General features: G+C 34.2%; 8 protein-coding genes across 8 annotated transcripts; 6 read left to right on the top strand and 2 right to left on the bottom strand.

Annotated features, from left to right (window-relative positions):
• Nucleotides 1-5182: 5182 nt before the first annotated feature.
• Nucleotides 5183-16280, top strand: LOC145605488 (uncharacterized). The gene is made up of 10 exons (XM_081661552.1): nt 5183-5605; nt 7338-7407; nt 8063-8187; nt 8299-8407; nt 8481-8544; nt 8627-8682; nt 11408-11515; nt 14963-15112; nt 15487-15657; nt 15789-16280. Exons 1-10 carry the CDS (start codon nt 5319-5321, stop codon nt 16017-16019), a joined length of 1371 nt encoding a protein of 456 aa, XP_081517678.1. The 5' UTR covers nt 5183-5318; the 3' UTR covers nt 16020-16280.
• A 35809-nt stretch (nt 16281-52089) lies between these two features.
• On the bottom strand, nt 52090-53325 carry LOC145604211 (ATP-dependent DNA helicase PIF1-like). The gene is made up of 2 exons (XM_081660149.1): nt 53322-53325; nt 52090-53240 (listed from the first exon to the last, which is right to left on the bottom strand). The coding sequence occupies exons 1-2, from the start codon at nt 53323-53325 to the stop codon at nt 52090-52092; spliced, it is 1155 nt and encodes a 384-aa protein (XP_081516275.1).
• A 7534-nt stretch (nt 53326-60859) lies between these two features.
• LOC145605259 (multiprotein-bridging factor 1a) lies at nt 60860-63817 on the top strand. Its single transcript, XM_081661304.1, has 4 exons — nt 60860-61108; nt 61803-61886; nt 63239-63321; nt 63529-63817. The coding sequence occupies exons 1-4, from the start codon at nt 60967-60969 to the stop codon at nt 63646-63648; spliced, it is 429 nt and encodes a 142-aa protein (XP_081517430.1). The 5' UTR covers nt 60860-60966; the 3' UTR covers nt 63649-63817.
• Nucleotides 63818-67289: 3472 nt separating this feature from the next.
• On the top strand, nt 67290-68586 carry LOC145605855 (uncharacterized). Its single transcript, XM_081661920.1, has 2 exons — nt 67290-67339; nt 67785-68586. The coding sequence occupies exon 2, from the start codon at nt 67911-67913 to the stop codon at nt 68499-68501; it is 591 nt and encodes a 196-aa protein (XP_081518046.1). The 5' UTR covers nt 67290-67339; nt 67785-67910; the 3' UTR covers nt 68502-68586.
• Nucleotides 68587-69954: 1368 nt separating this feature from the next.
• Nucleotides 69955-75272, bottom strand: LOC145605065 (tubby-like F-box protein 7). The gene is made up of 4 exons (XM_081661080.1): nt 74773-75272; nt 72121-72211; nt 71395-71524; nt 69955-70827 (listed from the first exon to the last, which is right to left on the bottom strand). Exons 1-4 carry the CDS (start codon nt 75106-75108, stop codon nt 70257-70259), a joined length of 1128 nt encoding a protein of 375 aa, XP_081517206.1. The 5' UTR covers nt 75109-75272; the 3' UTR covers nt 69955-70256.
• A 9879-nt stretch (nt 75273-85151) lies between these two features.
• On the top strand, nt 85152-94366 carry LOC145604210 (protein MALE DISCOVERER 2-like). The gene is made up of 12 exons (XM_081660148.1): nt 85152-85251; nt 85364-85496; nt 85648-85719; nt 85854-85997; nt 86089-86229; nt 88194-88261; nt 88343-88729; nt 89340-89530; nt 91118-91250; nt 91350-91507; nt 92036-92203; nt 94106-94366. Exons 1-12 carry the CDS (start codon nt 85152-85154, stop codon nt 94364-94366), a joined length of 1956 nt encoding a protein of 651 aa, XP_081516274.1.
• A 5258-nt stretch (nt 94367-99624) lies between these two features.
• Nucleotides 99625-105692, top strand: LOC145604923 (uncharacterized). The gene is made up of 8 exons (XM_081660909.1): nt 99625-99895; nt 100419-100535; nt 102716-102909; nt 103017-103122; nt 103242-103389; nt 103518-103642; nt 104969-105135; nt 105242-105692. The coding sequence occupies exons 1-8, from the start codon at nt 99835-99837 to the stop codon at nt 105533-105535; spliced, it is 1212 nt and encodes a 403-aa protein (XP_081517035.1). The 5' UTR covers nt 99625-99834; the 3' UTR covers nt 105536-105692.
• An 8058-nt stretch (nt 105693-113750) lies between these two features.
• On the top strand, nt 113751-116937 carry LOC145605204 (pathogen-related protein-like). The gene is made up of 4 exons (XM_081661242.1): nt 113751-114108; nt 114769-114901; nt 116098-116396; nt 116620-116937. Exons 1-4 carry the CDS (start codon nt 113980-113982, stop codon nt 116770-116772), a joined length of 714 nt encoding a protein of 237 aa, XP_081517368.1. The 5' UTR covers nt 113751-113979; the 3' UTR covers nt 116773-116937.
• Nucleotides 116938-144179: the final 27242 nt, after the last annotated feature.

Here is a 144179-nt window from a genome sequence, read left to right as displayed (position 1 = left end):
CTCATGTAATAATACATAGGTTAAAGAAGAAGGGGAGACTCAAGGCAGTCACAAGCAGTAATCACCCACATTAAGTGATAATCACAAAGTAGCAAGGCTGAAGTGGGTACTAAGTCATGTAAACCTAGTTCCAAGTGTAGGTGACCCTACTTTTGTGGATATGCAACAATATATTCATATTGATGAGAAGTGAGAGACAAGAACCTTTTACCTAACATCAAATGAAGAAACCCCATACAAAGCACAACAATAAAAGAGGTTCAAGCTGAAAGTTATGTTCATGCGGATGATAGGCAAGCCCCTTCACGATGATGAAGGGAATATGATTCACTCTTGGAAAATATGGCCTCTTTCCTTTTGTTAAGTATAAGAGGGCCAAAAAGAAAAGCAAGAACAGAGAAGCTGGAACAATGAAAACCAAAGCAATTTAGAGTGTCAACAGAGAAGCTATCTATTAGGAACATGCTATTGAACAAAATCATCTTAACAATTCATGCAGAGTGGCCAGCACAGTGGTCAAAGAACATATTAATACAATAGGAAAATGCAAAGGCCTCATCAAATACCAACTGATGATAAAATTTTTGGCAGCCACTCAACTAAATGGGTTCAACATCCAATTTGTATACCAACCTGCCAATCCCCATACCTCAATGTATTGGATCTTGGTCTATTCAGGGTTATTCAGTCAATCCAATATTAATCATTTCCAAAAAAAAAAATTAGATGAATTGATTGAAAAAGTGGAAGAGGCATCTAGAGAATTTAATCCAACACTAAACAAGTATTCATGGATCACTCTATAGTCATGCATGAAACAAATCTTAAAGAAGCAAGGTGGGATTAACTTTAATCCACCACTTATCGGGAAGAGGAGACAAGACAGGGAAGGGACATGCATTACCCTAGTTAATCGTTAAATGATGTTTTAATATCATTAATGTTACCATTGGCTTAGTTATATTACTTCGTGATTAACATTGTTAATTAAAATTTCAGACTTTACCACTGAGAAAAATTAAAAGTTTGTGGTTACTAGAGAGAATTTCCCAAAAAACAATAACATAAACCATAAAAGGATTTCAATCAACCAAAACAACATGAAGCCAACAATAATCACCTACAACATGAAGCCGTCAATAGCAAGCCAACTACAATTAGCCAACAACAATAACCAAGATCATATACTCATAATTAAGCCAACAACATCATCAAGCCAACATAGATAATCATTAGGAACTCAATCATGCAACAACTTCAGCAAAGGGAAATCATTCAACCAACAAATACCATGAACAGGAACTCAATTAACCAACCAACATAACTTGATAGAAATGAAAAACAAAAATGAACTAGTTAGGGTTTAGAGAAATAGTTGCGCTGCAAGCTTAGTTGGGGGGAGGTAATACTGAGGGTAGTGCTTCTGTAGGTAGGCCAAAAAGACTTCAATCACTTCATCTACCTCAACAACTCCCTCTAGAAGCCCAAATTTAATGTGCTTCTTTCCCCTAGAAGGGCCAGCGGCAACATCAGCAACTTCAGGCGCATCAGGGGACTCAAGGGCCTCCACCTCCACAAATCCCGCCGCACCAGGGCCCCTAGTAGCTAAAGATCACCTCCAGCTAGGGATGGCAATGGGGCGGGTCGGATGCGGATGATGGTACCTCCATACCCATACCCACCTAAAAATCTTATACCCATCCCCGCCCCACCACCCGTGGCAGGTACAATATCCACATCCATACCCGCCCCACCGGGTACAAGATAAGATCCATCCCCGCCCCATCACCCACTTGGATATCCATACCCACCTCATACTCGCCCCAAAACCGTCCCAAGCTTATTGCTATGATGCTCTATTGTATCATATTAATGACAATTATAGCCTTACCCCTTTCAGATCCAAGGGACTCATAGCAGAATAAGTCGTTGTTGTCATCATCAGGAGTTGCCATGGTAGTGTAGAAGGAAGATGAAGCCTAGGGAATGAAGATGAAGAGGAGAGAGAAAGTTGCAACATAAGGAGAATGCTCGAGAGAAGAGAGAATGCGAAGAGAAAGTGAGGAACAAGGGTTAGTGTTTGAGTTCTGGAGAGATATCCAGATTTCTACCCAAAAGTTATGAATTGAATGTAAAGCAATGAATGAGGTAGTTGAGAAGATGAAGAAATTAGAGATGTATGAATAATTTTAGTGGGAATCATTAGGTTAAAATAGTTTTGTTATGATTCTAATCAAATCTAATAACAAGAGTTAAGTAGAATAAAAAAAAATAAGGGCATTATAGTCATTTTGCAGTTAAATAGTTACCATAAAAGGAAAGAAAAAAGTTTATTGCGAATAATGTGTACTGAGGTCTACCGACCATTTATAGTAATTATTGTAAGTAACATGTAACCGATGGAGTATAATTTTTTGTTAATTTATTTACCATATAATAAATATTCCCTCCGTTTTTAAATAATTTCTCCATTTCTCTATACGCGGAGTTTTAGGAGAAATTGGAGAAAGTAATAAAATATGGAGGTGGTGGGGTGGGTGAAAGAATAAAATTTGTATTCCCTCCGTTCCTAAATGTTTTTTACGTTTCCATTTAGGGTGTTCCTTTTTATTCTTTACATTTAGTATCTTTCCTATTTTAGTCATAAATTTTAGACAAAATTACCTTTGTTTTACAATTTTAATACTCAAAAGTCCTTACTTTTTTTTTTGAAGCAACAAAAGTCCTTACTTTTCCATGTGCTATTTGTACTTTTTGTACTATTTTAATAGTTTTTCAACACTTATTATTACTTTCTCTCTCCTCTCCTCTTATTTTTTCACCCCACATGCTCAACATTGTATTTTTCAATAAAATTGCACTTTCAATCATTGAAATATTCCAACATACCTCTACTTTAGATCAAAGTCAATGGTTGCCCATTTAAGGTGGGCATGAAGAGAGAGAGAGAGAAAAAAAATATTAAAAAACTCAAAAGATGATACTTTAGGAGAGAGAAACCTAATGACCAGGTCATGGCTATGACCATTGGCAAAGGGTGGGCAAACAATATGTATGTGCCACTTGTCATAGTATGAGTGGACTGTCGGTTTTTTATTTTCTTGATTAGTGATGAATATTAAGATCAAAGGGCAACCAATGGGTATATATGGGCATAAATGGGCATGGTGATTGGGCATGGATGAGATGGAAGAGAGAGATATTAATAAAAAAAGTTGATGACCACCATTGATTTGGGTAACCATTGGCTTTGCTCTTACACAATTCCTTAATAACCACGCATAATTCCAAACGTAAAAAACATAAGGGAACGGAGGGATTATAAAGTAAAAGTAGTAGAGAGAATTGGATGAGATAGAATATGAAATTAATAAAATATGATTTATGTTGGGTCTATGACGAGGGGTGAACTAGGTCGTTGGACTAATCCTCCCTAAGCTAAACTAAATTTATATCACTCAACAAACCTAAATACAAGTATAGAGGTAAGTCAAAGGTCGAATCACTAGGAATGGTTATGTTCAAGTGCTCTCGATTAGTGCCTAAACTAGGTCGAAGACTAGGGATAGAAGGTACGGTGTCACTAACAACTACTAAAACGAAGAAACCAAACAAATAAAGTACTAGGAAATGGGATCAACAAGTAATCATGACAATTATACCAACTTGGAAATACATGTAAATCAATGGTTGTGAAGACTAATGGCAAGCTCAATCAAAAGAGTCAACAAGCTAATCTCCTAGAGGTCAAACTAGCGTCAACTACGAGAGACTCTAGCTAGGAACCTCGCAAACCAACTCAATCGACAAATGCAAGCCACAAATCAATGGTCCGTATCAATGTGAGCTTACAATGCAATCTAGTGTGAATAACTAGGTCGACCAATCCTAAATCAAACACACACATGCAAATTTCCATTAATCACTTTTAATCTCAACAATTAATCAACACAATCCCCAAATTAAGCACAATCAATCAATCATACAAGTTTCACCTTATCCCTAGCCAAACAACTACTCAAACATCATCATCAAATCAACAAACAACTATTGAAATCAAGAATCAACAATCTAAGAAGAACAATTACACTAATCATAGATAAAACAACAAAATCAAATCAAAATCAAACCAACCAAACATGAATATTAAACAAAGCAATAAATGAGATAGAGTTTAGAAATGCTCATTGATAATAGAGAAAATCTCCAACACAATTGTCACCATTGAATCTTCAATATCTCAATCACTGCACCATTGAAATTCTTCACTTTCTCTCTCTAAAATCTACTCCTAAACTAACCCTAAAACTAGAGTGAGAAGCTCTCAACTAAGCTAAGAATATGATCAAAATCTAATATGAAACTTGCTTACAAAAATTGGGTTCAAAAAGGTATTTATAGAGGTGCGAAACGAAGAAGAGCAAAGCCGGAAACCCGCAAAGGAGCGCTCGCGTAGTAGCGGTGTGCGCCCGCGCAGGGGCCTGCGCGCCCGCGCTGTTCTGGGTTTCTTTGGATCTTCTCGCGGCTTCGTGCGTTCGCTAAGGTCTTCAAATGGACGCGCGATATGATGATGATGAACAGTAAGAGTGGCAGTCCCAAAAAGCACTTGACAGTGGGTTCAACACCCCATCTTCATGAGAGCACGGCTTGAGAGCGTAAGAGCTAGAACTTCGAAAATCCACTTCCTTGCATCTTGAGCTTTCCAATTGCCATGAGCTTGCTCCAAAAGCATCTTCCACCTTAGTAAATCACCAATATCAAGACCCGGACCTCGTACAATACCTACAACCACGGAAAAAGAGCAAATAAAGGAGAAAAGAGTAGAAAAACCAACAAAATGCACAAAAGCTACAAAATAAGAGAGGAAAGGTAAAAGTAAAACCAAATGCATAAAATTAAGCATTTATCAAGCACGAAAGCCATGAAAAGAGGATGAAAACAACCTAAATGCTCATCAAATGGGTGCCATTTATAACACCCATCAGTCCACTAGGTGAGAGAAATTAATTAAATATGTTCAAGTAAGGCAATGAAACAAGTATTTAAAAACGGACGGAAATGAAAAGTGGAGCAAGTATTTAAAAGGAGGGAGTAGAGATTTCCTATGCCCGACTCCCCGAGATCACCAGTTCAGTAATACTTGTTCAGGCTGCCTACTGAAGAAGCTAGGAAATCTGGAAAGAGGAGAGAGACTAGAGTCGTACTCTATTTAACCAATACAAATTTACAATCATACCCGAAAAAAACAAAAAAAGAGAAAAAAAAAACTTGCCGTTTCCAAAATTTAACTTACAACTTCAATACTTGAGAGTACAAAAATGGCGGTATGCTACTGTTTCACGTCATCACCTCTCCAAAAATTTCCGCCATTTTCATCTTCATTCCAAACTCAAACTCCATCTCTTCAACTTCATCATCATCATCATCATCGTAGTCGTAGCAATTCTATCAGTTTCGTCGCTGAATCAATTCATCGTAGTAATCATAAGCAACAATTTCGCCGCCATAGCCGTGACCTTCGTGTTCGCTGCAATCCTGATACTCCTAATAATCTTAGTGGAACCTCTGATTCTACTTCTATCCAAGTTTACCGCGATTTTGAGAGGTATACTTTTCTTTTTACTTCTTAATTGCTATAATAATCATTTGTTATCATTGTTTTCAATTTAATTTGATTGAGGTTGCACTTTGGTTCAATTTTATGTTCTGAATTTGAAAGTTAAATTTTTGTTGTAAGGGTTTGTGTTAATTTACTGTTTTTGATTTCATTGCTTGTCTGTCTGTGTACATGTTTTGTTTGGATGGTCAATTTCAGAATTAGTAGAGGTTTTGGTTGACATAAAAAAAAAAAAAAAATAAATAAAAAAAATTGAAAAAAAAAAAAAAGGAAGTTGAATTCCTAGGAATTGTAATTGTTTGTGATGTTTGGTTGACAAATTCATAAGAAGTAGAAATTCCTAGAAAATTTCAAGTCTTACAAAATGCACCCAACTTAATTACCCAGGTAAGAAGAACTAACCATGGAATTTTCACATCCAATAATAAACAAACAATATTAAGCATTTTCTAAGAAACACAACACAGGAAGATAGATATAAGAATTTGCACTTCCTACATTCATCCAAACGAGCACTAAATTAAGTAGTAATCCCTATGATGATTTATCAAAGGAATAACAATATAATATCCTTTCTGTTTCTGCCTGAGGAATATGGTAGGAGGGGATGAGGAAATCCGCTCAACTATCTATGTGCAAGACGAACAAAGTTAATTTAAATGGATTGCCCCAATTTCCTTTTTGGTTGTCCCTTTGAGTTTGTTCATAACATTTTTGGTGTGTTACCTCCGCGTATCTCTCCACTATTTTCTGATAATAGTAGGAAAAGACAACACTTCAACTCACTTGCATCTATTTTTCCCTACTCTTAAAATAGGAGTAGTTATTAAAAAATAAAGCAGTCCGGGAAATCTAAATGGGACAGAAGGAGTATTAATAAGCTCTTCGGGAATAAAGAAGATATCAAGATATATCTTAATACTTATGGAAAAGTACGTGAAGCACGGTTTACTCGCTTGGCTAGGTTTTTATGTCGTTGATAGAGTAGGTTAGTGCTTATGTTACATGTTGCTTTTCGTCTAGATGGCTGAGATTATAACTTTGGGGATGTATATTTTTTTCCTATTATAATGAAAGGAAGTTATTGTGGGTTTTTTTTTTTTTACCCTACTGAAACTTTGTTTCGCTCTTTTTAGTCTCATTAGTTTTGTGCTAATTTCGCTTATTTTATCACGAGATTGGTATAGTACTCTAGAAGGATCCTAGAGCTTTGTCATTCGTTATGAGGCAAAATGGAGAGGAGCACACCTTGACAGAGTGAGGAACTGTTTTTTGTTTTTACTTTTTAGTTAAAAGGTCAACTACAATTACATGTATCACTCATTATTTTTGCACTCTTAGACTTCTACATGGAGATTAAGAATGATGGATTAATAGAGATTATGTTATTTATTGGGATAAACTACCGTGTACCTAATGGTATGGATTCTATGGAATGGAGTATAACATATATTGTAATTTCTTGAGAATTTATTAGTATGCATTGCATTGTAATGTCACATATTATTAAAAATTAAATATATGTGTGCTAAATCACCTGCAGCTCAAGGCAACCTACAATCACTTATAAGGGTAGTGATTTCATGTGTCTACATGCTACTTTTCCTATGATTGCTCATTATCTTATCAGAAACTTAGCATGTAACATACTATGTCAATGCCACTCATCAAAGTGAAATCTTGAATTAAATAGACCAACAGATCTTTTTCCCCCTTGCAGATTAATTACAGAAACAGTAAAACAATCACAAGATGCCTGGGGTGGAGCTAGCAACTGGAAGGAAGTTGAGGTGCTGTCACATTATTTTGTGCAATTTGTGATAGTAAATGGTCATAGGTTTTATTTTTGACAATTGAGATTTGAGATGCATCCTTCTTTATGAGATTTCCATAAGTTCTAGAATCTTAGTTTTACCAAAAAGTAGAGGTTATTTATCTTTTTTAATCAGTGGCTGGTGAAGTAACAACGAGGCTCTTCGTGAATGTCAATATGGAATTCACTTGTAATTCATACACTATAATAGACCAAGAACTCCCTCTGTCCTTTTTATTTGCCCTTGAACCTTTTGTTATAGATGTTATGCACAAAAAAAAAAAAAAAAAAAAAAAATTAAAAAAGGGTATGTGAATGCGGGATCCAACTCAGAAGAAAAAGTAGAGAGGAGTAGAAAAATTTGCTGATGCAGTCACGATTTCGGTACCAATCCAGTTGTGGCAGAAAGGACTTTTGATGGACGAAAAGAGTGGATTGTGGCTAAAGCGGTGTGATATTTTTCGGAAAAATTCATTTTGATGGGTTTAGGCCTTGTTTACATTTTTTAAGTTTATAAAAGGTGTTTTCTTTTGTAATATATATGCATTTATGACATGCTTCTGGATGTACATATGTTTTATTTATCTGATTACAAATACTCTTGCAAGTTTGGTTAATCCTTAGCTTTTCAGGGTGCTTGGGTGCTGGGACCAAAACACTCAAGACCATGGTCAGTTGTACATTTTATTGGTGGTATATTTGTTGGAGCTGCTCCACAGCTTGCCTATCATTATTTTCTTGAACGCCTCTGTGAAAAGTAAGGGTACTTTTATTGTAAGACTGATAGAATTTATCTTGTAAAAATATTAATTCTGTTTATATATGCATATATAATTTAGGGCATGACAGAACATTTTCAATGTCACAGGGGTATATTGGTGATTGCAACACCATATGCTAGTGGATTCGATCATTTTTCCATTGCAGATGAGGTGCAATTTAAGTTCGACCGTTGTCGTCGATCTCTACAGGAATCAGTGAGTTTTCAATGTTATTGTGTTTCTCATGTTGCTATGTAATTTTGCCAGTACATTTATATTTTTTGTGTAGGTTGATGAACTTCCTACTTTTGGCATTGGGCATTCACTGGGCTCTGTCCTCCACCTATTAATCGGTATTTCACTATGTATATCTAACCACTATCTCTGATTATTTTCCATCTTCCAACTGTTTTATTAGATTTTTGTGGTTCTCAGGGTCAAGGTATGCTGTGCAACGAAATGGGAATGTATTGATGGCATTCAATAACAAGGTACCTTTCTCCTTAGGCCTTCTGAATTTGTAACTTAATGTCTATATTACATCGGGACACAGATGAAATGCTTGTATGCATCTAGAAATCAAGTGTTGACGGTCGGTTTTCATGTAGCTCAAATTCTTCTAGGTTTATTCTTTGACCGCCCCCCCTCCCGGAAGGCTTTGAAAGTCCGAGGGACAGCAAATTTGCTTTTGGCTACATGCTAAATTAACTTGTTTATGGGTGATTGTCAGTAATGTATGAATATGTGCTTTGGGTTTCAGGAAGAGTATATCAGTGCATCACTTTCCCCCTAATTATCAACCAGTTTAAACTGGCTTAGTAACTGGTTTAAAAATTGACTACTTTTTTGAACAAGTAATAGATAAGCAGATGCAACTACTTTGTAATTGGAAAATCTCTACAAGTCTGATAGGATTGATAGGACGCGGATAGCATCAATAAGTTTCTTGGATGATTATACATAACCTATGTATGCTGCAGCTAATATCTTACTTATCTTGTTTGATTCCTTATGTATTAGTAGTATGTGGGGGGTTCTATTTTTATAGAATCTAATTAATGATATAGTAAGTTTTCACAATTTTGTTATATGTAATAAGTCCATTAGCATTAATTGAATATTCCTCTGCAACATGTACTAATATGATATGAAGCCAAAAGTCTAACAAGACAGGCATCACTAAGCTCTTAGTTGACAAAAGGTTCCTAACTTCCTATCACTGACATATTAACTTGGGGGGGGGGGGGGGGGGCGGGCGTGTTCATTATTTATTAATTTGTGGGAATTTTATCAGAACTAGGGTAGCTAGCTAGTCATATCCGAAGCACTTTCTGGTTAGCTTACATCACAAATTAAGTTGTTGGCAGCATTAATGAAAGAAAATATGTTAAGGGGTATAAATGTCCACACACTATTGTTAAGAGTTTTTTTAAAAAAAAGTAATTATCATTAATGAGAGTAAATAATTATTTTAGAGGGCATAATTGTCCAAACACTATTCATTAAAAAAAACTTGTACATATTTATGAGAGTATATATGTAAATACACATTTTGAAGGGTATAATTGACAGCACACTATTCATATGAGTAATCTTGTACTTTTTATAAGGTAGGGAAATCTAACCATATTACATCTTTTGAGTTCGAAGTTTTACGTACTCGTTTTATGGTTTCACCTTGTTGGTATATATTAATGGGACTAATAAGTAGGTGGGTTAAATATGCCAAAAAAATTTGCTACAAGGATTTTTTTTGGTTCAAGCTGGAGATAGATATTTCCATTGTCACCATGTGCTTTATGTGGGAATAGAATCTGCTAGTTTGCTTGTTAAATATTTTTGCCAAAATGTTGATAGTAATATGTTACATAGCTAAAAAGAGTTCTTTTTAGTTACCTGGTTGGCCAAACCTTGGATTACTCAAAAATGATGTGCGTTGTTGAATGGCTTTGCTTCGTCTTCTTATCGTTGTTGTACCTCAGTAGTTGATCCTCTGTTTTCTTTTAAATGTAACACTTTGACTTTTACACTATTCATTCATATACTCCATTTTGACTTGCTTTTATGATTTATAGTTTAGGAAAAATTATAGTTGTGTGGGATCATGTTAGATTCGTCTCGGCTTATACTTTATTGATATCAAAGTTATACGTTGGTAATTTTTACATGCTGGTAATAAAAGATATTAATGATTAAAATGACGCATTGACAAGCGTGTAATTTGAATAAGTGTTGCATTCAAAAGAAAACAAAGGCAATATAGGATACCTTCATCTTATATAGCTTTTATTTAAACAAAAATAGGATACCATGAATGCCCTATCAAACTCACTAACTTCCTGCATGATGTTGACAGAGCTTCCCAACTTCATAAAGATCTGATATGGCCTTGTTGGTACAGTATTGATGCCAAGTAGACCGCTCTACTGCACAAAACTCCCCTCCTCTCTAGGGCTTCTGTTCTTAGAATTGATGGTAATTCTCTCTAACCACAGAACCCAAATCTTACCCAAACCAGAGCCATCCACCCCTTGTATCTCCCTAGTCCAAAATCCCAAATCTGACATAGTTTACCAGCAAATGTAGAAGAACTGAAGGCTTAAGTTCTCAAATAATCTAGCATCACTCCTTGCTCGGAAGTACATTTATAGGGACCGTACTTGTTAATGCTTGTCTTCGGGAAATGATGGTTGTACTCGAAAGTTTCAATTTTATACCACATCAGTCATTTGGTTGGTAAATCTAATTAAATGTATTATTTTCAAAGATGCTGATTTTGATATGCCATAGGAATTTTTTGGCTCACAGAAAGTGTGTTTTAGACTACTTATTGAAACTGAAGTCTATTCTTAGCTTGAGGTCCATTCCAGAGTCTTGTTCATTGTAGGTCTCTTCCTTCCCTCCCCCCTTGGTTGATAACTTTTTTTTTTCCCACTTAAATTTTATGCTGCAAGGTTTTTATTTTTGTTGTTATATATGTACTCATATACCTTTTGTTGTCTGCTTTTTACATTGGCTACATCTACATCTATGTATTATTTATTATTTTTTCAGGGTTAAATTTAAATTATGCCAGTCCTTCATTTTATTAATATGTTGGTTGTGTCTGACCAAACCAACATAACACTATAGATAAAATTTAAAGGATGTGCTATTTCTATCCTCCCTCCGCTTCGTATCACTGAGAAATATTGTTGCTTGTTGCTGAGCTTACAGGACCCAAGCCAAGCTATTCCGTTGTTTTCACCTGTTTTCCTCCCAATGACTCAAAGTATGGGGCCACTTCTATCACAAATAGCATCATCAGAGACAATGCGGCTTGGAGTAAGTACTACTTCAGAGTTTTTGTACCAATTGCACGCATAAATGTATAGATAATTTCTGTATGCTTGAGGTCTGTCATTCTCTTTCACATCCATTAATTAAATATTTATGTTGATGGAGCATCACCAAAGTATATCAGCAGGGTAGCTTGGTTAACAACTCATCTTCAACAAAGAAGATTGGATCTCAAAACTTTTTATACTCCTTTTAGAAACACAATTATGGTAACAAATTGAAGATGCAGGCTATCCTTCTCCTAAGAACATAATTTGCTACGTATCATTGCAAGACTGTTAGTGTTACCTATAGATATTGATTGGAGGCAGGTCATGTCAGTCTCTGGTCATATTTGGGTTGGGTCATGTTGGGTCTGGTTAAGTTCAGTCATGTTATGTCATTTCAGGCTATTTACCCTTTTGAGTGCAAATCGAGTTTGATTCGAGTCAGATTCAGGTCGAATTCATTTTCAGGATTACAGTTGTATCGAGTTGGGTTTAAGGTGGGTTTATGGCAGGGTAAATTTAAGGCCTGGTTAGGTTTGGGTTGTATAATGATCGAATCAGATTAATTCTTAAGCTCAGTTTAAGTTCGGGTCGGATCAATATTGGGCATGCTAAAGTTTGGATCGAATCATATCACAATCATGTTAGGTCATTCTTAAGCTTGGGTTAAGTTCAGATCATCAAAATCAGTTCAAGTTTGGATTGCGTCAGATCACTATCATGGCTAGGTTAAAGTTTAAACCAACTTAAAAATCAATATCAATAAACAATTCTACTAATAATCATAACATCCAAATCTAATATTTTTATCGTTGTAAACAAATCAAGCTCAAGGTTGATTATAGTTGAATTTGTTTCACTTGTTTTAGGTTGGAAAAAAAAAAGTTAGGTTGACTATCAATTCATGTTCATTTCAGGTCGGGTCAATGGCTTGTTGGGTAAACCATAGGTAGGCTAAAATATGGTTTACAAGTTACCATGAGTTGGCCAATTATAGTTTGTGTCTAGTTGAATCAGTTTCGAGTTTTGATTGTATCGGGTGCTAGTATTGTTGGATTGAGTAAAAAATCAATTGCTTGTTGATATTGAGTCGAGTATGGGTTTGGGTTCAGGTAAGAATCAGGTCAATTCGGTTGCCGGTTAATATCGGTTAGGTTTGGCTGGTTATGGGTCACTAGTTTGTTCTGGTACGGGTCAGATAGGATGATTGTCGGTTCAGAGATGTTGTTTTCAAAAGATCCACATAAAAAAAAAATAATTAAAAAAAAAATCATTTTTTTTTTCCTGAAGAGAATTAACTAGGATTTATCCAAATTCCAAAATATAAATCGATTAGCAAAAACAGGAGGCCATAAGTACGTAGGAAATAATTATTGTGAGAAATCCATCCACAAAATAATGAGTCATTATTCATTTATTCCCAACCTATTAAATTTAGGTTGAAAGTTAGTAAAAATATAACCCACATTTGAGTTAGTACTATTATCCAACATTGAAGAAAAAAATCATGGATGATTAAATGTAATCCTAGTGTAATACTAAATATATAAGGATGGAACCCTAATGGGTTCGGTCTCCAATCTGCCAGCTGCCTTTGTACTAGGTTCATCTTGCTTTGAGCACATCTAAATATCTGATAAGGTATTCTGTTTCGTGAAATAAATGAAGGGACGCAGGATCCCTTTCTCTAAGCTTTGCTTTACTCTCGTTGTTTGCGAGAATAAAGCGTATAACCATAGGGATGCAACTCATGCAAGTCATAATTTAGTAAATGAGGGTGATAAAGATGGAACCATGAGCTTTTTGGATGTTTGAATAAAGCATGAACTTGTTAGATATTTTTATTGTACTTCTAATAAGTTCATGGCTAAGAATGATATTGTCTATTGTCAACTATAATTTGATTAGTGATGAAGTTAGGCTCTCAGATGGGATAACTAAACCACCATTGATTAAAGTGTGGATTTTTTTCCTTCTAACACAAGTGATTATGGTTGGTAAATCAACTGTATTCACTTAGCAAATTTTAGGAATACACTAACATTTGCCAACTCAATGTCTTTTCTCATCAATCAATCAATTAATCAAAGCCTTAATCCCATAAGTGGGGTCGGCTACATGGACCAAAAATGATTATTCCGTGTAGTCATCGACAAATTGGTTTTAAAAAGCGCGCCTAGGCGCGCCTCAGGCCCTTGGGAAATGGGCTTTAGCTAGTTGAGGCTCGGACACCTACAGAAGGCGCGCGCCTCGTGCGCCTCAAAGCGCCTTGGGTAAGGTGCGCTTTTGCGCCTCGAGGAAATTAACTAAGGTTTAAGTTATATTTTGAAGAATGGTAGACGTTTTTTCAAATTCAGACTACCTTAGATATACATATATCATTATTTAATTTATTATGAATCTTTTTAATTGGTATCAAGTACAATCAAAGTAAAATATAATTTTAAATAAATATATAAATACATGCGCCTTGCATACAAAAGGCGCGCGCCTTCGCCTCACGCCTAGGCTGCAAGGACCATTTGCGCCTTGGTGCGCCTTGTGCCTTTTAAAACTAAGCTTACGATCCTATGCCTCATCCTCGTGCAAATCCATATACTTCATATCCTTCCTAACTCCTTCCAACCAAATCATTTCGGTCTCCCTGTCCCTCGTTTAACCCTCCATGGTCCCACTCTTCCACTGTTTGTACCGGTGCACCCACGGGTCTCCGTCTTACATGAACAAACCAACGCAGGCGATTTTTTCTTAGTTTGGCTGCAATGCTTGCCACACCTACTTTCTTGCAAATAACCTCATTTTTTGTTCTATCTCTTAGTGTGTTCTTTCACATCCACCTTAACATACGCATTTCTATAACCTCCATCTTTTTAATGTGCTCCTTCTTAGAAGCCTGGCACCAGTACTGGTCTTATGAATTTTCCCTTCATAAGGGAATGCTTTGGTTACATAACACTCCCGTGGCCGCTCTCCATTTAAGCCACTCCGACTTAATCATGTGCTCCACGTCTTGATCAATATCACCTTTTTTCTGGATGATCGAACCAAGTCCTTTCACTCATGGCCAAGTCCTTTCCATCCAAATTCACCACATCATCGCTTGTCCCCCTCGAGTACCAAAGCAGCATACCAAATATTCAGTCTTACTCTTACTTAGTTTTTTTTTTTTTTTTTTGGTAGGGATACTCCGACTTAGCTTAAACCCTCTAGATTCCAACCTTTGCCTCCATTGCTCCAATTTGGTGTTAACCCTCTAGGAGAGTAAATGTCTTTTCTCTTTATTTTTATTTTATTTTTTTTATTTTTTATTTCATTTTTTTTTTTTTGGGAGAAAGGGATCAGGTGGTCTATGTGTGTGCTTTTCTTCTATGGAAAATTTACTCTTCTTGCTATTATCGAATATATTCAATATTGACTGCCGAATAACAGGTGTTTTTTATATTAGGCAGAGACAACTTTGAAGCAGTTGGAGAACCTTAGCCCTCCAATCATGAAGCAGGTTCTTCCCTTGTTTGAGCAACTCCCACCCTTGTACATGGACTTGGCTAAAGGAAGAGAAAACTTCAGTCCAAAACCTGAAGAAACGCGACGGCTTGTATGTGGAACCTCCTCTTTTAATTAGTCTATTTCTGCTTTCATCTGTTATGTGTTTATAAAGTACTCTCTTTCCTTTTGCGCTCCTACCTCCCCTTCAGCATAGAAATAATTTTGATCCGAAGTATTTTCAAAACTCTGAGCAGCTCTTGAACAGATTATTTCCACTCTGACATTAGTAATCTATTAATGGGTGTAACTAATAAGCGTTCTGTTTTACTTCTAAGTGATGTATTTAACCTAAAGTATGCCCTTTTTGAATTTTGGCTTGAAACATGATCACTTGCTGAAAGTGCTTGACAGTTCATCTGTCTACTAAATTTTTGTGTGTACTATACAAGTTTACCCAATTTATTCTTCTATCGTGTGTTCCAGATTAAAACGTACTATGGCATAAGCAGGAATCTTTTGATAAAGTTCAAAGATGATATTATAGATGAGACGTCAACACTGGCACAAGTGCTGAGTGTTGATTCTGCTATTAGTTCTGAGTTGGATATGTCCATTCGTGCAGTGCCGGGCGACCATGGTACACCTTTGCAGCAGGTGAATTTTGTCTAAGCATTAGGCCTAAAATTTCTCATGTACTATTATTGCTCAAGACTGGTCTTCCTAAATGTATCAGTGTACTATTCAGCGCCAAAATATGACTGATTGATTTACCTTTTGTTTGGCAGGCTCTCCCTGATGTTCCTCCTGCAATGGCTGATGCAGTTAATCGTGGAAGTGAGCTTTTGTCAAATTTGATTGCAGGTACTCCGTGGGAGATGGTGGCCAAGGATGTGAGCACTTCACTGGGAGTGGACTCTCAGATCCTTCGTGCAGAAACCTCTAAGGACCTGGAGCACCTTATTGATGTGCTCAGTTCTTGGATGGCTTCTAATACTGGCCCAAAGCTTTTGAGATGACGCCATGTACAGGATGCTAGCGAGCAGCGAGTGATGGGCATAGTTAAGATGTAATTGTTGTAAAGATTGATCTTCTAGTGCATAATATAAGATTGGTGCAAGGTTTGAGTTAATATCTATGTAAATTAATTCAAATACTTTTTTACATACTAACATACTAATCACTATATGTTGTTGATTAGTATGTTAATATCTATGTAAATTAATTCAAATACTTTTTTACGGATCTAAAATATTATACACCCTCGTGCCCGAGTCTAATTTTCCACTAGAATTTAGAAATTAGACTTACAAAAGTGCATGTGTGAGTGCACTTTATTGCATTATTTAAATATAAAAAAAATAAAAAAATCAATCTTTTAAAAGAATGACATTATCATCTTTTATTTGATGTCAAAGAAGCAAGCCCAGTTATCAAAATGATTAATGAGGGGTTCATTTTTCAACAAAAAAGAAGGGTATATAATTGTCCAAAAGAATAGCCCAAAAGTGGAATAATTCTGTAAAAGGCACAATTTTTTGGATCACCGAATAAGGAGTTACATGCATGAAATAAAGGGAGCAACAAGTAGTATATACAAGGAATTTTTGTTCAAACGGGAGGACCTTTTATGTGACCTATTTTGTAAGAGTATGTCCTTTAAAAAAAAGGTTAATAAAATGGGACCTTATAGGGCTTATACTGGATTTCAAGAGTTGACTTCAACCTTTAGGCGTTGGCCCATATTTAAACACCCCCTCTTTCGATTTTTCCCATGTTTTCCTGAAATTCTAACTTCCTTCTTTAATGCCTTTCCCTTATCCTTCTCTCTCCTCTTTTGACAAACCTTAGAATTTATTTTATCCGAAAATTGACATAGCTAGTGGATTTACATTTCAATTAAGTTGAAGTTGCACCAGGCCAGGTAATTCGATTTACATTTCAATTAAGTTGAAGTCGCACAAGGTAACATTACCTAATAACTCTCTATTTTTGTCCTTATTGATCGAATTTGCAAGAAGTTCTTAGCAATAAATTCCTTGATTTTGTTATGAATTGTTATTTGTTCAACATGTATTCCCCTCAGAGAGAGACGATGAAATGCAGTTATGGGAATCTTGTGGTGCAAAGGACATCATAGACCTATGAAAGCCCATGGTTAGAGCATGTAGTTATACAATTATGAACTAGGGTTGAGGATTTATTTGTGATTTTTTTTTAATGGATCGACGAATGAATTTTGAAATGGCAAAAGGATATGACAATATTTTAGTGTTTGAGAAACATAGGTCGGGTACTGATGTGAATCCTTTGAGAGTTTGAAGTATAAGCAATGATGGATCCAGGAATGAAATATAGACCGGGCCATACCTTAATCTCTATAGTATATTCATAAATTATCCTAACTTAAATTACTATGACAAAGAATAAAAAGAAAAGATTAGAAAAAGTTGATAACTATACATCCTTAAACTAACAGAAAGAGCTGCCAAAAAAAAAAAAAAAGTTGAGCACTGAGAAAAAAGCATAAAAAAGAGGGAAAGAATAAATTTGTGGCTTGTTGGTTCCAATCTCTAAACCATCAGAGATTGGGCTTTACCAAATAATGGCACCAACTTAGCTAAAGTATGTACATCAATTCATTTCATTTATTTTGTACATGTATTTATATAATGGCACCAACTTAGCCAAAGTACATCAATTAGATCTCTGATGGTTTAGAGATCGAATTGATGTACTTTGGCTAAGTTGGTGCCATTATATAAATACATGTACAAAATAAATAAAATGAAGTAAAAAAAAAATTATAGAAATTAATAGGCTAGTATGTAAAATGTCAAGTAAAAAAAAAAAAAAAAAAAATAGTCAAACAAAAAGTATGAGAGTTTTACAAATAATATACTCCATACGTCCGTAAAAGTTCAAATCACTTTGCATTTGTGCGGTCTCTAATGCACGTCTTGGACCATATATATCATTGGCTATGTATAATTGAAAATTATAAAAAGTTAGTATTTGGAAAATATGAACTAAGATGAATCTAATAAGATCTCCCATGGTAATTTATTTCTTTTGTACAAATAATATAAAGTTGGTCAAAGTTATCTTATTTTGGGCACATAAATAGTAAGTGAGTCGAACTTTCGGAAACGGAGGTAATACACATTCTTTGATTTAATGAAAAATAGAAACAATATTACAAATCATTTTTTTTTTGAACGAGAAGTAATAATATCATTAAATAATAGTCACACGACATGTACAATAATAAAGATTTGTAAACCACAGATTCAGAGAAAATATATAATAACCTTTACAATCAAAATCATAACTAATTTGCATATTTGGCATAACTCATACTCCACCGCTTCAAGCTTGACGTGAGTAATGATTTCGATGTCTTTGCATCTTTTCAAGTTGAGACCTCCCCAATCTGCGCTGATGTTTTAATCGACCAGTTGATGACAAATCCCAGACCCATAGGAATCCAAATCACCTTCCTAATTATTATAAGAACTCTTAAAATAAAATTCCTATCCATAGATGAGAATCAAAATCACAGAAAATTGGGACTGACTCTCACAGATGGAGAGAACAAAAGAAAACAAACAATGAAACAAACCAACACGTAAAACAAAACAAAAAAACTAAATTGAATTAAAGAAAAAAGGGTCAAAAATAGTCTAATTTAAGAAGTAATTAATCAGACTATTTCTGGCCTAAACGACCAAGAAAAGAAAAATCCTAGAAGTGAGTGGAGAGAGAAGAGAGAAGAGAGAAAAAGAAAAAAGAGGCGGGTTTCTTATAATTGTTTTGTTGATGTTTGATTCAATATTTCAATAGTATTACAAAGCAATTGAAACAAAAGACAAACAAAACATATTAACGTCTAATAACAGGCTAGTATACAAATCATTAAAATTTAATAAATAAATAAAACATAAAGGGTTTGGTATAGGATTTATTCTCGCATTCCGGCGCCAACTAAGAAAGTATTTCACTTAAAGCACTTGACTGCTGAACCATGAAGATGCATATAAGTTATATTTGCTTTCATTTTTGTTTTAACCATTATATGTTCCTGGGTCACGTGGTCCAGCGTGAACAAGATTGGGTTCGCCACTATGTCATACTGGCATAGGTTGTTGTGAATTGCTAGCTCCTTTTTTACCTCTTGGTTTGCTTCCCTTGTTCTTTGGTAAAGTATGCGGTGTTTTAGTTAGATAAACCATTTCTTAGCACCATGCCCTAATCCACCACAACTTTAGCAAGCTAGCTTCTTCTTTGTCCTTTTTACTTGTAAGAAGGTAGGAAATGTTTTGGTAACTCTAACTACTCCGAGTACTCCCACAACTTTTGTCTCTTATAATGTACTTGTATATACCTTGAGTATGGACATATGGGGGTATGAGATTTAATAAAATTATATTCAGACTACAATATACTCCCTCATTCTCATAATATAGTTCTTGTTTGTGTTTTTTCCACAGTATTTAAGAAATAGGAGGAAAAAGTAGATGAAGTACATTAATAAAGTGAAAAGTGCAATTATAGACAAAGTTAGAGAGAGAAAGTGGAAATAATACAAGGCAAGTGCAGAATTCAAGGGTAATTTAGGAAATGCAATGAATAAAGTTAAAAAAGGGAGGGTATAATGATATTTACATACTATCCAAAAATAGAAATAGGAACAACATTTTGGATCTCTTAAATAGGAAAACAGGAACTATATTATGGGATGGAGGGAGTACAAAGTACTACTAGTATATATAATCCCTCCGTTTTTAAATACTTACTCCACTTTCCATTTCCAACTGTTTTTAAATACTTGCTCCATTTCCTTATTTGAAAAACTTTTACTTATTTGATTCATTCTTTCATCTAATGGACCCACCATGAATCATATTTTATTAATTTCATATTTTCTCTCCCTCAATTCTCTCCACTTCTTTTGATTTTTACAATTTACTAGTCGTTGGTGCACGCGCTACGCGCGTGCCCCCTCGACGGTTGGATAAGTACTTTTCGCGAATCCGTATGGTTTATGTAGCATGCGTAATTATACAAACCAGTGCGTTATAAAAATAGCGCGTTGTATACACAATTGATCAAAAAATGCATTTTTGCTTAGGCTTATGTAATTATTTAATTAGATTTAATTTGTGGGTTGATTGAACCGCTTTTTAGCTAATCAAAAGTAGTATAGGTGATTACTTTCTATTCATGAACTTATATATTAGATTTAATCCTTTTGATTTTGTTTCTTCATATTATAATTACAACAATGCAAATTTAATTAGCTTGTTTAGGAGACATGGCTTACAAAAAACATCATTACCAATGATTAAATTTAGAGTTTGATTTGGAATAGTATTTTAAATAGTTTTGTAATATGGTTTCATGTTTTTCGTAAACTCTATACTATGTAAATATACAATTAAGTCTACATCAAAATCATAGAACTTTATTAAATTGACATACATGATTGAAGAAACTAAACATTCCACAAATCTCAAATTTATTTAATCACCTATACTACTCTAAAAGTAACTCACTGAATTAGATTAACGAAAGAAATTCATTTATTAATAATTTAAAATAACTAAATTAAGAATCATTATTAAGCTGCAGATAAACATCAAATGTAATAACCTTCCCTTGCTTAAGATTTAGCACAACGCCTTCATTAATTTGCACTTCATAATAATCAATCAATTTATCAACACCTTTTCTGATAAAACATCTCACGATTTTATTTTCACAAATGTGAACCTTCAACTCAGTCTCAAAAGTTGTATCATAAAGACGCAGAAGAACCTTAGTCGTTTCTGTAAGGTTTTGAAAATGCTTTCGGGCAAAATCTACCGGGATATTCTACATTAAAAACAAAAAAAAAAAATATTAAAACAAGGCAAAAAAAATATAGTAGACAAATAAAAACATTCTCTATCTGAATAAATCAATATGAACACACATACTATGATTCCTTGCGAATGATATGATTCAGAGAATACAAACTGAAAGTTTCGCCTTTTCAATTTTGCTGAAATAGTATTTGCCCAAGAATTTGCTTCAATCATCATTGTTGAACAACCTTTAATCAAAGGCTTGCGACCACGTTTCTTGCTAACACTACTATCTATATTTGCCATATGTATGAAACTAATTGACACAATAGAAAAAGTTCATTCCATACGTTAATTTATAGGCAGCAATTCAACTTCAATCACTAATTCTACAGTCAAGTCAAAATACACTTAATTACAATTATAAGTTTCACAATAAAATTTGACTTAATTAATAGCTTAGACCATGAAAACTATACTAACTTATACGTTTATGACTTTAGGTATGAATACATAGTATGATTGATATGTGGTGTATTTTTTTAAAAAATTGGTGTTAAAACAAAAATTAAGAAATAAAAAAAAAAAAAAAAAACGAAGCCAACACACGTGTGTATAAATATCATGCATAAAAAGAATTATGGGAAAAATTTTAACAACTATTTTTAGACTGTCTAGAAACATGTAGTACATATACAGTGACGTTACAATGATGATATTGGGCTTGATTAGTCAAATCTGTTATAAGATTTTTTGGTTTTGGGTGTATTTTTCCCTGCTATCTTCTGTCTTTCTTCCGTTGTTGTTTTTTTTTTCTTTTTTCTTTTTTCAAGGGCTTTCTTCTAAGCATCAAGATTACATTGTGTGATTGAAATGGGGAGTACTGATAGTACTGCTACTTCTCTCAATGTTTTCTCACCGCCTGTCTGGAAGCCCAATGCTTGCAAATCTCAGGAGGAGAATATTTCAAGCTTTCTGTTGTACTTTACTGATGTTACAAAGCAGATGAACAGTCATTTGGAGGTATTGCGACAGGGGAAGTCGAAGATAGAGCAGAAAATAGGTGTAGGGGAACAGAGAAACAAAAGAAAGCAAGAGGTTGAAAGTGATCAGTGTGCACGAAAATGCATGTCTGTTCAATCTGATGGTGAGCAAGAAAAAGGTCAGATTCATGGTGAAGATGAGTTTGAGGAGACTGAGGAAGATGATGAGACCGATGAACATTCTGAGAGCATGTTGAATTCTGATTCAGATACGGAGCCTAGAAAAGGGAATGCCTCGTTATTGGATGTACCCTTTCAATCGGACAGCAATTCTAATTCTAGGGATTTCTCCGGTAATGAGGATGATAGCTGGTATGATTCTAATTCTGAGGTTTATCATGAACAAAATCAAGAAACAAGTGAAGACTCTAAGATGTATAAAATGAGGAGTCTGTAAGGGAAAGTCACAGTTAGGGAATTTGGTCAATGAGATTCATCTTGCTTTGTGATCTTTTGGATGGCTAACATGAGCTTGATCTTTTTATTTTGGTTTTTTTTTGTATTAGATTATAGAATCTAACTATTTAGGCAGAAAGATCGAGTGCATGTTAGTATGAAGGTAGTATAGAAAGTTGGACTTTTGTAATGAAGTAAGCTATTATATATAAATAATAATGGTTGATTATTATTTAGAAGTATTGGTTTTGTGCTTTTGCTCATCATTCTATTGTGTAACACAAAAATGCTTGATTAATCCTTATATAGTTTTATCAAAGTCGGGAACTCGTATTACATTGAATTAGAATACGAATCAAAAGAGTTATCTTGTAAGTTTTAATTTTTAAAAAACCGAGAAATAATCATAAACTTAGCATATGTACGAAAGCTCTTTGTCGTAGCTCATTAAGATGGTTGATGTGAAAAGTCGTTTTTATGAAATGTTGTTTATGCAAACTTTCCCGTAATTGCTTATCTTAATTATTCTTTCTGTAATAATGTTATTTGGAAAATGATATTTTGATAGCGTACTATAAAGGCAGGGGATTCGAAAAAACATACTTTACATTTAGATGTATTTGTATGCTGTTTATGTCCTTACTCTTATTTCTTTCTTACGAAGTTTAATTCTAGGAGTATAAGAAATTACCTCATGAGCTATTTCTAAAATATGAGTTAAAGTAGTAGCAACTCTCTAAATTTTAGTAATATCGTGGCTATCTGTATTGGTATTATTGACATCTTTAATAAGAATAGTTGTGTATTCTAGATTCAAGTGTAGTAGAGGGAATCTATAATAGTTGGATTTGTGATGTCAATGATTTGTCTAAGTAGTACTCATTTGAGTGTATGACTTGTTAGGGAATCAAATATTTGTGTTCATGCATTAGCAAGAGTCCTGTATTTTAGTAAGTGTGAATTATTAAGGCTTGACTGCTATTATGAGTCTAGATTTGACCTTACAATGCAATCTGTATGGAGTAACGTGAGAGTAGCTGCAAGGTATATCTGAAAATAGGAAAAGATGCCTGCATTTATCAAGATGTTTTGTTGAATCTTAATGCCACTGCACTTTTACAATGACTTTGTTGAATCTTAATGTCACTGCACTTTTACAATGATTACAAATCTCTAGTTTCATATGATCACAGCTGATGTGGAGTGTATAACTATTCTATAATTTAATTTTGTACCTCAGTATCTATATATAGTGGCCTATATTTATTGTAAAGTGCAGTATGCATGGTTGTAGATATAGCTGCAGTTCATATAATGGTATGTGTATTAAGCTAAATAGTAAAGCAATTTGTTCAATTAATGCAGTAGGAATAATCTAATCCTAAGTGAATTTGTTTTGATAGGCTGATGAAATTTTTTTGATGAAATGGGTAATCAGAGGAGAAGCATCAGTCTTCTGTTGTATGTGGTGTTCATTGTTGTTTTGTTTACTAAGTTGTTTTTTTAAGTATTTCTAAATATTTCTTCGTTAACTGCTTTTGTGTCTATGTCAGGAAATCCCTCCAAATTTCTACCACATTCTAGCAAATCAATGTGGAGAATTCAAGGTTTTTCGGGGTGCTGATGGACTTTCGTGGAGTGTCACTATTAAGAAATTTTGTAATGTGAGCGGTATTAGACATTTATATATTAAAGAAGGGTGGAGGAAATTTATATCAGATAATGATATTGAGGTTGGAGATACATTAATAATGTATTTCAAAGGTAACGACATATTTCATACACGAATATTTGCCTTTCATGGTGAAGAAAAGACCTATCTCAATGCTATAATACCAAGGGATGGTAACTTAGAAAAGAGACCTGCATTAACTAACATAGAACTTGATGTTCATCTATCTGTAATGCAGCAGAAGTGTTCTGCACCTGCCTTCAGGCATATATTTCGGGCACCTTATATCAATGAAGGAACTCTAGTATGTCTGACTTTCTATCTAGATTAATTGTTTCATGGTTCTTTTCTTTTCTCTGTCTTTTGTTTGGCTTTGATTGTCATGATTGATTGCTTGTGTGAAAATTCTTATAGAATGCCATTTTATGCAGGTTGTTCCTTCACTATTTGCTAGAACTTATTTGAAAGAGATGAAACCATGTACTGTCGTGTTGATTCGACATAGACTCAAACAATGGTGTGCTGAGCTTCACATTGCTCGAGAAAGGAATGTGATAACTGCTTGCTCGCTTAGAAACGGTGTTAATCTGTTTTATGAAGATCAGTCCATTATTGAAGGCTTTGGTGCTGTAGTAGTCTATCGGCGAGGTTATCCTATCCTATTTGAATTTTTGCTTGGACCTATGTAGGTGTCTTAAGGTAGCTGGCTGTCTGGTTATATGTGCCTCGTATGTGTTACAGTAAAATGGAGCTCGTTAAATGTTGCTGTAGTGTTTACCTAGTAGGTGTGTAAGGTTCTACTATTGTAAGGACTGATGTTTAATCTTACTGCATTGTAGGTTGGTTGTTTAGGTTATGTGGCAAAATAAGATCTGCAATGTAGCTAGCTAATGTGTAGAAATAATATGCCTTTTATTTATGGTTCTGTATTTAGTTTGCGCTGTAGCTTGACAGTATTTTAATTATATAAAGCCTGTGGCTGAGAACACGAATGATAGACTTGTTCTTCGTTTTAGGAATTTGGTACGAGAACATATGTGTAGCTAACATCTGATTTAACAGCAACTTTCTCATGAACAAGAGAGGATTACCAGTTTAAAGCCATGGCTATTCTTTTCTGTTTTCATCAATCTGGAAATGTATGCTGAAGATCAGAATTTTACAGCAGCCATTAAAATTAATTGCTAATTTATTCTTGGAAAGCCTGTACAATAATACGAATAATATTGTGCTTTAATAGTGCTCGATTGAGAATTTAGTTAGCTATAATTTTTCTATAGTAAATTTGATAGCTCATACATTTAGCTATTGAAAGCTCATCTCTGGACATGCTATCTGTTTCCTGTTTCTTAAAGAAGTGCAAATAGAATATACAAGCAATGCAAGTAGGTAACAGTAAGAGTGAATATAATCTCCAAATCTAACCTAAGTCTTTGTTTGTTTGCTTAGCTTTCCCCTGTTCCAGCAGTTTCATGTATCTGTTGTGACCCCTTTCTGGATTTCGAGTAGTTAAGCTTTCTAATATGCTATTGAATAGTATGCGTTATGTTACTTTCATTTGAGTTGCTTCAGAAACTATATCAAATGTATTTCTTCAAGTCTTCATAAAGTAGGCTATCGATCTTTTAACCTTCACCTGCATTAAGGGTTTCTAGTATCTGCATTACCTCGTCTAAATTCCTATTCTATAATAACAAAAAGTATAAATAAAAGCCTCAATATTAACACTGAAAAAGTTAAAGCTTGCAGTGATTGGTTTAATTGTCTATCCTCTATAATAATTATCTAGCCATTAAATTAAGTAGCAAAATTCTATAAGAAGGTGTAATATCCATCACTACATATATATAGATTTCTCCATTTTTTTTATCTAAGTAAAGAAGAAGATAACGATGAACAAGCTGTATAGTCAAATAAATGAGAGATCAGGAAAAGTATATAACTTTCTGCTATATTATAAATAGATATCCTGATTTAAGGATACTAATATATACATTACAGCCACTCTTTAGTGTTCTAGCTGATACCATAATCATTCACATTACAAAAGACTTCTACTTACTTAAAGTACGATGTCCAAAAGCTTACTTCCACTGCATAACATGGCTTACTACATCATTGCATGATTATATACAGAAATGATGTTTATTGGGAACACAAGGTGAGCAAAATGTTCCTTGTAAACATCCATAAGATGCTGACTTCTTAGCTTACTTAGATACCTAAAATCTACCGTTTAGTGGCAAAAGATGCTGCATTTTCATAGACTCTAGTGTGCTTTCACTTATGCATCACTGAGGCTGGGTGTAGTAGAGTTCTTGTTATCAGCAATATCTTGTTCAGCATTGTCCTTGAAAAGAGCTGTACGGAGTTTCTTCCTCGGAGCATGGTCTTCATCTTCTGTGTCCATGTCCATATCTGCATTCATTGGTTCTTTATTCTTTGAATTGCTTCGTGGGCGAGAAAGCTTGGCCCAGGTAGGTAGTTCATCAGTTGATGCTGGTGATTCTGAAATAATAATACCCTTGCTTGCTGGCTGATCTGGAATTTCGAAACAGTCTGTGTTGAATGCCTGTGAGGCTAATTTGATCTCTTGAAACTGCATTGCTTCAGCAAAAGCCTCATCAAATGCTGTTGTACTGCTAGTGTCGAAATTAGCACTGATATCAGGTTCCGACACAACAGGCTCCTTGCCATGAGCCTTAGATGTGGCTGCATAAGGCGGAGCATAGGGCTGCTCTGTATTGGTAGTGCAAGTCATAGGCACCATTGAAGCTGGGATTTGAGCATCTGGTTCATTATCCTCTACAGCAACACTCTTAAGAGTCCAAAGCAGTACACTGTTCATTGCTAATTCTTGAGTAGGAGTCACTTGGATGTAAAAAGGTTTAGTGGAAAGCATTTCATGTACCATTGTGAAAGCTTCCAAATTTTCCTGTAATGGTAAACAGGCACGGTGATTAGCAAGTGAATAAAAGGACTTGCTATGTAAATGATCTTCAAAGTTAATCTATGAAAAAACATCTAGACAGAAATTTTATAGCAAAATTTAGGAAAAAAGAAACAAAGTAGAACAATCTGAAGCAAGAAAGCAATATGTATAGTATAGGTTGCTGTTGCAGTGTAAATAACATGGTATATATTTGAATGAAGATGTAAAAGAGAATAGAGTATAATATGGTGGTTGATTCTTACAGTGCTTTTCATATTCCAAATTTCATTTGCCTTTTTCCGGAAAAGCCTTTCTGTGTCATCATTAAACGCTGTGAATGACATAGTCCCACTTTCATCGACAGCGTCAAACTTAAAAGTCACTCTGTACAAGTATGTCACTAAAGAGTTAGAATTGGAAGATATTTTAATTATGCTAATAGCAGCTTATGTGTTAGTCCTTGAAAAGCACCTGTAGGCAGCAGTGGTTTCTGGTTTTTTGCAAGAGATGCAAGGGAAGCTAGTTCCTACAGGAAAGTGTGTTCTCTTTCCGCAGCCTACGCAGCCAATGTATGCATTTCACTCTTTGCAAGTCAGGGTCTGGTATAGTAACTTTAATCCATGCTACTTCATCTGGGATCGCGTTTGATGCCTACATTAATTTAAGCAAACATTTCTTAGAAGCTCTATATGATAAAATATGTATGATCATGTAGTTATTTTTAGTGTTATGTAATAAATAGAAGGTTGAACCTTTTTGCTCCTCAGTTCAGCTATGGTGACCACTTTTTTTCAGCACTTGGGTACCTTACATTCAGAATCTTTTCTTGTCTATCAAGTAGCACATGCTGATATAATGAATGATTTCTTTGCTGTTAATATAATACATGCATTCATTACCATTCGCGAAGCATATCAGCCCTTTCTCCTTTAGGATTCATAATAATCCTAGTAGACATAGTAGTGTTCAAACCGAATCCTGCATTGAAAGGCAAAAACTGTTTCAGCCTAACTTCTACATTCATAGAACATTTGCTTAAGTACATGTAATAACTTTACCTCTTGTGTGGCGAGTTTTCAGCGCAGTAAAACCGACAACATTAAATCTCTCTGCCCAGTTACTCATTTCATCACAGGGTTTACCAGTCAGATCATTCCATGCTGAAATTGTTATGGCATGGTCTTGGCTGATACATTATTCATTATATGCTATTAGCTATTCAAATGAAGTAGTGCATCAAAGCAAAAATATGTGTGATAAAGATCTGATGGCCTATGATTACCTTGTGTCAGTAACAGAAATTTCACGTACTGGACTGTCACGCCCACGAATGTTAGATATCATTCGAGGTGCATCTTCAACAAATAAAACGACACCAATAATATCTATTTAGGCAGAAAATTGCAAAATTATTTCAGATAATAGTGAAAGATTATAAACTAACTTTAGAGCTAAAGTATCTATGAATAGTATAAACATGTAGGATAATGTTACCAAATATGCCATTTGGATTAGGCGATCTTGGAAGAGTTGACAGCGGCTGATATCTAGGCTCAATTGGACCAGCTTCTGGATTCAGACGTTGAATGATAGTTTGTTGTCCAATGGTCATCTGATATGAAAGTTCTTCAAGGTTGATTTTGTACTGTTCATCCATATAGGTAATAGGAGCCTTTGATATTTCATACTGGCCAGTCGGTTTTAGAACATCTTCATATGCATGGATCTGATCTCCAAAAAGAGCACATCGCATTTTGTTTTGCTCTTTATACAGATACTATACAAGTTAACCTCATGCTTATCGAGCCATATTAATATTATGTTTTTATAAAGCAACGAAGTTGAATATAAGAAATGCTTTATTTATACACGAAGATATGCTAACAATAATGACCCAAAAAGGTTAAAATAAAATTCACAACCAGCTATAGCTCAAGATTCACTCTGACAAATAAACCTGAAATATATAGTGCATATCTAGCCCATGACATATAAATACATTTTATCTGTCCATTAAAAGATATGTTATCTATGACATATACTATTAGAAATCAACTTAATGTACTCAAACTAACTCACAATTTCATATTTTCAAAAAAAAAAAACCCATCTGATCTATTTTTGTGTTGGTTTCTCACCCCTGTGGCCTTATAACTGTACATGAAATAATCTATAAATTTATATGCTGATTATCCAAATTTTAATACAAATAAGTCTAATCCTAGGCTGTGAGCAAATATATAGTGCATTAAAGGGAAAAAAGAAGACATTTTACTGGAAAAAAGCTACAGAAAAATCAGCAATACCTTCTCATCTTCTAAGATGATTGTTTGAAATATAACACCAGGCTTCTTGGGTGATGACTGAGGCCTTCCTTTTTCAGCCACAGTGACCCTAACCTTATAGTCTTTGCTTTGAGTGTTAAGGTCATCTAGATAAACAGGTTCAAGCTTTACCTTCGAAGGCGTATTCATTTTCTGTACAAAGGTTTAGAAACAAAGCAAAGGAATTAAGGCAGATATAGCTAAGAAATGCAGGAATAGGGTCTGCCATGCAAGGTAATAAATAAGTGCATCCATGCAAGATCTATTGCATTATCTAACACCTTATTATGAAGGATATACATATTTATCTAAATTTAAATTTTGAATGTAGCCTAAGGTTAACATAGGAAAACTTGTTGTTAGCATAAAAAACAAGAAAAGATAATTATTTTTGCAGCAACTGCTTTTCTACTGATAGTAAACATAAACAGAAAAATAAATTGCACAAAATATATATAGATAACAATAAAAAAAAGTCTTGAATATTTACTACACAAATTATAACAAGATAGTGAACAATTTGTAAATAAATGTCAGAAAAATAGAATCAGCTAATAAAATGTAGTGAAGGTTTTTTTTTCCCTTTTAAAGAAAACTATGTGAAATATAATGTTTTTGATATATAAGTAGAGTTATGATTTAAAAGTGCATCAAGAGTAGTTAATAATCAAAGGAATTGGAATAATATTTGAACTAATTGAATGCTTCAACATGTAATCATATAAGAAAGTTAACATTTGTGTCTGTAAAATGGAAGCTTTGATTTTGTGAATGAAAGGCAACATATTTCGTGCTGAAAAAATAGTAAGAATAAAGTGAAAAAAAGGAAGAATATACCTTTAGAGAGTATGGAATAACAGGGAATTAAACAATGAATGAAGAATAAAGATGAAGGTAGGTGGGTATTTATAGCTAAATCCTAGGTATCAAAGGTGACCTAATTTTTTTTTTTTCACCTGGGTACTGTTCTAAGCAGTAGAGATACTGTTGTTTACTCCAAATTCGTGTATCTAGAAAGTAGTATGGGGTAATATGCTGAAAAGTTAGTATTATTATAAGCAAAAAACTCTTTGTTTAGTAATTTTAGTGGGAAAAGTACATGTATTACTTTTTGCTTAAAGAATAAGGAAGTAAGTTTTCTTATTTTTGTGGCCAGAATTATGCTAAGCTCTAAGGATTAGCTGTCAAACATTATGTGGAAATGCTTGCCATGAATAGTAAGTTTGACTTGTACTTGCATACTTTCTTTATAAATAAATCTAAGTATAGTAGAAATGCATATATGATTACTTTTTGCAAACAAAGTGATGACACTTCTAATTTGGGCTCCATTTTACAAAGCCCAATAAATATCAAAAAAAAAAAAATACATATATTTTGGACATCCTAAGTCTACTATAACTCTAATATTGGTCATCTAAATTTGTCGCTAGACGTATGCATTTTACTTTTTAGAAGTAGGTTAGAACAAGTGTAACCCTCGGAAATAATGAAGAGTTTAGATAAGAAACAAATTCTAAATGCTGTATAAATACCTTTCTGTTTTACATTAGGCAGTATACTAATGAATAAGCTAAGCTACATTATTCACTTTCTACTATAATAGCTCTAATTGCAATATAGTTCCTTTTGGAAAGGTTACCGTAAATTTAAAGCTTGTGTATTACTCACCAAACAAGTGCAAATCTGATTTGTAAACATAGGCTATACTTGCAAGAAAACCAAAGCACATAAAATTCAATGAATCAGGATCTTATAAATAGTAGGAATCTATAAAACTAAGTTCATTAATTAGGCTAATCATTGCTTGGAAATACGTACCAGTAATAGGATTGTCAAGAGTTAATATCAATAAGGTAAGAGCAGAAGAATCGATACATATTCCACGGCCGAAGTCAAATATAATGGCCACAATAAGAACATGCATAAAACAAATCTAGTACAATTTAACCGTAATGTGTATACCTTAAATTCCCTTTTATGTAGAAGATGTTTGAATACTAAAATAAACGCAAAATAGTATAAGTGTCATTAGTTCACTATAAAGTGGTTTTAGTCCTATAATAACAACAGCAGCACGCACTCTTTAATTCCATATAGTTTCTCTGCAAGGTGCTTCAAGGATAGTAAAGGAAAACCAGTAATCCATAGCTAAAAAAAGTCGGCTTAGCTTTAGTAGACACTAAGAATTAAGTAATAACTATTTTAGACTGCAGTATTAATCAATTCTGGACAGACATATCATTAATAGATTTTATAAATCAGTTCACTTAATGTTAGAAAAGAGCACATTCCAAACATATGATTAATTTAAAATTTTCAGGGACTTTTATCACTTCTATTAAGAGCATGTTAAGCAGAAGAGTCTCACATTTCTCACCTACATTAGCAGCACAGATTGGAGAACCAGGGCTAGGTGATATGACGATATTATCAAAAGCTCTCGCATCTGCTCTAGCAGCCCTAATAGTGAGTATAAGACTTTTCTGCATATAACAATAAATCGAAAATTTGGCAAATAATTATTGTTTACTATCATCTCATTGATACCTGGTCTTTTAGCCTTTCTAATGATCTTAACTATGATCAACATCTATTATCTATTGTGATTACGAGTCTGAAATATTCTTTTGAGTTAATGTATAACGAAGCATCTAATAGTGCTGAAGCTCTTCACAATAGAAATGACTGCCAAATGCATGTTTCATGTGACTTAGACATTTCTAGAGAAATGAGTTGTAACCAAAAAGGCACATGTAATGGCCATTGCAAAGCAGTCTTGTGTTTCTTATTCTATCAATTATTTAAGAGTATAACACCCTGTAAAACCATCAGCATCATGAGAACCTAACTACAAGAATCAAATTCAATTAAATATAATAAGTAACATGCAGCTTACCAAAAATTGCACTCTCAATAAATACCATATATGCTTTATAAAATTAGTATCATATAAGATTTAGTTCACGCTACAGCTTACAAGTTTTGACATAGCAGCCTCACAGCAGCTGTAAATAGATATCGCAGTACATTCATTAGCTATCTCAACAATGCCGATGATACCCTCATCCTAAACTTGCTCAATAACAAGACATCTAAAATGTGCAGAAGAATTAACAAGAGCTGCAAAAAATAAAAAGAGGATAAACTCGATGGCTACATTATACCAAACATTAATTCCAGGGCTCCAAAAAAAAACCACAAACAAATACCTGCAAACTCCCACAGGAACAAGTAAGCACTCACAGTTACTTATTATGAGGTCTGCAGCTCCAAAAACATTTGCACTGGGTGCTTAAGAACTTCTCTCAGAGCGTTTTCTTCATGATCTTCTCCTTTTTTCCCCCTAAAACCGAACATAACAGGATGAACAAGTAAGAACTACATCAATTTTAGAGGTACTACAACCTAGTTTCTGTATAAAGGTTAGCTGACACATTCTAGCAGTTGAATACAGGATTTAAAAGGTATACAAATCTGCATAAAATGCATACAGCAAAATCCTCAATTACCTGTAGCAATAAGAACTGGTCCACATTTACCTTAGGCTTCAACATATTAACAAATTGTGAGTATTACTCTGCATCATTTTCAAGAATATCTGCTAATCGTAACAGGTCAAAAGACACTAAATTGCTAACAGCAGTCGAAGAACACTTCCCTGTAGGTTTCTTTGTAAAAACACAGACATCTTTTGCTTTTTTAGCTCGGGATAATGCGACATAAAGTTGGCCATGCGAAAAGCATGGACGTGGAAGATAAATTGATACTTGATTTAGAGTTTGTCCTTGAGACTTATTAATAGTCATTGCAAAGCCTAATTTGATAGGAAATTGTTTCCTTTCAAACTGAAATGGATACCTGGCACCAGTTGTAGACACCCATTTGTGTCTCCCCAAAACCAAACCCAGTGATGAATGCCTTGCGCGTTGTGTTATTATCGAATTAGGTGAAAGTGATTCGAAAGCCAAATGTTGCGGTTTAGTTTTAATTAAATTCTTCTCTCTCTGTTTTTGAAAACGACCTTATTTATTTGAAAACGTCCATTTCAGTTTATTTTGGTCCATGATAAGGGTCCAATAATGGTGTAATTGGATGGGGCTTTAAAAGACCTTTCCAACGATATATTATAAACCCGATTCCGATGAATATTGAGGAAGTTATGGCCAAAATACTAAACTGGGCCCAGTTATTTATTTTAATACGGCCCAATGATCTAGAGGAGGGCCCAATATTAATTATAATTCCTAAAATTATTAGGATTAATTATAGTTTTCTAGAAGTTTCTAGAAAGTTCCTTTTAATTCTAATATTGTTAGATTTAATAATTAATTATCTTTAAAAGATTTTTATTTGGAATAAAATATTGTTTTGTTATCTTAAAAATACGTATTTTATCTTCTGTACGGATTCCGTAGATCAAGTTGATTAAAGATCGGATTCCGCGTGAAGAAAAACGCGCTAATACATGCTGTCGCCAAACGACAAGTCTGTCGCCACGCGACAGACTCTGTCGCCGCGCGACAGACCCTGTCGCCTCACGACAGACATTGTCGCGTCGCGACAGAGTTAATTCCTGGCGACGGCGTGGAGTTTTATTCCTTATCAAATTCTATGATTTTTCGGATTATTTTCATTATAAATAGCGTCCGAATCCCTGTTTTCAGAGATCATTCACAATTATCAATTTTCACAATCATCAATTCTCATTCAACTCTTCCTTAATTCTCTCTTTTCTCTCTTGAGCAAAATATGCTTTCTTTCTTTCTTTTTCTAAACTAGTTTTCAAATACAATATTCCGCATACACAAGACTTAGAGTCTCTTAGCCAAGTTCGAAGTTGCCTTCGCCTTAGACGTGCAAGGTTTGATAATTTCTGAGGGTTTGGTCCAAAACTAGTCAAAACTTTATTTAATTTGATTTTAATTTAATTCTTTAATTATTGTTTATTATTTTCATTGAAGTTTACTAACTTGTGTATTTTGTTATTAGAAAGAGGTACGAGGCTTCAAAGTATGTAATCTTATTTCTCTCTTTCAATGTAGAAAGCATGTTTATTATTGTTTTATAATTCCTAGTATCATGTTAGGATGTTATTTAATGCTTTCTAGTGTCATGTTTAGGGTGCCTTTACTCTTTCTAATATCATGTTAGTACCATGTTAGGTTTAAAGCTTTGATCTTTATTGTTTAGTGACATGCTGGGATTTGTTATTAATCTTGTTAGTATCATGTCTAGGATCTTGCTATTATTATTAAGCTTTATTATGCCTTATCATGCTATTATCGTTATTATTATTATTGCTTTATTTATTATGTTGCTTGATATATTTTATTGTTATTGCTTGATCACGCCTTTTATGCAGGTTTAAAGGGAATTTGTACTTGAAATCACGCTTAATAAGATAATTATTAATTTTGTTTAGGCTAATGTGATTTTAACTCAAGTGATCGCCAATAATAGTATTATTTGTGCATTAATATTCAACCAACATAGATTAAACAGGGTAGGTTTAATATAATGTTTGTATGTTATTCGAAAAACGCACATGAATACGAGCAGAACAAAGTAGAGGCCTATTTTATAGGGCGGTTCCTTTCTTTTGTAGATTGGATTCGTACCCTCATCCCCGGACCCTGTTTGGTTCAAGACCTTATGGAGTAGTTGATGGTCCTTTTGGATTGTCTTTTTTGGGTTTACAAGTTCCTAAAACTTGCTGGCGACTCTTTTTGCTCTTTGTCTTTCCCTTTGGAACGCCACCGTACTTTAGTGTATGATCACAGTGGGGTTCAAGTTTGGGGTTATCATAATGCTTGAAATATTCCCTACAGTTTTTTGGCGACTCCACTGGGGAGGATTTCTATTTATATTCCTGAAATTTATTTAATTTTGGCAATTATTTAGAATGAGCGGATGAGACTCGAAAAATTCTAAGTATTTCATGTGCGTGATTTGATTAACATTATTGTCATATGCATTAAAAGGTCCTCATGGGAGCACCCCATGAGTCAATCCATAGGAATTTTACACGTAGGAAATTTGAGAAATATCTTTCATGACTAGAATCGAAAAGATGATGCGAAATCTGGAAAATTCGAAGAACACAGAAACTTGCCAAGGCATGTAGGAACTAGCGTCTAGAAAACAGGGCTTGTCGCCCGTAAAAAGTTTCTGTCGCCTGGCGACAGTTTTATCGCTTGGCGACAGGAGCTTTTTGCGGCGACAGTCCCTGTAGTCTGGCGCCAAGTTCTTCCAATACCGAGTCAGGGGTCTGTCTTCTTGCTTTGACCATTTCTAGTGTTGTTGGCTCGATTTTGCTTATTGATTGAGTCATTTTCTCACTTTTCTGAACCCATATGTGTTCTACATATGGATATAACCCTCTGGGGGTTCCTGCTTCACCTGCCCAATGGAATATTCCACTATCATGTGCAAAGTTCCGATTTGGGTACGTGTAATGTTTGTGAATCCACCAAACCATGGAGTCGAGTCCGATTTCATCTCGCACTCGCGGAATCCTGTCCATTCGCTCCAACCCTCCCGATAGGCTTGTGTGCAATGCATATGGATTCTTAACCATGGACCCTTTTGACTTAACCCATATCCTCGAACTTTAGAGAACTAGAGCCATGGTTAGGTTGCAAACTCATCTTGTGACTATGTGAACTACTTGTGCACCCTTGCTTGTATTTATTATATATGTGCTAACCGTTTGTTTGACCTGTGATTAAGACTAAATAAATTGACTAATGACTAAAAGGACTTTGTCTAATTAATTAATTAATTTTGAATTAATTAAAGGCTAATAATTTAATCAATTCGACTTAGTACGACTTTAGGCATGTCCATTTAGAGTAAAATTACTGGAAACAGTCCAGATTAATGTTCCAGCAATGGCGCAGGAATTTGGACTGTGGCGCTGCAGTCTAGTGTCTGTCGCCTGGCGACAATTTTGTCGTCTGGCGACAGGCTCTAAACGGTGGCGACAGTCCTGTTGTTTTAGCGACAGTCCAGTTCTTTTGCTCGAGTCATCACGACGAGTCTAATTAACAGTCTACTAATCGGATTAATCAGTTTGTTAATGGTTCAAACCATGTTTAAGTCTTTAATTGAGTTTAGGCACTTAAAGTCCCATGGTCATACACTAGTAGTCAAAGCATGTCATTCACATACACATAAAGCACACACATAATATGTTTGTCACATTATGACCATGTCTAGAGAGTCTTGAATGCGTGTTTTCCGTCATTTTTTTTAGGGGGGTAAGTCGGATATTAATCCTCCAATTTTTAAATTCCCTTAAAATATATACCCCATTTTTTATTTTTTCACTTTTTCTTTTAAATCTTTTAAACATAAAGTCAAGTCAATTAGAGTCAAATATTAAAACAAATATGGTTTAAATTACAGCGCGTGGTCAAGAAAGGAAGGGCGTTTAATCAAAGACAACACTTTTGTTCAAGTTTTACTTTTCGACAAACCATTCGGTAGGAAAAGGAAAGCTAAGAAGGCAATGGCTAGTCAAGAAGAACTTAATGAAGTCAAGGGACAGGTAGCCAACTTGGCTGAAATGCTGCAAAACCTATCGCTGCAAATAAGTAATCCTGAAAAACAAAAACAAATGGACCTAATCCAGGAAAGCTTGGGCAAACTGTCCAACGATTTCAGATTTCAAGAGATTAGCTCCCAAGGGGTCTCGGTGGATAAGGACCTTCTCCCACAAAAGTTCAATCCCAACGACATCCCTAAGTTCAAGGCTATGGATAATCCCTATTTTCATTTAAGAGCTTTTGAAACTGTAATGAGTATTAAGGGGATAGATAGAAAGGCATTTCATTCTGTATTTTCATTATCCTTAGAAGTTGTATGTCAACAGTGGTACTTTTCACTTGATAAAGAAAAGACCTCTAGTTGGGAATCTATTGTGAGCACTTTCATTGAAAGGTATAAATGCAATATACAAGTTGAAACCGATCATAGAGAATTAGAAATGCTGAAACAAAAAGAAAATGAAGGTTTCACCTCCTTCTTCAATAAATGGAGGGAAACCACTGCAAAAATGGTTGAAGTGCCTAGTGAAAAGGAATCCGTCAGGATGTTCATTAAAAACCTCCAAGAAAAATATTCTAAGCATCTCAAATATCAAAGCAACTTAAATACTTTCAAAGCGGTATATGACATTGGAATTAACATTGAAGATGACCTTGCTAAACAGAAAATTGCTAATAACAACTCAAGTAGTGGCTGGAAAAATAAGAAGAACGACAATCCTTCTTCATCCAAATCTACCCACTCAAATAATGTTAGCACTTTTCCTCTTAATGAAGTATTGGCAATGAATAATAATCAAGGACAAAAGAAACCATTTAGGAAGAATTATACTCATATTGGTATGAGTTATGACACCGCATTTGATCGCTTACATGCAAAAGGTCTTATAACTCCCATTGGACCATTTGGGGACCCACCTGTCGAAAGGAGAACGGCTAGCTGGAACCCAAATGCACATTGCAAATATCACCAAGGTAGGGGTCATCCTACAGAGAATTGTTGGAGATTAAAGGAAGCCATTCAAGATTTGATTGATAGTAACAAGCTCCCATTACCTCCTGCAAGTAAGAAGCCAAGTATCAATACTGCACCGCTATCGGATTCTTTGGCTATTTCCGACGAAGAAAACCAAGAGGATCCATCTAGTCTCATAGAACCTATCGAGACCATTGAAGAAGAAATCTTCGAAGATGCTCTCGAATTCTCCGGTCAGGAACCCGCAACTAAGCAAGAAGTATTGGCATTGACATTAATACTTTCGGAATTGAAAGAATTAATCTCACAAACCTTCGAGGCCATAAAAGAGAAAAATGAGTTGCTTAAAAATAAACCTCCACTTAAGCAAAAGAAACCATTTTCTCTCCAAGTAATTGACACTCCCAAAAAGAACAATAGGAAATATACTCCAATTGGGACATCATACACAAATATATTCAAGATGCTCTTCGAGAATGGAAAAATCCAACCTCTCGAGCCAAGACCATTTGAATCGCTGAAAAGGACAGATAAATATTATTGTGCATATCATCAATCAGGAGGACATACAATAGAGCAATGCTTCAAGTTTAAGGACTTGGTTCAACGTTTGATTGATGAGAAAAAGTTAGTTCAACTTCCACAAGATGCCATGATTAATGGAGTATGGGACAGTGACGATGAGGATGTTTACCTTAAAGACATTGAAGAAACTCCTCTATCAACAATATACCCAGTAAGTGACATTTGGGACGAGGAGGACTCACCCATAGATGTCCTCACTAGGTCCGGGAGAATACAACCTCCCATTTCAACACAACCCATACCTTCTATTCAGCAAATTCCCGTGCCTATTATAGAAGACAACGATGTTGTCAAACAGCTAAAAAAGACTAAAGTAGAAATGAATGTATGGAAACTTTTAGCCACATCTCGAGAACATAGAGTCGCAGTCATGGATGCACTGGCTAAGGTAGGCATAGATTCGGACACCACTCCTGAGGGACTTGCAAACTTCCTCACGAGCGATCTCCCAAGTCCAATTAATTTGGTCACTTTTTCGGATAAAGATCTACCACCGGAAGGTGACAAACACAATAAAGCTCTAAACCTCACAGTCATATGCAAAAGAATGAATGTCCCTATGACTCTTGTGGATAACGGTTCAGCAATTAATGTGTGCCCACTTAGAACCGCAAGAATGTTAGGAATAAGAGATGAGGATTTATCCCCGTCAACCCAAGGAATAAGAGCCTATGATAATTCACGTCGTCAAGCATTAGGGACGATCACTATGAATGTAACGGCAGGTGCAATTGAACATGCTACTACATTTCAAGTAGTAGATATCAAAGCATCTTTTAACTTGCTATTAGGACGCCCTTGGCTTCATGATTTAAAGGCCGTCCCTTCGTCTCTCCATCAACAAGTAAAGGCTATAGTTGGAGGCATTCCAATTACCATTGATGCTTCATCTATGAGGATTAAAACAGTAGAAAATCCACTAATTAATGTGGAACACGACGAAAACGATGAAGATTTGTGGGGCTTTAGCGAAGAGGTCTCCTTAATAGAGGAAGATGAAAGGACCCCTCTTCATTATGACCTCCACTCAAACATGATAACAAATGCTATCCTAAGAAAACAAGGACACTTTCCTGGAATGACTCTAGGAAAGAAGAAAGGAGTAGCTAAACACATGGGCTTACCTGGCCTCCCTAAATTGGATACTTTCGGACTTGGTTTTGAACCAACCCGCGAAGACCTTAAACGAGCCCAGGAAAAATCAAAAGCACGAAGAAATGCCCGCATACAAAAAAAGGAAATACCCATGGATCAATATCCTCTCACTTTAAACGGGCAATTTATAAGAGAAGGAGAGGATTACCCTTGTCATGAATTTCCTGAACCTTTTGTTGTGAATGGTATAAGGCAGCCTGGATTCGAAATCTTTTTGGATTGTTGTTTCCTAGACGAGATCCCAGCTCCAACATATAAGGAAAAGGCACCCCCTTGTTTCGACTTTAATGTCATGGGACTCCTCTTTGGAAGGGAAAAGAACGAATCAAGATATGCGGAAGATGATTCTTCACTTATCCAAGCAGTTCTCCAAAGCGAAAATTTCGATCCCTCCGAACTTATCACTCCAATAGAAGATCAAGAGCGTGGATGGCGCAAGACAGTGAAGATAGTTATTATAAATGGAAAGAAGATTTCAATAACTACAGGGCAAGGACCAATATTCGAAGAGTCGTCTGAGTCAGAGTCTGAGTTAGAGTCTTCCCTCATCGAGTCTTCTAAGTCTTTAGTTGTAGCACCCTCACCTTCTTTTTCTACTCCTAGGATAGTTAGCAATCAAGTCCCGACGGACATCTCTTTATTTGATGTAATGATTTCTGAGTTTAATAATATGTCTTCTTCCCCTTATTCCTCTTGTTTTTCTTTATCTAAAGATGACGAGCATTGCTTAACTAATGATGAAAATGACAAAGAAATAATTAAAGCAATGGAAACACTTGAAAATAAGACACCAATAATTGAGGATACAGAAACGGTTGATATCTCAAAAGATTCAACCATTAAAAGAGAAGTTAAAATCGGACTGACGCTAAACAAAGAAGAAAGAACCGATTTAATTAATCTACTTAAAGAATTTATCGATGTATTTGCTTGGTCATACGAAGATATGCCAGGCATTAATAGAGAAATAGCTCAACACACTATACCATTAATTCCAGGAATGAAACCTGTAAAACAAAAGTTACGTCGAATGAAACCCGACGTGGCCCTTAAAATAAAAGAAGAAGTACAAAAACAAATAACTGCAGGTTTTATCCGGGTATCCAAATACCCCGAATGGGTCGCCAATGTTGTCCCGGTTCCGAAAAAAGATGGTAGAGTTCGAATGTGTGTCGACTATCGAGATTTAAATAAGGCAAGTCCAAAGGCCAACTTCCCTTTGCCACACATCGATATTTTGGTAGATAACACAGCAAACCATGCACTTCTCTCATTTATGGATGGATACGCAGGATACAATCAAATCCTCATGGCCGAAGAAGATATGGAGAAAACAACATTCATAACGCCTTGGGGTACTTATTGCTATACGGTAATGCCATTCGGGTTAAAAAACGCGGGTGCTACTTACCAACGAGCAGCAACTGCCCTACTCCATGATATGATGCATAAAGAAGTAGAAGTCTATGTGGATGACATGATTGTAAAATCAAAAGACCGCCAAGGAAACCCAATAGCCTTAAAGAAATTCTTTGAAAGATTAAGAAAATACAACATGAGGTTAAACCCCTCTAAATGTGCTTTTGGAGTTACCTCAGGGAAACTCTTGGGTTATGTCATAAGCTCTAGAGGAATAGAGATAGATCCCGCCAAAATTAAAGCAATCATGTCCATGCCACCGCCCAAAACCGAAAAGCAAATTCGAGGATTTATTGGCCGGTTGCAATACATAAGTAGGTTCATATTCAAGTTAACCACGATATGCGAACCAATATTCAAAAAGCTTAAGAAAAATGTACCAATCATATGGGACGATGAGTGTCAAAAAGCCTTTGAGAAGATCAAAGCCTATCTTTCGAATCCTCCCATATTAGCCCCAGCACTCCCCGGAATACCCTTAAGATTATACTTAACCGTCACAAAGGAAACAATGGGAGCTATGCTCGCACAAGAGGTAGAAAGCAAAGAAAATGCTATTTACTACTTAAGTAAAAAAATGCTCGAGTATGAAACACGCTACACACCATTGGAAAAGCTGTGCCTCGCGTTGGTGTGGGCCACAACTAAATTGAGACATTACATGCTCGTGCATACCGTTTACGTAGTCTCACGAATGGATCCCCTAAAATACCTATTCGAAAGATCTACACTTAATGGACGAATCTTAAGATGGATAGTAAATTTGGCCCAATTCGACATAAGGTTTATGCCTCAAAAAGCAATTAAAGGATCAGTGGTCTCGGATTTTCTAGCAGATTTCCCAATAGAAGATTCAACACCCTTAGAAGAGAATGAATTCCCGGACGAAAATTTAATGATGACAGAGGATGATACATGGACTCTATATTTTGATGGAGCCTCAAACCAAAAGGGGTGCGGCGTAGGAGTCTTATTAGTATCACCTAAGGAAGAACATGTCCCTATATCCATCAAATTAGATTTCGACGTCACCAACAACGCAGCTGAATATGAAGCATGCGTGGTAGGCCTCGAAACCGCTTTAGCCCTAGGCGTAAAGAAACTCCGGATATTTGGAGATTCATCCCTAATTATTAATCAAATCTCCAAAAGATGGAAGGTTAGGAGTGAAAGTTTAGCTCCTTACCAAACATATTTGGAAACTCTCACCGATCAATTGGAAAAAGTGGAATACACTTACCTACCTAGAGAGGAAAACCAATTCGCCGACGCCTTGGCAAGGCTAGCCTCAATGGTTAGAATACCTAAGGAAATTTAGCAAATGCCTTTAACCATAGAAAAAAGGCATAAACCAGGATACATTCAGGCCATAGAAGACGACGAAGTAATTCAAGAAGAAGAACCAGAGGAGGAACCATGGTTCGTAGATATATTGAATTATGTCACCAAAGGAGAATATCCTCCTCATGCTGACAAAAGAGCGAAAAGAGCATTAAGACTCTTAGCTTCCCAGTTTGTACTCATAGGAAATGAACTACACAAAAGGGTACCTAAGGGACGAGCTCTATTATGTGTAGGCAAAAAAGATGCTCAAAGGGCTATGAGAGTAATCCATGAGGGTATATGCGGAACACATGTTAACGGCAAAATGCTAGTCCAAAAGATGATGCGAGAAGGATATTACTGGACTACCATGAATAAAGATTGTCATCAATATGTAAAAAGATGCCCAAAATGTCAAATTTACGCAAATTTGCAACATATCCCACCATCTCTTCTCTACACCTACACTTCACCATGGCCTTTCTCTACATGGGGAATAGACATAATTGGAAAGATTACACCTCCCGGAACAGGAGGCCATGAATACATCTTGGTTGCAATAGATTACTTCACAAAGTGGGTGGAAGCACAATCATATGCTAAACTCACCGCCAAGCATGTAGCACTCTTTATCGAAAGAAACATAATTTGTCGATACGGAGTCCCACATGAAATGATAAGTGACAATGGAACTCACTTTCAAGCAGAATGTGAAGAATTGCTACAAAAGTATGGTATTCAACATCACCATTCTTCCCCGTATAGACCTCAAGCAAATGGAGCAGTTGAGGCCGCCAATAAGAATTTGAAAACAATCATTGAGAAAATGACTGAAAATTATAAAGATTGGCCTGACAAACTTCACTTCGCACTGTGGGGTTATCGCACGTCAATCCGAACATCAACAGGAAATACGCCATTCAATTTAGTATATGGAATGGATGCCGTACAACCTGTAGAGTTAGAAATACCTTCTTTACGCATTGCGTTAGAAAGTAAACTCGATGAAGTTGAGTGGACTAGAGCACGATATGAAGAGCTAATCCTACTCGATGAAAAACGACTAGAAGCTCTACATCATACCCAATGTTATCAAACCCGCATGGCTAGACATTTCAACAAAAAGGTCAAGACTAGAAATATCAAGGTTGGGGACTTGGTATTAAAAGCATTAAGGAAAAATGTCTTAGATCCAAGAGGCAAATTCCGGCCTAATTGGTCTGGACCATATATTGTCAAAACAATCCTGTCAGGAGGCGCGGCTAAATTAACTGATATGGATGGCAATGAATTTTCAAACATGACAAACCTTGACCAACTTAAGAAATACTACCCATAAGTACTTGAGTGAAACACTCAAGAGAGCTACGTTTGGCCTGATTCCTTAAATAAAGGATACGTAGGCAACCCGTACAGGGTGCGGCCACTTTAATTCCTTCAAATTCTGTATCCCCGAAGTAAAAAATGCACGTCCGCAAAATTTCAAGACTGGCGCCAGAAAATGGATTCTGTCGCCAGGCGACAGAGCTAAATCGTCAGCGACAGTGCATCAGATAGCAGCGCCAGTCTTCTGCAAGTGTCTAGACAAGTTTCACGTATTCTGAAATTTATTCGATTCTCGTACTCGAATTAATTCTCCGAAAAATAAATGTTGTAATTGTTTTCATTGCTCTAATTGAAAGTTAATTAAAATAAAAGCTGAAATTTTATTGATTAATAAAGAAAGTACATTATTGATAAAATAAAAGCTGAAAAAATTAGCTAAAACAAATTAACTTTGTCTAATAAATCAAAAGAAAAGCAATGTTCTAATCTTTTTTCTCCTTCTTCATTCTTTTCCAATTTGTGTCTTCATTCTCTTCTTCTTGATCCATAACCTTCGCTAGGAGACAACCGTTAGAAGATCTACACTCTATTTTGGTATAGATAGTTTCTCCTTCCGCTAGGACTCCATGTTTCTTCTCTACCCAAGCTTCCTTCTTAGTAGAGTCGACTTTTCTTTTTCCTTGATTCTTCTTGGCACTCTTCTTTCTAGGCATAATAGGAGTCTTGAATTCAATTCTTTCCCCTAGGCGTTCTTTAGCAGGGACCTTCTTGTCACCTAGACGATCCTTCACATTGGTCTTTTCAATTGTAACTTGAAGTTTTTTGGAATCTTCCATCAAGCCATTGCTTCACTTTATTTGACAAGCAAGGTGGTTCCTTATGAGTAATCACCTCCCATAAGGGCCTACCACTCCAGTATCCATCAAAGCGCTCAATCTCTTGTGACACAGGAAATTCATAAGGACGGCGAAGATCTCCTGTAGGGATGGTTTGTGCGAGACCATATTGTCTCATGACTCTACAAGGAAAGTAAAAGTAAAAGGTTAGTCTCGACAAGCTCGGGAGACGACAATATGCTTGGTTACTACAACCAATCATCGCCTCAATCCTCCACCAAGGAACAATCCAGTTTATGGTAAAGTCACCGGCAGCGAACACCTTGCTCCACTCACGGCGACCGATTTTCAAAAATCGTTTCTTTCGGCGGACTATGCAATTTGGAACATATGTGTGAATATCATCAGGAGGATTAATAAGCTTCAGCCTCTCCATGAGCCATATCTGCAAATATATATTTAAATTAACATTACAGTGTAAAAATAATATTCTTTAGTTCTTGATAAATTAATAATAACATTATTTTATACCTGTAATAAAATTGGAGAACCTCTTAAAGGTGCTCTTGAATTCTTTCTTAGTGCATCTAACCACAGCATAGTCTCTCCAACAATTAATGGCATTGGATTTCTCCCAGATTCAACTTGTTCTATAACAGATATAATTATCGATTGCCCTTCATTATCTTTACCACTCACTAAGAGCAATTGGTTAAATAAACAATAAAGGAAAGCCCTTCTTTTATAGACACGGAAATCGGGATTGGGATTATCATAAAAATAATGTGCAAATTCTGTCAAATTAACTATGTTACCATGCACTATGTGTTTTAAAGCCGTCCCCCTCAAATCAAAAAAGTGTTCGAAATCTTTATAGTAATATTCATTGATTCTAGGCATTACCGCAAGGTCTGTGGAATAATAACCTATGATGGCACCAAATTCTTCCGGTAAAGGACATATTTCATCATGAAAAAATCTAAAACAATGAGTATCAATATTCCAATAGTCTATGGCAGAATAAATAAAGTCAATATCAAGACTCATCCCCTTGACTCCAAACATACCCCCCATATGAGAAAGATCTAATGCTTTTTTATCTTTAGCAGTTAAGTGACGACACCATTCATCCATGTACCCACAAAAGGTTCTTTTAGCTAAAGGCATGATTACTAGTTAATTAACTATTTAATAAGCTGGTTAAATTATGCAGTAAACGGATGATTCGGGGGCTATTTATAAATTTTTTTGCACGACAGACTTCAATTCCTGTAGGAAACAGGAAAGCGCGTCTGTCGCGCAGGCGACAAAATTGTCGCGTGGCGACAGGATGGTTTAGGCGGCGCCAGTTTATTCCTTAGCAGCGTCACCTATTGCGCGTAGGAAACCGTGTTTTTACGTATTTGATTTCGACTTTGACTTGACTTACTGTTCTATTCCTTTTCTCATACCCTCAATATTATGATTTTCATTATTTTATTATTATTATTATTATTATTATTATTATTATTATTACTATTATTATTATTATTATTATTATTATTATTATTATATTAAAGCTTAATTAATTTTAAGCTTGTCTTCATTTTCTTTTTTTCTTTTTTTTTGGGGGAGAGAGTCGGCACCCTCCATTAATATTAAAAATGACGGAAAAATTTTGCGCAAAAAATTACACTTTCTCACACACTTACATACACAATGCATTCATTATAAAGTAACAAACTAAGTAAATAAAATGTTCAATAAATAATAAAATGCATATATATATACAAGTGTCTGGTACATGAGTCATATAAATACAATAGGCAAAGTCCTACAAAAGTCAAACATAAAACAAACACAGGTACAACTATGGCGCTGGAGGTCGCAAGTCGCGAGGAATGCCAAATGTATCGAAAAATGCCCTACTCCGCGGAGTATGTCCATCATCGTCCCCTGGACCACCAGACGGCGCAAACTACAGCTCAGGACCAGGCCATCTAACCTCACCCTAAAACCCGACGGAAAGAGGCTGGGGCTGCAAAGGCTGCTGCGACGACGAGCCAAACTCGTATGTCCCACCACCCATCCCACCTCGAACGGTCGGCCCGGTCGGAATGTCCTCAGGTGATGACGCCGAATCCTCTACAACAGCGGCCTCAGAACGACCACCTCGACCACCAGAAGTAGTCCGGCGACGCCTCGAGTCGGACCTAGTAGTCTCCCTCCTAGGCTCGGGCCTCGATCGAGTGCGTGGAGAAGGAATAGGCTGCCCCTGCAAAAGTAAATCAAAGTTAGCAAATGCAACGAAAATAAAGCCAAAAGCAGTAAAAGTAAAAGTAATACCTCCTCAGCGTCGTTGCTACGACAGGTAGCACGGTTCCGCAACCTCACAAGCTGGCTGCGAAAGGCGTCAATGCACCTGGCCATAGCCGTCACCACCTCACGAGAGAACTGCCAAAATAGCCAAAGTCAATAACAATTATAAAGCCAACATAAGGATGGTATATAAAAAAAAACTACTTACTCGAGTCTGGTGACGAGGAATAGACCGCTCCACAAACTGCTCTCCCTCTGGAGCTGGCGGAATAAGCTCCTCGATCGGTCCATACGTACCCTGGTAGCGTATAGACATCCTCGAAGGGATGAACTCCCTAGGACCAGCCTGCTAAAAGTAAAAGTTAGAAGGATACTTGGGGGCTACCTAAGAAAGATAAACTAAACGAATAAAAGCATACCGCTGCCTCCTCTGAAGGGACAGGAGCCGGCGCTAGCAACGGTAGCAGGTCCTCCTCATAGCTCTGCTCGAGGAGAACGTATGACCTCCAGGGAGTACCTCGCGAAGGCCCACCAGCACGATCCCGCTGCAAGGCATCGTGGAACATATGCCGAGGTGGAGAAGCGGGAACAACGAAAGTATCCGAGGAGTGCTGGATGGCCACCCTCTCCCCTAGGTAGACCACCGCGTCATATGTCCCCAGAAAGTAACGACGCTCAGCTGTATACTGCGCCGCCAGCGCAGAGATAGGAAAAGCAGCCCAAGGTCGATATACCGGGCTAGGCTCCTGAAACGTCACTAAGTAAGATGCTAACGCTAAAAGGGTGATAAAAGAGAAAGTAAGAATTAAAGAAAAACCCATCGCGAGGATCATCTCTCGAAGGCGTAGCACCTCCGGCGGACCTCTGCGGCCTCCCTAACTAGCAGCAATGGGGAGCACGCGAGAAGAAGGCCTCGCAGGCGCAAGAGAAGGGAAGTACTCGTAGAACCAAATCTATACAAAAAGTGAAAATCAGTAAAAATTGTGCTCCTAAAATCTAGAGTTAAAATCTAAATAGGGAAAAGGAGATATACCTCTACAACCCTCCAGAAACTGGAAAGGGCAATCTCCCCAGACAGGGCCTTGTGACGACAAGAACGCCGCAAGCCCAGTAAAAAAAATCAGCATAGGCCATGCTGGCCCAGTCATATGTCCCGACCAACTGGAGGTCGCGAACGGCGGACAGGTAGTATAAAAGTACTCTACTACCTCGATCAGGGGAAAATGTCCCTGATAGCAGAATCAGCACAAAGATGCGCACCCGCTGCTCTCGGGTAGTCGCATCATCCTCGAAAGCTGCAGCCAACGTGCAGCGACGGATACATCGGGAACTCAGCTGTCCCGACTGAGCCTCAGCCTGGGCCCGAATAACGATCGGCCCCAATAACTCCAAAACCTCCGGCGAGTAAACAGTAACGCCAGCATCGAAAGGTAGAGGAGTAGACTGGAACTCTAGCCCCGTAATGAGACTAAAGTCAGCTGGAGTGATTGTCATCTCACCCCAGGGAAAGTGAAAAGTGTTGGTGGTGTCCCAAAAGAACTCCACCAAAGCCTGAACGACGAGGTTACCCCCATCATATGAAAACATGGCCCGAGTGGCCTGCAGCAGAGGAGTCAACCCACATGACTCCCAAAGACGTCGAAGCCCCTCATCGCGGCAGATGAAGTTGTCGTACAGGGAGATGATGGTGGAATTACCCGAGACAGATGATGAACCGGCGCGTGAAATAGAGTGCGCTCGTCCCAATCAGGCATGACACCCAGCCCGGGAGTAGAAGGCACGTCCTCGCCCTCACTGGTGGGCTCGTCCTCTCGACGTGTGTCCCTCGACCGAGAACCGGAACCACGTCGTCTAGCCATGCTAAAGTATGTAAAAGTAATTAAGTTTAAGGCTCTACAGTATCTAAGGTTCGCCTAGGCCGCATGATACTATGTTAAAAAAAAAACAGAGTACGTAGTACTAAAACAGAGCAAAATCTCAAACAAGCATGGAAGTGTTCTTTGAGCAAATAAATAATTTCTTGCAAACATATGATGAATATTGTGACAAATTGTACAAGTAAAAGCAGTCAAAATGCAAAGAACGACCCACATTGTTCTTCACGACCTTAAGAGGTCCTACAATGGTGGATTGTTTATTTCTTCACCAAATTGAGTCAAACAAGTCTCAAAATACTCCCAAAGTAATATACAAGCATAATTAAACAAATTCAAGGCATAAAATTCAACGAGCAAAGCAAATTAAGCAGAATGAGTTTCGAATTTTCGGAAAAAACGCAAACAAGAACGCGTAATTCATCAAAAACCGAGTAGAGTTTGAGCAAAACTTACATAGATCGGGAAAATAGATAAGAAAAGCTTCGATTTGCAACAAGTTTGAGCGAATTTGGTTGAGAAATGAGCAAGAACGAGTAGATTGAAGTTTTCGCGAAATTTGTGAAGCAGAGCAGCGAAATGAGAAAGAAGAAGAAGACGGGTTTAAAACCCCGATTCTGTCGCCAAACGACAGAATTGTCGCGAGGCGACAGACTCTGTCGCGCGGCGACAGATGCAAAAGCTCGCGACAGGCACTTCTGGTCAGCGCTGGAGCGGCGACAGAGTGCTGGGCTCTTCCTTATGGTTTTGTGGGTCCATTTTAGTAATTTGGGTTCCTAGGTACGCCAGTTAGCCCCTTTAAGCAATTGACATGATTTAGTCAGCTTGATCAAAATGCACTGAGTGATCGACTTGATGAAAGATCGTCTCACTTTAGCTTAAAGCGCCTACATATTGGCTCGTAATAAGGCACCAAAATAATGGTTCAAGGCACCGAAATATTGGTTCAGTAAACGCGCCAAAGTAATGGTTTACAAGGGCAAAAGCACCAAAGTACCGGCACAAATATAAAAAAACAATGATAAATAATGATGTTAAGGGTCAATAGGTAAAGTGATTCTTTGGCAATGTCTCAACATAAAGGGAAATTGTTTAGCGGCGAAGTACGGTCGTGACGAGTTAGTGTCACAAATGGTGGGGATGGCGAAGCAAGGCCACCTTCGGCGGTCCCTCAAGGTAAAGAAGAAATTGCCTATAGCGGCGATGCACTGCCGTGGCGATGTACGACCACACCCAGGAGATAACGACATACAGTTATTTTCGACGATGTTCCCGAAATACTGTGGAGGATTGTCACCAAGAATATTGAAGGCGACGACATATGGTTATCTTCAAGGATGGCGTTCACGAGGCACAGTGGAGGTTGTCACAAACAACAAACGGTTACGTTCAGAGACGTGTGCTCGACGGTGCAAGATACGCGTTTCTTAACTCTCTTATCTGTTTTAACTAATGATTAGTTTGCAGGTATCGGCGTTATAAGAATGATTTGGAATTGCAGAACATTTTGAATCATTCTCCGTCCCTATCGATACTTTGACTCTCGTTTTTCGAAACATAAGTTTCTTCAAACTCAGTCAAAGTGGGGGCTTCTGTAGACACCCATTTGTGTCTCCCCAAAACCAAACCCAGTGATGAATGCCTTGCGCGTTGTGTTATTATCGAATTAGGTGAAAGTGATTCGAAAGACAAATGTTGCGGTTTAGTTTTAATTAAATTCTTCTCTCTCTGTTTGTGAAAACGACCTTATTTATTTGAAAACGTCCATTTCAGTTTATTTTGGTCCATGATAAGGGTCCAATAATGGTGTAATTGGATGGGGCTTTAAAAGACCTTTCCAACGATATATTATAAACCCGATTCCGATGAATATTGAGGAAGTTATGGCCAAAATACTAAACTGGGCCCAGTTATTTATTTTAATACGGCCCAATGATCTAGAGGAGGGCCCAATATTAATTATTATTCCTAAAATTATTAGGATTAATTATAGTTTTCTAGAAGTTTCTAGAAAGTTCCTTTTAATTCTAATATTGTTAGATTTAATAATTAATTATCTTTAAAAGATTTTTATTTGGAATAAAATATTGTTTTGTTATCTTAAAAATACGTATTTTATCTTCTGTACGGATTCCGTAGATCAAGTTGATTAAAGATCGGATTCCGCGTGAAGAAAAACGCGCTAATACAGGCTGTCGCCAAACGACAAGTCTGTCGCCGCGCGACAGACCCTGTCGCGTCGCGACAGAGTTAATTCCTGGCGACGGCGTGGAGTTTTATTCCTTATCAAATTCTATGATTTTTCGGATTATTTTCATTATAAATAGCGTCTGAATCCCTGTTTTCAGAGATCATTCACAATTATCAATTTTCACAATCATCAATTCTCATTCAACTCTTCCTTAATTCTCTCTTTTCTCTCTTGAGCAATATATGCTTTCTTTCTTTCTTTTTCTAAACTAGTTTTCAAATACAATATTCCGCATACACAAGACTTAGAGTCTCTTAGCCAAGTTCGAAGTTGCCTTCGCCTTAGACGTGCAAGGTTTGATAATTTCTGAGGGTTTGGTCCAAAACTAGTCAAAACTTTATTTAATTTGATTTTAATTTAATTCTTTAATTATTGTTTATTATTTTCATTGAAGTTTACTAACTTGTGTATTTTGTTATTAGAAAGAGGTACGAGGCTTCAAAGTATGTAATCTTATTTCTCTCTTTCAATGTAGAAAGCATGTTTATTATTGTTTTATAATTCCTAGTATCATGTTAGGATGTTATTTAATGCTTTCTAGTGTCATGTTTAGGGTGCCTTTACTCTTTCTAATATCATGTTAGTACCATGTTAGGTTTAAAGCTTTGATCTTTATTGTTTAGTGACATGCTGGGATTTGTTATTAATCTTGTTAGTATCATGTCTAGGATCTTGCTATTATTATTAAGCTTTATTATGCCTTATCATGCTATTATCGTTATTATTATTATTGCTTTATTTATTATGTTGCTTGATATATTTTATTGTTATTGCTTGATCACGCCTTTTATGCAGGTTTAAAGGGAATTTGTACTTGAAATCACGCTTAATAAGATAATTATTAATTTTGTTTAGGCTAATGTGATTTTAACTCAAGTGATCGCCAATAATAGTATTATTTGTGCATTAATATTCAACCAACATAGATTAAACAGGGTAGGTTTAATATAATGTTTGTATGTTATTCGAAAAGGCACATGAATACGAGCAGAACAAAGTAGAGGCCTATTTTATAGGGCGGTTCCTTTCTTTTGTAGATTGGATTCGTACCCTCATCCCCGGACCCTGTTTGGTTCAAGACCTTATGGAGTAGTTGATGGTCCTTTTGGATTGTCTTTTTTGGGTTTACAAGTTCCTAAAACTTGTTGGCGACTCTTTTTGCTCTTTGTCTTTCCCTTTGGAACGCCACCGTACTTTAGTGTATGATCACAGTGGGGTTCAAGTTTGGGGTTATCATAATGCTTGAAATATTCCCTACACCAGTAGAAGGTCTTAAACTCACTCTATGTAAGAATACTTCTTCTCCTTTGTAGTGGCCAACTGCTATAGTACATTGAATCACATTTGGGAAAAATCTCTTGCAGATTAGTCTTGTGCCATTGCATAAGCCAGAAGAAGGGAGCAAATTTCTCAAAAAGTATGACAGGGCAGTTTTCCTTCAAAATCAGCTCATGAGGACTCATTCCACCAGGGCATAGCTTGTTGATGAACTCCGTCGAATAGATGTTACATGTATCATTCAAAATGGCATCAAAACTCTTGTATCTAACAGTTTGACCAGGAAATTGCTCAATCATAGATGTGTTAATAGAATCGACATCATCATTCATCGGCGTTAAAATTGCCTTTTCAGTAAACACTCGACTATCAACCTGTTCCTGAACAACTTCTGGAAATGTGTGGACCGTAACAGCAGAGACTAATTCTGTTAGGTTGTCCATCGAATGGACAATATCCTGTGGTAACTCAATCAATGCATTTTCTGTCTGCTGTAATTTCCCATTGCCTAGATCAAGCAAAAACCCAGAATAAGCAGGGTCTTCTCTTGCTCTAATATTTTCGGTCAGTCTAAATTTGATAAAGTCAGGCCACAGGTAAGAAGTTACAATACTTGCTTCAACTGCTTCCTTCATAGTTTTCTGAGGGACCACTGGTAAAACCTGCCTAAAATCACCTCCAAAAACAACAACCTTGCCACCAAATGTAAACTTGTTACTGCATATATCTTGTAACAAAAGATCCAAAGACTCAAGGTTTTGCTTCTTAGCCATGGAAGCCTCATCCCATATAATAAGTGCAGTTTCCTTTAGCAGTGCTGCTAAACTACCTTGCTTTGGAACATCGCAGGCTAAAGAAGCTTCGCCATCAATTGGTATTTTAAACCTTGAATGAGCAGTTCTACTTGAAGGAATGTTTGCTGCAGCAATTCCAGATGTAGCCGTAGGTAAAACAATCTTGTTCATTAGCCGTAACTCTGCATACAACGCATTGTACAGAAAAGTCTTTCTAGTTCCTCCAGGACCATCAATAAAAAAGGCTCCACCTTTTTGCTGCATAACATGATCCATAATACACACAAAAGCAGCATTCTGTGCAAAGTTCAACTTAGAGCGGCAACTTAAGCATTCTTCTGGGATTGGAGCATCAAGGGCATCTAGAATTTCCTTCGTTCATCTAAACTCAGCATCAACCTGGGAATTTAAATAGTCTAGACCAAAAAATGCAAGAGATTTACCCATGGCTTCAAGGTGCTGTTCTATAGCCCTTATAGTAAGTTGCTATACTTTCTGCAACTGTTATGGTAATTTATAAGAGAAGTCTTCACAAAGAAAAAAATAATATTTATCCCATAAAGTAGCAGGGTCACTTGGTTGGCAAAAAATCAGGACTGTAGCAAATAACCGTCGCAAGGCAGCAGGCATATGAGTCTCTTAAGCCTCAGACAAAGTTAAATCAGCTGCATCATCATCTTCTATAATTCCAAGTTTCAAAGCAGCTTCTCGAAAAGTTGGATAAAGATGGCCATTGGCAGTTCTCAAATCCTGAAATGACTTAGGGCTTCTTACATTTAGGAGTAACAGCCTCAAGAAAAACCGTTCACCCTCTGTAGGATAGACAAATGCTAATCTTCCAACTGAGAGTCTGTTATTGGCCCTCTGTTTCCATTTCTTAGAACTCTGCTCCCATGTGTAGTGCTCACAGAATTCACCATATAAATATCCCAAGCCATCTTCTGAGGCTGCATTCATTGCAAAAAATTCAGTTAATTGAGTCTTTGACCGTTTTGAATTCAAAACAACAGCTTCTAGTCTTTCATGAGGATGAACACAAACAGTCTGCATATTTGGTAAATAAACCTACAAAGGCAAAACCGGAGGATGCATCTCGAATAGGTCAAAACCAAATATTCTCCATGCTGCTTCACAAGGAGATACCCATCGTCCTGATTGATATTGCGTAATCTCATCTACAACTTCGCTATTACATGACACCACATTATAAGAAATTCTATCATGGCCCTTATATACATACTTATATAAGTACTTTACTGCTTTAATTGTCGAACACACCTCAACATTTAAATGACAATCAAAAAGCAAAGACAAATAAGGATTATAGGGAATAACCCACTGATTATCTAGCTCTGCATTTCTTATAACTACTTTCTCTCCGGTTTCTCTCCTACGACATATAGGATAGCCATCTTTACTATTAGTAGTTTCATTGCAAAACTTTTTTGGATACTTATTCTTACAACTGCGTTTTACACCACGTGTGCGCATACATGCACATTCTGGATTCAGTTCACCACAAGGGCCATGCATCATATGTGCTAAGACAATTCGCCTAAGACTGATATTAGCTTCAGAAGGCATTTCAGCACAAACAAACCTATCATAATCAGCAGGACATTTCATCTTATATTGAGGTTTTAGGATAATCAAAAAATGAGCATGAGGCAAACCTCTTTTCTGAAACTCAACTACGTACACCATTGCAGCAACTTCTCCAAAAACCTTCCTTCCATGATTTCTTTCTTTAGTGCAATCAATTTTGCTCTAAAAATTCGAGCAACCAAATCAGGTTTGTCTTGTGCTCTTTCTCCAGCAGCTAGCTCATCCTTTATTTCTGGCCAATTAGCATTGCACGTAACTGTAACGAACAAATCTGGCTTGCCAAATCTCTGCACTAAAGTCATAGCATTTAGATACCTTTTTTTCATATCCCGAGGACCTCCAATATAAGTCGGCGGTAGTATCACCCTACGCCCAACATTATAAGCAACAATTTCTCCGTTATCCAGTGAATCCAAAATACCTTTATATAGATCAGCTCTAATTGTTTCTTGATTGTTTCGAAAGTAATCTAGCCTCGTGTTTTCAATCTTCACATACATGTCTACTATGTATTGCTGGAAACATCTCCCTGCTCGCAGTAGCATGTTGTTAGGCCGAATTTGCAGCTTATAAGCATAATACTCCCTAGGAGAAATAAACTTATCTGCTTTTTAGTATTCTTTCTTTTTGAGCCTGTACAAAAAGAACCCATAAACTTCGTCAATGTCAAATAACCAAAAGTGTATGTCTAACATAGATCGAAAAACACAAAGGGTTTAAAGTATCTACGTATTTCTTCTTCATTCAACAGATCTTCAGCACTATGAACAGCACAGGACATTACAGGATCTGGAATTACATTTGCTGCTCGCTTACTTGGATGAGACTTTTTTTTTAAGTCCCTGAGTCCAGCCACATTCCCCTCGAGGAAATAATAATGGATACTGAAGCGGATCATAGCAACCATAGTTATGATAGATTCGGTGAGTCTGATTAGATTTCCCAGCCACCATAATATGAGGACTTGAGCTTTGGCTTGACGAAGCATCTTGATCAAGTACAGGATTCTGATTCAGAATAATCTTCGTGTCCTCAGTAACAACACGTTCTCTTAGAGACCGGAAAAACATAGCATATGGATTCTGCCGCGACACATGCATAAGAATTTGAATCACATCTTCTCTTACTTCTGGAAAAGAACCCAGTCTGTTTTTAGCCTCATGCTGTCCATCATAGAAGTATAGCTGTAAGTATTTAGGACAATTTTTATCAGGTAATAAATCAGGGACAAAATGATACATCTGACCGTGCAACTTAAAAACATAAATTCCTTTTTTGGTTTTTGCATCAAAATTTCCTCCAAGCGAACTGTATGCAAACAAATTGTTATACAGTCTAGCATATTGTCGAAAGTGAACAGCAATTTCATCCCTGGAAGTAAAGAGGTAAACAAGCTCAGGAGGGCACTCATTTGCTGCTATTTCAACATCTCCATTCCCACAGCAAAAATGGAGGGACTCAAACATAAATTTCTTTGCACCGCATTGAGGGCAGTAAAAAGGCACAGAAAGTCTCAAAGACTCTATCGGTAACTCGCGATCCATTGCAGCACCAAGAAGATCTGTCAAAACCAACAAACAAAATTACAATGACAACCAATCAAAATATGCACTTCCGAAATGTATAACTTTCTGTAATTAATTACTTTCTTTAGGACGAGCCATGCATTCCTGCAACGATCTGCACAAAAGGACTGGTTCAATAATATTAGATAAAGTATTTGAGCCTTGCACATATGCATTCACATAAACATGTGTGTGTGTGTGTGTGTGTGTGTGTGTGTGTGTGTGTGTGTGTGTGTGTGTGTGTGTGTGTCCACTCACAAAGGACAAATATCCTTTCATTTTTTCTATAGTATAATCTCGTAACCTACAGAAGCATCCCATTAATATAAGCGGCAGATGCTATTTTTTGCATGAAACAGCAAAAAAATGGAGAGAGCCAAAAAAAAAAAAAAAAACTTTCACTTTGTACCCATTTTCCTGCAACTTAGGTAGGTTCTGTATACATTTACGTTTCTTCGTCATTCGAATCTTGCACATATGTACATTCTGACCTTCCCTATCTGTTATAGCTGAGCTGCAATGTAAATCATTTTCAGTTGTGTTTCCAAACAAGGAGTTCATTAAACTAAGTCATATAAGTAAACCAGCTATTGTTACCCAACAAATGCTGACTGAGATGCCCTTTTTGCAGCTTGATTTACTCGTTTACATGTTTTGCGAGAAAGCTGTGGTAGGCCATAACGACAATCTAGCACACAAAACCTTCGAATTATTCTAGAGCATAAAAGGTGTAAACCAAAGATATATAGACCAAAGCATGTTATATCTGATTCAGATTTATATAATATCCATGATTATAACTCAGAAACAGGTTCAGTTGCTGGCTGTAGTTGGACTGGAACTAACCTCCTAAAGGATAAATCAAATACAACAACAAACCAAACGCGGTGGACCTGTTTTAAAAAAGAAGATAGCAAATGCATTTTAAAAGGTAGATTTCTAAAAATTGCAAAGAATACCCAAAGAGCTATATGTATATATATATATATATATCAGAATCCGTTAAATAGCAAACCATCATATTCATAACACCGAAAATACAAAATTCATTACAGTAAAAGGAATACATAAACACAGGAGCCAGGAACCACAACCTGGTTCTTAGAAATTAACTACTTTAAAGCATAAGCCACACACTAATGTGACTATTACATAAAGAAACCCTAACGACTATGCATAAGTCCTTAAGCCTAGCATCCAAAACAAGCATGCTCTAAATAACACATAGCTAATCAACCCTAGCACGCTTAAATATAGTTTCTAAATCTGGCACATCAGTACCAAAGCGCTCTGAAGACTCTACTCCTGCAGCATTCTTACAGCTTCCTTTCACAACAACTCTACGCTTTAACGGCCGATCTGGTGGAAGAGCAAGGACAGCTATCTGTGATTCTTCACCAGTTGGTGTCACACAACAATCAATCTGTATACAATTACCAGGATCAGATTCTTTAGAACTCCTTTCTAAACACTCAACGTGACCTTTTAGAAGCAAATACTTTTCCCTTATCAAGCAGCATTCAGCACTTAGCTTTGCTGCAGTACCATAGTTAGCATCAACAATCTCTAAATTAAACTGAGAAGCTATGAAAAAGGATGCTTTCTTTGCAACTCTCTGCTCAGCTGTAGCTGCTTCAGCACAAGGATCACTAAAAATACACTCCATGGCAATATTACTATGAGGACAAGTTACCATCAGCCATGAAATATAACCATGGCCCTGTACCATATTAGTCTCTATGGCAATTGCAGTAACACCGGTTTTCCTCACCAAGACACCCAAAAATTGTGCAAAGTCAACTGAAACATGGATGACGTGAAATGATGCATTCTTTCCTGAAATACATTCTGCCCGTATGCGGGTCAGGTCCTCTCTCTCCTGTACTAATTCAGCGCATCTATTCTTATATAACTTCACACATAAACGATACATCCTAAGGCGTTCGTGTGTGAAATCATCTACTCGGACATTAAAACGACCAATCAACTTTTTCACAGCCTTATGAGCCGCTCTCTCGCGAGACTCTTCTACAGAACAGGCATCTCCACCATAAAAAAGGAACTTTGAATGTGTACTTGGTCGGCCGACCCGTACAAAGGCATTGTTTTTAGCAGCATCTATGAATCCATAAACTGGAGGTGGGAACTGGAGCCAAGCAACAATCTTTTCCAACAGAGGCTGAAAAGGGACACAGACTTTGTTCGATCGCCTAGCCATAACCTGTAATGGCAAAATCGATACTCAGGGAACAATTCAAACCAGGCAAATTGTGTTTCTTACAAAAAACACCTTCATACCGCATCCACAAAACCAACGACTTTTGGAATTAGACTCTAGTAAAAGATCTACCTAATCACACAGAGGAAATATCTCTAAATGCTACAAATTTGTTGTATTCAGACTAATGCACACCACTAACAAGAACTTTGCAGATAACAGGGCATCATAAAACAGACTATAGAACAAAGGCATACTAAAAAGACTATTTAATAGCAGGAGCAAAGAATACAAACACCATAAAAAGACTATGTAATAATAGCAACAAAGAATTCTTAAAGGAATCAAAAGGCAACACGGATTTTAAACAAGAACAAAGGAATTACCTTAGAAAATCTTGCACACTCAACATAACACACTGGCTTCTAAATGCACCAAAGCACAAAACACTTCCACCAAACCTGTAATCCAAAAATGGCATCACTTAAAACATGTAAACCAAACTAAGACTAAGCACTTCAGATACAACAAACCCTTCAAAGATCACAATACTTTAAAAATAGGAACTAAATCAATGACACAAACATAAAAGCACATAAATCCAAAACAAAAATCTATAATGGTAAGATGTAGCACACCCTTTAAAGATCATCTTTGAGATGGTTTGCTCAATTTAAAAAGGATCTATGAAAATTGCTTGTAAGTAATTTAAAGTATTTGAATAATAGATATCCAAACAACAAAAACTAAATCAATGCCACAAACCAAAAAGCAAAAAAAATCTTACAACCAAAAACTGTAATGCTAGGGTTCAATCTGTCAAGAAACTCAAGTGAACAAATAAAATTGCACATAAGAAAACAACAGAAACCCGTAATACTAAGGTTCGATTTGTCAAGAAAATGTCCAATCTGTCATTAAATTTAGAATTGATCATATTTAGAGAATAGGAACTAAATCAATGACACAAACATAAAAGCACATAAATCCAAAACAAAATCTATAATAGTAAGATGTAACACACCCTTCAAAGATCATCATTCAGATGGTCTGATCAACTTAGAAAGGATATATGAGAGCTGCTTTTAAGTAATTTAAAGGACAAAAACTAAATCAATAACACAAACAAAAAAGCACATAAAATATTTAAAAAAAAAAGCTGTAATGCCAGGGTTCGATCTGTCAAGAAACTAAATTGCACAAACAAAACTGCACATAAGAACAGAACAAAAACCAGTAATACTAAGGTTCGATTTGTCAAGAATATGTCCAATTGACAAAGTTAAACGCACAAAGTTACTGTTACTAAACAAAAAAGCACATAAAATATTTTAAAAAAAAGCTGTAATGCCAGGGTTCGATCTGTCAAGAAACTAAATTGCACAAACAAAACTGCACATAAGAACAGAACAAAAACCAGTAATACTAAGGTTCGATTTGTCAAGAATATGTCCAATTTGTCAAAAAATTTAGAATCGATCAAGAATAAATCATAATGTTGACTATAGTGAACACTTCAATGCCAATTCCAACCAACAGCACCTAAAAGAATACCTTAGCAAACCAATTTCAAAGAACCAGTACCCACAAATGATACGATAATGTGGAACCCTAAGTAACCTCTATCTCTATTTATAGGCTAATAAACCGACTACACCCACAAGAGTAACCCTAACCACAGGCACAACAAATTAAAGTCCAAGTCTTTTTTTTTCCCCTGTTTAGAAGTACAATTGAGTAATCCCCAAGGCTTAGGTCTGCCTTAAGTCTCTTCAAAAAGTACTACACAAAGCACTAACTCTACAGAACATCTCAGGAGGTCTCCTCAACCCCAAAAAAAGGAGGATCTATATCCTAAACACACACCCAACCAAACTAAACACATTCCTAACCTACGAATCAAAAGCCAAACAACAAACCAAACATGCAAGCCAGTAAAGCAACCAAAACAATAACATCCAAAAGCAAACCAGCCTATGTAGTCTCATCATCCAACCAAAAAAAAAGCAATTAATAAGGAACAAGAACTCGAAACCATACCAGCAAATCCCAGACATGACGCCAACCAAACCGTATTTCCTTGCAACCCTCAGCAGCCACGGAAAACCCAAACCAAACCAAGACAGAGTTAAACGGGAACTCCTCCAATTCAACAAGCACAAAAAAGGAGGCCTTAGCTGGCAACAAAAGCAAACTACAGAAAAGGCAACAGCTGTACCCTCCTTTACAAGTGGCAAGGAGAAAGCAATATAAGGGAGCAAAGGGTAAATTCGGCATTTCATTAAATTCGGGGCTGATAATGTAAAAACGCACAAAGTTACTGTTACTAAACTTTGCATATTTATAAGTGTTATAGATTACTCTTCTACCTACGCCACTATAACGGAGGAAGTATTACGTTTTATATTCACGTTTTAGTCGATCAAACAAAATCTCGTCATTGTACTTCAAAATGTACAATAAATAAATGAGACTTTTATTGAAAAACGGATCGAGTAACATGATTCGAATCGACGTCGATGAAACGAGATAAGGTCACATTAATTAAAAGAGAAACTTGTTGTCTATATAAGAACATGAAGTGGTAGCCCTAAACTGAAAAACAACATAAACAACTCTCATATCATCTCCAACACTATAAAAAAACTATCTTTATCTCTATCATCTTCAGAAGAACACCCTATCAAAGCTCGAGAATCAATGGCAGGAGTTGGACCCATGTCGCAGGATTGGGAGCCCGTCGTTATCCGCAAGAAGACCCCCAACGCCGCCGCCAAGAAGGACGAGAAGGCCGTCAACGCCGCCCGTCGTTCCGGCGCTGAAATCGAAACTGTTCGCAAAGGTTCCGTTTTTCTACTACCCTTTTCGTTTTTTGATTTAAAAGTATGATTGGTTTTATATTATTTTGGGTTTAATTAGATCAATGGATTTTTATGCTGTTTTGGTGATTTCCCCTTTTTTTTGATGGATTTTTGTAATTAGGGTTTTGGGGGGATTTGTTAATTTGATTTTGAGTATTAGTGAATTTGATTTTAGGGTTTTGTTCGGATGCGTGTATTTAACGCTGGGCTACTTTTCTTTGTTAGATATTTATTCTGCTAATTGACTAGTTTTTCAGCCCCTTTGTTTTAATTTTTAGGAATTAGGATGAACTTTATGAATTTGATATGTATTGTGCTAATTGTGGTTAGTGCTCACACTGTTATATGTTGATTGTTGTGGATGTTTGATGATTGTTGATTGGTATATATGGTTAGGGTTTGTTGAAGTTTGGTATAAGTTGGGAAGGTTTCAATTTGGCCTGTTGTGCTGTTTCCATGCGAGGTTTATCGGGTTTGATCCATGTTTGGATTATTTTCGTAGTTTCATTTAAGAGCTGCTGGATTCTGTTGTAATAGGAAGCAGACTTGGGTATAGTGTGGGGTAACTTTTGCACCTGGACTGCAGAAAGCAAATTGATTGCATTGCAATTATGTATTTTGAATGTAATCAATGTTTCTGTTGATTTTCCTAACTTTGCTGGGTTTTAATTGCAGCGGCTGCTGGGACTAACAAAGCTGCATCCAGTGGCACATCTCTGAACACTCGAAAGCTGGATGATGAAACTGAGAATCTTGCTCGTGAGTGCCATCTTTCGTACTTTTAACTGGTCTCAAAAACATTTGATTTTGTGGGTGTTATGTTTTTTGGAACGATGAATTAAGTCCCATATATTCTATACCTCTATCATCCTCGAATACTTTGCCACGTCACATTTGCTTGGTGTCATAGTTAAGTTGTAGAGTTGCAGAAAATACTTTGCTATTCTTTTCTATGTATGCTTTACTAGAGTTTTAATTAAAGGCACAGAGATTTAAGAGTCAATAAGGGCAAGTATCCAAGTAACAAAGTTAAGCTTAATAAAATTTGTCTCCGGTTTGCCAGCCAACAAGATTATAGAGATTGAGTAGCCAGCTGGGTTGTTTTGTTGCCTATTTTTTTGGGATGACCTCAAGTTGAGTTTTTTAAAGGGGCAGAGGAGTATCTATTTTACAATGTTGACTGTTATCTATCAAACAATTAGCGGTGTTTCTTAAGGTTTTGCAACTAATTCATTGTTAGAGTGCCTGTGTTTTAGTAGATGAATTCAAATCATCCTCGCCTTTGACTAATTTGATGATCATTCTATCATGTCCGACTTTAATTTGATGATCATTCTATCATGTCTGACTTACTATTTGGGGAATTCTCTTCTGACTTATTATTCGGTCCAGTCTATGAATAAGCTCCTTGAAATCTTATGGGTCTATTGTTTTGAAGTCGAACTTACTTCTGGGAAAAGAATACTAATAGTTAGAGAAAGGACAATTGTAATCTGATTAGTTTTACAAATTTCAGGAAGAGTCCTGTTGATTTTGTTGAATCATAGTATTTTCGACTACTTTAACCTAGTTATGCAATCTGTTTATTACCGTGTATTTCAGTGACTTGTGTTTCTAATTTGTTTCTGAACTTTGCTGAAGGAAATTTCCATATGTTTTCCTCTAATTTTGTGGCCTGTACAAGGCATATGTTTTCTTATTAATTAATATATATACATTATGTTTTTCTTAAATTTTTCTAAAAATGGTAATTAAGATGTAAAATATGTTTTATGAAGTGTAAATACTGTTGTAACTTGATATCATGCTTTGTATTTTTATAATTGTTTTGTTTAAAAAGCAAAACTGATGCAAACGAAATAAGAAACAATACTGATTTGGAAGGTTAAGAATTAAGAATTTAAGATAGGTGGATCAAAGAGTTGAATAAAGATGTAAAATGATTTATACCACCCTTAAAAAATATTAATTCCAAAAAGAACAAATACTTAGAAAACTTAATATATTACTCATTGGCACAAAAAGTGTCTAATTAAATATCTGTACAGATATAGATTTTGTGTTCTGTGTACTTTTCATCTGACTTTTCATTTGAATGAACTTTGCATTAGATGATCGAGTTCCAACCGAACTTAAGAAGGCCATCATGCAGGCTCGAACTGATAAGAAGCTCACCCAATCTCAACTTGCTCAGGTTTGTTTCCCATATTCTTTATTTCTTTGTGCAATTTATGTCTGCTATCTTACCAAACCATCAAAGCTGGAGAGAGATGGTGGTCTCATGAAGGCTAGAATTACAGGATCTTACAGTTAGGAAGTTTATTTTCAGGCTCAGTTCCACGCTTCCAGTAAGTTCTTGATATTGTTGTACTCACAACTTACGAGATATTTGTGGTTGCAGGTGATCAATGAGAAGCCACAGATTATACAGGAATACGAGTCAGGAAAGGCCATTCCAAATCAGCAGATCATCGGAAAACTGGAGCGTGCTCTTGGGGTGAAACTGCGCGGAAAGAAGTAGACTGAATAACAAACCCAGATATTTGAAAGCTTTTCACTAAAACTGTTCTTCTAATGTGTCAGGGAGTTTGAAACTGATGTAAATCACTTTCCAACTGTTGTTTTTGTATAAATGCGTGGCTTGGACTAAAATCTATGGATATGAATAACACTGCAGATGCTTGATCTTTTGCTCCTTGCCACAATATGTTTGGTTGGATGCTGTCTATGAAATCATTGGCATCGTGTTAGATGTGTGCTTGTGGTGTGGCTTTAACATTCCATTGTTACAACATACTTGGTTATACTTTCTCAGCCATTCCCCTCCGTTGCTGATTCTTGGGTTGAATTTGCTAATTTTTTTCAATTGCTCGAAATGAGCAAATATGATAAACCAGTTGTATATTGTAAAGCTAATAGGCTATATAATTAACCCCCCCCAAAAAAAAAAAAAAAAAAAAAAAACAAAAACAAAAAAACATTTGTTATAAAATCTATGGAATATTCAATAATTCTGTAGTAAATCAGCAAAGGAAAAAAAATAATGTTAATATGATCTTCTGTTAAGGTTTATCTTAAGTTTGGTAAAATTGACTTTTAGGGGGTGTTTGGTATGGGTTTTTCATAGGGAAGGAAACGGAAACAGATTACCGTTTCCGTTTGAATCCGTTTGGTTGATCACTAAAGTAACACAATCCGTTTCTTGGTGGTAACCCATTCCACCACTTTGTTTCCAGTGTAAAAACTGGGGAAACAAATTGCGTTACTTTCCCGTAACAAAATAAAAAAAACACTTCTATCCTCTTCTCTCTCTTCTCATTCCCTAATTCTCCCAAAAAAAATCCCAAATTGATCAATCAAATCTCCAGATTTCGCTCAATTAGATCAATTTTCCTACCTCAAATTTCCTGAATTCAACTATCTCAACAAACAGGTTTGTTATCTATCAATTTTTTTGTTAACGAAACCCTAGATCTTGAATTTGTGTTGAAATTTTGTTGAATTTGTATAATTTCGATTTAATTGTTTGTATATAATTTTTTTGTCTTGAAATACATGGATTGTTATTTAATTTGCCTTTTTTCGATTTCATAATTACTTGTTATTTCTCTTGTTTAATTTCTAGGGTTAATACAAAATCAATTTCGTCGCTTTTTGGTTTGAAACCTTTACTTGCTTGTTCTTGTTCGATTGATTTTTCTTTTCTCTTTATTAGGGTTTATAATTCTCAAATTTCGTGGATTTTCTGCTGAATTTATTGGTATATATTGCTATTATTTCCTATAATTGTTGTGGTTAGATGGGTTAGGGTGCCCTGTCCTTCATGATAAAGCTGTTGGCCCTAATTTGATAGCAGTCACAGGATTTCTACTGCTGCATTTTTTTGCTGGTTATTTTGTGTTATTCCCCCAATTTTTTCCATGATTTTGGTTTACTTTTGGTGGGTTGATTGTATAGTTGGGGATTTTTTTTGGATTTTAAGTGCATTAGGAAGTTGCTTGTTTAGAATTTTGATTTCTTCCAATGATTTCTAAAAGCTTAAGCAATTGCAATAATATTCTTCCCTTGAATTCATGAAATCATAATCAAAGTATAGTCCAATTGTTCAGATTGGTTAAGAAAAATATGACTGAGACTTGACAGAAACATTGAGTGGTGGGACTACAAGTCCATATTTGCACTAGGTAAGCCAGAATATCCCCTTTGCAACGATTTAGGCAGCTTTAACAATAGATACCACACCAAAGCTAAAGTAAAAATAAAACCAATTATACAGACCCTCAGCTTTGGTCCATATGACTTCTTCTGTGGGTGCTTGATGAAAATCAGATGCAGGAAAAGGAGTAGATAGTTAATATTATTAGTCAATCATAAGAGAAATTACCCGATAAGCCATTGTAATTTTAAGTGTTCCTTAATTCACTAATCAAAGTAACATATACTAATCTCCTTGTGTATAGCTCCTACTATTCAAATAAACTAGCTCATGATTACTAATCTCCTTGGGAAAGCATCCCATAATCAAGTTCTCGATGTGTTGCAACGCAATCTTTATGCAGTTGACTGTAATCTTGGCTAATAGAATATGTGACATTCATCTCGTTCTCTAACGTATCATGAAAATTTTGCCGTTTGTCAGGTTCAATTTCCATTTGTTGTGTTTCTTGTACAATGGCTCGACTTATGCGTTCTATAAGGAAGAAAAAACTAAAACAAATACAATTAGTAATTGCAATGGTTATTATTATGTTGATGATGTATTAGATGTGGTATATAATTTGCGTTGTTACAATAAGGGGGGTTCAAATAAAAGAAAGGAAAAGAAACAAAAAATTGTTACGAATGTTAGTATTGAGAGGGCTTTATAGGGAGAGTGATGTGAAATGCAAGAGTGAGCTTCGCGTTAATAGAAGAACTTTCAATATTATTTGTGAGATGCTTAGAGACATTGGGGGTTTGAGTGGAACAAAAAACATGTCGCTTCAAGAGATAGTTGCCATGTTTTTATACACGTTGGCTCATCATAAGAAGAATAGGTCTATTGGACAATACTTCTTTAGAAGTGGAGAAACCGTGAGCCGACAATTTCACCTTTGTCTAAGGGCTTTTCTCAAGTTGCATAAAGTACTACTTTACAATCCCACACCAATATCGGATGATTGTGAAGATGAAAGGTGGAAATCCTTCAAGGTATTGGTATTTTCAAAGCCCCTACGTTTTGCTAGGATTTTCTTATTTTTGCTTGTTTGTAAGTAATATTTTTTCCTATTTTTGTAGAATTGTTTAGGGGCATTAGATGGGACTTACATTAATGTAAATGTGCCTTCACAAGAACGGCCAAAGTATAGAACAAGAAAAGGAACAATTGCTATGAATGTATTGGGTGTTTGTGCACCTAATATGCAATTTATTTATGTTCTTCCTGGTTGGGAAGGTTCGGCCCATGATATGCATGTACTTCGAAATGCTCTTTCTAGACCAAACGGTTTTAGGGTACCTCGAGGTAAGTGAAGGTCTTTTTTTTTGTGAGTTATATATGTTTTGTTAGTTTTGGTAGGTAGTAATCATTTTGTTTAATAACTTTGAAGGTAATTATTATTTGGCTGATGCGGGGTATACGAATTGTGAGGGTTTTCTTGCTCCATATAGAGGTCAAAGATACCATTTAAAAGAATGGACGGATGACAACCCAAAAGTGCCGAGGAAAATCATGGTATTGCTGTTGCAAATTTGCTAGGAATGTGGTACACTAATAAGGTTTCAACAAGTATGTAATTTTACTGTCAAATTTTTTTGAATGCTTTTTCTCCATAACTTGAGAAATGTGATATTCCCTTCATCCCATTTGAGATAAATCAAACCATATATTACATTACCATATATTTTCTGTGATTTTTATGCTGATATCCAGAACATTCATATTGCATGAGACTCCTACAAAAAGCGGATTCTACAGATGTGCTGAAATCAAATTTTTATGCTCATATTTTTAAATGATACTCAATCTTTATGTGCTGAAATCAAATGATACTCAAATCTTTATTGCATGAGACTCCTACAAAAAGCGGATTCTACAGATGTATTATCCCACCATGCTTTTCTTTTTTATCCCTTCATATATTTCTTATTTCTTGCAAATGTATTAGATAATATGAACAAATATAGTCATAAATAGATTGGTGTACAGTATAGCTTTTCATTTTTCATCCCAGGTCAAATTTAACATCTAACTTCCATTTTTCATCCCCTCCCCCCTGCTGCTATTCCCCTGCTGCTGCCCCTCCCCCCTGCTGCTATTCCCCTGCTGCTGCCCCTCCCCCCTGCTGCTATTCCCCTGCTGCTGCCCCTCCCCCCTGCTGCTATTCCCCTTCTGCTATTCCCCTTCTGCCTGAATTTTTAATGAGTTTACAGCTCAAGATTGAATTTACTGATTTAAACTTGAACTTCCTGCTTCTGTATTTGTTTTGCTGAACTATGCATTTGGGCGTTAACTTAGTCCTACTGATGAACTTAATGCTTGTTATGACCATCTGTCATAATATTATTTTCTTATTATCCTGCATTTTCATCAAAATTGGTTTATGACCATCTGAGCCTTGACTTTAATTTTCAGTGAGATTATTGAACTATCTAGTTGTACTATCTCTTATATGGCAGACTCATAAGAAAGCTAAGGGGTTGTTTGGAGTTCCATTCGTTCATTATGACACTCTAGCAGAAATTTATGCAAAAGACAAAGCTACCGGAGATGCAAGTGAGTCGTTTGTTGATGCTATAGAAGACATGGATCAAGAGATTGATAAGCAACCATTGAATGTCGAGAGTGATGAAGAAGATGATGTGAATTCTACTCATTCGGACACTTATTCTTCTACAAGTCAATCTAGAAAACGGAAGATAGAGGATGATCATTCAACTCCTTCAAAAATGGCAAAAGTGAAGGCTTCTACGATTCATTCTTCCGCAAGTGATTCCACTACTCAATCCGGAAAACGTTCTACAAAGGCAAAGGAGGCTAAGGTGAAGGGAAAGAACAAAGTAGATTTGAAGAGTTTGTGTAGGAATGATGATGATGATTTGGTGGCCTCCCTCCATGATGTATCTAACAATTTTGGGAAGATATTTGAAAATATCAATGTTAATCTTGGGACTATGGCTAGTGCATGGTCTAAAGCGGAAGAAAGAGAGCAAATAATGGATGAAAAAGTGAACAAGGTTTTGGATGAGGTGATGAAGTTAGATGGAATTTCTCCATCCGAAGCTTTGGAGGTTGCTACAATTCTCATGGCCGAAGAACATAAGCTTCGCATCTTCTATCAAGCCCCAACTAATATGAAGAAACAATATGCAATTGATCTTCTTAAGAAGAAGTAGAAAGTTTTGTCCTAAGTTGTTATTGGAGTTAATGTTTCAATGGTTTTTGAATGCTTTTTTTTAAATAAATTTTTTTTTTTGAGAATACTAGAATTTCAATGCTTTTGTAATCAACAATTTATGTGACTTTGCCTATATCTAGCATATGATATATTATGGTAATCGGTTCAAAATATATATATATATATATATATATATATATATATATATATATATATATATATATATATATATATATATATATATATATATATATATATATATATGTATATTATGGTAATTAGTGTTGCTCTACATTGTATAATGTTTAGCAAAAGTTAGCCAAGATAACAAAAAATAGAAAGAAAGGTATTTGTTTCCAAGTTATCTATGCCAAACAAGAAGAAAGGGATTGGTTATCATTGTTTACGTTTCCTTAGTAATACCAAACAAGTAGTAAGGGTAACACTATATATTATCCTTTCCCCTCCTAATTTGTTTCCATTCCCTTACATTTACTAATTTGATACCAAACACCCCCTTAATAGTACCCCGGCTATGAGTAATTGAGCAACAGCCAAATTACAGAGTAACTTCTGCAGAGTTTGCATCTTGGTAGGACAAGACCAAGTATGCTGCTTGATTAAAAGGTTGTTAATGCATTTATTCATTTATGACCCTCATTTCATTACAGCACCTTATGCAATGTTGGTGCTGTTTCATCCACGATTCATAAGTGGTGCTGCTCGCTGCGCCCAAGAGCCAATTTTAAATTACTTATTTTCAATAAAAAAAACCTTCAGTAGCTTTTTTTTTTTTTTTTTTTTTTTTTGACTTAATGACACATAAGTAGCTTTGTTGAGTTATTGTAACATTATTGTTTTGTTATTGTAGTAACATTATTTTTTTTAATTGAATTTTTGAAAATTTTTATATTTTATTAGTGAAACCTTTACTAGTTTGGTAATTTTCATTACACAACGTGTCTTCAAAATAAAAAATTTAAAAAAAATGAAAATTGATAATGTCATTAGAAAGAATCTAGCTTACAAAATAAAAAAATAAAATAAAATAAAGAATCTAGCTTACATGGCATAAAATGATAAAATTGTTCAATGACTCCCACGTTTGTCTTGAACACGACTGGTCTTCTGAAGATAAGTTCTCGTGCGGCAGTTCTCATAGATTTCAAAAAATATTCTTCCCAAAAAAACAAAAAGATTTCAAAACCTAAATTATAACAATGATAGGTTTTATTATTTTATTTTTATTTAGCCTACACTTTTTAAAAAAAAAAATTTTTTAAAATAATAATAATAAATAAATAAATAAAGAAGATAAAGTCAAGTTGACAACTTGCATGAAAACAGTTAGAAGGATTGAAGAGTAGAATTTTTAGTTTGAATTAGACATAAGATATATCAAAACCAAATAAAGAGAATAAGAATAACAAAGTACTCAGCAAAGAATGCTAGGTTCACTTGCAAAAGCACATGCTTATATTCTACACTTTAAGACACTTGACATGAGAGAGTGTATACATACAAGTTACATTCGCGGCGGCATGTACATTATCCTTCATCTAACCAACAAAATGTAGCAGAAAAAATACAGATTTGGGAACGAAAATGAAGAAAGAGGGAGCTACATAGGAGAATGAAATCTTATACATCCTTTTCTTTTTCTCTTTTCTTCTTTTTGTGGATAAATAAACTTACAATTAAACAACATATATAGACACCCATTTCATGGATAAAAGGCACCAAAGACGGCAACTTACTCGCATGCAAGTTTCGTACCAAAACTTGTCAGGCAAATTGCAAATGCTTGGAAGGCTGAAAGTGGCTGGCGATAATCCATGGTGAAAGTGTCATCTCCTACTTTTCCAAATTGGAGGAGAACTACCTCTTCATCACCTTTTCCACCTGGTTGGCTTTGATCCACTGTCGCTACAAGTTGAAAGTTCTTAACCGAAGCTACCGTTACCCGGCCATGAAAATTCAAGCACCAACATTGCAAGTGCTCATGCCACCTTGGAGCTTTGTTCCTCAGAACAGTGTAACTAGAATCCAGCTCTGCTAACTTAGTTTTGGCATCTTCTGTCTGATCCAAGGTGGTCCCTGTTGGCCCAGGGCATTTAAGGGAGCAAATCATCCTTCTGGGACCTCTTGATTTCAAGAGGTTAAACTTGTATGAAACTTGCCCAACTTCAAAATTCCCAGCAGAAACTTGGGGGCTTATCTGTTTGCTAGCAAAACGACGAGTTGATCTGCTACTGGATGGTTTTGCTCCATCATGGGGTGGCTGACTATCATATATTGTGAAGTTTGTACCAAGAAAATCCGAACTGCAAATTGAAATTAATATGAGAATGCAAACCCCTGAAAACATGAGCCAATCAGCATTGAAGGTTGTACCTTCATCGAACACTCAACTTACTGAACTTTGATAGGCAAAAGTTCTAGAGTGCAAATGTTACACTCACTGGATATAGAATTATAGATATATGATGACATCTTAATAAAACCATTGCACTAAAAGACACAGACTGAGACATAGGAACATAGAATTTCTTTAATCTCTCCATGAAAAAAAATCCTAACTAATCATTTTTTTAAAAGCTCAAAGAGCACGTGTGACAATATTATGTGGTTATATGACAATCTGAAAATGACAATTAATAAAGCAATAATAGTATAATAAAGTGAAATAATTTGCATTTCTGTGGACCTGACAGTTTTACAAGACTACACGTCCCCCGTCCTTGTCCACCAAGCTACTTCTAGATATATCTCTCTCTATCTAATTTGGAATTCATCACTTGGCATAAGCAGTTGGGTAGTGGTAAATTGTCCAAACATATAAAAATTTCTGACTTCACAGCAAAACAAACTTCACATTTTAGACACCATACCTTAACTTCCCAACATACGCTTGACTTCCTTGTGATAGGTCATCGACATCAAGTGATATGATATACTCAGTGTGGGCACCACGTCTATATCTCCTTGCGGCTAAGAGGAATTTCCCCTTTTCTGAAAAAGCTGTAATCAAGATATACAATCAGCAACAGCCAAAATTGATAACGCAGTATTGGACAAGGACATACTCCAAATCAGCCACATAAACAAGTAGGCTGGTAGGAGTAATTGAGCCAACTAAGTGCAAGATTTAGTTAGGAATCACAACTAGAATAGAGGAGTTCGAGGGAAAAAAATTAGTGAAATCCCAGCTTAAAGACATTAACTTCTGAGCCATGATCAGTAAACAGCCCAAAGTACATGAGCCAACTCGTATTAGAAAAGGGGAAAGCAGTATTTCACATTCTGTTTTTTGTAAACATAATTTGCTAAGATCTTTAGAAACAATCACGAGCACATTTTTAATCATTTTCAGGGACTTCAAAATCAGTTGGATACATTTTTAGTAATAACATGTAGGAACAAATAGAATGGGACTGCCTGCAGGCTTTTGAACATAAATTAATTGAAACACCTATTCCATAAGTCTTTTCCACTCTCCAACCGATAACTAAATGGAAAGTTGGCAAATAATTAACTGCATACTAAACATATAATTTCAAAAAACTGAAGAAAAAAAATTCTCAAATCTACTAGATCAAGGTGTCGTATTTCCTTACATGATGGTGATACAGAGAGATAGAGATAGAACGTAGAGTTTTTCTTGTCCCGCTTTATAAGACATTGAAGTGGGTTTTCACGTGGCCCTGGCTGCACCAGTCATAAACCATTAACGGAATCAGTAAGAAACATCTGACTTGTAAACAAGTATGGATACATATATATGAGCAACAAACAATATAATGGAGCACAGTTCATAATTAATGTATAGAAAGTAGAGCATAAACTCAGCACAACCGTGTCTAGAAAAGACCCTAACCATATAGTCATAAACCAGAGAACAAGAGGATTGAGAAAGTGTAAAATAAAGATTCACGACTTCCTGTTGAATGTTTTGGATAGATTGGTCTTTCAAATCTCAATATCAAGTATTATAAACGTCTAAAACCACCAAAAACCTCTAAGGTTCAACATCTAGAAGCTAGCTAACTGCAAAAGTAACAATATTGTGTTTAATAATAGTAGATGAGGAATAGATTAAATGACAAAAGTGACAAAATTTTAACTTCTCCAAAGCATAGTCTCAACCTACAGAAGTTACATTAAAGCCATTTTCACATTCGACAGAGTTTATGATTATGTGAACATCCGGAAGCTACATGTAAAGTGTTTCCAACAAAACCTAATAATTTTGCTGAATATTCTTTAGCTCATAATTTTCAAAATATGCTTAAACTTTATATAAATTGTGAATATATTTGTGCTAAATTAATATTAAAGTATACAGGTGTTGTTTCAGTTGCACAAACAAAAGGGGAAACTGAAAATTCATGTGAATTTGGAAATATAGAGCTTGTTTGGTAGACCATAAAAAGTGAGAAAGTGGGAAGTGCAAATTCATGGAAATTACCAATTCCCACAAAACATGGGAATTATATTACAAAGTTCCCCCTTAGTAACTCAAAACTCCCATGGTTTGTAAATATCTATATAACAGCCAATCTAGTTAAGTTAATTCCTAGGAAATTTGATGTAGGATTTTAATACCCATGAAATACATATGCCTATAGGAAATTAATTCTTATGTCAACCAAACAATACCTATGTACTTCCATAGCCAGCAATATTGTATTTTTACTATGACACAACAAAGGGTTTGAGTGTTTGACAATAAAAATATCATATGAAACAAAAAAAAATACCCTTTCTAAAGATCTCCTCTACACCTATGCTACTCCAACGATGTAATTTTATCATGGCGTACGGAAGATTTCAACTATTGAAAAGAGTTTACTCCATTATGCAAAGTTGTAAAATGGCAAGTCCACATATGCTGAAGCCAAATGGTAACATTGCGAACCAGACAAGATTGCATGAACATTTACATAATTACTCACTAAAATCCCAAAAAATCTAAATCTACTAAACCATAAGCCATCCAATAGCTTAATCTCCAAGATTTAAGAAAAAAACTCAATAATAATTTGGGGAAGAAGCTGAAGATCACATTACAGACGGTTGAAATTGAGTCATCACCAACACTAAAGCTCCAACTACAAAATTTTATACATTACATGTGGCAGCAACATCCCTCTTTATAAAATAATGGCTACAGATATCTGAAAATGATTACGTTTATTATATGCATCCCATCATTGGCTTACATTTATTATAAGCATCCCATCATTGGCTAAGAAACTACCTATAGTCTATACTCTATACCACAATGGTCCACAAATGAAAATAACAAACTACAACCAAACAAAACTCGAAACTTGAGCGCAAAAGCAACCACTCTACAATCACCATCTTGGTCTCTCCCTGGTAATTCAATTCCCCATCGAAATTAAGACAAAACAACAGAAGAAAATTCCCGACAAGGACAACAGCCCTATTAAGCGAATAATAATAATAGTATAAACTTAGGATATCAAGCTACGACTGCTCTTTCGTTAGTTTAAAATTCACACCAAAGTAAGCTCAAAATGATCACCCCTCTTTACACTCCTTTCTAGTCATTAAATTTGGCATCAACAATCACTGTAAACCACATAGTTCCTTTACAAATTCGGCGAAAACCAACTCCATTAGCTGAAACCAAACCTAAATAAACACCTAGGCTATCAAACCACAACCATTCGTTAGTTTAAAAGTCACACCAAATTAAGCTTAAAATGATCACCACTCTTTACACTCCTTTCTAGTCATTAAATTTGGCATCAACAATCACTGTAAACCGCAGAGTTCCTTTACAAATTCGGGGAAAACTTACTCCATTAACTGAAACCAAACCTAAATAAACACCTAGGCTATCAAACCACAACCATTCGTTTACTGTAACAAGTCAAGTTTCGAGTTTTCAGCTTTCTTCAGTCAAAAATTCACACCCATTAGCTTAAAATTCACACCCATCTTACTAACCCTCTTAATTTCATAAACTAATCTCTAAAACAGGAAATTACTTGCAGAATTCAAACTCCACTTTTCCCAAAAAAAACCTCAAAATGGTAACAACAAAACAATACATTTCTCCAATTAAATTGCAAACAAATTAACAATATACTAAATTAATCAAAACAATAACAATAAAAACAAAATCCCACAAAGCAAAATTAACAGAACCCCACATTCAGCCTAAAATCAAACAATTTAATTCAACAAACCCAAATTCAAAAATAAACAAAAATTAAATCAAATCAAATAAAATTAACCTGCTTAAGGCAAGAAGGAAAGGTGATCTTAGCAGTAGAAAGAGGAGACTTAACAATCTCCCTCGTAACATCTCTCCATCTCTTACAAACACAAGCACAAACGACGACGTTTCGACGAAGCGGCCATTTATCTTCACTAGATTCAACGCGAGCTATGATATCCGCCAACAACTCCGGCAACAAAGTCGACCATCTACCACCGTCGTCGGCGTCATCGCCGGAGTTGTGGAGGTTTCCGGCGGCGGTTGACGGTGACTCACGGTGAGATTTGGAGGAGAGAGAAAAACAACGGGTAGAAGAAGAACGACGTGAGAGGAATGATCTAGTGAGAGACATGAGCAGCAATGGAGGAAGGGAAGAAGATGATCATGGAGGAGAGAGAAAATGGGGGAATTTTAGAGAGAGAAAATGGGGAAAAGTTAGAGAGAGAAAGAGGGGGGGAGTAAGAATTTAGGGGCTGAGACTTGGGAAGAGAGGGATGATGGATGGGAGGGTGAGGTGATAGAGTTACATGCGTGTTTGGGTAACCGTCAATTTTTATGTTTTGGACTTTTGGAGTTAGATGAGAAACTTTGGAGAGAAGAAAGATTTTTTTGGTGGGAGAATTAGTTTTTCTTTTTTTAAATAAATAAATAAATAAAATAAAATACCAAGGTAATTGAAATTTGGAATTTGGAGTCTTATCCTAAGAAAAATAGAATGGAATTTTTTATGGTGTTTTGGTGAATTTGTTCTTGGAATATGAGGAGGAGAGATGTGCATGAATTTGTGTGTTTGGAAAGTGCATAGATTTAAAATTTTTAAACATATTTTTTTGAAGAGTTTTTAATGTATTTTGTCTTAGGTTCTTGAATTAGATGAGGATAAAGGGGTGATTCTTATTTGAATTTATCGATCATTATACACTTTAGTAGTAATAATTTGATCCTCTATTTTTTTTTAATATTAAATAATAATAGTCATCCCCTTGATTCGATCGATTCCAGTTCGCCTGCTCCCATCTCTGGTTGAGAGGTGGTGGGATTTTACGTGGGCACGTGGCTCAAGTGGGGTTTCGCAAGGCTCTTGTAAGAGGCAGTGGGATTTTACGTGGCTCACGTGGAGTTTTCACGAGGCTCAGGTGAAAGGGTGGGATTAGGTGGGGGGTCAAAACTAGGGTTTCCCGAGGGTCAACTAGGGTTGAAAGGCTTCAATTTCAAGTGGTTCGGTGGAAGCTTCAGGTTAACACCCTGACCCCAAACAAATTAGGGAGAGGCCTATTGTCACGAAATGCGCATCGAGGGCCAACAGCTGTCCCCACAAACCAACACGAGTCCTTCCAGCGCATTTTGTCCTCACTCATGCGTACCCCAAGAAAACTTCCCAGGAGGTCACCCATCCCAAGACTACTCCCAACCAAGCACGCTTAACTATGGAGTATTCTTAGCATATGAGCTTTCTTAAAAGGAACTTGTTGATATGAGTGTATATCAAACTCCTTTAAAGCATAATGAGGGGTATTACATACACCCCAACTTGAAAACGGCAACGCCCTCGTTGCGCCTGGAAAGCTAGGGACTCCAGTATTACGCCTAATGGCAACTGGGTAGCCAAAGTGTTACATCCAGTCTGGCTATGGCCATATGGCCCCAGAATTTTCCCCCGCTAGACGACTGACATAGGATTAATTATCCACGATCAGCACGCGGTCGCAGGGTTGCTCAGATACCATTTTTAACACCCCGACCCCAAATAAATTAGGAAGGGACCTATTGTCATGAAACGCGCATCGAGGGCCAACAACTGTCCCCACAAACCAACACGAGTCCTTCCGGTGCATTTTGTCCTCACTCATGCGCACCCTAGGAAAACTTCCCAAGAGGTCACCCATCTCAAGACTACTCCTAGCCAAGCACGCTTAACTATGGAGTATTCTTAGCATATGAGCTTTCCTAAAAGGAAAATGCATCTTGTTGATATGAGTAGTATATCAAACTCCTTTAAAGCAATCATGAGGGGTATTACATCAGGTGGGGTTCAATGTGAAGGAGTTGTGTCTTCGATAAGTGCAATTACTAGATATATCAAAGATCACTATTATGGAGATAATAAGTTCGTTCTTTTGGGGCGTCATCATCTGTTGCTAGACTATGAGAGATGATATTTGGGCTAGTCAAATGGTCCAAAGCCCGCTAGAATGGATCATATGAGGTCACACACAAGGGTATTGGGTTAAGCAAGTTAGGAGCCCATTAATGGGCCTCATGAGCAATTAACTAATCATGAAAAGGGTTGGGCTAGCATAGTTAGATTAGAATTAGGTTTTGGGCTTTTGACATGGGCTCTTATTTAGAGATGAGATCTATATATAAGATCCATGCCTAGGGTTGCATGGAAGCAGTCATAATCAACTTACAGTAGATTTTGACATCAATGCAACCAATCTCAAAACCCTAATCCTCTCTCTAACACACGGCTCTCTCTCCTCCCCATTTGGACTCACGGCCGGCCAGCCTTAGTGGCGCGTGTGGTGGTTCTTGGTGGTTCATGGTTGGTTCGTTTCTCGCTCTTCTTCGTAGAAGGTCAATTGAAGGGTTCAATTGCAACTAACTAGCATTAATGGAGGTTTTAATCTGTGCCCGTGGACCAAGCAGAGGAATCACGCTTGAGGTTCTTTATCTCCCATTGTTCTTGCTCGATCGCACATGGAATCACACTTCAAAGGTACAATTATGTGTTATGCATTAGATTTTGGGATTAGGAACTGTATGAATATGATTCATGTTTATTCCGCAATTAGTACCTATAAACTCCTACAAAATGGTCATGTGAGAAGGACAGAGTTGGAAGTTTGGGTGGAGGTCAGAAGGGTTGGGGTTTCGGGTAGGGGTCAAGTGGTGGTCGTTTGTTGTGGGGTTGACATTGAAGGGTTAGGTTGGCCTAAGGAGGTGAGTAGGGGTGAAATTAGGGGTGAAAGTTCGGTTTTCGGTTTGGAACCACAATATTTCGGTTTTTGAATTTTGCAAACCACACTGCAGCACTTTAGCTTTAAAACCGAACCAAACCAAACCACCTAAAATTTGATTTTCTTAAAAAAAAAAAAACCTAAACCGCACCAAATTTTCCTATCAAGTATCATAAACATAAAATATTGCAAAAAAACCGAACTAAACCACACCAAACATAAATCGAACCATACAAAACCAAACCGAACCAAAACCCACGACGACCCAACCCACCTTATTTCACCATTCTTCATCCCTTCCACCCAAATCCTAACCCTAGATCGACCCAAAACTACCTACCACCACCGCAATTCAATCACACACCACCATAAAAATAAAGTAGAAAAAAAATTCAAACCTCGAGTTCCACCGAAAAACCTCAAATTTGGGTTTTAAAGGTCAAATTCGACCATGAAAACTCTAGATCTAGTGTTTTCATGGTCGAATTTGACATGAAAAACCTTTAGTTGATGGTGTTCGAAATGAAAAACCTTTAGTTGATGCCTTTGATGGAGTTCGAAAAACCTCAAAATGTTCGCCGATGGTGATGCGGGTTGGTGGGGAAAATAAAGAGGAGATGAGAGTGAAAGTGGAGAAGAGATCAAAGAGGAAAGAGAAAGGGTGCAAGTAGAGAAGAGGAAAGGAGAGAGAGTGAGAAGACTGAGAACTGAGAAGAGGAGAAAGAGGGTGGAGAAGAGAGAAGAGGAAAGGAGAGGTGAGAGGAGGAAGTTAGATTAGGGTTTTTTTTTTTTTTTTGCTTTATATACTTAGGGTAAAATTTGTTGGGCTAGGGTATTTTTTGGGTTTGGGCCTAAATTTCGGTTTGGTTCAGTTTTTTCGATTTTTCACTTTCTCAAACCGAAATATTTTTTTTCAAAACCGACACCAAACCACTTTAAAAAAACCGAACCATATTTGTTATTCGGTTCGGTTTTAAACCGAGTTTTTTTCACCCCAAGGTGAAATAATTGTGGTTTAAAATCGAATCAAACCGCAAAACAAACTGAATTAGAAATGTGGTGCGGTTTTTTTTTCTAATATGGTTCAGTGCGATTTGAGGAATCTCACAACCGAATTAATTAATATGGTCTGGTTTAAGTTTTAATATTTGAAAAACCAAACACCGAAATCCAAACCAAATTATGGCCCATATCCAAATCATAGCCTAGCCCAATACTAATTTCCACCCTACATCGTCAAAAAATAATATGTGTGATGATGGAGTGAATGACTAGTTAGATGGAGTAAAAAGGAAGAGGATGAAAATTTTCGATGTGGTTAGGTTTTATTTAAGAAAAATCCGAATTTATAACAGTTTGGTTTAGTTCGGTTTCAATTGTAATATGGTGCGGTGTGGTTTGAAAAATCACAAAACTGAGTTGATGTGCTTTGGGTTCGTTTGGGCTATAAACCACGCCGCAAAACGCACTTTTACCCCTAGAGGTAAGAGGAGCAACTAGTCCAATGTTTAAAACTAATTCAACAATTCAATGTATTTGATTGCCTCAATTAATTACTCATATTAATTTATACACACTTATTTGATAATTAAATAATTAATTTTGTAAAATATAAAATGTATCATTTTTATTTATATCATAATATATTAATTTATATTTGACAATTATTTTATTAAATTGTACTCAAATTAGTTCTTAGTTTTCATTATTCACCTAGCTAAGTTCTCACATGAGCTCAATTAAATATTACAAGGAGCAAAAAATCAAGGTACCTTGTTAGGAAACGTCGATTCTGGAACTGAAAACTATAGAAGAGGTTCTGGTTCCAATTAGCAAAATGGAGAACTTGTTGCAACATATTCCGGTCCAGGTTCTCACTTTTTTGGAAATGAAACGAACTTGTAGGGTACCCTATGAATTGATAAAAGTATCACTTAATTCTAAATTAGAACCAGTGAGTTAGAATTGGAGTAGATTGGTTCACTAAATATCCTATATAAATATTAAGCGAAAAGGCAAATATAAATAATCTAATCCCTTAGACCCTTTTGCATACATCGATCTACAAGGCTTTAATCAATGCTTTTGTCAAGGCGGCTCCTCACATCAAATCATGAAGTGAATCTATATAAATAGCCCAGAAAATGACAACCATCAAAAGGGATCAAATTACCTTGAAGATTGACTTCAATTAGCCCTTACTACTCTCTACTTTGATAGGTCTCCCTTTCTCACTCTATTAGGTTCTTCTTTTGAACTATTATTATTATTATTATTATTATTATTATTATTATATTGATTCCTTTTTTTGTGTCTGACCGGATTTTTTACGAGACCGCCCATTCTAATTCTAATTCTATATATGTTATCATGTAGCAAAATTTTTTTATAAATTGTATGTAGTTGGATTTTATATTGAAATATTTGTTCAAATTAATAGAAATAAGTCATTTCTTTTTTTTTGACCCAAAAATAAGTCATTTCCTATATACGAGTACATCATATCAATAACCATATATACTAAAAGACAAATCAGCAATGACACATGTAATCCTTTGATTTGTCCTTAATATATATTTTTTAATAGAAATTTTTTTTAAAAAAAATAGATAAAGAATATATGCAAAAAATTCTTTTCATTTAGGAAAAAAAATCACAATATAATTGTAGGGAATATTTCAAGCATTACGATAACCCCAAACTTGAACCCCACTGTGATCATACACTAAAGTACGGTGGCGTTCCAAAGGGAAAGACAAAGAGCAAAAAGAGTCGCCAACACGTTTTAGGAACTTGTAAACCCAAAAGACAATCCAAAAGGACCATCAACTACTCCATAAGGTCTTGAACCAAACAGGGTCCGGGGATGAGGGTACGAATCCAATCTACAAAAGAAAGGACCCGCCCTATAAAAATAGGCCTCTACTTTGTTCTGCTCGTATTCATGCGCGCTTTTCGAATAACATACAAACATTATATTGAACCTATCCTGTTTATCTATGTTGGTTGAATATTAATGCACAAATAAACTATTATTGGCGATCACTTAACTTAAAATCACATTAGCCTAAACCAAATTAATAATTATCTTATTAAGCGTGATTTCAAGTACAAATTCCCTTTAACAAGCATAAAAGGTGTGATCAAGCAATAACAATAAAAAATAAATCAAGCAACATAATAATAAACAATAATGATAATAGCATGATAAGGCATAATAAAGCTCAATAATAATAGCAAGATCCTAGGCATGATACTAACAAGATTAATAACAAACCCTAGCATGTCACTAAGCAATAAAGATCAAAACTTTAAACCTAACATGGTACTAACATGATATTAGAAAGAGTAAAGGCACCCTAAACATGATACTAGAAAGCATTAAATAACATCCTAACATGATAATAGAAAGCATTAAAAGCATCCTAACATGATACTAGGAATCATAAACAATAATAAGCATGCAATCTACATTGTGAAAGAAATAGAGAGTAAGCTAATCTACTTACTTTGAAGCCTCGTACCTCTTTCTAATAAAAAAATACACAAGTTAGTAAACTTCAATGAAAATAATAAAGAATAATTAAAGAATTAAATAATTAAATTGAAAATCAAATTAAATAAAGTTTAGACTAGTTTTGGACCAAACCCTCAGAAAATATCAACCTTTCACGTCTAGGGCGAAGGCAACTTCGAACTTGGCTAAGAGACTCTAAGTCTTGTGAATGCGGAATATTGTATTTGAAAAGCTAGTTTAGAAATAGAGAGAAATAAAGCATATATTGCTCAAGAGAGAATAGAGAGAATTAAGGAAGAATTGAATGTGAATTCATGATTCTGAAAACAGGGAGTCGGACGCTATTTATAATGAAAATAGTCCGAAAAAATCATAGAATTTGATAAGGAATAAAACTCCACTCTGTCGCCGGGAATTTACTCTGTCCCGACGCGACAATGTTTGTCGCGAGGCGACAGGGTCTGTCGCGCGGCGACAAATTTGTCGTTTGGCGACAACCTGTATTAGCGCGTTTTTTTCTTCACGCGGAATCCGATCTTTAATCAACTTGATCTACGGAATCCGTACAGAAGATAAAATATATATTTTTAAGATAACAAAACAATATTTTATTCCAAATAAAAATCTATTAAAGATAATTAATTATTAAATCTAATAATATTAGAATTAAAAAGAACTTTCTAGAAACTTCTAGAAAACTATAATTAATCTTAATAATTTTAGGAATAATAATTAACATGAGCCCTCCTCTAGATCATTGGGCCGTATTTAAATAATTAATCAGGCCCAGTTTAGTATTTTGGCCATAACTTCCTCAATATTCATCGGAATTGATCTTATAATATATCGTTGGAAAGGTCTTTTCAAGCCCCATCCAACTACACCATTATTGGACCCTTATTATGGACCAAAATAAACTGAATTGGACGTTTTCATAAAATAGAGTGGGTTTTCGAAAACAGAAAAAGAGATTTTAATAAAAACTAACCGCAACACTTGACTTTTCACACTTTCACCTCATTCGATTATGGTTTGACGTGACAGGTATTCATCACTGGGTTTGGTTTTGGGGAGACACAATTTGGTGTCTACAATAATATATTTACCAACTTAGATATCTAACCATAACTTAATATAAATTTCTATATAAGCAATTACTTTTTAATATATAATTATAAATTCCTACATAAATAATTACTTTTAAATGTATAATGATTATTTATAGTAACAAAATCAAGAATATATATCTTTCAGCCTACCATATATAACTAGTGTGTATCCCGGGCGATGCCCCGGGTTGCTAATTTGTGTACTTCTTGATTTAATTTAACAATTATGTTATAGTTACTGTGTGTAGTGGTTGCCTTGGATGTCACCTTTTTTTTTTACATCATATGTATTTATATTTTAATCTTGTGAAAAATAAATGAATTATATTACCTCTAATTTACTTAATAAATGAAAGGAATATTGTAATATTATGTGAAGCTTGAAACATTAATAATAGTTGGTTGAGATGGTAAAAGTATTACGTATATATATTGGAGGTTATGGGTTCGAATCTTGTTGAAAGCATATTTTATTTTGTTAAATGAAGTGGCTAGCTTACGTTGCGCATATACGTTGGATGATGACATGACATTGTGACATAGGCACACATACTTTGAAGCTAGAGTGCCACGTGCACCGTTCCTTTAAAAGGAACGTCTTATAACATATAGTATAGACGATGAATGAAAAATTATTGAATGTGAAAGATGAAATATATATATATATATATATATATATATATATATATATATATATATATATATATATATATATATATATATATATATATATATATATATATATATATATATATATATATATATATATATATATATGCCATCAATGTTCAAAATAGAAGAAGGCTTGAATAAAAAATATATTATGAGTCATAAAAGATATAAAAAAAAACATTTTAAGTTGCTTGATTTAGGATAAAGTAAGAAATAAATTTTGACCAAATTATTTTTTATATTTAAATATAGTTTAAATTGAAACTCCGTATATGTCAAAAAAATAAAATTAAATATATCGATATTCTGTAACAAAGAGTGAAAAATTGTGCCCCAATATGTTAGTTCGGAAACTACCCTGGTTGAGGGAAAAGCATAAAGGGAAAAAGAGGGGGAATTAAGGAGGGTGGTTTTACTAGCACATGCCCTTAAGTGACCTAGTCAATGTGGAAATATAAGGTCAATGAGAGATAAGGTGTGTTCTAGTAAGAAAATTTTAATAATAAGGTGTGTTTCTAATAATAATAATGATGATGATGATGATGATGATGATAACAATAACAATAACAATAATAATAACAATAATAATAATATGGTTTTCTTCCTTTCTCCTTTTCTTCGTTGGGGGAATTAGAGAAGGATGCTATTACGTTGCTGAAGCGGCTACAGGCATTCGCTAAAACTCAGGATATTGGTGCTCGTGCAGGTGCTCACATTTTTAGCAGGATCGGGTTTGCTATATCTAGAGGGGTGGGGGCCCAGATTGTATCTCGACTTCCCACCAATTTCTTGTAAATTGATTGACTTTGTAGGTTTTCTGATATAATAATAAAAATAATAATAATAATAATAATAATAATTGTAATAATAAAATAAATTAAAAAAATTATAAAGTGAAGTCTAACAAAAAAAAAAAAGTGATTTATAAGGAGGTACCTAGCAAATTTTCCTACTGTGTGAGATATTGTTAGTTTTTTAACAATGTGTCAATCGTCAATTTGTCAAAGTTTTTTAAGACTAATTTAACACTAAGCTACAACATGTAAAATAGTTTTTCATTAAAAAAAATTCATTAGTATAAAAAAATTACTCCATATTATGGGTCTAAATTAGTTCTTAAATTTCTACAGTGTACGAATTTGTAATGATAATTATTTTAATGCAAGCAAAAAGAATGTTTTTATCTTCTTAGGTATAATTTATTGTCATGAGTTCGTTAGTATTTTTCCTCCCTTTTCTCAGAACCTAACATTTAGTTTTCATAACACGATCTCTCTCCTAATAATAATATATTTAGATGTTGCTAAATTTTCTCCGAGGCATTAAATATTTAGAATATACTATGTGGCTACCAATATAGACAATATATTTCTCTCTCCATCTCTCTTTTCTCCTTCTCCAAAAATAATAGACCAAACATTGGACAAAAAAATTGAGAAGCAAAATTTGAAAGGAACAATTTTATTCAGGTTACAATTATCTAACATTTGTGATAGGTAAGAGAAAAACAAATCGATGAAATAAGTCTTGTTTATATTTGAGCATATAGTTAATAAGTATAATTTTGTTCATCTTCCAACAACTTTTTTTATTTCTCTTAAATTTTTCCAATGCTTTATATTTTTTTATTTTCTCTATTAATTTTATATTGATTAGTATCTAAATTTAAAATTTAAATATACCTTTGTACTATTATATTCCTTAAATGAACATGATCCCATTTGTTTATATTGTAAATACTATACCTTATATTTACCTACTTTTAGATATATTTCGTTTATTTAACTTTGTAGTTTTAAGAAGGATTAATTAATTTCAAAGATATTTAATTTCAAATTCTTCCGCATTTCTAAAAACCATGTATGACTCTGAATTTATCCAGTTTTCAATTCTTTGAGTCTCATACCTTTTTTTTTCTAAAGTAAGAAAAACAAAAAGAAACTATAATTCTTAAAAATAATCTAATAGGAGGCTCAAATATATTAAAGTTTCATTTGTTTGAAAATAAAAATTATGTATGTGCACCTTGAGGCTTGAATAGCAAACAAAAATAAAAAAAAAAATCGATATATTTTTGTTGGGATAAACAATGAGTACGATCAAGTAAACATCTTTTAAAGTTGGAATAGTCTAAAAAATGGTCAAGAGGTGGAATTCATATGAAATTCAACTATCTTTCATTATGGTATTAGCAATTCTTGCAAAGATTCAAAAGTGTGAATCCCTTAATCTTGAAGGTATTAATCTTCATTCACTCTTATTAATGAAATATTGTTTATAACCTTAGATTGACTGTGTCTTTGGTTTAAAATGACATGCCTACATATTCTAATTGCTCTGCTTTTGTAGGTTTAGCGTTGCTCGAGTTTAGAGAAAGAATAGAAAATGATCCTCACAAAGCTTTTTCCAATTGGAATCCAAACCATTCTAAACCATGTGCGTGGCTAGGTGTCCAATGTCTAAATGGAAAAGTGAAAATGTTGTAAGTGTGTATGTGACTTAACTTTTATGATTCATTTATTTTCTATATTCCTTAAAAAAAATATTCCTTAAAAAAATCATATTATTTTTTAATACTAATTCTTCATTGTATATTTATCTAATATTAACTTGGTTTTTTCCCCTACTTTAAGAGATCTAAGTGGGCTTTCATTGCAAGGAACATTGACACCAACATTAAATAAGTTAAGATATATGCAATCCCTGTAAGTCCTCTTCTTTGACATAAACATGCACTTGTGTTGTTGCATGATTAACTCTATATTTGTAGCCTACTACAATAGTTGTTGCCTTACTTTTTGGAGTAGGCTCAATTCTCAACCTTTGTTGGCTTTAGCAGAGTGATGAGCAACAACCGTTTGTCAGGTTCTATTCCTAGAGAGATTGGAGAGCTTAAATTGCTAGAAGTTTTGGATTTGAAGCATAATAATTTTAGTGGAAAGATTCCTCTAGAGATAGGTGGGATGTCATCACTAAAATGCATGTGAGTTCGTTCTTATTGTTTTTGAAAAATATTCCATGCAATCAAGGTATAAATGTATCAAGTTGAGTTGATCGTTTTTATATTATTGTAGGTCCTTTTGTGGTAACAATTTGCTTAGAGATAATCCGCCTACAATTGGAATACTTGATTATCTTCTTGAATCAGGTTGTAATCAACAAATTAGTTCAAATGGCTGTAGATTTGAACATTTCATTAAAAGGAATATACGTTGGTGAGATTCTTTTCATTAGTGTGTTAACAAAAAGTGAAATTTTATAGATTAGTCAATTGTGCACCAAATAAATTAACCACCAATTAAAAATACAGAAAATTGATTAGTTTAAGTTTTTTTGAAGAAATTAGTTACATGCAATTAAACAAATATGAAAGTATGAAAGATTTAGTAATTTGATCATTAATTTTTAAATGATAAAATGACCTTAAGTGTAGTAACATATAATCTCATAATTTTTTTTAAATAAAAAATTACAAATAATCCATCCCTACTAGTTATTATAAGGATCAAACTAAATGCTAATAATTAAGGTATGGAAAAAATCCTAACTTATAAGCTCCTAAAAATAATCAACCTTGTAATTATTGGACACATAAATATTTGTTTGTCATTAAGCAACTTACCGCCTTTGTAGTAATCTAAAGTAGCTTCTACATACGGATTCAATTAAAATAAAATCTAAAATCTCATACCCACCTCACTCTATAAGGTTCCCAATACACGCCATCAATGAAATGTAGAAATCATTCTAACAAATGAACCAAAAAACTTCAAACTATTATGAGATTTAGAATCATAATATTCTAGTTTGAGATCTCATTTTTCCATTCAATTCCAATTCAACGTATGTAGAGTAACTTTTTGTCTACTGCAAATACCTCATACGAAACATCATCAATCTTAGGTCCCCGTAAATTATAACCCTAAAATTAAAATATCGTAGGTAGATAATAGTGTCAATATGAGAGGTGTATCAAACCATATTTATTCATGCCACTTCTACTATCATTAAAAAATGTTTAAAAATTATCTAACTAAATGAAATAATTTATTTGGCGGTATATTTTCTTAAAAAATGAAGAATATTTTGATGATATAATTGAGTCTTTTAATCCATACTAGTTGTTTACCTATAACCAAAACATGCATGATATTAATTTTTTTTTTTTTTTTGCACGGTAAACTACGGGGAGGGGCCCCCTTCCTATCACAGGAAAGGGGGCTATGAGGAATCGAACCCCCATCACATGGGGGGGAGATGGAGGGATTCACCACCCTTCCATCTCCTCATTCCTCACATGCATCATGCATGATATCAATATGATGATCTTGTTTGCTACTTTTATGTTTTTTTTATGCTATAGTTCAAAATTAAAAATCATTTTCTCATTATTTTAAGAATAATCTTAGGAGAATATTAGAATAATCTTAAGTTACATAGGGATTAACATCTTTTGTTGTCAAATTCATACTCCCTCCGTCCCCTTTTGATAGTCCTTTATGGGCATTTTTCACGGGAATTAATAAACACAAATAAGAATAGGTTAAGTACATTGAAAAAGTAAATTGACATTGGATATGCAAAAAAGTAGAGAGAGAAAGTAATAAAATTATATGGGAAAACAAAATTTACATGAGAAATTTAAATTTGCACAAGTATTGTTGCAAATTGGAGGGAATTTTGATAAAAAAAAAATTAATATTAATGGTTGTTGGAAAAAGCAAATGGGGTAAACATTTTGGGACTAAAATTTGCCCATAAGGGAGCATCAAAAGGGGATGGAGGGAGTATAAATTTTATCTCAAAAAGTAGTACTCTGTATTATGTATTTATTGTAAAATATATAGGAACTTATTAATTCATTTTGGTAATAAATGCAAATGTCTATTTTGAAACTGTAATTTACATGAAAAGCTATCAAAATGAGATTTCATGACGAGCCTAAATATTAAGAAATTGGTCGTACGTGTCTCGTCCTTATTTTTTACTACAAATTGATTCCAATTCTATTGGGCAGTAATTGGTGGCGCATTTTGAATCAATTAAGGCCCTACTTTGGCTTTAGCTCTATGTAAGTATGATTATAATCACAAGATATAATTTGTTTTAAAGAAATGACAAATTTGTGTTTATAAGAGTTATATTGGTACAATTTTTTTACGCTTTACTTTCTTTATAGGTTAGACACCAAAACTAGGAAGTATTGTTTCTATGACAAAAGAAACAATTGTTGCTGCAATGTATCAGGTTCGTAGAAGTTTAATGTTATTGATTTTATTTTTAAAAATAAATTATATTATCTAATACTTTCTACGTACATTCCATTAGGTGCAATTGAAGATAGTTATCGTCGTCATCTGGTTGAACAATCAAGTAACCTTGTTGTTGTACCAACAAAGGTTGTTAAGGACCAACATAAGAAATCCCCTATTATTTTAAGTACTGGAGCTTATCCTGTTCATTTAAAAAAACCTACAATATTAGCTCAATCTTCTTATTCTTCTACTTCTACTTCTACTTCTACCACCTCACACAAGCATTCTAAACCAAATAAATTTTTTCTTACGACTACTTTAATTATCTTAGTTGTAAGCGTAGTAGCAGCTCTTAGTTTTTGTTTTGCCTTGATTGCCATAAAACGCTATTGTAGTGCTAAGGTTGTACAAGCGCAAAATGCATCTTTACTTCATCGGTTGAGCAAGGTCTTCGTAACAGGTTAGAATATATTTTGGCTTTTTCATCATACACCCTCAAGTTTTTCTATTCACCATATACCCCTAAACTTTTTCAAATGCACCGTATATCCCTAAGTTTTTTTAAAAATGCACTAATTACCCTTAGTGACGTGACTAACATATGTTAGCTCTGTCAGTTTTTAGGGTTAATTATGCCCCACCATCGTACCCCAAACCTCTTCCCCAACCCTAAAACCAACTACCCTCCCTTTATTCCCCTACCCATGAAACCACTATAGATCACTTTTCTCCACCCCTAAAAACCAATTATACAGACATGATTATGGAGACCAGCGGTTGTTTCAGGGGTTAGGGAAGGACGAAGGGTGGTTGCGGTAGTAGAGGAAGAGATCTGGGGTGGTTTCGTAGCATAATTATACAAACTCCACTCACCTTATGGTCATTAAGGGTATATGAAACTTTTTTGTGAAAATTCATGGGTATATTTAAAAAAGTCAAGGGTATATGGTGAATAAACTAAAGTTCGAGGGTATATAGTACGTGAATAAACTGTTATTATTGCTAATTTTATTTTTACTATATGTTCGGTGATCAAATAATAAATCTAGTTAAATTTGGAGTACGTACAGGAGTTCCGGCATTAAACTCATCTGAGTTACAAACAGCTTGTGAAGATTTCAGTAATATAATTGATACTTTCTCGGGATGCTTAATGTATAAGGGAATACTTTCAACGGGGGTTGAGATTGCTGTTTTGTCAACTTCAATCAGGTCATCACAACAATGGTCCAATTATGCGGAAAGGGAGTTTAAAAGAAAGGTCTTAAAATTTTCTTCTTATTATTCTTTTCTCATTTTGTTAATCATTTTTTGGACTAGTTGACTATCTTAGTTATTATAGTGATTATTATCTAAACTATCATTAGACATTGTTATAGATATATTATTTTTTAATTAGAGTTTTTTTTAATTTATTTTTATTTTTTATATGTTGATACAGATAGAGGTGCATACAATATAATACTCTCTTTGTTCCTATATGTTTACCTTTTTTTTAAAAGTGCCCTTATTTATTCACTTTCTTATCTTAAATGGAATGCTCATTATTTATAATTAATTCTATCATTTCACTTTAGACCAACTATCCACTAAATATAGCAAAATGTTTCTTTTTTCCCACTAAATATAATAAATAAGACCTCATTATCCATTAATTATAATTTATAATACCGTGTAATTATAATGATAAAAACTACTTAACTACCAACTACAATGTATTACATAATAATATAATAAAACATCGATTAGATTGCCTAAAAATTTCTCCCAATTTGTCACTTAAATGGGAACAAGGGAGTACTACAAAGCCTTGATTAAGTGTTTAATGATAATTAATATATGAAAAGATTTGCATGTCCAAATTTACTTAATATGTTCACATTTGTAGTTAAGGAAATCCTTAAAACCAATAAGCTTGCATATTCCTTAAGTTTTTTCTTGACATAAAATAGACATTCCATAATGATGTGACCAACCTATAACTTTTGAGTATAATCGATGTGTGAGTTAGTTTGATGACGACAATAAAACACGTATGCATCATTATGAGTTAGTAATTTGGGATGGTTGTATAAATAAAAATATGTTAAGTACATGCTGTGGTTAAAAGCCAAAGTTAGAATTTAAAGGCTAGACATAATAGATAAATTTTATTATGTTGTGTACACAACATGGGAGGTCCTTGGAAGAATTATGTAGTGTGTATGATTTCAAGACAAAACTATTGTTTCTACTCAGTTTTTCTAGCTATTACCAAAAAATATTTATAAAATTGTGTTAGAAATTATACTAAATAGTTTTACAATAAATAATTTGAATATTTATTTTAGGTATAAGGTGACTACTAGAAATGTAGTATTTTATAATAAATAATTTGAATACTCCCTCCGTCCCCTAGTGATGGTCACTTTTGCTAAAAAAAATCACGGGAATTAAGGAGAAATAAAGAAAGTACATTGAAAAAGTAAATTTACATTGGGTATGCAAAAAAGTAAAGAGAGAAAGTAATTAAAGTACATGGAAAAGTAAAATTTACACGGGAAAGTTAAATTTGCACAAATATTTTTGCAAATGTTAGAGAATTTTGGTAAAAAAATAATATTAATGGTACTTGAAAAAAGCAAATGTGACTAACATTTAGAGTCACCAAAAATGGCAAAAGTGACCATCAATAGGGGGCGGAGGGAGTATTTGTTTTAGGTATAAGGTGACTACTAGAAAAGTTCTTTAATTGCATGTACGATTCATCATTTTGTTTTATGAAATGCACACTATAATTTTATTTTACTTTCGATCAAAGAGTTTGTCTTGCTTTAATTTTCATATGATTTATAATTTATGTTTGCAGATGGATACTTTTTCAAAGATAAATCATAAGAACTTTATAAATCTTCTTGGCCATTGTGAGGAAGATAACCCATTTGTAAGGATGATGGTATTTGAATATGCTCCAAATGGAAACCTTTATGAGCATTTACATGGTAATAGCTAGATTGTAAATGTAATTTTCATATTTAAGTATAGTCTTTGACATTGATCTAATTTATTCATTCATTCTTTGCTCCTTTATTTCTCCGTAGTTAAGGATATAGATCATCTAGATTGGACAACTAGAATGAGGATTATCATGGGAACTTGCTATTGTCTTGAGTACATGCATCATGAGCTTAATCCTCCCGTCGTCCATCCAAATCTCCAGTCAGATACAATCCTTCTAACGGATGATTATGCTGCAAAGGTTAATTATTATTTACATGAATTTTTATAATTTTCTTGAAAGTCTGTTGGTTATATACTTCCTTAATTCTAAAATAATGGGAATACTTTGATCTATTGTTAAGAAGTTTTGAAAATATTACAACAATGTTTCATTTAGCTAATTCAATTGATTCATCCAGTGTATAAGCCTGATTTACAAAAAAAAAAAAAAAATATAAAATTGGGGTAATTTTTGTCCGTTCAGATAATAAATTGGGTAGTTTTATCATTTCATTTAATAAATAGGGGTAGTTTTGTCATTTCATTTATTTTTTGTTAAAAAAAAACAACAACAACAAAAAGGTGGTTGCCTTACAACTTTTGTAAATCTGCCTTATAAACCTGAATTTTCTCCTACATAAATGTGCATCCCTTTATATTGAAATGTATTTGGTACAAAGGAAGTATCAATTGAACAAACCAAGTTGATGACACTTGTTCGTATTGTGCTATTATAAGCCTTATTCAATTGAATTGATAATCGTATTTTTTAAAAAATATTATTAAGGTCGCAGATGTTTCATTTTGGGCTGATATTGTATCCAAAGCAAAGATTTCAGATGATGAAGAATTAGAACCTTTACATTCAAATCCAGGTCCCACTTGTGAAGATAATGTATACAATTTGGGGATATTGTTGCTTGAAATAATCTCGACCAAGTCACTTAATGTACAGGTTAGATCCTTAATTAAGTGTCATCTTTTTACATAAAGTATCCATAATTATTTGTTTGTTTTTTTACATTAATTATAATTAATATCTCTAAAACATAAAATGATTATTAATAGATTTGATGATTAATTAATAATGAATAATGAATTTGTGTATACGTGTTTCATGTTTAATTAGTTGTCTACGCTTATCCATACTATATATTAAAATACGTTTATAAAATTGTATATGTGGCACGTGTATCCTTTTTTACGCCAGGTATCATGCCACATTATCATTTTAACTACTTTTAGAGTCAAGCTACATCATCATTCAATGTTCTTAATTGAAAATACGTACAATTAGATTTGAATCCCAAACCTTATTGAATGGACACCACATGTAGTATCATTTTAGCTAGAATTAAATCATATTCTATTAACCCACATTTATATTTAAATATAGGAGTACATGTATTAGAATGTAGAATAAAAACCGAAAAATCTAAAGTTATTATTGTCATTGTATTATATTCTTATTTACCCACATTATAAATTAAAGACTAATAAGTTTTTAAGTGTCTAATATATAAATGAATTTATTCAAATCATCACCCGGAGCAAAGCCCGGATCACACACTAGTTAAACACTAAAATCGAGATTGAGAATTGTGGCACTCTTTTTCCAATTTTGGATATTGTAATACTTACTTGCAATAAGGTTGTTTTGTTTACAAATTGTTTTGTTTACATTAGCACACAATTTTTTTTCTTGATCTTTTGAGAAATAAATAAAATTATTTAGCTTGGTTTTTCCCATTTGAAGGATTAAATAATAATGTAATAATGTTCTATATTGCTATAACTACTCTATTAGCCCCACTTAATAGATTTCTTAGACACAACCATATGGATCTAATATTGCATCCATATTATTCAAAACCTAATTTAACATAATGTTTAGGTTTTAAACTAGCACTTCCTCCTTTTTTATTTTCTAATTGCATCATTTGTGATTTCATGCTTGCCAGACTAGTGCATTACTTTAACCATTAATACTTCTATATATATTTATACTTTAGAAAAAATAGTAAAATGTTAATATTTGAAAAGTATATTTTGAGACGAATCCAACACATGATTATGTTTTCTCGTTATTTAGGCAAATCTTAGTTGGTTAGATCTAGGAATTTAAGGGGTAATAACAAGCAAACCCACAACATCAAACGTAATAACCAAGAACAATAATAAAACAATAAACAAGTAATTTAAATGTCAAAAGAGAGTTTAGAGATACAATACTGAGTAAGGATAGACTCCTTGATCAGAATAGACACTAAATCCGTGAGAATTAATTAAGAACTTGCTAATATATTTTGTATTAATGTATGAATGTGCATATGAGAGTGTTACAATGCTTGGCTTAACTAGGGATTCCTAGTGTTTACATGAATATTCAGAATATATTCAAAAAACAAGATCTTTGGATTTTGTTCTTCTTTCCTTGTGCAGCTCGGGTATCTTTAGCATATTCCCAACTGATTGATTCTTTGATCTTCTTGCCATATTTAATCCAATCAAGCCGTTTTGGTAGATCTTTGATTTATTTGACCTATTCTCGGTCTTCTTAGTTGTGCCCTACGACTTCTGGGCTTCTTAGGAGTACGGGGCCCAACACTCTTATGCATAAATCACAAAAGATGGTTAAAGAAGATTGTCTTATAATAGTGTAAAAATCCAAATTGTGCAATAAGGAGGAATCATAATAATCTTTGTGTGTATTGATCTATATAAGATTCAACTAGAGGAAAGGAGTAACACCCATAGAATGTTAAGAACATAATGATGTATTTTTATTGCATTTTTTTTTAGTTACTTGTCATTTTAATGATGTGTTTTTTTAAGCCAATATTTTACATACTTTCAGGCTATAGAGTACTTGAAAGATAAGAAGAAATATTGCAACTTGGTTGATCCTAGTTTGAAGTCCTTTAAGAATAACGAGCTAGAAATCATTTGTGAGGTCATTCGTGAGTGTCTAAATGAAGATCCAAGGCGAAGACCAACACTTAAAGATGTAACCTACAAGCTACAAGAAGTTATTAAAATTACTCCTGAGGCTGCTAGTGCTAGACATTCACCCTTATGGTGGGCAGAGCTTGAGATTTTCTCTATAGAGTCTGGTTAAGTGGCTCTGCACACACTTTCTTGCATGTATATTAGAAGAATTTCAGAGGATCAAGGAGTGGAGGGATGGTTAGTCCCTCCATATTCGCCCGGTGTGACTAGGGTCCAATATTCACCCCCATCCTTCCTAGCACACTCGTAGCTTATCCCTCGTATCTTACCGTATACAACGAATATTAGAAGAATTTCGTCAAGCGGGTGTTGTATTTTTGTGTTGATATATAAATTTTATTTAATTAATGTTTGTGTTTAATAGTATTTTAATCCTTATTACCTCAATTTGTAATGATCTCATTTATAGATGGCACATGTTTCAATAACAACTAGTGTGTACCCCGAGCGATGCACAAAGTTTTACTTTGAAAATTAACAAATATTATTTGACCTATAAAATATAAACTAAATAATTAAAATAAAAGTGAACAATATTAACTTGGAAACTAAATAAGTGCTCTCAAATTGATGTTTAATACAAAGTATTTAGTATATTTTACTTGAATATGAAACATATTAAACGATAGCAAAGATGATTAGAACATTAATTAATTTCTTATTGGTCTTGTGTTCAAACCGTGTAATGGATGATGTGGCATATAATATATGTGAAGGGTGTTACGTGACACATATTCCATTTTAGGAACACTTTTTAATATATAATAAGTATATAGATATAGATGGGGTAAGGATAACACTTATATTTACATTTACAAATATCCATTTTATTATTTAGCCCCACGTGCAATTCTCTTAATAATGTGCATCTTACTTGGTTGGGAGTATTTGGGTGAATGACATTCTAGGTATTTTCTCAAGGTGAACATAAGAGATTGAGAACAAAATATAGTTAGGTCTAGTGGTAAGGTTTGTATCTCAGTGCCATGAGGTTGTGGGGTCAAATTAGTTATTTGATATCCCCACAATCTCTCAACAACGATCGGATACGGATATCAAATAATTAGAGGCACTTTGGGGTAGAGATTCTCTTACCCTTCCCTCCTCTCCCCTCCCCCAGCTCACTATCAAAAGTGCCTAGCCCGCTAAACCGGGCCGGGAGGACTTGTGAGAGTTTCCGGCCTGATAGAGCCCTTCTCCTTACCAACCAAAAAAAAAAAAAAAAAAAAAAAAACAAAATTATGAGAAATTGAGGAAAAAAATACGTCAAAAATGCTTGTGTTGGCATGTGAGGATAACTTTAAATGTCTTACACATAGTTCGTAAGAATAAGATTCAACCCAATATAGGGTTAGGGTGTTACAAATGGTGTCAAATCAACTTGACAATAGTGTGGTAGTCATGTCATCATGTGGGTTGTCCCATAAGGCTCGCCTGGGTGGCCTAGTAGGAGATTCTAAGGTTATATCTCATGAGCTGATCAATTATGCGAAACATTAGGTTGGGCATGTTCTCATTGACTGAATTTAGCTGAACTGAACTGAACAGAGCTGAACTGAGATGAGCTGAGCTGAACTTATTAATAAGTGATTTTTAACTACGGATTAGTGATCTTTGATTATTAATTGATTACTTATTATTATACATATGTGTATATAAAAATATACATATTAAAATATTTAATAAAAATATACTATTATTATTATTGTTATTATTATTATTATTTGTTGATTATTATTATTATTATTATTATTTATTGATTATTATTCTTATTATTCTTATTTATTGATTATTCTTATTATTATTATTATTATTATTATTATTTATTGATGATTATTATTATTATTATTATTATTATTATTATTATTACTACTATTATCATTATTATTATTATTATGATCGTCGTTGTAATAAGAGCTTAAAAGAATGAAATTTGGCTTTATATCATTAGCAATATCATTATTAGACATGAACTGAACTGAACTGAGGTGAGCTAAATTGAATTGAATTTCAACGTATGAGAACAGGCCCGTAGTTATGATCTTCAAGTAGGGTGTGTAATATATCTAATGATTGTTGTAAAAGAGAGTTGACATACTACTCATACATATAAAAAATTAAAGGTGCACAATTTTTTTTATCGATCTTATATGATAAGATACTCTATATATAGTTCAATATGTGCAGTTTTGTGTAGTCTTAAGATGGATGAAGCATTGGTAAGCTTCTCAGGGTGCACATGCATGAGTGAGAACATATTTAAATGTGCATATTGGTAATAATGCATGACTAATTACCACAATATTATGATTGGTAATCTTTTATCCAGGCTTGACAATATGTTCATACCCACCCTATTAAACAGGCTGAGCTTGTCCACGGGCTAACGAGCTTAAAGTCTTTATTCTTATTTTGTTTTAAGGATTGTTCTAATTTTATAAACACTAATAAATCTTTTTATTATTTGTTTATGCTATAATTACCTTGATTAAGCTCTTAAAGAATTCTTAATCACAAATGTTAAAAGAAACTATTAAAAAAATGTTGAAATCATGACATATGTAAGTGAAAAATACGAAAGAATTTATGTGATAAGTCTCCAATGATAAGATTTAAAAAAGAAAAAAATAAGGAAAAATTATCAAAAACAATACAAACTTTAAGCGGTCCACTAAAAACAAGTTCACCTTTTCATTATTTCTAAATAATACAACCTTTAGAAGGTATCCGTTGACAACAAGTTATTACCGATTAAAAACTTAACTAACAGGTTAAATTAGACAAGTGTCATAATCTTATGGTTTTACAATTTAATTTGATTTTTATTTATTTAATATATATTTTTAATTTTAAAAAGATTACTACCTCCGTTACATATTATTTGCAACGATTAGACATTTTCCCTCTTTACTTTATGTCAAATCATTGCAAATAATATGTAACGGAGGTAGTATTAAATTTATTTATTTAATTCATTTTTTGAAATAAACCCATCCTCCACTAGGCACGCTGCCACCTTTCCCCGGTGCTCTGCCATCCCTCCGGCGCCGGCCGCGCCCATTCCCCCTCCCTCAAACTTCGATGCCGGCGCTAACCCCGCTTCCCATGCGCGTTTCCCTCTTCCCCCTAAACCAGCAACCCCTTCAATTCGCTCCTCGATTCTCCTTTCCTCCCTTCACAAAACCACCTAAAAACCATCCCCCACCCTCGAAAACCCTAACCAAAACCGTCACCAACAGTTTAAGAGGTCCAGTAAGTGTTTTTCGAGGGTGGAGGATGGTTTGAGGGAGTTTCGTGGTTAAGGAAAGGGGTTTCGGCTAGAGGATTGCTGATTTAGGGAGAGGGAGTTGGCATCGGTGACGGGGGAAGGAGGATCTAGCCGTTACCATCGCCAGTGGACAGGGAGTGGGGCCACGACAGTACACCGGAGAAAGAAGGGGTTGGCAGCAGTTAGCGGTGGGCGGGGGAGATGGGTGGGTTTTTTTTTTAATTTAATTATTTTAATTGTTAACCATAATTAAAGTTTAATTTTTTTTAAAAATAAAATTAAAGTTTAATTAAGAGTTAATTAACCTGCTAAATGAATTAATAACAAATAAATAAACAGTTAACCGGTCATTAAGGTTGCAGGTAAAATATCTTGTTCAAAGAGGAAACCCTCCAAAGTTTGTATTGTTTGAAAATAATCAAAGACTTCTTTTTGGCGGACCGTTTAAAGTTTGTATTATTTTTGACAATTTTTCCAAAAAATAATGATTGTAGCTAATAAAAGCTTAGTATCTTACTAAGTAAATACTTTTTTTGTATATATATTTTTTTACAAAAACGAGCATACACAATTTAACTAACTAAAGTATTAAATTATTTTTTAATTAAATGGGCCAAACGGGCTAACCCGCGGTACAAATTGTCTTGTCTATGTCCGCCCATTTATAATTTTATATTAGCGAGCTAAGCCTAGCCCGTCTAAATTAGGGGTGAGCATGGAACGGATACCCGTACCGTTAGTACTAACGGTTCGGATACCCGATAACCAAAATCACTAAAAGTGATACCCATAACCGGAAGCGATAAGTTCGGGTACCCGGATTTTCGGATCGGTTATCGGGTACCCAATAAGATATCCAATAATGATAATTAAGCTTAATTATGTAGTTATTATGATATAATTTACAACTAAATAAAAACAATACCACATGATCTTGACCAAATTATTAATAATATTACTAATCATTGATATTATAAAGTGATTATGAAGTAAAGTAAAAGTTTGGATTTATATTAATAGATTTAAGTAGGGAAAAAGGTAAAAAAAAAATGCTTATCGGATCGGATCGGGTAACCATTAATTTTAAAATGATACCCATAACCATACCCGATAACAAATTATCGGAACGATTACCCGAACCGTTATGGTATCGGATCGGGTACCCAAATTTTCGGAACGGTTACGGATTGGTTTTTCGGGTAGTTTTGCTCAAGCCTTTTTTTTCAAAATTGTTGTCCAAGCCTGCCTATTTGCTGGATAGGGAGGGCTTAACGGGCCATCTGTCCATGAACAACTCTACTTCGTATTGTATACCATATTAGTATAGGGTTAAGATATTCAAGGTCACATGGCTAGCATTGAGTCTAACACAAAAAATTGCAGTCTCAAAATCTCCACAAAGAATTGAAAACTCTTGACAAACTTCTCACTCAGTTTTCAATCAATTGGCATACTATTAAAATTAAACAATTTCATCCTACAAACAAACTACACTCTCAATCTCCCAAGAAAAAAACAATAAAAATTGTAAAAACCTGCAAATTGATGAAATTATTTGAGTACTTTTTGAGCAACAGTTGACTGGGAATCACTAGGTAGTGGATGCTGCTGCTTCTCCTCATTTCGTTCAGCTCTTTTGCTTTCAAATTCCCTCCATTGGTTAATTGCAAATGTGCATATCACTGATCACAAAAACCAAAAACAAATCATCATTATAATTGATTCAAGCTTGCTTTCGGAAAATACTTAATACAACCGTTGTAAATCCTACGTGATACCAATGTACAATATTCGTACATTATTTTCAATCAATCGAAAACTACTCGTACTATATTGTGTTTTCCCATAACATAAACCCAAACCATATCCCAACTTATTTTTTCCGGGGTTACAAGAAAATTGCATTGCGACTATTGTCACGTGGTGTAACTGTTGTACAGAATCTACGGAGAAAGAATAATAGAAAATTACCTCCCGCAGCGGCGAAAGAGAGTAGACGGTAAACCTTCTGCGCCGGCGGTCCACTCATCTCTTCTCCAGTCATTTTCTCTGTCTATTTCTCTCCTATAAATCTGACTAATTTTAAGATTTTGTTTGTTGAATGAATTTCTGGGTTTAATAAAGGGAAACTAAAAGACGAAAATAGCCTCATTCTACTTGAAAATATCTTTTAGGGATTTTTCGTTTCGATTGATGAGATTCTGGGATGTTGCCTTATTCTGGGATCACAGAATTAATTGATTAACTAAAAAATTTTGTTTCACTCTCTCTCTCTTGTTTTGGTTGCTGGGTTTCTTTGATTAATTATTATGGCGAACAAGGAAAATTCTAAGTTGAAGATTGCAATTATACACCCAGATCTTGGTATAGGTAATTTTTCAATTATTTCCCTCAATTTTTGTTGGTATTAATTTTGATTTATGTATGTCATGTTAATTTGTTTATTGAATTTGTGAATGATTTATTTTTTTAGCGATTTTGTTTATGATTTCGAAGGGGAGTGAAATTGTATGATCTTGTGAGTGATGATGAGTTTCACCCAGCTCCCAATACATGTACTTCTTGCGTTCTCCTAAAATTGCCTGTTTTTTTAAGGATGTTTCTAGATAATTAAAGATGGGTGTATCCTTCTGTCTCCTCTTTCTTTTGTGAATGTGTGTCACCCAAGTGTTGCAATTTAGCATAATGCAGATAATAGTATATGGAACAGAATGATATCGATATGGTATTATGCCTGACACGGTTAGAGTTGCAAAATTTTAGAGTTTTCTCCTCTCTAATTCAGCTGTAATTTTAATTCTTTTCATCCTTTTGTGGGTTCCTTTTCTTGGCATTGTCATTAAGACATGCTTTATTACTAAAGTGGATAGTAAAAACTTTTTATGTTTTGTAGGTGGTGCTGAAAGATTGATTGTTGATGCTGCAATGGAACTAGCATCGCATGGGCACAATGTGCATATTTTCACATCTCATCACGACAAGAATCGTTGTTTTGAAGAGACTCTCAGCGGTGAGGATACCCAATTACCCACTACTATTTTTTCTAATGCCTAAGAGCATCTCTTTTGTGATTAAAGATGTCTCATAATAAGTTAATAACTACAATATTATTATAATTACTGGCTTCTAGAGGATTACTGATGCTAAGATGTGTGTCAGTTTTTGTGTTTTTGTTGTTAGGTTGAACAATTATAGTCAAAAGATGGTCTTTCAGATCAATTCCTCATGTGAAACAGTCAGATTATGGCTGGTTAATCAAGAAAGTCTTAAAGCCATTAGTGATTTTCCTTACCAAAACAAAAGAACTTGATTTTTAAACAAAAAAAAAAGTCCCGCAACCATATTACTCTACCCCCTGCCCCTCCAAGCCTCCTCTTAGAAATTGAAGTTGTAGCTATGTCAGTAGAGAACGCCATGCGTTAAGAGTTATTTTCTTGCTTCTTCCACTTAACCTATGATAAATTATTGAAATAGTCTCCTAGTCTAGACCAACCCATTTTTCTTTTGACATTGTTAGGATCCCCGAATTCCCTGTGAAAAAGGCAATATGATTATTCACGTCAAATCATTGAAGGGTGAACTTCTTTTTTATTGTTAAAAAAATTGGATTGTGGATTGTATTATTTTCTGTATAGGAAGTATAAGTTTCTTTAGTTGAGGTTGAAGTTTTGAGATAAAGAGGGTTTTTAGATGTTTGAAATTTGAAGAAAGAGTATGTGAGGAAATTGCAGAGCTTGATGTTTTGCCATTATGGACAGCAAATCACATATGATCTTTTTTTATGTAGAATATGGAGTAGAATGGTGAATCTTAGAGATATTCTCTAGAGAATCATTTAAAGCAAGAATGTGAGATAAAAGATGATGGTGAAGTTTGCTCAGGATGGGATCTCTAATTGTAAACTCTTCTTTAGTGTGAGTAAAAGGAAGGAAGGAAGGAGGGGCCAATATGCTATTTATTGTAGATTTTTTTTTTTAGTATCTTCAGTAAGGACTTGGAGGTGAGAGTTTTTTGTAATTTATTGGTCAGGTTTTTAGGGTTGATAGTGCTTGGTTAGAGGCAAATATAAGTTCTGTAATGGGGGGATGATTTGGTGAAGCTTGAATTATGAATGATTCACACAATTTGACTTTTGTTGCTACTCTATTTTGACATTTCACATTAAATGGTATCGTGATGCCAAATTCCTTCTCTGATTTTGTTTGTTGAGACCTGGCTGTAACATTTTTATAATTTACCTAAGACCTATGAGAATTTGCTTTAAGGTGGCAGTAATATTTTGCTGTTAAAGGAGACATTCTAGACTTATTATACCGCAGATATCCAGTTTTTAGTTTCGTATGGGCATTGCTTTTGCTTATATCATGGTACTCAAATCGACCACCTAATTAACAAAATGTGGTCCCTAATCTGCTTTATTATAGTTTTTAATTAATTTCCTCCCGCCTCCACCACCACTCCTTATTTGCAGTACTATTCACTCTATATATCCACTAATCTGCTTTATTTAGTTTTAGAAAGAAACAAAGAGTGATTGGATAATTTGAATATGTGATCAAATCGAACTGATTTTTCCTGGGAACTGATTTATCAGTTGTTTAACTCTTTAACATATATTGGTTGAGGGTCACAAGATGTGTGACATGAAATCACAGAAAACTGATAAAATGCTAACCCCATTGTTGCATTTTAGCTTTTTGAGGGTCACACTACTCTATCCCACATAACCTTCAGATTTTTAGCTATATTCCAATTTTTTTTTTCATTCCACTCTAATTGTAAGAATAGCCATACATGTTAATCTGCACTGAAATTTACTCTTTTTGCTCCTTTCAAAGCATATCTAGAAGTTTCATTGTTGCCCAACTTGTATAATCATGGGAATTATACTAATATGTTTCAAACTTTATACCTTTTCATTAGTGTTAAGACTGTTAACACTCCCCAAAGAAGACATATAGCCTTCGATTTTATCTTGTTTCCACTATACATGTAATATTACTTGTTTTTGCTGATTATTAAAGTTGCAAAGAATTGCAATCTAATAACAAGATAAGTTTTTAAGAAAGCATGACAAATAGTGACATCCATGAAGCATATTTGTTAATTAATATTGTTGGTACTTTTTCTCCATAATGTACTCTTGCAGTGAATAAGTTTTGATGTCCTTTATTCCGAAAAATTTACCAGGTGTCTTTCCAGTCACTGTGTATGGGGATTTCTTACCAAGGCATATTTTATATCGATTCCATGCTGTATGTGCATATCTCCGATGCATATTTGTCGCCTTTTGTGTTTTGTTCATGTGGCCATCATTTGATGTTGTATTGGCTGATCAAGTTTCCATTGTGGTTCCACTATTGAAGCTCAAAAAGTCAATTAAGGTAAATGCTCAGGCCTCCTGCATATTTTAATAAAGATGGTGTGGTCTGCTCCTGTTTTGATTCTATGTGGGGTAACACTACTTTTGATCTGTCGATTATCTTTGCAGGTTGTCTTTTATTGTCATTTTCCGGATCTTTTGCTGGCTAAACACACTACTTTACTTAGGAAAATATACCGAAAGCCTATAGATTTTATAGAAGAAAGGACAACTGGTATGTCTGTGCTATCTTTCTTTAGCTATTCTCATGTTCCTTCAACTGTTCTTAAGAATATAATTCTTTTTTTTTTTTCATATTTTTTTTAATATATTTTTTTGTGCTCGGATTTACAGGAATGTCAGATCTAGTCCTGGTAAACAGTAAGTTTACTGCATCAACTTTTGCAAATACTTTTAAGCATCTAAACGCTGGTGGAGTTCATCCTTCAGTTCTGTACCCTGCTGTTAATGTCGATCAGTTTGGTGAACCTCATGCTTCTAAGTAACGAACCTGCTTGGTATTTTCTAGTTCTAGGCATATCTTAAACAGCTATGTCTAGGCTTTTTTTCAGTTATGTATCTCATTATGGACTGAGTTTTGTATCTAACTTGTGATTTGCTGATGTGTAGAATGAATTTTTTGTCAATCAATCGCTTTGAGCGAAAGAAGAATATTGATTTGGCAATTTCGGCATTTGCAAGGCTTCTCAAAGTTGAGGGAAATGAAGAGAATGACGTAACTCTGACCATTGCAGGTATTTCATTGAACCTTAACTACAAGCCTCCTTATAATATAAAGCCGGTGAGTCATGTGCCATAGTCATTGTCTGGGATCACTATGGATCAATAGGAGATTTCGCTCAGTGATTTTTGTATCTTGATGCACACTGTTAATTTCTTAACAATTTGAATGTTAGTGTCTGTTTTTATTATTTCCTAAATCTACTCTTTTTTTTCAGGCTACCTTCCATCCTATTTTTGGTTTCTGTTAAGACTTGATTGGATAGAATTAATTTTCTTGGCAGTTTTTGTAATTTTTTAAAATGCACTGATTGGAATAAAAACTTTGGAGGTTGGTTTTTTGTGATGATATTAGAATATTTCTTTCCATGCTTGTCAGTCAGCTCCAATGACTTTGGAGGTTGGACTAAAATTCTTGAGCTGCACCAGAATAAGGATACTGGGTGGCCAGGGGATTAGGAACCACTGTCATGTATATATGTATATATATATATTTTAATCCCCTTGTATGAAAGTGTTTGCTACAAAAGTGAAGCAAGCCTCTATCAGATAAAGCCTATACAGGGAGTTAATATAATTTTCTCCCCTCAATCTCTTGTGTAATGACTATACTTCCAAGAAAAGTTAAGAGATACAGATACTCTGAATTTGCCTAAAATTCATTTTACATTCATGACCCATCTTCCCTCATCTCATCAACAGCTTGTTTAGAAGTCCAAGGTTCCCTGATGTACCTGATAATACTTGAGAATTAAATTTAGGTGAGGACATGTGTTTGTTGTATCACTCTGCATCTGCTGTTTAATTGACTTGAGAGTTGGGACTAATCAGCTGGAGAGTAATATTAGATGAAAATTTGTTAAGTAGCTTCTTTTGTGGTGTTTAATTATTCTGCTTGATATATTTAGTTTTGTTATAGATGCTTGTGGATTAATTTAGGAATTTAATCCATAGTTTTGGCTTCCATATAACACATGCTATTGGTAGTCTGGAGGTAGTTTCTTTGTGGATAGATCATTTCTACATTTTAAGTTATTATGGTTGGAGTTCTTTTTCGAATCTTTTTTCTGTAGAAGTCGTGTCCTTTGATTACACTCCTGCTATTCTCTTGTCTTTTCAGGGATGGTGTGGAGGATCGTACTTCATTTCTTTTACTTCTAATTCCTGTTTGGTTTTAGGCGCAAATCTGTTCTATCTTTGAATCATGTGATTGAGGTTCATAAATTTCCTTTCATATTCTCTACCCCGAAAGATCAGTTGTTGTAGTTGAAGTTGAAGTTGCAGTTCTGTTCTACCTTTGAATCATGTTACTGAGGTACATAAGAATTCCTTCATTTCAGGTGGCTATGATACTAGGCTGAGGGAAAATGTGGAGTACTTGGAGGAACTTAAATTTCTAGCACAAAAGGAAGGAGTGACTGATCGAGTCACTTTCGTTACATCTTGCTCCACTAGCGAAAGGAACACTCTTCTGTCCGAATGTCTGTGTGTCCTTTATACTCCACAGGTATGTTTGTATCTGTATCTTGCCAAATAAATAAGAGTTATGCCCAATCTAGTCTGATTTTTTTATTTTTTTTATTTTTTTTATTTTTTTATTATTATTATTTTAGGACGAGCACTTTGGCATTGTACCTTTGGAGGCAATGGCAGCCTACAAACCAGTCATTGCATGTAACAGTGGAGGACCAACAGAGACTATTAAGCACGAAGTCACGGGATTTCTTTGTGACCCTAATCCACAGGAGTTTTCTGTGGCTATGGGCAAACTCATTCAAGATCCTAATTTGGCAGGAAAAATGGGCGAGGAAGCCCGTCGGCATGTCATAGAGTCGTTTTCTACCAAGGTTTTTGGTCAGCGTCTGAACCGATACATAATTGGTGTTGTCAGGGGGAAATCTGATTGAAAAAATCTGAACTTTTACAAATCAACAGCTTTAGTTAACTGGAAGCAGAGTGTTGGCTCTGATTATAGAGTTTTTATACACAGTTTAGTAAAAATTTATACTCGCTTCTTAGCCTCCTTTTTGCTTATGACTCCATGACTGTGATTTCTTACCAGTACATTCACTACATTGGCAGCCAGATATAACATCCTCTCATTGTTTTTTTTTTTTTTTTTTTTTTTTTTTTTTTTGGAACAAAGAGTTTGTGAAACGAAAAGCATGATTACAATCTACACTAAATAATAGAAAGTAAAAAACGAAAAGCACGATTACAATTTACACTAAATAATAGAAAGTAAAATACAAAACACAAACACAAACACATGAAAACAGAACAACAAAAGTTGGTAATATGCGCTTGTTGGAGCCCTTGATTGTTGGATGGAATTCACAAACGATATGCCTTGCGTCGTCATCAACCCATAACATCTGAAACTTGCATTGTTAAAGGAAGAAGTGTAGAAGCTAGGGTAACAAGCTTGAAATGAAACCATTATATATACCTATAAAGCTTGACAAAGGAAGTAGCAAAAGGAACAAAAACCCATGGCCTGATTGAGAAAAACTTAATAGCAAGACTAGATGCTCACAAATTGAGCAAACCCCTATGACTAAAGATGACACTAGGTCGAGTTGCCCAAGGCTCGGCACAACCCAGAATGAAAAGGCACGGCACGGGAATGGTGTAGGCCCGGCATAGCACGTTACCATAAGTGCCCACGGGCGGGCTTTATTTGGGAGAAGCATGATAAGTCACATCGCGACCTAGACCAGTACAATCAATGAATATATTGAAATTTTGCTTAGGCACGAAAGTCCATCACGATGGCACGTGGGCCTTGGCCGTGCGCGGGCCAACCTTTTAAAAATTTTGGCCCGGCTTGACACATAACACGTGGGCCGGCCTAAGGATTGGGCCTAACTAACCCATAGCACATGGGCCCGGCATAAGGCATGACCCAGAGCCATTGACCCAAAGTAAGAATAGTCAAGTAGGATTCTTGGCTCATTATCATTGAGTCACATTTCCTTGTGACTCGGTACCCGTTCAAAAAATTGGTCTATCCTCCTAAAATAAGATAAGATCTAATTTTACTAGAGCGCTATGAACCACTAAACATTGTGTTCAAGAAGCCTCTTTCAAAAAGACACTTTTTTAAACAATGACGTCTAACCTCATTGCTAACCGACATTGGAAAGTACTTTTCTTGATTAATTACCTAATAACCCTCCTAAACTTAGGGTCTGTTCTCATTTACTGAACAAAATTGAACTGAGCTGAACTGAATTTGTAATAGGTGAATAGATAACGTAAACACGACTTTATCAAATCTTTTTTAACATCGGGAAAAAGGAAGAGTTGATACGGTGTACTGTGCATATAAGTTGTTTTGATTAATTTGTCCATTTGCACCACTAAGGCTCGTTCTTTTAAGCTTTTAGGCATAACAAAGCATATTTCAGCAAAGTCAAGCTGAGCCGAGCAGAGTAGATTTTATTATTATTATTATTATTATTATTATTATTATTATTATTATTATTATTATTATTATTATTTATTATTATTATTATTATTGTTATTATTATTATTATTGTTATTATTATTATTATTATTATTATTATTATTATTAGTATTAGTATTATTATTATTATTATTAGTATTATTATTATTATTATTATTTTAACTACTAGTACTACTATTATTATTACCATTATTAATATCACTATTATAATTATCGCAGTATTATTATAATCATTAAATATTATTATTAAATATTAATTATAATAGTAATAATAATAATAATAATTATTATAACTATTATTATTATTAAATATTAATTATTTATTAATATTATTAAATATTATTTATCTATTATTATTAAGTATTTATTATTATTATTATTAATTAATACTTTCTATGATTTTAAATATTAGTTATTATCTTAAAATGTTAATTTTTATTATGAAAAATCAATTATTATTATTGTTTATATTAATAATCATAATTATTACTATATTATTATTATTATTAAATATAATTATTATTATCATTATAATTATTAAACATTAATTATTTATTATTATTATAATTCAATATTAATTATTACTTTTATGCAGAGTAGAGCAGGGCATAGCAGAGTAGCTCTAAAGAGCGGGGCCTAATTAGAGTATATTCATCCTTGAAGTGTATATGCTATGAAGAAATACGTACTAATAACAATCATAGAAATTGATATCATAAAACTACAAAATGAAACAAATCTAATAGTACGACAAATTATTATGTTTCTTTGTATAGCATATATGAAAATTCTACAATGTCATTCTTTAAAAATGACACCATAAAGTGTTGACATGGCAAAATCTAATTGGCTTATATTTAGTATTTTTATTTTTATTTTGAATTATTTTCTATGTCCATAATGTATTAAAATTGTATTTATATCATGTATTTTTTTTAATACATGTATTATTTTATATCACATTTATTTTTTAAAAAAAAATCCCAATTTTTCAAAAAAAAAAAAAAAAAAAAAAACCCAAAATTGAAATTGTTCATCATCAATGTTCGTTCTTCATTCATCTTCATTTATCCACCCATTCCCAAACATTCACTGTTAATGTATTCTCATCATTTTTCTTCATTCATCCACCCATTCCCAAACATTATTGTTAATGTATTCTCAATTCTTGCACCAAACACATACGAAATAGCTGGGCAGCGAACAACCAGATGATAATCACGGATTTTCTACCGGAGAAGAAGAACAATTGCCGGAAACCTTGAGCTGCTGCCGTGAATGCCGAAAAGCCGCCGGGTTGCTGATCGGAATATTGGAAAACCCAATAAAAATATGAATTAAGAAATAAGATTTGAAAACCCAATAAAAATTAGATCTTTGGAGGATTTGTTCGTTGGTCGGGATTTCGGTTTGAGTTCCGTCAATTAAGATCACAAATGAAGAATTATGATGAACAATTAAGAACGATGATGAATATTTGATTATCTAAATTTTGATTGTATAATTTAATTTTCTGGATGATTTAAAATTAAAAATAAATTTTCAAATACTTGATTATGTATTCTTTACAAAAATACATGTATTTTCAATTATACATATGTGTATAGTACATTTTGACTTATAAAAATAAAGGAAAAATTGACCAACCATAACATGCCACATCAGCATGTTAAGGTGTCCTTCTTTGAAGAATGACACAGTAGAATAATCCTAGCACATATTAATGAGAATTCTTGGTAAAAAATTTACCATGAAAATAGAGTTAGATAACATATAGGGCTGCACAAAACTATCCGAAAATCCAATCTGATAGTTAACATCCAATCTTATATTAATTTTGCATTGAATATCCAATTCGAAATTCCAAATATCTATTATCTGTTTAGATATCAATTTTCGAATATTTGGATCGTCTTTGTGATTAGGGGGTAAGTCTTGTATGTGGACGAGTGAAATCAAGTGATTTGGAAATAAGTAACCTCATTTGTTCATTCGAGTAACCCTTATTCTTTTGTTTAAAAAAAATGAAAGAATAACTCCACTTATTTAAGAGAGTAATATCTTTTTCTCATTTAAGTAACCTACATACGTCAAGGTAACCCCATTTGCTCATCATGAGAACCCCTTATTACTTAATTAATTGGCTTATATGTAATTATGTAAAGTGGCCACACGGCCCACACCATGTGGCATGTGGCTAGCCACATGTAAGACTTTGTGATTTGGATATCCGATATCCAAATTTGTCATACGATCTAAATAATTAAATATCCATATTTTAGATATCAAATAACGGATATCTTATCCAAAAATCTAGAATTTTGGATATTATTTATTACTAAAAAAGTTAAAAATTATCTTATCCAACTCAATATGTCTGAAGCTCCTCTGAACATAAACCTGAACCTAGACTTCACTTACACAATACATTTGGTGATTTTGATTTTAATTCACATCTCAACTATTGTACAAAAATCTAGATCTCACCTACACATAAAATTGGTGCATTGATTTTAGTTCACGCACGTTAGTTCAACCATATCATACAAATAAAATTAACGGAAATTTCATGAAATGCCCCTGAATAATTTTTTTATTCACCAAATACCCATCAAAACTCTCAAATACACCAAATACTCCTGATTTTAAGAAAAATGTCACCAAATGCCCTTAATGACTAACGGCGGTTAACACTGTTAGTCATTAATGACTAAAATGCCACGTGGCAACCTCTAATTAGTTGTTGACTTGTTGTAATATTAGTTAATTAATTATTAAAAAAAACTTTAAAAATATAAAAAAAAAATAAATAAAAATTTTTAAAAAAAATACCCCACCACCCAAGACCCACCCCACCCCAACGCCGCACCACCAGCCCCTGCCAGACGGCGCCAGCGACGGTCGCCAGCTCCCACCCCTCCCCCCTGCGCCGGTGCCGGCGATGGCCAACCCCCCACCCTCGACACCCCTCCCCTACCCCCAACCCCCTCTCCATCCGTTTCCCCTCCCCTTAAACCCCTCTCCGTTCCTCGAAAAACCCCCCCTTCTTCGCAGTCGGCATCCAAACCCCCTCCCCGGCACCGGCGAACCTTTTTCGCCCCACCCCCCGCCATCCCCACCCCATTTCCACCCTAAACCACCACCCAAAAAAACCAAAAACCCCTAAATCAAAACCCTAGATTTCGATTTGGGGTTTTTTCGATTAGGGTTAAGGGGTTTTTGGGTGGTGGTTTAGGGTGGAAATGGGGTGGGGATGGCGGGGGGTGGGGCGAAAAAGGTTCGACGGTGCCAGGGAGGGGTTTGGATGCCGACCGCGAAGAAGGGGGGGTTTTTCGAGGAACAAGGAGGGGTTTAAGGGAGGGGAAACGGAGGGAGAGGGGGCTGGGGGTAGGGGAGGGGGGCTGGCCTCGCCGGCGGAAAGGGACCACCGGCGCCGGTTCTGGCTAGGGGTAGGGGGACCACCGGCGCCGGCGGCCGCTGGCAGGCGTTGGTTTGGTAGGGGAGGGGGTGGCTGGGGGTGGGTTTATTTATTTATTTATTTTTTGTTTTTTTTATATTAATTAAGTAATTAATTAAATTAATTGATTAATTATTTAAAAGAGAACCAATTGCAGCATGCCACGTGTCATAATTAACCTTAATGACTAACGGTATTAACCGTCGTTAGTCATTAAGGGCATTTGGTGACATTTTTCTTAAACTCAAGAGTATTTGGTGTATTTGAAAGTTTTGATGGGTATTTGGTGAATAAAAAAATTACTCAGGGGCGGCATTTCATGAAATTTCCGTGAAATTAATGTGCTTTAAATTGTTTGATAATACTAGGGTGGCATAGCCAGTCATTTTTGTATTAAAAAAAAATTAATAAAAAAACCTTTTCATTATTGGCAACATTTATGATAAAGTTACTTGTATAATATATACTGTATTTAAGTTAGAAATAGATTATTTTTTCTAAAATTATATTTATTTTATAAACAATAAAATTATATGTTACAGTATATTTTTTTTGAAATTACTACCTACCTGTTGTAGGTGGATAATTCAATAAAATTTTATTATTTCCGTTGAACTTAGGGCCTGTTCACATTTACTGAACCGAGCTGAACTGAACTGAACTGAACTGAACTGATTGGAGCTGAACTGAACTGAACTGAACTGAACTGATTGGAGCTGAACTGAACTGAACTGAACTGAACTGATTGGAGCTGAACTGAACTGAATTAAGCTGAAATGAACATTTTATGAGAGAAGGAAATTAAGAGCTGAACTGAACTGAACTGATTGGAGCTGAACTGAACTGAACTGATTGGAGCTGAACTGAAATTAAGTAAATATGAATAGGCCCTTAAATTAATTTTAATTATTACAGAGTAAAAGTTTTTTAATTAAATTTTTAATAATTTTAAAAAAGTTAATTAACTTTTTTTTTTGTTAAAAATTACTCAACTTAAGTTATATTTGATGAACTTAAATATTCTGTTTTCTCAAAAAAAAAAAAAAAAAAAACTTAGATATTCTATACATAACTAAAATTATATATAGCAAATCTTTACATACTACCTCCGTTACAGGTTATGTGCAACGATTTGACATAAAGTAGAGAGGGAAAATGTCTAATCGTTGCACATAACCTGTAACAGAGATAGTAACTAAAATTCTAGCAAAGAAAGCGAAAGATTGGAAAAGACTTTCAAGCTAGATGTCCAGTAACAGATGCTGACAGCACCCATGCTTGGGAAGTCTATCCTTTCTTTCTCTTACCTAGAAATGGAAAAAGACTTCAAAAAAGTAGCTCGTGGAACATCCCCCCTTTTTCTCAATCAACCATCTCGGACTACGTCAGATCGGGCATATACATACATACATATATATATATATATATATATATATATATATATATATATATATATATATATATATATATATATATATATGGGGTAAAGTTAACATTGGAATTCATCTTTCCCGCTATGCTCTATTTTACAGAGTATTTTTTTAAAATTTCATTATCTACTTTACATATTTTGTCTTTAAAAATTCTCCTTTTTTTTTTTTTTTTTTTTTTTTTTAATATTTTAAAAGTGTAAGACAATCACCATCTATTAACTAAATACTAAAACAAAATATGTTGATGTCATCAATTCCTAAAATATCTTATGTGTCAAGCTCTCATTAAAAAATAGCCCTCCAAATTCACATATGATGTCATTATTTTTTTATTTTATTTTTTTTGCCTTTTCATTTTACTTGCTAGAAATTAGGATCAAGTAGGTATGAAACTAAAAATCTAAAGCTTGACTTTGACATTTCCTTTATAAATGTATAAGTTAATTAGATAATGCAATGTTAAATATATTTTGTCTAACAATCATTTTAGTATATTTTCAATAACATAAAAAAAAATTATGATGTATCATTAAATTATAACCATTAAATGTTAAAAAAAAAAAAAATTATAACCATCAAAAAAGGATTTGTATTTATAAACAAACTTTTTTTTAAAAAAAATACGAATCGAGTCATGTTAAAAAGTTATTAACAATAAAAGATATAAAAGAAATATAAAAAATTTACTTATCACCACCGTACAATGCCCAGGTACCTATCTAGTTAAAAATCAAATCAAATCAAATCAAACAGAGGAATATATATTTATTACAAATGTGAGGTGATGGGGAATATCCGAATATGGATTAGATTTTAACCTGGCCTCAAATGTGAGAGGTGATTAAGTTTAGCTTTACATAAACTCGTCCAAAACTACATGTGATTTGATGGGTACTATTTATTTTTTGGCTTGGCAAAATGACAATGGCTGCTCTATTAATGGATTTAGGTGGGTGTTGAGTGTTGACCAATTGAGAGAGACCTCATAAACATTGATAATGTTGTGACTATTCCCCCACTAATTTAAAAAAAAAAACAATTACTGAGTATATACGTTCGAATGTTACATCATTGAGATGAAGATTAATTCTGCTTTTTATCACGGTTTATAAAAACCAATTTTTAATTTGTACATTTTAATGATAAATCGCTAATATACATGAATATAAACAAAAATTACATACATTTTGTAATTTAAAATCTTTTATTTTCTTCAAAATTATAATATAGTATTTGTTCAACGTCGTCAAATTCATAGTTCAATGTAGAAGGTTATTTATTAGTGTGCTATTTAAAATTGTTTCAATTCCGACGATAAAATGATAGGTTTTAGTTGTAAGGTAGAAACTTCCAATATTTAAATTTCAAAAATATTAAATAGGATAGCTCTACAAAAATAAAATAAAATAAAAAATAAAAAAGATGACATCATCGTTGCATTTAGGCGGGAAATTCTTTATCACGGTAGCGACACGTGGGCAATGGTGACATCAGTATCTTCTGTTTTAGTAATAGTTAAATAGATTAAAGAATAAAAAATTTGACTAAAAATTATACTTGTATTAATTATCTTCGATATATATAAGAAATAATGCACAAGTACGAAAAATATACATATGTACACAGTATATGTGCCGATGTGCGATGTTGTTAGATTTGTTCTAATGTGTAGTTTTAAAATATAATTTTTTTTTTCTAATTATACAAAACTAAAGATATTATTATAGTAAATATATGTATTGAAATAATTTACATAAACTGACGGAACAATCTTTAAAAAACAAAGAGAGTAGTTGTATATTTACTGATACTTATATATTATTGGTTTAGATTTCTTTAATCTTATTTGATATTTTAAAAATCTTGTTTGATATTCTTAATCAATAATATATCAACCCAAAAACATTTTCTGCCTCCTATAAAAGGACTAAAAAACCTCATCTTTGAAACAAGCTAGCACACAAATCACAATAATATCGTAGTAATTAAGGTATGGTGAAAGTAGACAAGTATAGGACTTTCTTGCATGAAGATGCAACCAACGATGCCATAGTTTGGAGGCATGGAGCTCCACCTACATATGATGCTGTCAACAAACTCTTTGAACAAGGCAGGCAAAAGGTACATACGTTTGTATAATTGTATATATCATCATGTTTAATTTAGCACTTTGAATTGATTTATTTAATTATGAAAAAGTCGTGATTGTATGAAGGGGTGGTGGATGGTGAGGATCTTGGTTTGTGACTTGGTTCATGGCCGGAGACGATGTAGTCGACTCCATCCTTGGAACTGATTAAGGCCTAGATTTTGTTGTTGTTGTTGTTGTTGTTGTTGTTGAGGCTTAGGTCTTGTTCACTTTGCCTTAATTATTATGGAAAGTCGTTGTATGAAGGGACTGTTATAGAAGGTTAGAGAGGATCTTGTTTGATGAGTTGGTTTATGTGTGTAGCCAATTTTATTCTTGGAATTAATGCTTTTTGATATTGTTGTTGTTAGTGATATGTTGTTGAGGCTTATACTTCTTAAGTGTTCTTATCCAAAGATAAGATTGAGTAATAAACAAGAAATATGTGTTTTAATCCAAAGATAAGATTGAGTAATTAAAAAAAAAAAAATATTTGTGGTTTAATATTTAATATTATGTTACACTACATCCGTTATCTCACAAATAATACCCAAAGTTGCAACTAAAAGTTAACGGATATAGTATATGTAAGTACACTTTGATTAATATAAATTTATAATAATAGTTTGTAAATTTTATTTTATGTGAAACAGGAATGGCCAAAAGGGTCCCTAGAAGAGACAGTTCAAAATGCAATCAAGTCGTGGGAGATGGAGCTCTCTCACAAACCTCGCTTGCAGGATTTCCGCACTATTAATCCTGATAAATTCAAGCTATTTGTTAATGGTAATTAATTTGGATTCTTCATGTGTCAAAAAAAAAAAAAAAAAAAAATGGATTCTTTAATTTAATGATCTTGAGTGACTACTTCCCCCTTTCACCAATAGTTACAATCCAATGCACTTGTTTGATCTAAAGAAAAATAAACATTAAAATGAAACTAACAAAATTATGTGATCTTTATTTTTCTTATGTACTAATTTATGCAAATTAACGGTTAAAATAGCCAAACTTCAACCTTAATTGATATTAAAGGGTCTAAATTTTTTGAATGGCTAGCCAATCTTTCCTTTCATTTTTGGTGTGACATTTATAGGGATAAGATCTTGTTAATATAATTAATGACTGGTTTAGCTGTGATAATTATGTTTCTTTGTGGTATGACATGAAATGATAGAATGATTGAATTTTAGACAAGTAACTTAAATGAGCCATTAAGTCTATTGCGTGAGATTTTTTGTATGGTCTATTGCTTACTTGTTGATTATAGATATTTCTTTGATTAGGTATGTTAGATTTTAACTTGTCAATTACTCTTATTTTTATTTTATATAAATAAAAAAAAAATTATTGTTATTAGGTGGAACATTTTACTTCGTATATTATCACCAATAGTGATTGAAAGATGTTCATATATAGATATAATATCATCCCTCTATGAAAACTTAATACTCCTCCCCCCTTATAAAATCATGCAATATCTCCTCCAAAAATAAATTGAATCAACTAGAATTAATGCAATAAGAAATGTTCAAATTAAAACATAGAATATGTGATACACCTAACTATTCCTCTTGTCAGTTTAAGAACCCCATTTTACGATAATTTGTGAGAGGATTTTGGTTTACATTCATACATATAATTTTGCAAATTGCAACAAACAAAAAATCGCGCTTTTTTTATGGTTGTTGAAGACTACTTATATGAATTAATGTTAGAGATAATATCGGAAAATATATGTGTGATAATATCGGAAAATGTTTAAGAGTGAATAGAATGGCTTGTTTATTATTCATCAATAGGTAGAGTATTTATACAAAACCTAAGAACATAAGATAGGAAACAATCTTCCTAAAAGATATACTTAAATAATATCTTAACATATAATAAACCTAAATATATTATTCTCCTAATAAGATCAATATGGAAAATATATCACACATATATTTTCCGATATTATCTCTAACAATTAATTTGTGTAGGTAGGGAAGGTTTATCGGGAGAAGAAGCTCTTAAGATTGGGAGCTATAATGCTTTGCTAAAGACTTCTTTACCTAAGAACTTCCAATACTACAAAGCTGAAGAAGAGACCTTCGAGTCCTCTCATGAAGTGTTTCGATCGGCTTTACCCCGTGGATTCGCATGGGAAGTGATATGTGTTTATTCTGGACCTCCTAACATTGCTTTCAAGTTTAGGCATTGGGGTTATTTCGAAGGTCCTTTCAAAGGTCATGCTCCTACAGGGGAGATGGTCGAGTTTTATGGTCTTGGCATTCTCAAAGTATGTATTACTCTCCACTCGTTATCTTTAATTTCTTATGCGCTGTATGTCATACTTTAGAAATAATGTGGACAAGATATCGTTACTTTTAAAACTATTTAATACCAGTATGTCATCTCTTACATGTTACGACATACCTTATTTTCATTATAATCACTGTAACTTTCAAATTGCCTAGCCCGCAAAAGTAAATTACCATCATCGTCGTTAAATGTGTATGCAGGTAGATGAATCTCTACTTGTAGAGGAAGCGGAAATCTACTATGACCCAGCAGAATTGTTTGGAGGACTTTTGAAAGGAGAGACAACAATAGGCCAAGGTCAAGATCAAGATCACAAAGTTGTTCAGGGCTCTGGTTGTCCCTTGGGCCATTAAATTTGCTACTTAGGCCCCGTTCTTTTGATGCTCTGCATTGTTGCCTTACTTTTCTTCTAAGTAGATGTTTTATATCTTTAAATAAGTTTTTTAATTTGTTAAACATTATTGTTCTTTAAAGTGCACCTTTTGTTATCCATGTATATTAAAGTGGACCTTTTAATATGTTATACATTATTGTTCTTTAAAGTAAACGTTACATTAAAAGTAGCAATGCTTCCGAATCGGGCTAAAATTACACTACTACCTCCGGTCCAAATTAGTTGCAACTTTGGAGGGGGAGGGGGTTTGCGGAGGCCAAGACAAAAGATCATACGCATTATTATTGAAAGATAAGGGTATATGCTTAAGTTTTAATCAAGTAATTAAAAAAAAAAAAAAACAAATTCAGCCCAATTTTAAAAAAGAAACCCACCACCACCAACCCAGCCACAACCACCACCACGTACTGACAAAACCACCGACCACTAACCTATGACCACCAACTCAGCCACGGCCATCAAACCACCGACCAAACCACCAACCCAGCACACCGAGTCACCGAAACCACCAACCCCAACCCACCGATTTGAAACCCACGAGGCCACCGATCTTAAACCATGTCGTTGCCGAATTCCCGCCGATCTTAAACCACGAGGAAGGAGAGGAGAGAGAAACTGCTGATTCACGCTCAATTCTTCGCCGTCAAGGAATTCGCTGGAAATCGCCGCTGAAATCTTTGCCGCAGCTGAAATCTTCTGTAACACCCTAGAAATTCCTTTCCTTTAAAATACACTTTCCCTTCTTGAAACTACGTTTAAGGAATATCTAAGACATTACCGCCACCGTGAAAACGGCTAAGGCAACAATCAATGATACACAGCGGAAGACTCGAAAGTCAAAACTAAGAAATAACACAATTTAAAAACCGAACTAATCAAAAGTAAAGTTGAAAGTCAACAAAACCAAGTTAAATAAAAACCACTACAACTTGGAACCATTTAAGGCCCTTATTCAAAACCGATCAATCAAATAATAGTGTTAATCCAACAAACAATAAAACAAAAATATCCAAAACAAAAACATTTCACATCCTAGTGGAAACTAGAATAATTCTCTCTTCACTCATGCCCCATCATGAACATGCCTCAATACCTGAAAAGAGTATCTCTACTTGCCCCCACTACTCTCCATTAAAATGGATCATCGTAGGGCCAAGATAAAGACATAGCCAGACACAAACAATACACACAATCAACAAAGCTGAGTACATAAGCGTATTTAAACACACTAACATGCAACTCCTAACATCACACATACTTACCTCATTGCACCTGTTTACAAACACACACAACAAACAACAAGACTCTTTAACTAGACACTAAATAATTCATTTAGCGTTGATTACGCATCGAACGGGTTTCCAACTAAACCTACCTCAATAAATTGAGGCCCACTGACACGGGAGCTAACCGTGCCAGCATCACCTATGCCACACATTAGTGGCGGAATTCCAGCGCATAATAATAATAAAAGGAATATACAGTGTCCTGTACTCCATTAGAAGTTATGATCAAATATAAAGTCACATAACTCCCCCCCATATGTTCATACTCAAGGTATATACGTTCCAAGAGTTTTGGTGCGTAATCTCTTTCACTTTACGTTATTTACAGATTATTAAACTTGGTGATGACTCCCACAGCATAGTAATTCAATCCACAACAATTATTCAATCAAACAAACATACCAATTTAATTCTTGAATAATTAGTGACCACATATAATTTAATGTTGAACCCTTTTTAAAACTACCTCAGTGTCAAAGACACCTTAAACGCATAAAGCGCCACAATCCTATCCCTTGGTGTTAAAAACACCTTATGTGCACAAAGGCACCAACATACAATTTATCCTTTGTGTACATAGACACTTATATAGCTCCTTCCTCATGCTTAAAGCATCAATAAAAATTATATGAACCATAATAAAATTCCTTTTCAATAATCCAAACATAATTAAACAATTAGTTTGATTAAACATGCTCTCTATCATGCCTTAAATAAATATGTAGTCCATATAATCATGCCAAAATATAATTTTCCAATCCATAGATCATCACAAATAATTCATGCTTCACAATTCAATCACCAACACCAATAATTCACAATTCAACACATGAACCTTAGCATGATACTACTTGTAGTTGATTGAAATTAAGCCTAGCATGATTCTACATCATCAAAATATGCTAAGTACGCGAACGTACCTTGAATATGATCTTAAATTCGCCACGACTAGTAAAAATCGCTTACTTCAAAGTTTCCTACACATTAAAATTATAATAGTGTATCAAAGTCCACTCTAAACAAATTTCCAGCAATATATACTATTTTAAAACCCTTCATAAATTAATTAGAATAAGCTGAAATTATATTTAGAACACCATAATTAAGTCCCCTTTAATGGGTAATTTAAATTTCTTTTAAAAACATAATATTTAGGTTTCTACATAAAATTCCTGCACTATTTTTATAATTAAAAATTGCTGAAAATTAGTCTTAAAGCACTTAAATTGAAGATCTAAATATTAATACATCATATACTTTCATAATTTCATAAATCAAGAACCTAGGGTTTCAAAAATTGGGGCTTTTTAATTAAAACCAAATCTGAAAATTAATTAACATGATTACAACATTCAAACATCAAGATTTAATCCCAAAACTCATAATTTATAATTAGATCTAAGCATAGATTTAATTAAAGCAAGAAAGATTAATTTTTTTTTTTTCGAGAGCCCAAACACGGCAGCAGCAGCCACCGCGACAAGGCTGGGCTGCTGCCGCCTGCCGCCGCAGCTGCTGGCCGTGCGCCGGTGGCTGTGGTGGTGTGCGGTGGTGGTCCGGCCACGTGTGTGGCTGTGGTGGTGGCCGTCCGTGAGAAAGGGGAAGGGGAAGAGGAAGAAAAAAAAGAAAGAAAAGTAAGGAGAAAAGGGGAGAAGCTTACCTTGGGTTTTCTCCACTCTGGGCAAAGTTGATTTGCCTCATAAGTGGGATATTTATACCCCTTCTCTACCAACCCTTTTACCCTAAACTTTCCTCTTTTAATTTTCCTAATCCCTTCCCAAATAAAACTTATTAAAATTAAACTTTCTTAAATTAAAACCCCATCTTTTAAAATAAAAATAATTAAATAAACTTTCCTTTTATAATAATATTAATAAAAATGCTTTAATTAAAATGATTATAACTAATTAAATATTTTATAAAATACATACTTTAAATAAAATACGTATAAAAATACGGGGTATTACAGTCTACCCCCCTTAAAAAAAGTTTCGTCCCGAAACTTGGGGAACGAAATTGAAACCTTTTTCTTAATTATGTATAATATTGTTGTACTTTTTGTCACCCTTTTACTGCTTTATGTCTCTTGAGAGCATAAATACTTGAAATACTTGTTAAAATTCGTGCAAAGAGCACCAAAAATGACTGAAATTTGGGTAAAAGCACGAAATTCTACCGCATTCTACCCCCCTTAAAGAAAACGAGTTACGCCCCCGTAACTCTACATACCTGAAACAACTCTGGGTATTTCTTTTTCATTTCATCCTCTGCCTCCCAAGTGGCTTCCTCATATTCTTGGTTAGACCAAAGTACTTTTACAATCTTAACATCTTTGTTGCGTGTACTGCGCACTTTGCTGTCAAGAATCTTAACAGGTCTCTCTTCATAGGTTAAACTTTGATCTATCTCGATGGTTTCTGGTTGTAGCACATGGGACTTATCAGGGATGTACCTTCTCAATTGGGACACATGAAATACATCATGTACTTTACTAAGTTCCATAGGTAAAGCTAACCTATAAGCTACCTTGCCTATTCTTTGCAGTATTTCATATGGACCGATGTATTTTGGACTGAGCTTTCCTTTCTTCCCAAATCTCATAACTCCTTTCATTGGTGACACCTTTAGCAATACCTTATCGCCTATTTCAAATTCTTCTTCCCTTCGCTTTAAGTCTGCATAACTCTTTTGGCGATCTTGAGCTGCCTGGATTTTAGATTGAATTTCCCTTACTTGTTTGATTGTGTCTTCAATCATTTGAGGCCCAAGAACTATAGTTTCACTAATGTCGTTCCAACAAATTGGGCTACGACACTTTCTCCCATACAAGGCCTCGAATGGAGCCATTCCAATGCTCGCATGATAACTATTGTTATAAGAGAATTCAATTAGATCCAAGCTATCCTCCCATCCTCCCTGGAAATCTATAATGCAAGCTCTCAACATATCTTCCAAGGTTTGAATGGTTCTTTCGGTTTGCCCATCTGTGGCAGGGTGGAAGGCTGTACTCATTTTAAGTGTTGTACCAAAGTTTTCTTGCACACTTTTCCAAAATTTTGAGAGAAACCTGGAATCTCTATCAGATACGATATCTTTTGGAACCCCATGTAATCTCACAACGTGCTTGATGTAAGCTTTTGCAAGTTGTTCCATTTTCCAAGTTTCTTTCATTGGTATAAACACTGCTGATTTTGTTAGTTTATCCACCATTGCCCAAATGGTGTCATTGCCGCTCTTGGATTTAGGAAGGCAGGTCACAAAGTCCATTGAAATGCAGTCCCACTTCCAGCTTGGGATTTCTAATGACTGTACAGTCCCTTGAGGCCTTTTGTGTTCTATTTTCACTTTCTGACAAGTTAAGCATCTTGCCACAAATTCAGCCACCTCATTTTTCATTCTAGGCCACCAAAACATTTTCTTCAAATCCTTATATAACTTGTCTCCTCCCGGGTGTACTGAGTAAGGTGTATTGTGGCCCTCTTCCATCAACTTTCTCTTCACTTCTTCACATTTTTGTGGTACACACCATCGACCCTTATACCTTAAACTCCCATCTTCGTGAACTTTGAAGTCTATAGCTTTTCCTTGTTTAATCTTCTCACGGATCCTATCCAACTTCACATCTCCCTCTTGGTTCTCTCGGATCTCATCGAATATTGTCGGTTGGACACTCAGATTTGCAAGAATACCTGCTGGTACTCCCCATTCCACGACTTCTAAGTTCAATTTTGCCATTTCTCTACATAACTCATTAGCTACTACTAACGAGTTTAATCCATGACTAGTTTTACGACTTAAAGCATCCGCAACTACATTCGCTTTCCCTTCGTGGTATTGTATGTCTAAGTCGTAATCCGTTGTATACTCTAGCCACCTCCTTTGACGAGAGTTCAAGTCCTTTTGAGTGAAAATATACTTTAGGCTCTTATGGTCTGTGTAAATTCTACATTTCACTCCATACAAATAATGACGCCAAATTTTTAGTGCAAAGATGATGGCAGCTAATTCCAGGTCATGGGTTGGATAGTTTACTTCGTGTGTTTTAAGCTGCCTTGATGCGTATGCTATTACCTTCCCATTTTGCATAAGCACGCATCCCAAACCATTCTTTGATGCATCACTATACACATCATACAACCCGCTATCATCTGGAAGTGTAAGCACTGGTGCTGTAACTAATTTGTGCTTTAAGAGTTGAAATGCCTCTTCACACTTCTCATCCCACTCAAACTTCTTGTCCTTCTTCATTAGAGTAGTCATAGGTTTAGCAATTTTGGAGAAATCTTTAACAAAACGCCTATAATACCCTGCTAAACCTAAGAAACTTCTCACATCAGATACCGTTTTGGGTGTAGGCCAACTTTTCACAGCTTCTATTTTGGCTGGATCTACTTCTACTCCATCCTTAGACACAAAGTGTCCTAGGAATGCTACCTTTTCCAACCAAAATTCACACTTAGAGAACTTTGCATAAAGGTGGTTTTCTCTCAGTGTTTGCAGAATTGCCCTTAGGTGGTCTGAATGCTCTTCCTTGTTTTTGGAGTATACCAAAATGTCATCTATGAACACCACTACAAACTTATCCATAAATTGATGAAACACTCTATTCATTAGATCCATAAAGATTGCTGGAGCATTAGTCAACCCAAAAGGCATAACTGTGAACTCATAGTGTCCATATCTTGTCCTAAATGCCGTTTTAGGAATGTCCTCATCGGCAATCCTCAATTGGTGATACCCAGACCTCAAGTCGATCTTAGAGAACACCGTGGCTCCCTTCAATTGATCAAACAAGTCATCTATTCGTGGTAAAGGATACTTATTCTTTATCGTCACCTTATTTAATTCCCTGTAATCGATACACAATCGCATGCTTCCATCCTTTTTCTTCACAAATAGAACTGGAGCTCCCCAAGGAGAAGCACTTGGTCTAATGTATCCCTTATCCAGTAAGTCCTGTAGCTGCTCCTTCAACTCACTCATTTCTGCAGGTGCCATTCGATATGGTGCCTTGGATATAGGGGCTGTTCCCGGAACTAAATCCATGGTAAAGTCGATTGCTCTCTTAGGTGGCATCCCCGGAATTTCCTCTGGAAATACATCCAGGTACTCATTCACTACTGTTATATCCTCTGGGTTTGTCACTTGTTCATGGTCCATATCCCTGACGCTGCAAAATATACTGGATGCCCTTTCTTCATATATTTTGCTAACTTTAGGACAGAAATTAATCTTGGGCACTTAGTCCTACCCTTCATCCAGTATGTCACTGATTCATTACTGCTTGTGACCATCTTGACTTTTTGTGACCTACAACTAATCTCAGCATTATACTTACTCATCCAGTCCATTCCCAGAATAATATCGATTCACTCAACCCAAACTCAATAAGGTCAGAAGGAAATATATTTCCTTCTATTTCTAAAGGCACATTTCTAAATGCTTTAGTACAATTCACTACCCCACCTGTCGGAATAGTTATAGGTAAATCTACTGCTTTTACTGCTGTTAAGCAGTCCCTAAGTTTTGAAACAATACTCTTAGAAACAAAAGAAAAAGTTGCACCAGAATCAAACAATACTTTAACAGGAATAGAGTTAATAGAAAAAGTACCAGTAATAACATCATTTGTGGCCTCAGCCTCATGTCTACTCAGCACATTCAGTTTCCCAGCAGCTCCACCCTTATTTTGGTTATTGTTATTATTGGGATTACTGTTCTTCACCCCATTCTGTTGTACTCCCTTGTTCCCATTAAAGTTGTTGTTGTTGATGTTCCCTTGGAAATTCTTCTGGTTCCCTTTTGAGTTAAAGTTGTTCTGCCTATTCCCATTAGCATTTTTAGAGTAACACTCGTACTCCCTATGCCCCAGTTTGTTACAAGCACGACAAGTAACCAGATTGCCTTCGCAGTCCCTCCCAGGGTGATTGTTATTACACCTCCTGCAATGATAATACCTTACATCTCTGTTATTCCCCCGGTTATTGTTTCTAACCCCTCCATTGTTGCCACGTCCACCTTAACGGTTATTATTATGGAAATTATTATTATTGGAGAAGTTATTGTTATGGTGGTATTTCTGCTTCTTAAAACCATTCTGGTTTCCCTGCTGGTTACCAGAAACTTGCACCACCTCCTTTTTCTTCTATCTCCCTTCCATATCAGTTAGCTCCTTCTTCTTCTTTTCCTCCAACGCATAAAGGTGTGCGGCTCTTCCATACACCTCATCCAGAGTTTCAAATACTTGCCCGCACAGCTTTAATTGCAAATCCGTAGTTAAACCACTCTCAAACTTCCTAGCCTTGGCTTTTTCAGTAGCAACAGTCTCCTCAGCAAAACGGGACAACTCTATAAACTTGGTGTAGTACTCCGTAACTGACATCTTTTCCATTCTGAGGTTTGAGAACTCCTCAGCTTTCTACTTTTGCAAAAAGCTAGGGTAAAACTTATCCCTCATTTTCTCTTGGAACTTGGTCCAGTTGAATCCAGGTAGGGTCCTAATGGTAGCTTCATTTTGCTACCACCAAAGGTCAGCTTCACCCCTTAGGTAGTAGGTAGCACAGCCCACTTTCGAATCTTCAGGGCATCCCACCGCCCCAAACAGTTTTTCGAACTCTCTCAACCAGTTTTCTAAAATGGTAGGGTCAGGCTCCCCTTGATAAGTGGGTGGCTTACTCTGTGCCACTTTCTTAAAGAGCTCCCCCTGAGCATCCCCATTGCCAGACGTGTTCCTAGCCAGCTGCTGGGCAACTGCTGCTAATTGTCTTACTACCTCACTAAGTTCATTTCCACCAGTGTTGGTACTGCTTCCACCTGCCATCTTTCTTCTCCTGAAGTAAAAGAATCAGGTTCTAAATTAAATGTAGTTTAGGTTAGCTCCCAAGGCATTCACTCGCTAAGTTTAGAATTATTAAAGCTTGCACAATTCTTTTTGAAGCTAATAAATTTTGAATTGGATTTACCAAATTCAAAGTTCATAGCTTAATCAATTAATTATTGATTGCTAACCAACCAAGCATTTAATAAAGCATCACATAAATAAATAAAATATTTCCCATTAGCCCTCGAGATTTGAGACTAGAATTGATTTTTTTTGCTGGAATATGGTTTGTAGAATTGAAATGGCACTGCAAGTTAAAATTATTTGGAGATGGAGTGGTGGTTGTAATTGAAATAAATAAATTAATAGGAAGTATTAAGGAAAGAAAAGTGGAATTTTATTGATATGAATAATGAATGAATACTGGAATATAAATAAGTATAATCACTAGCAAGTGTTCATAAGATCACTGAATGTTTGTGGCAATACCACTTATTACTTAACTGCAATTAATAAGGATACTAAAATAAACTAAGAGTCCTAATAAAAGAAATCATAATAATCAATCCTTTCGTACGTTGTCCCTTTTGTCAGTAGATTGCTTATAACTTGAAGGATCGAAATCATTGTCATTAGAATCCTCCATTGGCTCAGGTGACTCAGGTTCAGGTTCTACTTGGACGAATTCTCCCTCCTCTTCTTCATCTGATGATATGTCAATTATAATTGGAGTTGGAGGTGGGTTAGGATCGGATATCTCCATCATTGAACTGTCCCCCTCTTGTTGCTCTCCATTCTCCGCTTGGTTACCCCCTGATGATGCAGAAGAGGAACTTTCTGGTTGTTGATTTAAAGGTGGGTTGTTCCCTACTAGGTTGTCATAGTAGTAGTTAGGGTAGGGAAGATTTAAACGCTGATAGTGAGCTCTTTCCACCCTTACAATGTAGTTAGTTAAATAAACATAATCAGGGTACCACTGGCCATAATAGTTTTTGTACTTGTAGTAGTTTGGAACATCTCCTGGAAGGTAAAAGTCAGCAAATTTTTCCTTGATAGCAATATAAGGAGGCTCCTCTGGCAGACAGTGCACAATCATTGCTGAGATACGATCAGAGGTCTCAAATATTTTATCCCGCAAGACATTACTCCTATAAGAACAATAATATCTGATTTTCTCTACGAAGTCATAGGGGTGCTCATCGTTTTTCTTTATTAATGACCCCATTTGTGTGTATTTACTAGGAAAGTTAGGCATCCTGTAGAGGAAAAATGCTTAGAAAAGAATTCCCTTCCCCAAAGAAATAAAATAAATAATAAAATTCTTGCAAAATTTAAGTTTGGTGTTCAATCATACAATTTGAATAATTCCCACAAAACAATACATATATTTCATGCTTCAATCAACAAACATTTAATCATACAACATGCTTGAACACCCTAAAACAAAATTTATGCACGCAGGGAAGAAATTAAATTCTAGCCTATATGCCCTTTCCTTTCCTACCCAAGCTCACCAACATGTTAATAAAAGCTTTTAACACATAATTCTTACCTCCATCCTTGCTCGCTGCAAAAAATTAACAAACTAAAAATATTTTACCCTGCTAAAAAAAATAAATTTTTGAAATTATAGGGAGGCAAAATTTTCGGCCCTTAAAAAAAATTTTCGGACACTTGAAAAAAAAAATTTCGAGTGTCTAAAAAAAAAAATTTCGGACCAATTAAAATAAAAAAAAATTCGGACCTCCCCTAAAAAAAAATAAATTAAAATAAAATAAAATCGGAATGAAATAGACATAAAAAAAATTAAATAAGCACTTGGCCAAGTTTAAATCATAAACTTGGCGGTAGAATTTCGCGCTTTTACCCAAATTTCAGTCATTTTTGGTGCTCTTTGCACGAATTTTAACAAGTATTTCAAGTATTTATGCTCTCAAGAGACATAAAGCAGTAAAAGGGTGACAAAAAGTACAACAATATTATACATAATTAAGAAAAAGGTTTCAATTTCGTTCCCCAAGTTTCGAGACGAAACTTTTTTTAAGGGGGGTAGACTGTAATACCCCGTATTTTTATACGTATTTTATTTAAAGTATGTATTTTATAAAATATTTAATTAGTTATAATCATTTTAATTAAAGCATTTTTATTAATATTATTATAAAAGGAAAGTTTATTTAATTATTTTTATTTTAAAAGATGGGGTTTTAATTTAAGAAAGTTTAATTTTAACAAGTTTTATTTGGGAAGGGATTAGGAAAATTAAAAGAGGAAAGTTTAGGGTAAAAGGGTTGGTAGAGAAGGGGTATAAATATCCCACTTATGAGGCAAATCAACTTTGCCCAGAGTGGAGAAAACCCAAGGTAAGCTTCTCCCCTTTTCTCCTTACTTTTCTTTCTTTTTTTTCTTCCTCTTCCCCTTCCCCTTTCTCACGGCCGGCCACCACCACAGCCACACACGTGGCCGGACCACCACAGCCACCGGCGCACGGCCAGCAGCTGCGGCGGCAGGCGGCAGCAGCCCAGCCTTGTCGCGGTGGCTGCTGCTGCCGTGTTTGGGCTCTCGAAAAAAAAAAAATTAATCTTTCTTGCTTTAATTAAATCTATGCTTAGATCTAATTATAAATTATGAGTTTTGGGATTAAATCTTGATGTTTGAATGTTGTAATCATGTTAATTAATTTTCAGATTTGGTTTTAATTAAAAAGCCCCAATTTTTGAAACCCTAGGTTCTTGATTTATGAAATTATGAAAGTATATGATGTATTAATATTTAGATCTTCAATTTAAGTGCTTTAAGACTAATTTTCAGCAATTTTTAATTATAAAAATAGTGCAGGAATTTTATGTAGAAACCTAAATATTATGTTTTTAAAAGAAATTTAAATTACCCATTAAAGGGGACTTAATTATGGTGTTCTAAATATAATTTCAGCTTATTCTAATTAATTTATGAAGGGTTTTAAAATAGTATATATTGCTGGAAATTTGTTTAGAGTGGACTTTGATACACTATTATAATTTTAATGTGTAGGAAACTTTGAAGTAAGCGATTTTTACTAGTCGTGGCGAATTTAAGATCATATTCAAGGTACGTTCGCGTACTTAGCATATTTTGATGATGTAGAATCATGCTAGGCTTAATTTCAATCAACTACAAGTAGTATCATGCTAAGGTTCATGTGTTGAATTGTGAATTATTGGTGTTGGTGATTGAATTGTGAAGCATGAATTATTTGTGATGATCTATGGATTGGAAAATTATATTTTGGCATGATTATATGGACTACATATTTATTTAAGGCATGATAGAGAGCATGTTTAATCAAACTAATTGTTTAATTATGTTTGGATTATTGAAAAGGAATTTTATTATGGTTCATATAATTTTTATTGATGCTTTAAGCATGAGGAAGGAGCTATATAAGTGTCTATGTACACAAGGGATAAATTGTATGTTGGTGCCTTTGTGCACATAAGGTGTTTTTAACACCAAGGGATAGGATTGTGGCGCTTTATGCGTTTAAGGTGTCTTTGACACTGAGGTAGTTTTAAAAAGGGTTCAACATTAAATTATATGTGGTCACTAATTATTCAAGAATTAAATTGGTATGTTTGTTTGATTGAATAATTGTTGTGGATTGAATTATTATGCTGTGGGAGTCATCACCAAGTTTAATAATCTGTAAATAACGTAAAGTGAAAGAGATTACGCACCAAAACTCTTGGAACGTATATACCTTGAGTATGAACATATGGGGGGGAGTTATGTGACTTTATATTTGATCATAACTTCTAATGGAGTACAGGACACTGTATATTCCTTTTATTATTATTATGCGCTGGAATTCCGCCACTAATGTGTGGCATAGGTGATGCTGGCACGGTTAGCTCCCGTGTCAGTGGGCCTCAATTTATTGAGGTAGGTTTAGTTGGAAACCCGTTCGATGCGTAATCAACGCTAAATGAATTATTTAGTGTCTAGTTAAAGAGTCTTGTTGTTTGTTGTGTGTGTTTGTAAACAGGTGCAATGAGGTAAGTATGTGTGATGTTAGGAGTTGCATGTTAGTGTGTTTAAATACGCTTATGTACTCAGCTTTGCTGATTGTGTGTATTGTTTATGTCTGGCTATGTCTTTATCTTGGCCCTACGATGATCCATTTTAATGGAGAGTAGTGGGGGCAAGTAGAGATACTCTTTTCAGGTATTGAGGCATGTTCATGATGGGGCATGAATGAAGAGAGAATTATTCTAGTTTCCACTAGGATGTGAAATGTTTTTGTTTTGGATATTTTTGTTTTATTGTTTGTTGGACTAACACTATTATTTGATTGATCGGTTTTGAATAAGGGCCTTAAATGGTTCCAAGTTGTAGTGGTTTTTATTTAACTTGGTTTTGTTGACTTTCAACTTTACTTTTGATTAGTTCGGTTTTTAAATTGTGTTATTTCTTAGTTTTGACTTTCGAGTCTTCCGCTGTGTATCTTTGATTGTTGCCTTAGCCGTTTTCACGGTGGCGGTAATGTCTTAGATATTCCTTAAACGTAGTTTCAAGAAGGGAAAGTGTATTTTAAAGGAAAGGAATTTCTAGGGTGTTACATCTTCGCCGCTGAGAACCCCGTTGAAATCTGCGCCGTAGCGCAAAATGGAGGCGTCGTCTTCGAAATGGAGCTAAAGGAAATGGTGTCGTCTTTGAAACGGAGCTGAAGGAAATGATTTAAAGGAGGAGAGAGAAAAAAAATGGGGATGAGGAAGAAGATGTAGAAAATTGATGAATAATAGTGATGAGGAGGAAGATGAAGGAGGATGAAGGTGGCTAGAATTGCCCTAAAGGTGGCTGATTAGATGGAAAGGGGTTGATTTTGGTGAAAATAGTTAACTTAATTAATGTTAGGGTTTAAGCTAATTAGATAAATCAATTTTTTAATTAGGGTGTTTTTTTTTTAAAAAAAAAAAGTAAAGGTAATGGTAATTTTACCACTAAAAACTTACTAACCACTAAAAACTTACTAAAAAAAGAAAAGAATGGGAAAGTTGCAAGTAATGTGGACCAGCCCAAAAAGGAAATAGTTGCAAGTAATTTGGACCGGAGATAGTAGTATTAATTCGTATTATAGTCATCATATATGGGTACCCATAAATTAGCAATTACTTCGTATTATGGACCTAAGTCTTTGTATGTTTACTCCCTCCGTACGTTTTTGTTTATTTTAAGTGTCCCGTTTTGACCACTACATTTGCCAACGTTGAACTTTAACAAATAGTATATTTAATTATCAATGGATATAAAGCGTGTAGCTTGCTTTCGGAAAGTGATAATTGAGATGATTATAATAATTGCTTACTCCTTCCGTATTTTAATAAGTGTTATATTTTGACTGACACATAATTTGAGGCAATTTAATTGACTTAAGTAAAATAAAAGGTAAGTGGGGTAGTTTGAATATTAAAAAATTGTAAAAGAAAGATAGTGGCTGTGGGGTTAATAGTTTATTGAAAAGTAATGAATGTGAGAGGAGAGAAATAATAATAATAAAGAAAAAAGTAGTAGTGAGTTTAGGTGGAGATCACAAGAGAAAAGATAATATTAAAATGTAGTTTTTGCCAAAAAAATAAGAAGTGTAACACTTATTTAAACACAGCCGTTTTTGGTAAGTGTAACACTTATTAAAACACGAAGAGAGTACTTTTTTTTTTTGGAAGACACGAGGGACAAGCCCCGAAAAGAAACGAAAAACTAAAGAACTACAAAGGAAAAAAACGACTACACTACAAAACAAAAGCAAACACTAAGCATTATTCTTCTTCTGCACTTGACGAGGAAAAGCCACACCACTAAAGTCCTCCAATACAACGGCACCAAGATCTTTTGGGACCGCTTCAACGATGATCAAGTTTTGTTCCAACGACACACCATGGTTCGCGAGCCAATCTGCAACCCTGTTAGCCTCTCTATAACAATGACCAATGATGACCTCTCAACCATTACGCATGATTAAGGCCTTACATGTCACACTTCTTAAATAAAATGGATAAATGGAGTGTAGAGGTGATCATTTGCGGGCTTGGGCAGTAGCGAGTCAGGCTTATGCTTATTTTTTTGTCCAACGGGCTTTATATAGCAAACCCAAACCCTTTTATGCGGACTTGATACTTTGTCCAATTAGTATTATGTGTCCAAATAGGTGCACCAGGCCCAATCTGCACCCAATAGAGATAGCCCAGATGAAAAAGGCCACATGGAGTTCAATTTATTTTACAAAAAAAAACTAAATATTCATCCTCTTTTTTTTTTTTTTTTTTTTTGAAGCAAAAATGTTCATCCTCTTTATCAGCCATATATTTTTTTTTATTTCATTTTTAAAAAATTTATCTCTCCTCTCATAAATTAAAAACCTTCTTCAATTATTTCTTTTTGTATTTTCTCTCTCCTTTCACCATTTTTCTCTCTCTAAAAACTGCAATCCACCATGACAAAAGACGAATAACACACGAAAACATCACTCAAAAAATGAACAAATTATAAAATTGAAACAATATTTTACTGTATAATTATCTTTTTGATTATTTTTACTTAAATTTTTTAATTTTTTTTTTAGAAAACAACATTAAATTATCTACACCTACTAAAGAGGATGAAGATGTGTAAGTAATTTATTGTTCAAATTAGCTACCTGAAACTTCAGATCAAACACAAGAAGCAAAAGAAAAGCCCCTAAAAACTTCTTATAAGACAATAGAAGCAACAAAAAAGCCCCAAAAAACTTCTGATAACATAAAAACCTCTAAACCCCTTTTATAAACTTTTGAACCCCAATTACAAACCACTGAACACCGTACAAAAACCTTTGAACCCCTTCCAAAAACTTCTGAACCCCAACTACAAATCATTGAACCTTCAACAAAAACATTTGAACCCCCTACAAAAACTTTTGAACCCCAACTACAAACCACTGAACACCATACAAAAATCTTTGAACCACGTACAAAAACTTCTGAACCCTAATCACAAACCAATGAACTTCCTACAAAAACCTTTGAACCCCCTATAAAAATTTCTGAACACCAACCACAAATCATTGAATACCCTACAAAAACCTGTGACCCCTTATAAAAACTTCCCCCAATCACAAATCACTGAACATCCTACAAAAACCTATGAACCCCCTACAAAACTTCTAAACCCCAACCACAAACTACTGAACACCCTACAAAAACCTCTGAACCCCCTACGAAAACTTCTGAACCCCAACCACAACTCACTTAACACCCTTCAAAAACTTCTGCACCTTATAAACTTCTGCCAATTTTTTTTTTAAATGATTACAAAATACATAAATCTCAAAAAAAAAAGTTCATAAATAATGTATCACTTGTTCAAAATTATAATTAAGATGTTCATAAATCCAAAAATATATATTTGTAAAAATATTTATTTATAGAAAACGTGTCCTACGTTCATATTTTTAACTAAAAATGTTCAAAATACCAAAATATATCCAAAAGCAGAACTGTTCATAATAGAATACACAAATATCACTAAAAAATCAAAATAATATGAAAGCTACATGCATATTTCTAAACTCAAACCTAACCATAGTGATTTAGATAAAGGAATCTCATCGGAAAATAATCATCTCCGTCGTCTTAATCGCCTCTTCCTCGTCAAATCCGCCATTTTTAACTTCACTTCATTGGAAAACTCCATTAACAAAGCTTCAAATTGAAGGTCGAAGAAAACGAACTTTTTAATTAATGTATAGTGATTAACAATGGTGATGAAGGAGTCAAATAAAAAAAAATTAATGAATGAATTTAAGAAAAAGAAAAATAGAGGAGAGAGAAATCAGAAATTAGGAATTGTAAGAGGAAGAAATGAACGATCTCAATCTATGGTGAACAACAATGGTGATGAAAAAATTAAATCAAAACAAAATTATGAATGAATTTAAGAGAGAGAAAAATAGTTTAAAGAGAAGAAAGAGGAGAGAGAAATCAGAAATGAGGAAAGTGTGAGAGGAGAGAGAAAATGATGGGATAAAGAATAATGTTGGTATTGTGTTGGCAAATTGTAAAACACGTGGCCTCTTATTAATGGTGGTGCACACAATTTAATATGCACCATGGTGCATATTAAAATTTGCCTACTTTGTCCGTGCCCGCTTATTATATGGGCAGGCTTGCCCGTGTGCTAACGGGCTTATTTTTTTGTTTTTATTTTTTATAACACTAATTAATCTTTTTTATTATTTACTTGTGCTCAAATTATTTTGGTAGAGTTATTTTGTTCACAAATGATAATAAAAAAAATTTTAAAAAATTTGAAATAATGACATATGCTATAGATATATGAAAGAAAAAACTTATTTAATAAGTGTTAATGACAAAATATAAAATTAAAATAAATGATTGTATCTAATAAAAGCTTATAGTTCAATATAGTCTCTTTGTATTTATTTTCTAAAATACACAAAGTATGTCATAATTAACTAACTATAGAATGGCTTAAAAAAAATAAAAAAATAAAATAAAATAAAAAAAACTAACTATAGAACATTATTATTATTTTAATAAATGGGTCGGACGGGCTAGCCCGCAATGCATTTTCTTATCCATACCCGTCCATTTATATTAATGGGTTGGGCCTAACACACATCAACCGAATCGTCCTAATATATTTTAGTTATGGTATTGTATATTGATGGGCTAAGTTAAATTATGAGCTTGGTTGGTTTTTAAGTGATATAATTACACATACTCAATGCTGCCACATCAGTTCATGTATGACGTAAATAGAGGTGGTTATGTATATGTTTTGCTCAATTTTCATGTTTAAACTCAAGCTTGTTCGGTTCTATTATGTTTTTAGAGTTTGTACTATAATGGGCTAAGCTTAGTTTCATGTTTAAGGTGGGTTTTTGGGTGATTTGTTATGGTTGGTACTGCTGTATATTAGTGTAGGGGCTGCTGTAAATATGATTTTATTTGGGCATGTTCTCTCTTGAATTTCAAGTACAAAATGATTTTATATGATGCATATTGAATGTATGTATGTAACTTAATTTTTATTTCACATTTGAAGCATGTTTGGTTGGGTTTTTATGATGATTATTGGACTTGTATGTTGCTGTCCTGTTATGGTTGTTTTATGAAATGATAGTTTGGATTTTTGATTTAATTAAATGATTTTATGTAATTTTTATTGTAAGTATTATATATTTATTTGAAATTATATTTTAAATAGGTGATGAGTGAATTTTTGGGTATTATAAACCCCTAAAGTGAACTATTTCGATGCGTGTTTGAATATGTGGGGGTTGTAATTGTATTGTCGACGTCGTAATGCTTTAGAGAACGATAACGCTGTCTTTAGCATCACTTCGCCAAGAGTTGTGAATGCACTTAATTATTGAATTTCGATAATTAATTATATTCCTAAACTCAGACGATACCTTTTGTGATTTATTATGTTGAAGTGTGTTTTGAATTGAAGTTTCAATTGAATTTAAGAAATATGATTTTCATGTTGTTTGAATTGAGTGTAAGACCATGTTTGGCTTCTCTGTAGATTTCTGAGTGAAATATATTATATTATCTATTTTAAGTGATTTTTGAATTGTGTGTGGGGCCATAGTCGGGTGTGAGGCCGAGTTACTTCCCGATGGTTAATGTACATGCTAACTACCTGGATTGCGAATCTTAGGTAGCTCAACCTGGGTTAATTGTTGTCGTCCGAGGGTGTGTAAGACCTTATTAGGCATCTACCCATAACCGGGAGTTGGCCAATCTTAGACACGGTCTTTGCGAGATGACCGGGAGTTCGTCCTGACAAACCTTAGGAAGTGGATTGCGAGGCCACTAGCGTTCCCTCCATGCCAGTTCTGATTTGAGGTTTGTCAGTTCTACTGTTTTGAAGGTTTTGAGTTTGAAATATTTATACTATTAAATTATTACTTATTTGAAGTTTATATATTATGATTGAAATTGAGTGATTTAATGTCGATATTCCTGTTTTAAGTTTATTTAAAATATTTCATTGTTTGTATGGTTTGATGGTTTTAAGTGATTTCATTTGAGTTTTCAAGTTGATTGCGGTTATGGTTTCCTTCTGTTAATTTCAGTCTAAGATCTTCTATTTCTGATTTGAGGGAGAACTGCTAGTTGCTCCCCACTGATTGTGGAATGTTGTTATAATTTGCAGGCTTCGTTTATTTATTTGGTCTCTGTGAAGATGGGTTGGGGATTGAGAGTTTAGAACCTAACTTTTAGGCTTGTATGCCTTTGTTGTTAAATGACTGTTTAATTACATTGTATTTAGTTTAGTTTGATTTTAGTTTGGCCGATGAGGGTTGTTCTGCCCTTGGCTTTTGAATGTAATTGATTGGTCCTTGTTTAAGTTCGTTTGTTATTTTCTTTTGTTCACTTAGTTTGCGCTTAGCTTAAACAACTTAATTTGGATGTGTGAATGAGTTAAATTTGGCCTTTAGACCTAGGTTAAGCTTGATTTTCTAATCGAAGTTAAGTAGCCTCCCGTTCAGGCGTAATTCCGCTAACGCTTCCAGTTCCAAACGGGGTGTTACGCCCAAATATCCAATTTTTTTCAACAAGGTTGTCCAAGTCCGCCTTTTTTACGGGTCGGGTTGGGCGGGCTTAGCGAGCCGTCCCGCCCATGAACAACTCTAATGGTGAAAATTTTATCCTACACCCCCATGTAGGTACAACTGCCTACACCGCCTCCCCGCCATATCCCCCTACACTCCACCTCACTACATTTCTTCCTCAACAACCAAATTTATGCTATTTTAAGCTGCTTTGTTATTTTTTTTTTTTTCCTTTTTTTAACTTTTCATTTTCTGTTATATAGGAATTTAAAGCCTTAATTTCTTTCTCTTTCAATTAATTTTTCTATTTTCTCTCTCCCAACATTTTTTTTTCTCATTGTCATTATTTTTTTCTTCTTATTTCTATTCTTTTAATTGTGTTGCTTCAATACATTATACTTTGATTGTTGATTTTGATTATGATTGTGAAGTTGTGTTTTTATTTATAATTGGAATTGTAGTTTCAATTGTTCATCAATGTGAGTTATTATAGTCTTATCTTTGATTTTCATTAAATTCTTTTTTTTTTTCAGTTTTTAATTTTTGTTTTATGATTTTGATCCTAATCATAATAATTACAATATACAAGCACAATGCAACGTTGTTGTTATGTTGTTGTAGAAGCGATGGAGGTGAGATAACATTGGTTTTTGTGACTGCGGCGGCGGTCGATATTTTTGGGGTAGTGGCAATGAGAAAATGTTGGTTCTTTTGGTTGGAGTTGAGGTTAATTGGGTTAAAGGAGGCAAATGTTAATTGATTGAGAAGAAGAAAGAAAATGGTAAAGAATGAAGTTTAAACCACTATTAATAAAGCTTGCTTCTGATTTTAATGAGAAGTGCATAATTTTTTAATATTTTTATAAAGAGTATACTCGTATAATTTTGTATTGAACATATAATATTTCAAAAATGAACAAATTTTTTTTAATAGTTTGAGATTCACAAATAAATTTATAAATTTATAATTTATAATTTTTTTGTTATTTAAAAGATTTGAGGGTAGTGATATATGTTTATAGAAAAATATTAATTGAAGCGATAATTACCATATAAAAATTTAAAAGTTTTGAAATTCGAATTGGGAAGAGTAAGAGACGACTTGAAGAGATGAATCACTTTTTATGAAAAGATTTGTTTGTTAATTGTTCAGAATTCAATTATTTTTTCCAATTATTGTTCATATTTTATTTCAGTTTTACTACTCAATTGATTTTTCCAGTTATGTGTGTCATATACGAACAATTATAGTTGTTATTATGAAAAGATTTGTTTGGTCTAATGAGGGTTATAAAAATAGTTCATTAATTCTTGAACACTAATTTAGGAATCATTAGTCATTGATCTTCTGAATATATATTTATCTATATTAAAAATGAACATGTATCAAAGTAGAGATGAACAAATTGCTTTTTATTAATGAACAAAATGTCACATGTAAATATTATTTAAGGATGATGAGAGCTTAATTTTCTTCTCCAATCAACTAAAGATTTATAATTGGCAATTATATTAAAATGGCAATGCTCAATCACAAATTTAAGTTATCATGAACATTTAGCTTTTTATTAATAAACAAATTGCATTTTTGCTATGACCATTTTATATATAATAGCCTAATAGGCAGTAGTTAGATCACTAGATATTTATTTTGAAGGATTTGGTTATAGTATATGTAGTGAAATTTTTTCTGTGGAGGCGGATGCACCATGCTTGGTGCATTCGGTGTTCTTTAAAAAAAGGCGGAACGAACATTTAGCTATTCAGTAAAGAACATATAGTTGTTTTGTAAAGAACATATAGCTATTTTATAAAGAACATCTAGTTTATATGTTTTTTTGTAAATCTAAAGAACATTTGTAATATAAGTAAAGAACATGATAATATTAAAGAACATTATTCATATAGTAAATGTATATTTGGTATAACTGATCATGTATGTATATGAAAATGTACATTTTACTGTATTATAATATACATTGTATTATATTCTAATGAACATATATGTTATAATGTTGGTTACATGTTTTATGTACATTGTATTATTTGCATCATATAAGTATATGAAAAAGAACATTTTACTGTATTTTAATGTACATTGTATTATTTGAATCTACAACTTTTTCTAAATTTGTCTATTTGCTTGCTTTCTTCTTCCAAAATATATTAATCAGTTGATCTTCTTCAAGAATTTCATTTTATTTCTCATAGCAACAACAAAATTATATCAAAATCGCAATTAATTTTCAATAAAATCAAATATTACAATTTTCAATCAAATTTATAAAAAACAAACATTCAAACTCAAAATAAACAAGTATGAATAATGTCAAATAAACAAGTATAAATGTCGAATTTGGTCTTACCTTTCGTTTTTATTTGTTATCTTGAACAATTTTGGGCTCAAAATTTCGAATTTCTTGAAATTTTGTTTGAGGTTTGAGAAATTTAAATAGGTTTGAAGTTTTGTTTGGAGAGAGAAAGTGATCTTTTGGTAAAAAAAAATTGAAATGATTTGTAATTAATGTATGGTAAAAAAAAATGAAATGATTTGTAATTAATGTATGGTAAAAAAAAATAATTATAGTACTATTTATCTATTTCATTATACAAAATTTCTTTTAAAAAAAATATATATACAAAATTGTTGCATAAAAAACTGATGTACATTATAAATGAACACTATGTTCTTTTATGTATATGTCCATGTACATTATAAATGACTACTATGTTCTTTTATATGACCATGTTTATTAGTATATACCTGAATGTTCATTCCGTCTTTTTGTATTTTGGAGCGGATGCACCATGTGGATCGTGCATCTGCCTCCACGAACCAACTATTATGTATTTATTGCTCAAGGAAAAAAAAATTGTTTCCTTCTTAATAAAATCAAAGCTAATTGTATTTGTATCTCAACAAAAATTGAAATATTGAATATCAATATATACAATATAACTCCACACATATTATCAAACACGATAAACTTCTTGATCCATATTCGAAAATTCAAGCTCATGTATGTTATTGGTTCATGTTGTTTGACGACTCTATGCCTTCTTGATTTTCCTCTTTTTGTCGTCTTTAGTTTTTTCATGCTATTGTGTGGTTTCACTCATTATATCCACAATTTATTTCTTACCTAAAAGATAAAATATATAACCTATTGAATTTAAACAAGAATTAGTGTTGAAATGAACGGATTTTCATGTGTAAAATGAACACAGATGAGTATGACAATTGACATGATGATGCTTAAAATAATTTATATACTTCATCCGTTTTTTTATTATTGCACCACTTGCCATTTAAGGAAGTTTCACAAATATTGCACCATATCCATTTTAGGAGAAAAAATATTGGTGTTCACACTACAAATACCTAATATACCCTTGTTTTTCCAACACTTACTTTTAATTTTGTGTATACAATCACATAGGCACATTTGTATTTCTACCTTTCTCTCTCATCCTTTTTTCCACTACCAAAAAAATTTGTGTCAAGCCCTTATGGTGCAATAATAAAAGAACGAAGGAAGTAGAAATGGTCATCTATATTATATAAATGAACATATATTATATTGCAAATGACCATGAAGATATTAATCGGCGAACATGAAATATATACATGAATAAACTTTTGAACCTATCAATATACATGTGATTGATCATATATCCATGTGAGAAAACAGTGGCGGACCTAGAAATTTGACAATGGGGGGACAATTTCGATAATTCAACTAACATCAACATGTTTTCTAAAAAAACGGGTACATAATACAAATAATTTAGGTACATACTTGTATAATACGAAAAGTTACAAGGCCAAAATCCATTGAATAATACGAAAAGTTACAATGCCAAAATCCATTGAATAATACGAAAACTTACAATGCCAAAATCCATTGAATAATACGAAAAGTTACAACAGAAATTCTCAGACTCAACTAAGACTCAACTAAGGGGTAAAATGGTAATTTGATTCCGAAGTTACAAATTTACAATGCCAAAATTCATTGAATAATATCTTATGATTTTAATTTTTTAAACAACATTAAATAAGCTTCAATATTCAATAATCATCTTTTTAACAATAAGCATTCAAAATCTGAAAAAACAAAATTCAATACAAAAAGTTACAAACTAACTTATATATTAATTAATTTCACAAACTACTTGTCTAATTTCAAAGTTTCAATCTTCCATTTACCATATTCGCCAAATAATTCACAAAATCACAAACTCACAATTCAATTCACAAACTAATAACAAATAAACTAAATCACAAATTAATTCAAAAACATAATTACATAAACACAATTACTCATAAACTAATTCTTTGATTATTTATAATCTAAGATAAAAATTAGGAAATAATCAAAACAAAAAAAAAAAGAAAAGAAAACTAACTAGTAGTGGTGCTGACGCCTTGACGACGGGTAGTGGTGCTGCCTGTGGTGGTGTTGCGGCGAGAATTCCGGTGGTCGGTGACGGTGCCGTGCTGTTGAAGTGTTGCGGTGGTCAGTGGTGTTCTGGTGAAACTTGAAAGATCTACTTTCTCTTTCCTCCCTCTTTTTTTGAAAACTTTTCTCTTTCCTCCCTTTTTTCTGGAAAAATTTTCTCTTTCATTCTTTTCTTAACCCACGTTTTCTGTCAGCATGCTGAATTCTTTCTTTTTTTTCTCTTTTTTTTTTATTTTTTTTATTCTTCTGGTTTTTTTTTTTTTGAAAGTGGGGGGGACAATGGTCCCCCTTGTCCTCACGTGGGTCCACCCATGTGAGAAAAGACAAATATTGGAATTCTTAACTAAAATGAATATGTATTATTTACTATTTATATTTTAAAATCTAGAACATTTTAATAATATAAGAGCACACCACAAACTCATATATCTCAATTGTAATTGTAAAAATCACTTCCTCACAAGTACAAGAAATCACACTTTTATTAAATATCCTTATTAAATTTGTAGCAAATATTTGAAAAAGATACAAATATGTTTATCATGTATCAAAATTCTAATAATTGCATCTTAATATATATGATCATATACTGATATGTCATTAAACATCTACCAATACAAAAATGAACATTTATCAAAAGAATTTCTACTTCAAAATATATAAAAGAACGAATATTAATATGTGAATGATCATGTACTAATATATAAATGAACATTAATTATATTAATAATCTATTATCATGTGAATAACATCGTACTCATATATTAATGAACAATTACCATATTGAAAATGAACATTCATAAAATAGAAATTTCCATTACGAACTAAATTTACAAATCTATATTCATACGAAATAGATTAAATTGTCTAGTTATTAAATTTTGTGTTTAATTTTTTGGGTCCAATAATTTTATAAACTAATAACACACCACACATTTACTTGTTAATTTTTTTGGTTTTTTTTTTTTCAAAAATAAGTAAAATTATATCATTATTCTTACATTGATACATTTCCAAGCTTCATGTTTCTTTTATTTTCATAAAATCACAATTGCAACAAAAACCAGCAAAACACTTAGATATTATTCTTGTTTTTTATTCAAAAAAAAAAACACTTACAATTTTGATTTTCGACTATGTTTTTGGTAATTTTCTAGCAATTGTGCAATTTTTTTCTCATGTATTAGACATTGTACTTGATTATTGTAGATAATTGTAACCTTTTACTGAAATTTATTTGCAAATATTGAAGCTTTTGATGAGGGAGAAATTGAGGAAATAAAATGAAAAGGATGAAGAGTGAGAATTTGAATGATAGTTCATATTTTTTTTTTAATATGGGTGGTATAGATTGTTACTACTGTAGCAAGTGGTTAACATATGAAAAGTGATGAGTTAGTGGGAGAAAGACTAAACGGAACCGTCTTACATGGGGGTGTAGGTAGAAGACCCTACACTAGGATATAGTGCTCAACAACTAGTAGAAATTGTGATTTGAGCTTGACTGAAACTACTTAGATTTGTGCTACTAATTTTAAAATTATTTTTAAATTAGCCAATAGCTTACTAGTTTGATTAAATTTTTACATAAAAATAATTTATACAATGAAATCGAAATAAAGTATTTGTATATATAATAAATAAATATACTATAATGAAGCTAAAAATATGAGGGATTACACCCTAACCGGTAGCTAACTTGTTATTATAGGTTAAGGTGACATATGCGGCCATGTGATTGGTTGAAAATTATTAGTGGCTGTTTTTTTTTTCTTACTTTTTTTTTAGATATATACATATATTTCAACTAATCACGTGGTGACAGATGTTACTTAAATATGTCACTAGGGACCAAAGAAAGCGAATACACCCTAAAATTGGGATTATTTATTAATAATCCAAAGTTGAGATTATTTAAAGCAAATACGTGAAAATTGAGATTATCTTTAACAATTTTTTCTTTTCAAAACTTGAATAATTAAAATATTCGTAAAACTTATTCGTCAATTCTCAAATTACGTAAAACTTATTTGTGAATCTCAAATGCACTTCAAACTGACCATCAATACCCAGCTCAATAATAAGAAACTTTGAATCTGAGTAATCATAATGTTCTCCACATTTATCCTTACTTGCCCACTTACGGGAACAACAACTTTTAATCCCATAAGAAACACAACCCTTAAGAAGTAGATTAAAGCCAAAAAATTCTTATAGAAACCATCAGTTTGAACAATATCGAATGTTACCCTATCCTTAGAAGGAACAATGTTAGGGTCAAAATTAACAAAATTTTGCTTATGACGCTTTACAGTAGTTCTTCTAGGTTGTTTTTTAGGGGCCATAGCAAAAATAGAAAGCCAAGTAAGAGATACCTGAAGACGAACAAGAGTGACTGAGTGAGCAATAATGAGTGAGCAATAATGAGTGAGCATCGGAGAGTGCGTACAAAGGAGGAAAAGAGAATAGAGTTTGCCGTTGAAATGAATGGCCTATGCTAACACAAAGGCCGCACCTCTGTATCGTCGAGGATGGGTAAGACCAATTTGGACAATTCTCCTCAGTTTTAGGGTTTTTTTATAAAGACAAATTTTAGGGATTTTATGTGACAATTTGTAAATAAACATTCAAGATATTCCTACCGCTCGAGGAAACATCATTTAAGGTGCAAGGAACTATTTGCTAGTCATGTTCCTTTTACTAGTTCAATAAATTTGATGCATGATCACTCTTGGTTTCTTTTTTTGTTACAATCCTCATTTTTCCTAACCACTATTTGATCTTTATTTATGTATTAAAATGAAAATGAACAACTATCAATACAAAATTGAACATATTTTTTGATGACGAATTTGGTTTTGGAACATTTTTCCCCTAAGAATATCGAAGTATTTGATACGACCTTCTTTAAAGGTATGATTTACGATAAATTTTACTAATAAAAAGGGTTAATTAAGGAGAATGTTATAGTTAGGCATACCCTTTATGTTATTGTACTGTTAATGAACATTTAGTCATATGGTAATGAACATATACTCCGTATATAATTAAAGAGATGATATAGTGTCGAGATTTCAATGAACTAGTCATGATGTGATAATAAATGAGATCATTTATATATATTTTTATATAGTTTGTACAATTTTTTTTTTGTAACAAAATGAACATGAACTAACAATCAACGGGATCGAAGTAATTTAATATGGAAATGAACATATATAAATCAACATATATCAGTTTGAAAATGACCATGATAGATAATGATCGATGAACATGAAATATAAACATGAATAAATTTTTGAAGCTATCATTATGTAATTGACTATATATTCATATGAGATTGAACATACGTTGATGTTCAAATTTATTGGAATAATGAATTTTTTTTTAATGTAAAAGTGAACAATAATCCAAGTAAATATATTTCAATATGTGAATGAATATATTTTAAAATATGAATGAACATACATATTAAAATTTGAATAATCACTTAATAATATGTGAATGAATTTAAATTAATATCGAAATGAAGATTTAACTAAATGAGAATGTACATTTATTAAGATGAGTGACCAAAACATATATCAATTTATAAATAAACAATTTTTTCTTAGTGACAATTGTACTCAATTTTTTATTTTTAGGCGTACAATTTAATTATATAATAAGAGCACACCACAACTTAATACTTAATTTAATTGTAAAAAGAATATCACTTTCACAAAAACTATAAGAAATCACAAACTCTTACTAAAACTTCATATTATATCTTTAGAAAATATTTGAAGAAGATGACAAAAATATAAACATTTATCAAAATTTTAATAATCATATGTTGATGTGTAAATGACCTTATACTATTATGCGATTGAACATCTACCTATATAGAAATGAACATTCATAAAGGGAATTTTCCATTCTAAACTATAAAAAGAATGACATAAATATGTGAATGAGCATGAACATTTATACGAAGTATTAATCATTAATTAACTTGTGAATGATCCTGTACTATCTAATGAACATTTTTCAAATTGAAAATGAACATTCGTAAAAAAGAACTTTCACTACTATGAACTAAATTTACCTTTCTACAATAATACGAAACTAATAAAATTATCATAAAAATGCGGCAATTGAACTTTGTTTTCATTTTATTGTCCAACAATATTATTATCTAATAACACACCAAAAATTT

This window comes from Chenopodium album, chromosome 22, assembly GCF_948465745.1.
Source record: "Chenopodium album chromosome 22, dcCheAlbu1.1, whole genome shotgun sequence".
Lineage (NCBI taxonomy): Eukaryota > Viridiplantae > Streptophyta > Magnoliopsida > Caryophyllales > Amaranthaceae > Chenopodium > Chenopodium album.
Note: the sequence above shows the minus strand (reverse complement) of the source record. Positions and strands in the feature narration are given on the sequence as shown.

What these genes read in the sequence shown, in the direction of transcription:
- LOC145605488 (XM_081661552.1), top strand. Translation starts at nt 5,319, where the DNA reads ATGGCGGTATGCTACTGTTTCACGTCATCACCTCTCCAAAAATTTCCG. An exon ending in GTTTACCGCGATTTTGAGAG is followed by an intron (nt 5,606 to 7,337) that starts GTATACTTTTCT and finishes TCCCCCTTGCAG; the next exon opens with ATTAATTACAGAAACAGTAA. An exon ending in CTGAAGAAACGCGACGGCTT is followed by an intron (nt 15,113 to 15,486) that starts GTATGTGGAACC and finishes CGTGTGTTCCAG; the next exon opens with ATTAAAACGTACTATGGCAT.
- LOC145605259 (XM_081661304.1), top strand. Translation starts at nt 60,967, where the DNA reads ATGGCAGGAGTTGGACCCATGTCGCAGGATTGGGAGCCCGTCGTTATC. An exon ending in AATCGAAACTGTTCGCAAAG is followed by an intron (nt 61,109 to 61,802) that starts GTTCCGTTTTTC and finishes TTTTAATTGCAG; the next exon opens with CGGCTGCTGGGACTAACAAA. An exon ending in TGAAACTGAGAATCTTGCTC is followed by an intron (nt 61,887 to 63,238) that starts GTGAGTGCCATC and finishes ACTTTGCATTAG; the next exon opens with ATGATCGAGTTCCAACCGAA.
- LOC145605855 (XM_081661920.1), top strand. Translation starts at nt 67,911, where the DNA reads ATGGATCAAGAGATTGATAAGCAACCATTGAATGTCGAGAGTGATGAA.
- LOC145605065 (XM_081661080.1), bottom strand. Translation starts at nt 75,108, where the DNA reads ATGTCTCTCACTAGATCATTCCTCTCACGTCGTTCTTCTTCTACCCGT. An exon ending in TTCCTTCTTGCCTTAAGCAG is followed by an intron (nt 72,212 to 74,772) that starts GTTAATTTTATT and finishes TGACTGGTGCAG; the next exon opens with CCAGGGCCACGTGAAAACCC. An exon ending in GCGTATGTTGGGAAGTTAAG is followed by an intron (nt 70,828 to 71,394) that starts GTATGGTGTCTA and finishes TTCAATTTGCAG; the next exon opens with TTCGGATTTTCTTGGTACAA.
- LOC145604210 (XM_081660148.1), top strand. Translation starts at nt 85,152, where the DNA reads ATGGTCAAGAGGTGGAATTCATATGAAATTCAACTATCTTTCATTATG. An exon ending in TTAAGATATATGCAATCCCT is followed by an intron (nt 85,720 to 85,853) that starts GTAAGTCCTCTT and finishes TGGCTTTAGCAG; the next exon opens with AGTGATGAGCAACAACCGTT. An exon ending in CCAAGTCACTTAATGTACAG is followed by an intron (nt 92,204 to 94,105) that starts GTTAGATCCTTA and finishes ACATACTTTCAG; the next exon opens with GCTATAGAGTACTTGAAAGA.
- LOC145604923 (XM_081660909.1), top strand. Translation starts at nt 99,835, where the DNA reads ATGGCGAACAAGGAAAATTCTAAGTTGAAGATTGCAATTATACACCCA. An exon ending in CGTAACTCTGACCATTGCAG is followed by an intron (nt 103,643 to 104,968) that starts GTATTTCATTGA and finishes CCTTCATTTCAG; the next exon opens with GTGGCTATGATACTAGGCTG. An exon ending in GTGTCCTTTATACTCCACAG is followed by an intron (nt 105,136 to 105,241) that starts GTATGTTTGTAT and finishes TTATTATTTTAG; the next exon opens with GACGAGCACTTTGGCATTGT.
- LOC145605204 (XM_081661242.1), top strand. Translation starts at nt 113,980, where the DNA reads ATGGTGAAAGTAGACAAGTATAGGACTTTCTTGCATGAAGATGCAACC. An exon ending in TTGAACAAGGCAGGCAAAAG is followed by an intron (nt 114,109 to 114,768) that starts GTACATACGTTT and finishes TATGTGAAACAG; the next exon opens with GAATGGCCAAAAGGGTCCCT. An exon ending in ATTCAAGCTATTTGTTAATG is followed by an intron (nt 114,902 to 116,097) that starts GTAATTAATTTG and finishes TAATTTGTGTAG; the next exon opens with GTAGGGAAGGTTTATCGGGA.